General features: G+C 39.3%; 10 protein-coding genes and 2 long non-coding RNA genes across 19 annotated transcripts; 6 read left to right on the forward strand and 6 right to left on the reverse strand.

The window, feature by feature from the left end:
• Positions 1–17656: 17656 nt before the first annotated feature.
• Positions 17657–27388, reverse strand: LOC115726148 (protein CHROMATIN REMODELING 19). 3 transcript variants are annotated; one of them, XM_030655906.2, is made up of 12 exons: positions 26679–27387; positions 25491–25608; positions 22041–22081; positions 21666–21916; positions 21409–21589; positions 20554–20739; positions 20228–20401; positions 19976–20134; positions 19312–19380; positions 19096–19232; positions 18331–18549; positions 17657–18209 (listed from the first exon to the last, which is right to left on the reverse strand). In XM_030655906.2, the coding sequence occupies exons 1-12, from the start codon at positions 27258–27260 to the stop codon at positions 18047–18049; spliced, it is 2280 nt and encodes a 759-aa protein (XP_030511766.1). In that variant the 5' UTR covers positions 27261–27387; the 3' UTR covers positions 17657–18046. The 3 variants fall into 3 exon arrangements, with proteins under 3 accessions (XP_030511766.1, XP_048136476.1, XP_048136477.1); XM_048280519.1 differs by lacking the exon at positions 20554–20739 and having other exon boundaries at positions 26679–27388; XM_048280520.1 differs by lacking the exon at positions 17657–18209 and having other exon boundaries at positions 18406–18542; positions 26679–27388.
• A 4700-nt stretch (positions 27389–32088) lies between these two features.
• LOC115726846 (transcription factor bHLH111) lies at positions 32089–35524 on the reverse strand. 3 transcript variants are annotated; one of them, XM_030656927.2, is made up of 7 exons: positions 35083–35524; positions 33565–34216; positions 33149–33271; positions 33000–33065; positions 32837–32902; positions 32505–32546; positions 32089–32418 (listed from the first exon to the last, which is right to left on the reverse strand). In XM_030656927.2, exons 1-7 carry the CDS (start codon positions 35430–35432, stop codon positions 32254–32256), a joined length of 1464 nt encoding a protein of 487 aa, XP_030512787.1. In that variant the 5' UTR covers positions 35433–35524; the 3' UTR covers positions 32089–32253. The 3 variants fall into 3 exon arrangements, with proteins under 3 accessions (XP_030512787.1, XP_030512780.1, XP_030512775.1); XM_030656920.2 differs by having other exon boundaries at positions 33000–33071; positions 33565–34213; positions 35083–35523; XM_030656915.2 differs by having other exon boundaries at positions 33000–33071; positions 35083–35523.
• A 17280-nt stretch (positions 35525–52804) lies between these two features.
• Positions 52805–59714, reverse strand: LOC115726922 (uncharacterized protein At2g02148). 2 transcript variants are annotated; one of them, XM_048281199.1, is made up of 10 exons: positions 59651–59714; positions 59208–59442; positions 58980–59103; positions 58501–58842; positions 57075–57237; positions 55631–55754; positions 55207–55272; positions 53940–54200; positions 53377–53514; positions 52805–53180 (listed from the first exon to the last, which is right to left on the reverse strand). In XM_048281199.1, exons 2-9 carry the CDS (start codon positions 59370–59372, stop codon positions 53413–53415), a joined length of 1347 nt encoding a protein of 448 aa, XP_048137156.1. In that variant the 5' UTR covers positions 59373–59442; positions 59651–59714; the 3' UTR covers positions 52805–53180; positions 53377–53412. The 2 variants fall into 2 exon arrangements, with proteins under 2 accessions (XP_048137156.1, XP_048137157.1); XM_048281200.1 differs by lacking the exon at positions 59651–59714 and having other exon boundaries at positions 53386–53514; positions 59208–59584.
• Positions 59715–60888: 1174 nt separating this feature from the next.
• LOC115726868 (plant UBX domain-containing protein 7) lies at positions 60889–67573 on the forward strand. The gene is made up of 10 exons (XM_030656939.2): positions 60889–61227; positions 62143–62273; positions 62349–62462; positions 62578–62767; positions 64796–64873; positions 64982–65050; positions 66122–66265; positions 66418–66520; positions 66687–66952; positions 67134–67573. The coding sequence occupies exons 1-10, from the start codon at positions 61126–61128 to the stop codon at positions 67296–67298; spliced, it is 1362 nt and encodes a 453-aa protein (XP_030512799.1). The 5' UTR covers positions 60889–61125; the 3' UTR covers positions 67299–67573.
• A 1974-nt stretch (positions 67574–69547) lies between these two features.
• LOC115726884 (V-type proton ATPase subunit F) lies at positions 69548–72809 on the forward strand. Its single transcript, XM_048281316.1, has 6 exons — positions 69548–69923; positions 70052–70208; positions 71146–71227; positions 71665–71747; positions 72289–72465; positions 72663–72809. Exons 2-5 carry the CDS (start codon positions 70146–70148, stop codon positions 72451–72453), a joined length of 393 nt encoding a protein of 130 aa, XP_048137273.1. The 5' UTR covers positions 69548–69923; positions 70052–70145; the 3' UTR covers positions 72454–72465; positions 72663–72809.
• Positions 72810–74654: 1845 nt separating this feature from the next.
• LOC115726910 (defensin Ec-AMP-D2-like) lies at positions 74655–75304 on the forward strand. The gene is given in 3 exon segments (XM_030656998.2): positions 74655–74755; positions 74956–75057; positions 75060–75304. Coding segments are annotated over 3 exon segments (231 nt in total). The 5' UTR covers positions 74655–74691; the 3' UTR covers positions 75125–75304.
• A 749-nt stretch (positions 75305–76053) lies between these two features.
• LOC125315646 lies at positions 76054–77158 on the forward strand. Its single transcript, XR_007198922.1, has 3 exons — positions 76054–76241; positions 76954–76959; positions 77134–77158. It is a non-coding gene; the product is annotated as an uncharacterized LOC125315646 (long non-coding RNA).
• A 3353-nt stretch (positions 77159–80511) lies between these two features.
• On the forward strand, positions 80512–81249 carry LOC115726895 (defensin Ec-AMP-D2-like). The gene is made up of 2 exons (XM_030656987.2): positions 80512–80649; positions 80879–81249. The coding sequence occupies exons 1-2, from the start codon at positions 80586–80588 to the stop codon at positions 81046–81048; spliced, it is 234 nt and encodes a 77-aa protein (XP_030512847.1). The 5' UTR covers positions 80512–80585; the 3' UTR covers positions 81049–81249.
• A 3702-nt stretch (positions 81250–84951) lies between these two features.
• LOC115726836 (pentatricopeptide repeat-containing protein At5g13770, chloroplastic) lies at positions 84952–87079 on the reverse strand. Its single transcript, XM_030656904.2, has one exon. It carries the CDS (start codon positions 87033–87035, stop codon positions 85179–85181), a length of 1857 nt encoding a protein of 618 aa, XP_030512764.2. The 5' UTR covers positions 87036–87079; the 3' UTR covers positions 84952–85178.
• Positions 87080–88441: 1362 nt separating this feature from the next.
• LOC115726878 (protein SLOW GREEN 1, chloroplastic) lies at positions 88442–89851 on the reverse strand. The gene has a single exon (XM_048280806.1). It carries the CDS (start codon positions 89722–89724, stop codon positions 88711–88713), a length of 1014 nt encoding a protein of 337 aa, XP_048136763.1. The 5' UTR covers positions 89725–89851; the 3' UTR covers positions 88442–88710.
• A 2366-nt stretch (positions 89852–92217) lies between these two features.
• LOC115726929 lies at positions 92218–92589 on the forward strand. The gene is made up of 2 exons (XR_004013624.2): positions 92218–92338; positions 92382–92589. It is a non-coding gene; the product is annotated as an uncharacterized LOC115726929 (long non-coding RNA).
• Positions 92590–93987: 1398 nt separating this feature from the next.
• LOC115726809 (DNA (cytosine-5)-methyltransferase CMT3-like) lies at positions 93988–103515 on the reverse strand. 3 transcript variants are annotated; one of them, XM_030656878.2, is made up of 22 exons: positions 103194–103515; positions 102852–102953; positions 101973–102001; positions 101769–101865; positions 100172–100279; positions 99975–100094; positions 99805–99904; positions 99462–99670; positions 99316–99381; positions 98957–99220; positions 98503–98561; positions 98360–98426; positions 97764–98093; positions 97593–97661; positions 97435–97521; positions 97270–97357; positions 96499–96614; positions 96295–96399; positions 96124–96167; positions 95983–96052; positions 95436–95539; positions 93988–94455 (listed from the first exon to the last, which is right to left on the reverse strand). In XM_030656878.2, exons 1-22 carry the CDS (start codon positions 103392–103394, stop codon positions 94284–94286), a joined length of 2607 nt encoding a protein of 868 aa, XP_030512738.1. In that variant the 5' UTR covers positions 103395–103515; the 3' UTR covers positions 93988–94283. The 3 variants fall into 3 exon arrangements, with proteins under 3 accessions (XP_030512738.1, XP_030512720.1, XP_048137274.1); XM_030656860.2 differs by having other exon boundaries at positions 102852–102945; positions 103177–103515; XM_048281317.1 differs by having other exon boundaries at positions 94284–94432; positions 102852–102945; positions 103177–103515.
• Between the last annotated feature and the right edge of the window lie 2986 nt (positions 103516–106501).

The following is a 106501-nucleotide window of genomic DNA, read 5'->3' on the forward strand; positions in this document are numbered from 1 at the left end:
CGTCAAATAAGTTCTAAAGATTGCGAGGACTTTGCAGGAGATGAACAAAGTATTGGATGCGATGCAGGGGCGCCTATGTGTATAGACGAGTTCGGATAGACCTACAAAAAGTGACCAGACTACAAGGCACGTGTATGTCAATAAACTTGAAGCAACCTAATTGTGTTTGATGAACAAACGGAATGACTTGATAGTTAGAAAGTTTGGATAGCCCTGATCTGATTGTAAAAGGAGAACATGCTACGAACGAAGTGAATGGCCCAAGTGTGTGATGGTGAGCGTCTACAATAAGTATTTCACAGCTGAATTTTAAGTATTAGAATCCTGAAAAAGAGAACCAGAAAAGATCAAATAGTTTTTCTTTTTTACCAAAAAAATACAAAGAATGACAAACTGGAGTGGAAACAAAGACTGTCTTGGCGAACTTTTTTTCTCTAAAGCTCTCCGGATGGAAATTTTCTTGTGATTGAAGGTGGAACTAAGGGAGTTGCTAACCTACCAGGTCGACAATCTTGTCACTATTTATGACCGAACGATCTCCCAATAAATAAGTGCTTTATGTAAAATACATAATGATGATGGGTGAATCTATGGTTGAGATTGTACTGCCACCGACGGTATTGTAAGGAAAGTATTTTCCCGGAACTAACAACTATATTTAGGATTTGAGTTTGTGTAGGTTGTTTGAAGACAAATGTCTATAAATACAATTCAAGGGGAGAAGTTGAGTTGGGGGAAAAAAAGGAAAAAAAAAAATTCTAAGTTTTGGATATCTCTTGTTTAGAAATTGAGTGTAGTGATTATTATTCCATGAAGAAGGTTGAGTGATTAAAACATATGAGAAGATTGTTTGAGCATGATGAGGACAATATGGCCAAAACGAGTTAAAGAGAACAATGGGTTTCCGTAATCTTTATCAATTCAAGAACAATCGTTCAGGAATCAACAACTTAATTAAATTAAGAGTATACTATGGCCAAAGAGGAATACTAATTAATTGCTACTCGGACCATGTTTAATTTCCGGTTAGTGGCAAACCCTTATTGCTGTCCTATAATTGAAAGAATAAAGTAATTCGAGCTCTTCAAGTCAGAGACAAAGATCGGTTTCGTATTTACCCCTTACAGCCCCAACAAATGTCAAAGTCGCGAATCACATGTCTTGTCCTTACCCTAAATAAAACAACACAACAACATAGGGATATACGAGTTCGAGCTGGAATTGATACCAACGACGTAAATCAATTTAATCTTGGGTAAAAAATAATTAAATAAAACGCATATGCGCAGGTCTTAAGAAGTTGCAAGGGCTGACCTTACTGTTATATTTAGTTATTTTTTCTAGTTATAAGTTTCATGTATTTCCCCATCTTAAAAGTTTCATTTTATTACAATATCTTGTGCTCATAACTGACGTGGCTGTGATATGAGATTCTGTGCTATTGCATTGGCGAGTCATGTGGGCATATTCCATCTGCCTTCATAGATCCGAAATCAGCAGGTTCACAAGAAAAAATTATCTTTTGAGTCCAATTTTTAAAAAATGTGGCGAACCACAATGTGAGAATTTATCAAATTCAATGGTCCCAAAGCATGAACAACAGAAAAGCGAACAAATGTTTGTTGCCTACGAAGATTAAAAGTAGACCCATCAAACGAGTGAGGCGGGTCGGGTTGACCATGGTTTGACCCAAATTGATCTATTTTCCTGCAATACAAATCTTATGGCACTTGCAGACCACTCCCTCCACCGGATGACTTTAGCTTTATTCGATGTACGTGAATGAGGCGATTTGCGTGTATTTATGAAGATAATCCGTTGTACTTCTTTTTCCCCTATTTTCTTCATTTACCTTTTCCAGCCAATTTTCCGAGTCATTTCAGTTGTAAGAAATTATAATGGTAATTGAGATGTAGTTGCATCTATACTTGTTAACACCGCAATATAGAACAACTGTTATAACTTTTTTAACGTAAGTGAATTATTTGAAAAATGTTAAAAAAAATCTCTTGTATCACTTAGACAAATGAATGACGGAAAATATTTTTATCTTCAACGAAATATTTAGATATAAATTATTATCGGAAATGAAATACTTTTCATTGACTAATTATTTTAAGAGATACAAGTGATTTATTTTGAGATTTTTTTTAAATATTCATTTTTTGTAAGACGAAAAAGTCTAAAGTCTCATCGAATTTACTTTTATAAATCTTTTATTTATGTATGGTGGAAGATTAATGATGAGAAAAATGAAAACTTTTTGGTTCATGTCATCTCCGATTATTGAGTCAATCGAGACACTGGCGTGACAAGTGAACTCTTTCTTTTTCTTTGTAAATAATCGCTATTAGTCAATGAAAAATGCTTTCATCATCACCAATAATGTATATCTAGATATTTTCGTAAATAATAAAAAATTATTTTATTTGTTCTTTTTTTGTAAGCAATATAAATGATTAGTCTTAAAGAAAATGTTTTTAAAATCGTCCACTTTTAACGAAATAAATGCACCCTACACGAAAAATCCTTTTAAGACACGAATTACTAGCCACGAAATGCAAATTGTGGCTAAAAGTATGTTTATGGCCACAATATAATTTCCTTATTTGTTAACCTGATCCATCCTTTTAAGATCATTATATTTCGCGACCGCAATGTGTTCGATGACACGTCATGATCAGGATAATTGTTAAAAAAATTCCTAAATCTATTGTACTTTTACCAATTCAGTCATAAATCTTTAAATTTTGTCAATTGAGTTTTAAACCTTTTCACACTTTGCAATTGAGTCCATTCGGTCAATTTTATCGAGAAATTGTTGACTTTGACGCCGACCATCTTATGTGAAACAACCGGCACTAACGTGGATAATTTTAAATAAAAATTTAATAATTTTTCGATTTGTGTTATTCTTTATTCTTTTTTTTTCCTTTTCTTTTTTCCATTTGCCGGTGGTTGGCCACCAGCCATGGCAAACGAGCTAGCCTTGCCTAGGCTAGGTTTGTCATCGCTAGCCACAGGCTCGGCTCGGCGAGGGCTCTCCTCGCTAGATCCGACCTTGGCGAGGCTAACCCTAGCCGGGCCTTGCCTAGCCATGGTCGGTGGTCGGCCCTCTGCAAAAGGAAGGAGAAAGGGACAAAAAGGAAAGAAAAAAAATAAACAATCGAGAAAATATTAAAATATTATTAATAATTGCCAACTTTAGCGCTAGCCATACCACATAAGACGGCCGTCGTCCACGTTCGCAATTTCCAGCCAACATTGGTTGTATGAACTCAACTAGCAAAGTGTGAAAAGGTCTAGGACTCAATTGGCAAAATTGAATGGTTTTAAACTGAATTGGCAAAAGTGCAATAGATTTAAGACTTTTTTTGACGCAATAAATTCTCTTAAAACTAAGCGCATATATGTTATGGGGTGGCGATTCTTCACTTGACAAGATGAGATTCGAACGCTAGAAGAATATCCCAATAAAAAAGGTGGCATTAACATGACTTGGTATGCTTCCACCGGTTTTTAATTTCAATCGGAAAACCACCTTAAAATCAAATTGAAACATTATTACATGACCAACCCAACATAATGACAACGCTACACGAAATGTCAGCCTGAAGTCTACATCCCTTTTAGGTATAAGACATGTGAAAGGTTGCATAATAGGTCGTGACTCGTGAGAGGAGGACGTGCGCAGGATTTATTTTATGACAAGTCAAGCCCCGAAAGAATGGTTGGCACCTAATCCACTATGGCGAACTCGTATTAACTTAATCAATCTCGAACTTTGGTGTGAAAAAAATTGCATAATCAGTCCGTAAAGTTTGACATTATACGACCAAAGCATCCGTTTCCGTTGAATTTTGGTCTCACTTCTTTGCTCACGACATAGGGGAATCACCCCGAAATTGCAAAAATGACCCTATAGGTCAAAGGGTGACCCTTATATCCTTGCAAGTTGACATGAAAGTACAATTAAGTTGTAAAATTGTCAAATTGATGCAATCAAGTTCTTTCATTGACTCCGTCCAACTTGGCCTATGAAAAATGCTGACGTGACTTTTGTTTTTTCAAATATTTTCTATCTCCTACATGGCCAAAACTACGTCGCCACTGGTCTTGGTCATGGGAGGGAGTATGGGAGTGAAGCCCATCCTACCACTACCTCCCTCCGCTTGCCAAAGTTGCAGCTGACCGCCACCAGTCTCGTTCGGTTGATCACCGCTCTTTGTCGATGAGAAGTATTCTTCAAAAAGGCCACATCCAAATAATGGAAAATAAATCTTATGCTAGAAAACGACATCCCTTGCAAAGAGGTCCATTTGAGAATTGCTTGTTGATGGAACCAAACGAGACTCATAAGTAATCACGTGTAAAAGGTTTTCACTGAAAGAAAATCAAGAGTAATAACGACGCCGTTATGCTAGTATTCCCAAGAAAAATTAATAAGTTAAGTGCATAAAATAATTTATTTATTTGAAGCGCGCTTGTTTTAATTGTTGCCAGACCCTTTTACAATTTTTTGAATAGTTTCTCATAATTTTTATCCTTTTTTTTACACTTTCTCTTTTCTTTTCTTTCTCTATTTTCTTTTATTGGCCATTGGGTGAGAGCTCACAGCTATGGCTAGCAAGGGCCGCAATGCACTCGGTAGATCTGGGACTAGCGAGGGTGTCATCCCCTCAACTAGGTCCGGCGAGAGCTGCGATGCTCTCACTTGTGACCACGGACCTACAGAGGGAGTTAAGAAAAAAAAAAGAAAATATAAAAAAGTAAAGAAAACGAAAGGAAAAAAAAATAAAAAAATTCAGAAAATTCAAAAATTGCAAAGGATGACCGGTTTTAATACCAGTATTGTTTGGCAAGAATTTGCCCGATGGATTACATTGACAAATCGTTAAAAAGGTTTAGGACTGCTGAGTAGGCATCCCTATAATAAGTTTTTTTTGGTAAGGCATCCCTATAATAAGTTTATGATTTTTTTTTTGGTTAAATTTCAGATAGAGAATTTGTACCAGACATAGCCTCTGGGTTTTATGGTGACTTACAATTTTAAGACTCATACTATATATTCAATTCCAAAATTTTGGCAGCCACTTCTCTAATTCAGGGATCAATCACTCTTCCCGTTCCTTATTCTTTATTCTGGTTGCTTATTTATTAATTCATGTCCGTTATCTCATTCGAGCTATCAATCACAACAGGACCTAAGCGGGAGTAACTCCATATCCGAGCAATGCGATCTCCGAACTTTAACTCATTGTGCAATGTGGTCCCTAAATTTTTAATTTGTTCACTATAATCCCCGAATTTTTAACACATGTTCAACATAGTCCCTGAATTATATGAAAATACCCAGTATTGTTCTTCCATTAATTCAAATTATGGTACAACATTGAACACTTTCCATATGATTCGCGAACTAAATTAAACATGTATGCCCAGAGAATACATTGAATAAGTTGAAAATTCAGGGATCACATTGCACGTTGAGCCAAAGTTCATGATTCATTTGTGTCGTTTTTTATAAATATCGCCACATCACTACTAATTATTATTTTTTAACCAGAGAGTGTTCATCTTGTTTCTTGAGACATTGTACACTTCGATTGGTCTTTCTCATTTTCTGATGAACTCCGGATCGTTTGGTCGATATTTACATCGGAGTGCACGAGAGATTTGCTATTGATGCTTCATTAATGTTCGGAGAATGACTGAATCGGAAATAGATATGTGCATATTCTTTGGACTTATCCATGGTTGGTGAGCAATGCATATAACTGGAATAAAATACAAGGGATTTAATGAAGCAAATGCCAGATTTACGAGGGAAAAAAATTAATTGTTGGCCCGCTCACTAGCAATCTGCCACCGCCACGGAGAAAGAGAGTTTAACATGACACCGGAATAAGCACGTAGCGTAAAGGGCATGGCAATCTCAATTCACTGAAGAACAGCCCGGAAAAATATCTCTAAAATATGAAATAAAAAAGAAGTAAATACTATCGAAATCTAAGTTAACATCCAAGGACAGAGATCCTCCAATTAGGGGCAAATTTAAGCTCCATTTGTTTCGCGAAAAGTGAATGATTTCGAGAAAAATCATCGACGGCAATTAATATCTAAATATAGTATTTTTCATTTATATATTTAATTTGTCCATTTGGATGAGTGATTTATTACCACGTTAAATATTCAATGGACGAAACATTATGTACTATATTTCCCTTTTCCTTTTTCCATCTCTCTCTCTAACAACCCCAACAACTGTAGAGTCCATTGCGCCGATGCAGCGCCTGCTAGTCATTAGCGGTATGCCTCCGGCAGCTCGCAGCTACCGCCGCTGGTGACAACATCAAGCAACCGATTTAACATGAGGAAAAAAAAAAAGAGTAGAAAAGTTTCGCCTAATCTTGCTCAAGACTCATACCTTTGCAACACATTTTCTCCATGAAGATTGACGCCTGCGAGACCAGAGGTCGTACATAACTAGTTACATACGCGATTCAGCCTCCTCCTCCATCAAAACCGGCATTAAATAATGTCGCGACATACTTTACCTAAATTCTTAGACAACAAGACAGTACCTACTTAATATTCCCTTCGGGACGCAACAATTTCCCTTCATTCTTTTATCGGATTATAAAAACATTAAGGTAGAATTATTTTTAGATCACGGCCAAGGGGGACAAGGACACGGAGAGAATGTTTAAATTAAAGAAAAAGTAGGGCGACCTGGCCCGAGGGTGGGTCACCTTTTATCTCTCGAGAAAGGATTTCTTTCTAATGGTTTCTTCCAATGGATTCCCGGTGTCCCACGGTGGAGTGACACGAAAGTGACGGGGTTTAGAGAGAGAGGGAAAGCGCATGGACCTCCTTCTCTACGAAAGAGTCGTGGGTCCCGTTGGAAAGCGAGTCACGACTCCAACGTCGGCCGGAGGAAACTTCGTCCGATTGAATTTGCGATTGGCAGGTCGCAAGTTACGTACACCGGTCATGTGCAAACTTCACCAGACATTAATGGCGATATTTACAGCTTAAGGATTAAGGAATTAGTTAGAAGAAGGACAAGGGAGGAGAACGTGTCGCCATGCCGTTGTTTCCTCGCTAAGTAATTACGTTCTCGCTCGCCAATCGATTAGGTTAATATCGTGTTCCGAAAACAACCAAAGTTGTTTCCCATTCGATCATACGCCTGCGTCGTAGAGTTTAATCATATACTATAAGAAGTGGCCGGGACTTTGGATCCGAGTCGTTTCGAACAGCACAAACCCCCTAATTATTACGACCCTATCGCTGATATAATTGATCGAGCGTAGTATAATATGACCCGTTTTGCAGGGTCCCATTAGGTCAGCTGCTTTGAATAGTTGCCTCTCGCCGGCTCGGACAACAAAAAAGACAAGCCTTCTCTCTCCTGGCGAGCTGTTCGAAATCCGCCCCCAGCAAGTGATATTTCATCAAATTAGAAAAAAATATTCTCTCTCTCTCTCTCCCCCACGAGATTCTATACACCAATCTGACCCCACCATGATTTTTTTTTCAATAACCAAGTGCATGCCCGACTTAGTATACTATGTAGTCTATAGTACAGAAGCACATGGTTGTTTTTAATTTGACTCGTGCCCGAGCATGTATGGGGAAGAACCATAATTGGTATTGCTTTTCATAATCCTGCTGCAATGAGGAATTATAAGCACTAAATTCGTGCTTAAAATTAGATAAGAAGTGCAAATCACGTGTGAAAATCTAGAAATCGAGAGTCTAAAACAAACTCAATCTCGGTGAGTAGTCGAGCATGGAGTAGGGAATCGAAACATGACTTGGTAAGTAAAGACTCGCGAGGGAAGTCACCGCTCGAAAGGTCCGATTTTGTTAGTTACAAACGATACCGGAGCATGAACTTTTGCGATATAAAGGACACGGGCGACGTGGCTCGGTACGACATTCCCTCCCACTCTCATTCTCCTTGTGTCTATCTTAATGGAGGAAGTATCTTCTCGAGCTTTCCATTGCGTTCCATTCTTTATAATACCAAGAGAAGTATGTGGCTGAAGTTTTCAAGAACTGTGATTAGGTGACATAAAGTAAGTAAAATCCATAGAGATGAGAAGTATGCGTCGGTGAATAAATGAAAACGTGACAATCGGGACATAAGCCAAATAAATGCTCAAATAGACATACAAAGTCAGGTGGATGGAATGAAAAGATGGGCAAGTGATTTGATGTACCGCTGTTGGCTGAAAATGCCACCCTTTTGGAAGTTAAAACCGGGCAAGTATCATTTTCCTTCATGTATGTTGTAATGCTAACCGAAGAAAAAGTTAATGAACTTATGTAAACGGTTCTTCCCATGGTCAAATCAAGAGCTAACTCACCATAGATTGCATGCATCCGAACTCGAGAGGAAGATCTTGGCTCGCCTCCGCGCTGCACTGCTTCATCAGTTGCTCAAAGAGAGAGAGAGAGAGAGAGAGAGAGATAGATTTGGCGGGATCGGTATGTTGGCTAGGGCTGAGGTCAACAATGGAGGTAACATCGCCGGCGGCGTCAAAGAAGGGGAAGAAACCAAAATGGAGGAAAAGACAAAAAGGAAAAAACGGTCTAAACCATTGACTAGGAAATATGCTCTTTATCATCCCCTTCGAGAAGAACAAATTGAGAACGTCGATTCAGTCAGAAATAGCATTTCCCAGTTTTCATCCATGGAGAAACCATCACCATAGACAGCAACGACCCAATCATGGGTTCTTCTTCTTCTTCTTCTTCATTGTTGTTTCGCTTTTTTGATAGATAAAGATCATAAAAGAAGAAGAAGAAAAAAAAAAGGAACTTCCATGTATGCCCCAACAATTTCGCCATGGACAAGACCTTTGGGACGAGAAGAAGCACACTGTTGCCAGCTGAAACTGGGTAGATTCTCTTAGTGATTATTTGGCTAACTAATGAGCTCGGGTTGAGGGGGCACCCCTCCATTGCTGGATCGTCCGCACTTTCATTGACTCGCCACGTGTCGTCTTCCCATTCAACAGAGGCATTGAATTTTGAATTTTTGTAGGGGCGATGAATCACATACCGTATATTAGAATTAAGATACTTTATGGATATGTACAAGTTATATCTCCCGCGTGAAATATTTCTATGCACAAACAGACATAAGATAGAAACTAAAATCAATGAATTCACTTACCAAAAATTAAAACCCGTATACACGTCAGCGTTTGAATCATTCTGTTTTTGTAGATACCACCAGTGTACCAAATAAAAGTCTGTATTCTAAGTTTCAAATCGAATTTTTTTTTTATAGATAGTCAAAATCGCGATACTTAAAATCCCAAAGCTAGTTCCGCTCATTCCTTGGGATTCAAGTACAACGTCATCTTCTTGACGAATTGGTCGGTACTTCCCCACCCCCAACGATTGCTACATTCCCTTCAATAGAGTAACAAAACTAATTTAGGGCCGAGATGGGGATAAATCAACTTGAAAGGCAAGTACTATTGCTGAGTGATGTTTACGATTTGGGAAGGACAAATTGAGCCTTTTCAAGACCCTTATCCAATAGGTACATAACCAGAATCATCTTTTACTGCTATGTGGTGTTTGTGTTTGTGTTTATGTGCCCGTAATCTTGTGCTGTTTTCCGCTGTGGAATTACTAACAAACTATCGGGGCTGCAGTTCTAGGACTAAATGCAATGTAGGTATCTGGACGTACCAATGCAGTTCCGAGTTAGTGAAGCTCGATAGAAAAATTAATTCGGCAAGTGCTATTAGGATTAAGTGTATAGACACAACGAAATAGAGAGTAAATGCAAAAAAGAGAAATCTAGATACAAGATTTATCCTGGTTCACCCTTAAACTAGGGCTACTACATCTAGCAAATGTTTTTGTTATAATTAGCATTTGTTAGTCTTCACATTTTTATTACAACTCTCAATTACAAGAGAAAGAAATTATATAACAAAAGCTATTTATGGATCCAAAGTCAAACTACAAAGGCCCTCCGATGTCCTAGGGGCCTTGCCTCTGCAACCCCCGATAGGGTGGCCTCTGGACCTCCATACCTTTTTATTGATGGGGAATATGAACCATACCCCCAACAAGTGCGCCTCAAAATGCGGGCTTTGTTGGTGACACACGGTTCGCGCAAGGCGCTGCATGGAGAGGATCGTATTCCCGAAGCTCCAAGATGGAGGAGAAGTCTGATGGACAGAGCTTGTTGTGTGCTTCTAGTTGAATTTTGAGAAATGAGGATCGTCTTTCGAGGAACTCAGTTTCTCTAAGGTCACGCTTTGTACAGGATCGAATTTGCTTGACCAACTAGAAAAACGCAAAAAGGAAAGAGAAGTTTTACCAGTATTCGTAGGTTTTGAAAATTTTGGGTTCTGATAAGTCCTATTGAATTCGAACGATCAGTGCGAACATCCCTACACGATCAATGCAAGCAAGCCTCTAAATTAGCTCGCAAACTTGCCATGCCACCCCGGACCGAGTGACTTGAATTTCTTGATATATATAGCACAGCCACGTTGAACGAACCGAACTCAATGTCTCAAATTGCTCAGTAGATGGTAGACTTTTTTTTACAAAAAGAAACAAAAAAAAAAGATTTTTCAGCGGTCATGCGGTCTGATACTTGAATCAAGGGCAAGGGCCACCGAGTGAGTTCCCCTTTCTTGTATTCTCCATGGGTAGGTAAATCGTTGTCTTAATCCAGGTTCTCATTTTGTGAATAATTTGTGGTGAGATCTCTTGATGATATCGGCTTATGATCTCATTACCATGTATTTAAGTTAAACTCACAGACCTCAATCTACAAAGGCCAATCTCAATTCTTTGATTCAAATAAGATGGAGCTCATCAAGTCATACTAGCGCTTAACCCCTCTCTTAGTAAAATGGGTTTGATCTTGTTAGACCTATATAATGAATTAAGGCCTCCTCCCTCAATCGGAAGGAAGGGATATCCTCCTTCCTTCATACCCCCAATCCCTTGGTTTTCAGCGAGCTTGAACTTAGTAAGGATTAGGTGCTCGACTTGAACTAAGGCAGATAAGATTATTCATAATGTCATTCCTTAATCCTATGTCTTTTTTTATGTTTGATGCCGATGACTTCAAAGGGGAGAAAGCATTAACCGAATGCGCGAAAGGATCTTACAAGCAATATGGTATACTTTTGAATTTAGGTAGGGATTTCACGAAAGTACAAAGAGGGAGTGCATAGCAGAAGCCCAGTACCTTCATCCGGAGAGATCGTCAAGAGGGAGTCCAAATCCGAGCCTATCAATTTATCTTATTAGAAGCACATTCACTCAAAAGCTTAAATCAATGAGTTATAGATTAACTAGAATATATTGACTACTCCATACCATATTAATTCTTTAATGTGGGATTTTCTAACATATCGATTCCCCCTCATGTGTGATTTCGGTGTTATATCTGCTCCTCTTAATTCGGGTATCCTTTTGCACCAAGCTATTTCAACTTGAATCTCCATCAATGTCCACGTTCATAACCATGAAGTCTTCCGTCAAGCCCACATTCCTACACCAAAATGTTCATTGCCCGAAAACTGTGTTGGTCATTAGATTCCTTTCTTGATATATTCACAAAACACCAAAATAGATTGGGGATCCCACCAATCTACAATCAGCTCTAATATCATGGTTGGGAACGCGCAGCTGAAGTCCGATACCTTCATGGAGGGAGATCGTTATAATGGCCCAAGTCCGAGCCTATCTATATAACCGATTAGACTCACATTCACTCAAAAGTTAAACTAATAAGTTATGAGCCAACTAGGATATATTGACCGTTCCACACTAGATCAATTCTCTCATGTGGGACTTTCTAACACATTAATTTCCCTTTCATGTGTGAGCTCATTGTTAGATTTGCTACCCATAATTCGGTATCCTTTTGTACCAAGATATCTAAACTTGAATTTCCATTAATGTCCACCTTCATCCATGGTCTCTTTCTCTAGATCGAACCATGAAACCTATTATCAAGCTCGTGTTGTTACACCACAAGACCCATTACCCAAAAACAGCGGCGATCACCAGATTCGTTCATTGATATATTTACTAAACTCACCAATCTACAAGCTTTGATGCCATTGTTGATAGCGCGCAGCAAAAGCCTAATACCTTCATGCGGGGAGATCGCTAAGATAGAGCCTAAATCCAAGCTCATCAACATATCCATTTAGACTCACATTCACTCCAAAGATTAAGCTAATGAGTTATGAGCTAACTAGGATATATTGATTGCTTCATACTACGTTAACTCGTCGATGTGGACTTCTTAACACGTCGGTTTCCCCTCACATATGAACTTAGTGTTAGAATTGCTCTCCTTAATTCCGGTATTCTTCTGGACTAAGATATCTCAACTTGAATCTTCATCAACGTCCAACTTCATTTCTAGTTTCTTTCTCCAAATCGAACCATGAAATCTGCCGTCAAGCCCACGTCGCTACACCACAACTCCCATTGACCGGATCGGGGAGACAACCAATCTACAATAAGCTCTGATACTATTATTGGGAGTGCGCAGCAGAAATCCAATATGTTCACCCGATGAATTTGTCAAAAGAGAGTCTAAATCCGAGTTCGTCAACATATCTAATTAAACCCACATTCACTCAAAAGTTTAAGTCATTGCGGTATAAGTCAATTAAGATATTTTAATTGCTCAACACCGCATCAATTATTCGATATATGACTTTCTAACACAACTCAGACTTGTATCCTACCAAGAACAAGCCCAAGCACACCAATACGCGTGGCAAAATAATGCCGTGTGAGAAGGGTAGTTGCACCAAGTGAATGATGCAGACATGAAGTACTACGTATCATCATGAAGCGTTAAAAGTAAAACCATTACTTCAGCCGACCTCGTGCACTTGCTCGCCGATTGTGTCGTTGCATGGCGTTTTGCGATATTTACGCGAATTGGGTGGACTTTTTCACGGCATGCAAGACTCCAAAAAGGTAGGACAAAGTCCCAAACAACACCAACCACAGACGACGTGATTCGCCTGCTCGAGTGCATGTGAGTGATGGAGACCTTCGAGTGGACACGTTATGTGGGTCACCCCTTGTTCATTTGTACAACACAAAATATTCTTTTTCTTTCCAGGGAAGGGTGAAAACACAAAGTGTTAATAATTCCTCAAAGCTCATTTACCCACCAATCGGTTCAACAAAAGCTTTCTTTAGAATAATAGGTATGTCTGTATGTTCCTTTCTCCTAATCAATTCCATCTACCTTGCCAATTACATTATGAAATAAGTTAATATGGTGCTGCTGTTGTTCAAGTGGAGGGCAAGCAGTGACAAAAAAGTACTGAGAAGAGCAAAACACCCCGCCCCCCTCCCCTCTCTCCCCTCTCTCTCTCTCTCTCTCTCTCTCTCTCTCTCTCTCTCTCTCTCTCTCTCTGAGGGTAATAAGAAGAGGCGAGAAGGACTTGTCTGCAAAAAGAGAGAGAAAACGCATCGAGGGACCTTCCTTTCTGTTGTAGGGTTCCCTCGAACTGCTGATTTCGGTAGCAGTTGGACCATTCCCACACTGTACATCAGTATGTCGAGAGAGAGAGAGAGAGAGAGAGATTCTTTGTTGACATATGACAGCAAAAATGACAAGGAACCCTCTTTTTATCGTAGGGTTTTTTTCTCATGGGGTGGTAACTTCGCAGCAGTTGCCGTACCATATCCAATACGAGTTGTGAGAGAGAGAGAGAGAGAGAGAGAGATCACGGGCGATCGCTTCTGTAGGAGAGAGAAAGAGACTGGAGAATGGTGCTACGACACACAAACACGCAGACCAAAAAGCAAAAGATTCCCCTACAAAGATGGAGACTTGAGAGGGAGCTGATGCAACAAAAATATCTTGAAAAAAATGCAACTGTTCTTGCCATTTTCCCTTTTATTATCATCGTCATCATTACCAATATGACCCACCAACTAAACCCTTTTTCGCCTGCCATCCCCTTTTCTACTAAGTCTAGATAAACCCCCTCCCCGGTAACTGATAAATTTTGCTTTTTTGTAGGTTTCTTCCCGCCTCATCTCTGTATCTGTCTATGTATATTCATCGTATTCAGCAACATATCCATTATTATTATTTTTTTTTGTGTTCAATATATGCATGTGTTTCGCACAAAGCCAAAGACTCAGCCTTACACTGCAGTAACATCTCAGCCCCAAGGCCGGTTGATTTCTTCTTCTTCTGTTCTTTCATTATTTCCAGAAGAACTGAAGAACCCTTTATTGTTTTGCGTTGGAGGAATAAGCCAATCGCTTGGTGCCGGCTATGTATTATGTAACATCATGGAAAGTAGTCGCGTTATGCTTTTTAATATCGGGTCTCCACTTCACTACAAACGCAAGGCGTCAATAATCCTCTATGCTCCCCCCTTTTGACACTCAAATAGTCATGTCAAGATGCGAGAAGACCCCCACACGTTTGAGTTCTATTGATAAATGGGATCGATATCAAGGAGGAGCATAACATGGCTCCAATAGCAAAATAAGTTTCAGCTTATATATTATTCGTGAACTCATATGGAGGGATGATGTTGGGCAATAGAATACAAGCTTATGATGTTACTTAATGTGGTCAGGATTCTTTATATCTACGTGAAGATTTCACATCTTGAATTGGTTCCCTTTCGAATTGAATGACACATCGATAGTTGTGTGTCTTGTGGCTGACATAGAATCCATCCACGCTATTGTATTCTTGTGTCTTTTACCTCCTCCACCAACCGGGCCTTTGCTGCCAAACACTATCGCCACCATTGCGAGGCGATAGCCATCAAGACAACTAACACCGACATCACCTCTGTTTGGAGAGAATTACCAAAGAAGTCCCAAACCTATTATAATTGTGCCAATTCAACTCTAATTTTTATTTGACAAAAAAAAATTCTTATTTTTATTGCCAATTCAATCCATCCGATCAATTTTGGTAGGCCGGTGTTGACGTGACATTGTTGACACCGACGTGAACTTTTTCTTAACGACATTTTAATAATTTTTAAAAATTTTTCTTTTTTTCTTTTCTTTTCTTTTCTTTAGCTTTTTCCCCAACATTAGGGCTCGGTCTGGGCCACGGCTAGGAAGCCCAATTTGGGGGCCCTAAAAGTTGGAAAAAAGAAGAAACTAAAAAATAAATAATAAAAAAGAAAAAAATTATAATAAATCAAAAAATTAGAAAAATATTATTTGAAAAAAAGTTCACGTTGGCGCCGACGGTGCCACTTTACTACCAGTTCGTTAAAATTGGTTAGATGGACTAAATTGTCACAAATTCAAAAGGTTTAAGACTGAATTAGCATAAACACAAAAGTTTAGGACTGAATTGGCAAAAAGAAAAAGGTTTAGTGCTAAATTGGCACAGTTTCAATAGGTTTATGACTTTTTTGACAAGACCCATGGGAGAGGGGGGGGGGTAGGAGGGGGAGGAAATGAACTCGTCAGTTCTTGACGTTAAGATCCATGAGTGAGTTGTATTAAAAAATGAGCAATATCGGAGAATTAGTATAGTGTAGAGTAGTTATTTTATCATAATTGGCTCAAAACTCATTGTATTAAATTTTTATATGAAGGTGAGTCCAGTAAAATATGTTGATGGGCTTGGACTTAGACTCTCTTTCGGCGATATCCCTAACTTGAGATATCAAGTTTTTGTTGTGCGCTCCCAATGAATGGTATCACAATCATTGATTAATTGGTGATTCACTCCCAATGTATATCAGCGTTTGGTAAATATCTTAAAAGAGGAATATAACCAATGCAGTCCTAATGATAGCCTTCATGGTTCAATCTAGAAAAAGAGACTAGAGATAAATGTGGGTGTTGGAGATTTAGTGGAGACATGTTGGTGCAAAATGATACCTAAATTAAGGAGGAGCAATCTTAACTTTGAATTCATATGTGAATGGAACATTGTTGAGATGCATGTCTCAAATATGTCAAAAAAATTCATTCAACAAAAAAATTGATGTAGTGTGAAATAGTTAATATAGCCTAATGGCCCCATAATTCATTGGCTTAAGATGTTTGAGTAAAGTTGAGTTCAATTGAATATGTTGACATGTTCGAACTTGAACTTCCTCTTGGCTATCTCCCTGAGTGAAGATATCGGGCTTTTGCTACGTGGTCCTAACTCTTGAATTGACCGGTTCCAAGCCGGTTCCTAAACTAGTTAAAGTTCTTTTTGATGTCGAGACAATTGAATAGTTTATTACAATGCGTGTACCCTCAAATATTGCTTCGAGTAAATTGTTATGCAGATTATGAAAACCCGGAGTTCCTGTATATGTGGCTCTTTATGATGCAGCAAAAGAAGTTCCATATCTCATGAAGTTTGTTTCTACAAAACTGAGCAATTTACACGAGACGTGATTACTAAAAAGAAACGGATAAAGGTAACAATAGTTAAGTAACATACTAAGTAACTTTATGGAATATGAGATTGCGTTAGGCACGGTGAGGGACGGTAAGAATTGCATAGCCAAACAAGATTGTTGTATTACATTTGATAAATAAACATAGAACATTAATGATGATAATTTCTTCTTACATCTCCTGTTGTCAATAGGCCTATTGAATGTGCTCAAATTGTCCTTGACTTGGCTATATAAAAGTTGTGAGATCGAAATTTGGATTGCTCTTGAAATTCATGAAAGTGCAGTTTATATTTCATGCGCAAGTCATACTGTTTCAAAACAAACGGATTTCAGGCATTGGCAGGTGTGCTCATGTGTACAATAAATCGAAGATGGGTAACTCAAAACAATTCATTTCTAGTGTACGTGAAACTAACAAGTCTTTCACCTCTTAATTTATGAGTGTCAATCCTAAAATACGATTTCTTTTCCTTTTATAAATGAGTTTAGACAGCATTTTATGTATAGTGAATTGTTAAGATCGAGAGGAAATATTTCCGACATGAGATTGGAGAATACTTTATTAATCCGACAAGGAGGCTTCATGGCAGGTAGCCTGGTACAACTTCTCCTTTACGATTGTGAAAGGGATGTCAAGCCACACGAGTAAGGGATTAGAAATAAAAACAGAGTATGAAATTCTGCTTCTTGTCTTGTGGGGGAGAGTATCCGAATTGCTGGAGGTTCTTGGATCTTGTCATTCTACTAAGGTTGAGAGTAGTTTACTTATCAATTTAACATAAGGTTAAGACCAAAAACTATAAAATTCAACATAAGGTTGAGAAGATGAGGACTCTGGTACCGAAGTTGATGGATTCATGTAAACCTCAGAAGCTCTTCCCCCTTTTATTAAACCTCGGCCAGGCGGAGGTATATTTGACGATGGAAAAAATAGGTAGCGGTTCCAATCTGTCCCCACCGTCGCAATGCAAAATGTCCAGCTTGGTAAATCTCATTGTACGTTGATGCCTTCGAATCAGTAATGTCCTTTATTGACCAGAAAGATTATGGCGTCATCTGGCAGAATCTGCGAACGGAAATAGGCCTAGGACCTTGATTTGGTACATCAAAGGCTTAAGCTGATCAAAGAGGAATGAGCTGATTAGCCATCTTTGACAACATATAGTATGATTCCAAGTAGGAAAACTGATTTCTGAGAGAGATGCGGTCGAAATAGCTAACAGACAAATGATCATTCAATAAGAGTAATGCCTGTCGATATTTGCTTCTATCGATATACTAAGTCCGAGAGAGGTCCACATCGAAAGCTCTTTAACAGACAGTTGATCACTTGATAAAGATAGTTCTGCCAACATTCAATTCTATCAGAGAGCCCAATTTAGGCCCCCAATACAGATGCTTCTCAACATTTAATATTACAAATCTCCCTCCTCAAAATTCCTTTTCTCTCTGAGCTCTAAAGTTAATCCTAAAATATACAAATTTACTGTCATAGTACCAGTGTTATTGGGAGATCATCAGAAAAGTAAAATGGCATATGCCCCAACCATAACCCAAAAATATGAAAGGAAAATAACCAGAAGATTCTAATAACGTGAACTTCTGTCGACCTATTTGTTGTTTAACCTCTAGGGAAGCAAAAGTGCAGACAGTATCTCCCCCATTGTCTTCTCAGCGGTATCCTTCTCAGTATCTACCCGAAGACCAGACTCCAGAACAGCAGCATCCAGAACCAGCTTCCTTTTTGCAATCTCATAAACATTCTCATCGACTGTACCCTTGGTCACTAACCTGAACAGAATTCGGTTCAGATATCCCGATTTAACAAAAATCGTGATCACAAAAACAAGTAAAACGATGAGTAGGAGATAACAAAATTTTCTTCTCAGAAGTGGGGGCATCAGCACTGCACCTATATATAGTTACTGGCTTTGTTTGGCCAATTCGGTGACAGCGATCCTCTGCCTGTCGGTCAATTTGTGGGTTGAAATCCATGTCATGGATGACAACTGTGTCGGCTCCGGTCAAATTCAAACCCTGTCCTCCAGCTCTCGTCGAAAGCAAGCAAGCGAATATGGAAGTATCATTATTGAAAGTGTCGACTATGCTTTGTCTGTCCGTCACCTGGGTGCTGGCAGTTTCATATGCAAATTAACAAAGTGCTTTTACAGAGCATGCATGAACATTAAACCCCGCTTTACAATGAAGCAATGACCTAAAACAAAATGACAATCCAGGAAGTACTAAGGCATTTTTAGAAGATATAGGCATTGATCCAACTGCTCCTGTGGACAAGGGAATCCAAAGGGGGGAACAATACTCAAGACATGCTTGAGAAATAACCATTATGAGAACAACTTCAATCAACAAAGAACTTGAGAAATTCCTGCTTCAACGAGATAACATACTAGCCCAACCTGAAGAGATAGAAGGCTGGACACGGCCAAGAGAACTTACTACTGGGGAACATAAATTCCCTCCCAAGATCATGCATTTACTTAGGCAACCACAATAGAAGATCAAAGAGATAAAATCACTTCTGCTCAATGTAGCATTACCCCAATTTGCTTATTAAGTTCCCACCATTCAGTAAGTAGGAGCAAGCAAACAAGAAAGATAGCAGGCAACCAATGTATGCAGAAAAATGACTAGAGAGAAGGAAATCAGACAGAAGCACCTTCCGTCAAGGCGTCTGTATGTAACATCAATAATTTCCAATATCCATTCTAAGATATCAAGCACCGAGGTCCACTGGCTAAATATCAGGACACGATGACCATCTCTATGGAGTGCAGGAAGAAGTTCAGTCAGTGCCTGTAAAGTAGCTAAGAGATCTGATTATAAGCAGGACTGGGTCCAATTAAGCTTGATATGATATAAGATGAAAACATACACGGCACTTAGCAGAAAGCATGGCATGTTCCTCTGATAGAATCCCATCGATACCATAACAAAGTAAAAGCTGCACAAATAAAGTTATGGCACCTATCAGTGTAAAAAGCTAAAAAGCACAATAAATCATCAGTAAGTAAGTTTACAGTAAATTAAACTTTCTTTCTGATCAAATAGGTATAAAAGTGCCAATGCAAATAAATTATTGACTGCTCCCGTTCAAAATTTCATGTCGTAGGCAATGAGACAAGCAGGAAAAAGATGCTTCATATACTGGGATGTCCATCAATAGTATTGAAAGAAAGAACACTAGTCCAACTGCAACACTTTCTAACCCCAAAAAAAAAAAAACTGCAACAACTGAAAGTATAGCTAATAAACAACTGCATATCATTAAAAAAAAGCAGTTAAGTTAAGGATAGTCAGCTGGCCAAAAAAAAGTACGGATAATCAGATGGATCACTTTCTAATAGGGCTACCACCATCTTTATTTTCTTCTTGATGCCAGATAATAGGCGGGAATGAAAGATTATCAACAGTCACTTGCAATAAAATTGTCAACCAATCATGCAGACAGTAGATAAGTAATCAATAAGAGCAGTTGTACATGAGAATCATATGAATAACTTCATTATAGATATGTAGTTTATGCCACTAAGAAATACCTGATGAATGGAGAAATCACTGTACTTCTTCATTTCATCTATTGCTCTTTCCAAACCACATTCAAACCCAAAGGCGCCTTTTTGATACAACTTCTTACCGAAACGACTAATATCACCATCATCATAAAGCCGCCTTACTAGCAAAGGATGATTTGCAATCTGCATCGAATTTTAGACAAGACAAAACACATTTCAGTCATGAAATCCTTACAGCGTCTGTGTTTACGAAACATCACAAATATGATGCAGCACCTTCCGAAACTGGAAAAAGTAGTTAGAAATTTGACGCTTTGGAAGAACTTTGTTCATATTGCTCAGGCAATCTCCTGAAAATTTTGCCAAACGAGCTCCTGAAGCGGCACGATACTCCTCAATAGCTTCTATATAAGCCGCCTCCTGTTGCTGATCCATTGTCACAAACTCAACCTATGCAAGAATTAACACCGAGACACTCTAGAATGAAGCACTGGCAGGCAAAAAAAAAAGAACAAAAGTGAAACTGGCCCACACTCAGAGAGAGAGAGAGAGCTTGAACCTATCTAAAACTACTATCTGCTAGGGGTGAACAAAATCCATACCTTTTGTATCTTAGGAACAAGTTGCCGCATAACATCAGATTTCAAACGTCTCAAGATAAATGGGCCCAGAATGGACTTCATACGACTGACTAAGGCTCGGTCCTCAGCATTTAAAAGTTTTTTCAAGTCCACATCTTCAGTTGCAAAAAGATCAGGCATCATAAATTCCAACAGTGACCATAATTCCTACAAAGAAACCCAAGGGAGTGAGTACAAAGTACATTACACAACCTACAATATCTAATGAAACTGCATTACCTCTAATACAGAGCAATTGCATCTTTTTTTATTTAACAAACATCATCGCAAAGCTATAAGTTGGTTCTTGGGGTTGTTTTGGGCTGGACTGCCGCATGATTACCATGCACATGGCTTTTTCATTTGTGCTTTTCCCCAATGACTTTCCCTCAATCTCTCCCACCCATGCAATAAATCTCAATATTTGCTAGCTTTTCCGCAATTCTTCCAATTATAGATAAAATATCAACGAGAAAAAAATTGAGCACAAAGAGCATTATGTAACTGTCGCATGGAGGTTTGATTGCTGAAAATATTAAAAAGAGTACACTAAAATGTTTTCACTCTTTATTATAATCCTCAAAGAAGGTTGTCAAGTGTAGCCCATTCTTTCATGGCTCTTTTCAGCCTTTTTGTTGATTAAGTTGTCTCCCAGTTCAACTAATGAAAATATACGGGCTTCAAATTGTATGACAAGGTCTTCCACAGAGACATCAACAACCAGAGGGACACAGAAACTTAAAATAATGCTATATTTAACATAAAGTATCTATCAACTTTTCAGGCATCTATAAAATTCAGGAAATTGAATTAAAAAAGAAATATCATTAAGCATACATGTAGATCGTTTTGTAGGGGTGTCCCAGTCAACATTAGACGCTGATTCGCATTTCGTGCAACAGACATTAAGTTTTTCCATCTGTAACTGTTTTTATCCTTCAATGCATGGGCTTCATCCATCAAAACACAGCTCCACCGCCAACGTCTAAAAATTTTGCGATCATCTTTCTGCTGGACGCTGCAATCATTATCAACAATCAGTAATGGACATCTCTCAAGTTGGTAGCAGACGACCTAAGACAGAGATATCAAACCTGTGACGTTCAAAAAGAGAGTAACACACAAGAAGCACATTGAACGGAGGAGGTAATCCTGCTTTCGACAGTGAGGTCAACTCTTTCGAGTAGATTGACCGGTTAGCACCATGATACTGGAATACTGAAAATGAGGGACACCACCTTTTGAGTTCCCTTTCCCAATTCTCCAAAAGAGAAGCAGGGCATACAATCAAGTGCGGACCAGGGTCATTATTCAAGTGTTTCAGCAATGTTAAGTATGTTATGGCCTGCAAAGAAGCCAAAAAAGAGGTATATAATAGTCTGTGAATAGAAAAATGTAGCACAATCTTCAAAGATAGTGCAAAAGCATAAGCAAATACTTTTAAGAGAAAAGGAGAAAAAAGTGATTACCTGAATGGTCTTCCCAAGACCCATCTCATCTGCTAAGATGGCTGCACGGAGTACAAAGATGCACCATTAGCTAGGATGTATCTATTTTAGCACCCCCTGCCCCTCTGCAGAGAAAGGGGAAGAAGTACTAAGCTGACATACACAACAAACCCTCAAAAAGTGATTGACAACATGAAATAAAGAAAGAGAATAGCATGACACTGTCTGCATTACCAACCATTAAACCCCCTCTCTCCTGAGACAAAAACAAAACTGGTGCACAAAAAGTGACGCAGGACCATTAAAAAGGCGACAAAATATTGCGGTTCTCATATTGTTCGAGTTACTGTAGTAAATCTTTTATTTGTGTTTTTAGAGTCCTTTTCCGTTTTTATTTGATTAGGACAATGTCTAACAAATATTATTGTTCTCGTGTTGTTCAAGTCAATATAGCAGGTTCTTAAGTTCTGTTTTAGAGTCCTTTTGGGTCTCACTTCAGTTTTAAGAGTCCTTATAGTATTAGTTTTACTTTCCTAGGAAGTGTTCCTTTGATTTAAGGATCTTTATGTCTATTATTAGTCTTTAAGGGCTCTGTTCAGATTAGAAGCTGTTCTCATATTGAATGAGGTTTCCTTTAAGAAAGTTGTCCTCTTTTCCTTGCCCTTGAAATCTAAAAGAACATTATTTTGAATTGCTGTTCCTTCTGAATTGCTTTTGCTTTGATCCTTCTAATGTGATCTTGGATATCCCTATATCCAAAATCACCCAAACAAGTCAGTAGACAAAAGCCAAACCCTTCGTAAGGTCATTTCAGCAGATTTACTTTTGCCTAGATAAGGTGCCTCTGCCTTAATGAAGGCCAGTACAACTTTTACACTACAAAATTTTTTACAAATGATTTTATTCCTTTTTGCTGCTAAATGACTTTACTTTCCGATAAAAATGATTTATGAGATGTCCTTGGACAAGATGTTTATATTGCACAGTACAATCATGTTGCTTGGAGTTATTCCTAATTCCAGTTCCAAGTGTGGATTTCACAACACCTATGACAGTTGGGCATTCTTGCACTTAGTGGAACTGGCTAGATAACTGTGACGTGGATTGCTGCACCCCCACACTTTTACAATCCGGGTACATCATTCTGGTTTTCATACTCTTACTCTCTCAATCACCAAAAATGGGGATCCCTCAACCACACCACATACACGTGCACTTAAAGATGTCAACATAAATCTAACGGTGCAAACATGTTCCAAAAGAATATAAGCTTTTGCGCTACAAGAATGACTTGGTTCTCTATTGCTATTACTTAATTGACTTAATTATATGCCATGTGCTGATGAAATAAGAGACACAATAAAAGAACTACTAAATTCTCCTATTAAAAGCGAATAATCCAATTGAATGCTTCCAACAGTAGCCAATCCAAATGAGCAACCCGACTAAGCATGCTTTATCCCTCAAACACTCTTTCTAGTCAAATGGCATAGATAATTTGCTAACCACAATACATAGAACATCTGGATCTAGGTAACTCTCTGCTCTTTATATCATTCAAACTATTTAGTCCTATCAAACAATTTTTAAGTGGTAAGTTCTATATTCAAGGTCCTCTATAGGGCTTTACTGGTACATTGTTAGGCCTCCCTTCCCTCTTTTCACCTTGGATTTTTTATCCTAATGAAGCATCTTAATATCTTCATTGCATGAGTAGGCCACCTCAAAAGAGTTTCCCCATCCTGGATACAGCAACAAAAGGGCCCGTTTAAGTCGAAAGAACCTTTTCAGTCTTCTTTTCCGCGGATGATGAAAATGAAATATCCATTTTGACAAAAACATGTTTGCTAAGAGAAAATGAAAATCCTCTTTATGAAAGAAAAGTAAAATCGTATTTATATCCATAAAAAATAGAAGAGATTCTTTCTTTGTTTCTTCAAATCCACTTGATTTCATTGAATGAAGACAATAAAAAACAACAGGAAGCTACTCATAGTTTGTCCAGTTTTGTGTCCCGTTTGAAAACCACAATTCTCTATGAAAAGGAGTACAGAAAATTTCACAAATTTCCAGAAACCAAACAGGTTTCAATTGCCTGTTGATGCATGATCAGCGTCGTCCTTCTTGCTTAGATATCCAAACATCATCTTTTCTGCATGATTTGAGTTCTCATAGTCTATTCCTTTTTAAAGAATATCGTTATTCATCAGAGAAGAGCATTTGCAGTAGACCCCTTATTTGCATATAACCCTCTAGTAAAGTCGTATTTCATATGCTCTTCTTGGTACTTAGTAGAACATGAATCCTCAAATTTAAGAGTTCCTGTCATGCTTCAAGCTCCAAATATACTCCAAGCTTGATTTCACCCACAATGAATGTGTCCTTCCCTAAAGGCATACATCAAGGGACAGCACCATGTTATCCAGTACTAAGGAAAAACTGTTAGGGCTTGAACACTGAACCTAAACAAAGGATACTGCTGTAGAGACTTCCTAATTCATCCCTTCGTTTTCGGTCAACTAAGCAACATCCATGATGCATAGGGTATATCCTAGATGTTGCAACTATATCACTTTCTACTCCAGTCGTCCACCCAAAGAAATTCTCTGCAGATCGTCTCAAATGCATTGACAAGATCTATAACTACCACTATCTAAAACTTTTCTATCGACATCCTCAAAGGGCAAATAATACTTTTAAGCAATCCCGCCACCTAAAAGCAAGTGGGTTCTCTAAACTTTACAATGTGTTATGCTTCCACAGAAACTAGTGGTGACATCAAGTAGCAATCTCTTATTATAAATTAAATTACTGATATGACAAATTCTACCGGAACCCACAAGCTCGTGGAGTTCCCATAGTGAAACCTGTCAACCAAACAACTTTCGTCATTTTCATTATTCTTATTTTCTTGGAGAAATCGAAGAACTATATTCAACCTTTCTCTGTGAGAATAAAAAGAGGAAATTCTCTAGAACAAAATGGACAATAATGTCATTACTCTTTTCTCCTCCATTTCTAGGAATATCACTCATTCTTTCAAGTTGCAGACAGTTAATACTTTAAGCTTGCGCATGTAACGTCATTTTCTGCCTAGGCAGCCACGTCCAGAAGCACAATCAAAGACCACAGAAGACAAGAAGAACCAAAAGTTAACAGGCCATGAAGATATAGGATTGGCAGTTGCCACTCCTTCCCAAGCACTTGATTCCAATGCGAGTCTCACTGTCCCCTTTCCCAATCTCATCAAGCAAATAAAGAGAAGAATGTGATGCTCGGCTTCCCCAAACTTCATACAGCAAGCTTTTCTTGTGGCCGTATCTAGTCTAACGAATACAGTAGGAATATGAAGCATATTAAAGACATGAGCTAAGTTCTCAATGATAGTTGTACTAAAACAAATATTCATTCCGTTTAGGTCCTAAATGAACTGTTGGCATGTAAAATGAAGGTTGAAAAGATTCACAATACCTCCTCCAACACCCTTCCGGTGCAACAAAAGAAGAAAGTTGACACCAACAAGCTGATAAGGCTTCAGAACAGGCTGAAAATCTGTATCATCAGCACCACATGCTGCATCAACATCATCCTGCAGAGTCAATGTCAAAGGGAACTTGATAAAGACCGGCTAAAAATATGTCTATATTCTCACGCTCCCAATGGAGAACCATTACTGCAGATAATCGAAAACCACAATTAAAAAATAGAAAGACGATGTTTAAAGGAAACCCAACCATATCAACCTTCATAATTCCTACGCATGACATCAATCAATTGAACTAAAGTATCCAATTTGTCTCTCTATACATCATGGAATGCTAAAGGAAAAGGGCTACGTATTGTAAACAACTTTTGGACCCATATTATTGTTCAAGTTTCAAGCTTGGTCACCTACTACTCCTGATAGAAATTAACTCTCTGTACACAAGATCTGGAAGAAGTGAAATTAGTTGCTCCTAAACTACAAGAAGTTCTCCATGAAATTATAGCACCAAGTTTTCTGGTTAGGTAATTCAAAGAAGAAGCGCAATATTAGTTAAAGTGTGAAAGCTGCCCTCATACAACCACCCATCTGCCACCGATGGTGTAGTGCAGCTTCGTAAGATAACTCAGCACAAAAACCTAAAAAATTGGCTTGAGCTGCAGTTTCAATGACAGCAGATCGTCAACAATTAATTTCCTAGAATAATTGAATTCAGTTTCAGCTGTTTCTACACATTAACAACCCAATCCAGGATACTACAGAGATCCATAAAACATTCCATCACTCAGCCCAGCGGAATAGCAGCTGATAAAATATAGGGAAATAACAGCTTTCCAACGTAACAAGCATGTCTAGATGGGAAAGAAGAAGAAGAAAAAGAATGTTCAACACAGCCCAGAAAAATCCTACATTTCACCTAGTCATTAGCCAAGGTTCTTTAACTCAAACAACTCCTTCCGTCCACAACTAAAAATAAACACATAGCCGCGCCAAAACCCCAAAAAAAAAAAAAATCATAAACCAACTTTAATCAACACTCAGAGTATCCTCGTCCCCCAAGCTTCCATCACATCGTAAAACTCCAACCTTGGCAAAAACTAGCAAGGAGCGAAAATGCCGGGCAACCAACGGTCCAAAACTTAATAAATGGGATGATGGAAAAATGCAAAGAGAACCTGAGTGACAATCCGATTAGAGGAAGCTTCCACTTCGGAGTAGTGCTCGCATGAAGCGACGGAAGAGCCATAAAGCGCCTTCTTCAAATCCGAAGAAATTTTGGCGCATTTCTGCAGAGCCTTCCCCACCACATCATCATCCTCCACCACATCTTCTTCTTCTCCCAGTTCCTCCACCCCAACCTCCTCTTCCTTCTCGTCCTCTGCGGAGCTTATATCATAAACATCGACCAAATCCCCATCGCTCTCCACCTTACTCCCCATTCCCGCCTCCTCCTCCTCTTCATCGTCGTCGTCGTCGACGATAAACCGGCGGCCACGACTCGCCACCGGCGGGGAGACGGAGTCCACCAGCTCGACATCGTCGTCATCCAAGTTATCGGAGCTACTGATCTCGACGCGATCGCCGACTCCTCGGCCGGAAGAGCTCGGGGAGCGGGGGTCGCGCGATTTTCCCCGGAAGGCGAAGGACTCGATGGGAGGCGGGGGCGTCGGGGGTCTCCTGAGGACGCGAGAGGGCTTGAAGGAGCTGGACAGGCCTCCCCAGTCCCCCTCCGTGAGCTCGTCGAATGCTCGCTTCATCTCCGTCGCATGGCGAACTTTCGACGACCGAGGAAGACGGTGCTGCGAAAACCCTAGACTAGGAGGAGATCAATGTCGCGGGTGGAGAGGAGGGGAGGAGGAGTGAGGAGGAGAGACGCCATTTGCGCGGAGACTCGGCATTTAATAGAAAGGTCGGAACGAAAAAGTGCGCTCCTAAATGAAAAGGACGCACTGACCAAAAATAAATAAATAAATGAAAAAAGAAGCAATAAAAAAAAACGTATTTTTCGAAAAGGTAAATTAGAAAAATATTGAGGCTTCTCTAAATTTGCTTGAAAAACAGCAAGAATTAGAAACCAAACTAAGAACTAAATTTTAAATTTTTTTTTTGGTAAACACTAAATTTTTAATGTTTGTAACAAAAAAAAAATTAGTATCTTATAATTGGGCCTACTTTTATATATCTTGAAAGATTTGGTGTATTAAGAGTCGAACAGTCTAAACTGTTGAATTTTTTTAAAAAAAAAAAGCTTACTAAACAAACACGTTCACCTCACCATTTTTAAATCAAAAGGCTTTTATTGCCTTTCTTGCCAAAACTTAAAAGGTCATCTGCAAAACAGATTTATCATGCACGTCATCGTAAATTTTGAAAATATTTAGAAATTCCGTAGTGATCGAAGTTCTATTGTGTGTGCCAAAGAAAAATCAAATTCATCGTAAAAAGTTCCCAACTAGCCTAAATAAATATTGAATGAGAAAAGATTATCTGTGTTTTTTCTTTTTTGGCGAAATAATTATGTTAAACATTTAAATCAATATCTAACGAAAAAATTATGTTGATATTGAATGTGACTGAGGGAAAGTGATAGCAGCATTCAAGGTATGTTTGTTTCGATAAAAAAAATGAACAATTCATATATTGTTTGATATAATTAATTAATAAATTTTTATTGTTATTGATATAATTTATGTATTGATATATTCATATACGATGAAAATATTTACTATTCATTTACTTTTGTAAACAATACAAACTAATGTTTTTAGACATTTTTTCTTTATGTATTTTCCAAGCAACCGGACCCTCGAAATTTATACTTTTGGTTTGTACAATAAACGGTCAACCATAAATAGGTGGAGGGTAGGAATATTTGACTTTGAGATATGCCCTTTTCTTTTTTATGGGAAAGACCAGCTAGATTCGAAACTATTGCTGAGTGGGAATGGGGCTTAGGCCTTCTCCATTCATGGCCCAATTAGACATTCCTCTGATCTGACCACGGACCCCAGGTTGGACTTGGATTGTTTCCTATTTCTCAACTTTGATTTACTTGGTGCGGGAGAAATGAATGGAACACAATAAATATGTCTTCCGGTTCAGGCAACGAAAGAAAGGTGAAGAAAAATGGATAAAAGCGACCATTATTGGATGCATATGTTTTTCAGTTTTAATGTTTACTTTGTTTTCAAGGCCCGATTTCAAAAAAGAAAGAACAGAAATCATAAACTTTGTGCCGTTTATCAAAACTAAACTTTTATGATGTACCGTGATGACCCTCAAACTTGATTATTTGTATATTCTCAATCGGCCTCACTGTCTGACATGGCACCCCATGTCTCAAAAAATGGGAAAAGTATTAAAAAAAAAAAGCCATAAACCTATTGCATCGATGCTAATTTAGTTTTAAACTTTTTAATTGAACCAATTTAGTCCTAAATATTTTCAACATTTTGTCAATTGAGTCTATTTAGCTAATTTAGGCCGGATATCATTGACGTAAATACCGGCTCCGACGTGGACATTGTTTTTATATAATTTTTTAAAATGTTTTCTTTTTTTTCCCCTTTTATTCTCTCTCTGCCGGTGGTCGGCGAGGGTAAGTGCCAACGAGGTCTTGCATTGTTAGATTGACCGAGGCCGACCCTCGCTGACCATGGAAAAGGGAGAGAGAGAAAAAAGAAGAAAGGAAAATAAGAAAAATTTATTAGAATTATGAAAAATTGGAGCCAACTTTAGCAATTTCTGGCTTAAATTGGCTAGAGGAGTTCAATTGACAAAAACGTGAATTGGTTTAGGACCAAATTGGTTCAATTCCTAACCAAAAAAAAAAAATTGGTTTGATTGAAAGGTTTAGTACTGAATCGGTACCAACACAATAGATTTATAATTTTTTTGTACTATTCCCTTTAAACAACACTATCTAACCTTTCGGTTGACCAAAAAAAAAATTTCACATAGGACAAAATTACGCGGTTTTGACGGAGAATAAAGCAACCCTCTTCAGGCCAAAGGAAAAAAAAAAAGAAAAAAAGAAAAAAACTCATTTGCTCAACTATGTAGTACTAACAAATTATTACTAAATATGAATCTTGCCATTCCCATATCATTTTATTGTTCAGGAGGAAAACAAACTGAATTTCACTGTAGATATTGGCAACAGCAGCAAAAGAACAAGTTGTTCTCCACCATTGCTTTTGCTGATATGGTAACTACCCACTCTTATATCAGCCATCACATAATGGGTGTATGAGGCTGGTTATGAACAATCTTCTCTCCACTGTATTAATACTAGATCTAGACTGACCGAGCTACATCGAGTTCGATTATTATTATTATTTTTTGCTATGTTACTTAAGAACGAAACATAGTTCAAGTTGCACAAGCAAGGTCATTACAAAATACATGGAGTATCTGTCGTTCAAATAACACAGGTCTCAATCTCTCCCAGTCTCTTGGTTCCATAAATTCAATCTTGGCTCTTTTAAAGTGACTGGACTGGATTGAAGTTGGGAAATAATTGTGTAAAGTCGATCTGGTAGATCAAGTCATCAACACCTAGAAGTGGCACGACCAGCACCAGATCTCACAGTGGGTCTCCATATTGTGTTTGCTTGCAATCTGATTAGGGTTCCTTGGTCAAAGCCCCTGGTGACATGTTTTCTGGTGCAGCAGGTCCGCAGGCCAAACATACCCAGTGAGCGCTAATGACCGGTCATGACCATACGCCACAGCCAAAGAAGTAGAGAGAGAGAGAGAGAGAGAGAGAGAGAGAGAGAGAGAGAGAGGCTACGGCTGTAATCCCTTTCGTTCTTGGGGTCAGGGTTGATCTTAAGCACTGAAATGATGCAGGGAGTCGTGAAGTTTTTTCCACCCACTAGCTCTTCATCATTTCTCGTGCAGAATTCAAAGAGAGTCTCCTTCTTTCTTTCTTATAATTAGAGAGAGATAGAGAGAGAGTCTCTGTGGCTTCTCTGAGCCCCACCCACTAGACGCTGCAGCTCAATTCACTTTGAAGCTCGAGTCTTCTTTTGACCCTTTTGCTGCGTCATCTGCACTTCTAGAAACCGGTCATTTTACAGCAGAACTCCTTACAAAAAGCACTGAAACCGGACAATCTGAGTGGCCATCTGTCTGAGTGGCCACCTTGAATACCATCGGAGTTGCTCCGTTCCATCTTTTATCAAGCAACTGGGGGATCATTCTTTCTATCCTTCGTAGGACGAGTGAAGATTAGCTTTTCTCCTAACGTTGCTTCATTACCGTGTCTTGTTCAAATTATTTGCCCTTTCAACATGATGCTTGCATCTTTTATACACCTACTAGAGTGGTTAGAAGAAAACAAGTTAAAAAAAAATTTACGTTTTTGACCCAAAAGGTTAATACCATAAAAAATCTCAAACCGGTACACCAGTAACAAATTTATCACAAACTATTTTTTTTACTACAAAAAATCGTAAACTGATACAGCTTTGATAAATTCACTTCAAACTGGTACACATGTGATAAATTTAACATATGCTAGTTTTCGTTAAATTTTATCGTTAAATTGCTAAGTTGGATTACACGTGACGGTTGCCGAATATACGGTTTCGGATTTTTACCTTTTGTTATATCAATTTGAGATTTTTCATGGTAGTAATCCAATTTAACGAAAACTAACGAATGGTAAATTTAACACATGTATACCAGTTTGGCATTTTTGGTCGTCAAAATAATTAGTTTGAGGTAAATTTATCATATATGTACCAGTTTTGAATTTTTAGTGGTCGAAAAAATAGTTTAGGGTAAATTTGTTATAGGTTTACCGGTTTGAAATTTTTTATGATAAAAAAAATAGTTTGGAGTAAATTTATCACAAGTGTACCGGTTTGGGATTTTTCATGGTATTAATCATATAATTAAACACGATATAAAAAATGAAAGGTCGATGCTTCCTATAGGATTTTATGAAAGGGGAAGTAGAATATCATGGACAATACAATCTTAACCGTAGAACCACATACCATCACCGCGTGTTTTCCATAAAGCACTCATTGATTGTGAGATTGCGAGGTCAGAAATGACTGACAATCCCGTCAAGCTAGCAAGCTAGCAGCTTCTTTTATGAAATCACTAGTATAAATATATAACAGTTATCTTCCCAATTAGTTCGTTCAATCAAGTAGTTGACATCTGGGAAACTCTCCTACTTTCTTAAAGCTGCTCCTTCGCACGCACCTTAGTTTCTGAACCGTACATGAGAAGTTCGACTTGTTTTCATCCCGAGCTGTTCTCAACGCCGTATTGGTATCATATTTGGCGTGTACATAACTTCAGCACCATCATTTAGCTTATGAGCTAGTAATAACCAACAACATATTAGTAGGTCATGGAATACAAAGTAGATCATGTAAACAATTACTTCTATATAATGGCCATATGTATTCGCTATATTTGCCAACTCATGATTCAAGCTTATGGTCACTAGAGATGATATATATTCGTATGATATGATGGTATAAACACTTGGAAGTTGGTCTATTGCCTCCAACTTTTTTATTTTTACAAGAGAGTTAGGTCAGAGGGTGAAGACAAGCCAATACCTGCTACAACCGCGCCACAATTAACTACTCAAAGCTTGAGTTTCAAAGTTTCCATCACTTTGGTGTCCAATTTTATAACAAAGTACACAGTGAGCTTATTGATTGCATACATCCTATAAGGAATGGACTAATCAAAGCTGTTATCCTATATGCGCACGAGACTCTTTCACCTATATAGAACCCCTCGATATGGCGGCGTCCAGTAGTCCGACCCCGTGTTGTCGCGGTAGACTTGAGGTGTGCACGAGACCGGGACTAAGCAAAGTCCTCTGGTTTTGAGATCAACCCTAAAATCTCCCTTCTCTATCCTATCCAACGCTCCCCATGGATCCTGCAAATGTTTAGGGTTAAGCATGTAACTCCAAATCTACATTTCACAAAACAGAGTTACTAGAGAAGCATATGGAATTTATTCACCTTGTGGGGATTCGTCTTCAAATAGGGGTTGCTCACTAGCAGCTGCATAGGGAAGGGATTGAACACTATTAACAACACTAATAATCACTCTGGATTTGTGATTCGATATAACGAGCAAAAAGTGGCCTGAACTTGCTCTGGATGATCAAATAATAACATATCAAGAAACATGATAAGTTGTACTAGAATTTTTATTAGCTCACTGTTATAATTTTTCAATTATTCCGTCAACAATTGGAAGGCTGACGTAATATATGTGTAGCCCTTTTTGCTTGCTTTTCTACTCATTGTTGAAGTACGAGTCACGATCATGACTTTGGAGAACATATTACCCGCACTTGCTCTTGGAGAAACTTTATGTACCCGATCGCTTCCATTAGAACCGATGCAGTGTCGGTCTGAATATAAATTGAAATTAGATGTTAGAAAGAAGAAAAGGGTAGTGTTGGTGGCTCTTCTTTTTTTTATCTTTCGACAAATAAAATAAAACCAGACCTTTCCGAATGGCGACACAATTTGCTGAAGGGCTGTAATCCTGTCCCCAAGCTTGACTTTCGTTACCTGCATCTTTTGCACAAACAAAAACAATAACTTTATTATTAATACCAAATTGCGAATCAATTCACTTTGTTATAAATTATTACCTTGGAAGATGAAACTGCGGCGCTCTCGTGCTTTGGTTTCTTGGCGACCGTCTCCGAACCGTCTTCTGATCTTTTCTTTTTGCCCTCACTTGTATTTCCTTGTCCTCTCATGTTGGCCCTTACCTACATGTTGTAGAAGATTATCATAGCAATAAGCTCTCGTTCATACGAATAAAAAAATCAGACCAAAAAAAAAAAAAGGGAAGTAAAAGCTCTTGTTCAATGTAAATCCACCAAACATGTGTGACAAGTTCCTATTTATCATAAATGACTTTGATAATACCATGATTGTGTTAGATCAGTTGAATTTCACGTGAAATCCGCACATGTAACGGTTTATGTCGTTCAGTTCATGGTGAACTAAGTGTTGATCAATAAAACCTAATTGACTTAATCTCTCCCGCTTGCATACTTACCGGGGGAGACGACACAGGCTTGATCTTACAGTCGGATAAATTCAACGTCTTGAAGCGCCTCCCTATTCTGCTGCTGAAAGAGGATGACGTATCGTCGTCGTCGAAGCCTCTGGACGAGGAACCAGCTGCTCCGCCGTAGTATCTACCATTATCTGCCGTGATCGACGCGTTCGTAGGCCCAAACCCGTCTCCAAGAACATTGTTACTACTGTAAACGCTCGGCGATCTCCTGAACAGTGCTGTTCCAACTGATGCTTCGAGCTCGCCACTATATTGAGGGCGTAAGATTGTCGACCCGCACAGACCGTGACACGTGGAGGAGGAGCTCAATGACATTGGGCTCGAGCCGAAGGGGAGGTTGACTTCCGGGTCGGGAGGTGCTATTGACCAGTCGCCGACGGATGTGGACAGCTTATGATTCGAGCTAAACCTCTGGCCTTGCATGAAGGTCGACCCGTTGAGGCTGGTGTTTGGGAAGTCCCAAATGTTGTAAGTGTTGCCTGATTTCTTCAAGTAATTGCTGCACGAGGAGGTTGCACTTGGTGGTTCGAAGCTATTCAGGTTTGACATGGTCTTGGAGGAGAGGGAATCGAGAAGGTTCTCGGGCACCTCGTGCTGGTGGCTGTGTAAATCTCCGCCGCTTCCGACACTTCTACGCAGATAGATAGACATGTATGGAGGTAAATATATGCGTGTATTCTTAGGAAAGTAAAGAAAATGGTCCAAGGAGAGACACTTCTGCATGGGTTTCGCAAAGGAAGACGCTTCATAAAATTAAAAAAAAAAAATTAAAAAACCAGCATGAAGATACAATTATATATTGACAGCTTATATTTAGGGGAGAAAGTTGATAGCTTATGTTTATTTTTAGCATTATGTTGTGTGCAGAAATCGTCTCATTGAGGGTCGTTTGCAATCTTAATCTCTATGGTTGCAGAATTTTACATATATATGATTTGTATATAACCTAATTTGTGACGATCTCAACTCTCTTTAGAGATATTAGATTAGTTGCAGTGACCACCCGAAGATTTCTGGTTTTATCTCCTTCAATTGTAGCAAGACTCTCTTGCTCTAACTAATAAATAATAATACCAGTCTCTTGATACCCCTAATCCACACCTACCACCACAATCACCCTTTTGTCCAATTATTTTCTTAAAAGTTGTTCTTTTTCACCGATATCGATTAGACGCACATCAACCTAATTTGTCCTACTAGACTCGTACGTGCTATTTTTAATACGGGTATCCAAACCATGCAACTTGATGTACACAAACCGTCTGGTTGTTGTACATCAGGTGTAGCTTTTTGTTATAAGGTGATGAACCCGAACCCGAATTTACTCTTAAATAACAATCGTTATGATTTGAACACGAGGTTTGCCGCATCTAAACGGAACGTTACACTGCTCGGCCTCCCTCCTACTACCATGTTCGTCAGTAAAAGAATGGACATAGGTACACGGTTGCATAATCAAATAGCCATATCGGTACAAAATCATGCGCATGGACTTACAGTAACACATGGTTCCAGAGATGATGGTCAGAAAGATGCTCCCCAATCAACTCGTTTGGCGAGGAAGTCGACTCAAGAAACCGGCCAGAGGACTCGACGGTCAGTCCCGAGTGGATCGATGTGTTAGTATAGGCCGAGGACGAGATCGAAACAGCTTCGTCACAGGGGGAGTCGTTGGAGCTAGGGTTTTGGTTGTGGTGGCCCCATGGGTTGTGGTTGCTACCATGAATCCATGCAGGAGGAGGAGGAGGAGATATAGAGCTTCCATGGGGATCTTGCCACCAGCTGCCCGGCTGCACGGTCCCAGCGGCGGCGATGGCGACGGAGCTCTCGGCGCATTCTTCGGCCATGTCTTCTCTTCTACTGCGGGGATCTGAAGCGGTGGACCGATTGCAAGGAAGAGAGAAGTTTCGATCTTCTTTTTTGGGTGCGCCGAGTGGAGGGTTGGAATTTAAAGGTGGATATATATCCGTTGGTGGTGACGTCCGAAGTTCGTGCGTTTGTAGGAGAGGGGACAATAATAAATGCAGACTGCGTTTTTCCACTAAGGCTCGTGGGGACAATTATTATAGTTTTTGAGAAAATGGGGTTTGGGCCCGGGAAGAGTTTGGCTCAGGCTCGTTCATGTTGGGGGACGGCCGTGCAAGGAAAGTGAATCTAGCTAGTAGAGAAAAAAATTGAGAGAGGTATTTAATGTGCCTTTCCATCAACTATGGGTAGGCTTCGACCAAAAAAAAAAAAACTATAAAGAAGAAACTAAATAACTAGAAAAACTTAAGGTTATGTATGGTCATCCGAATTTCTAGTTAAAATAGAATTGGATAGGATAGAATAAGAAATTTAAGAATTTTGTCATATCCTATCTACTGTTTGGTGAACTGGAGATATAAATTCGGATAAGCAGAGAAAAGACGCGGCTGAGATTGGCTCGGTTTTGCGGAAATATCATAATGCTTTAGAAATTATTCAATGTTGAGTTCTGATAAAAGGGTTATTGTTGAGTAGAGATTTGTGCCCTTTGAATTCGGGCACGACATCGAACGAGCATACCCCGTATAACCAGGGTGATTTAGAGTTGAATCTTTTGAGAATGACCCGCTTGCCTGCTTTGTCTTGTCAAGTGAGTAAACAAATGCTTAACAATGGAATTATTCAACCTTTTTTGGCAATTTGAAGATGCACTCATGCATGTTATCTAAGAGACCTACATTGAAATTCAATGATCAATATCGAGTTCTTCATAACATATCGATACTCTCTTTAAATCTTAGAATTGTTTAAAAGATTAAAGAACGAGGGACGTGATCATATCATGCCAAACTACCAATTAAAAAACGAGATCGTGGAGATACCCGATTTTCTTGTCGAAGGCCCCAGCCTGCCATTGCCGGAGAGGCGGCCCGGGGTAGCAAAGAGGGGGCCCAACACGAAGGAGAGATGGTGGTAATGGTAAAAACCTAGTTCTCCTCGTGTTTGCTCTCTTAAGAAATCCTATCCATATCTTTTACAACCATCCATTAGGATTTTTTTATCCGGGCTATATCTCTCTTTATCCTATCCTAGACAACTATCAAACACAGAATAGGATAAAACATATCATATCCTAACTTTTATCTTGACGACCAAACGCAACCTAATAACATACACTATCTATATAAAATATAGGTTAAATACCATGAAAAACCCTAAACGGGTACATTTGTGACAAATTTACCTCAAATTATTTTTTTGACCACAAAAAATCTTAAATTGGTACACATGTGATAAATCTACTCCAAACTATTTTTTTTTTTACCACAAACAACCCCAAAAGTGGTATATCTCTAATAAATTTACCCCAAACTATTTTTATTACCACTGAAAATTTCAAACTGGTATATTTATGATAAATTTATCCTAAACTAGTATTCCTACGATAAATTTACCCTGCGTTAGTTTTTGTTAAATAAAACCCCAAAATGATACACATGTGACAAATAAATGGTAAAAACCTCAAACCGATACACCCGTTAATGGCCACGTGTTATCCAACTCAGTAATTTGACGATAAAATTTGATGCAAATCAACGGAAGGTAAATTTAATACGGATGTGCCAATTTGGGGTAAATTTGTCATAGGTGTACTAGTTTAGAGTTTTTTATGGTCAAAAAAATAGTTTGGGGTAAATTTATCATAAGTGTATCGGTTTGGGATTTTTTATAGTAAAAAAAATAATTTAGGATGAATTTATCACGGATATACCGATTTGGGATTTTTGGTAGTATTAACCCTAATATATATATATATATATATATATATATATATATATATATATATATATATTCTTCATATTTCTCATAGAGTGACACTTTTTTCACTTCTTGTGGCTAAAACACTCTCTAACACAATGTTTTTGACAATATTAACCTATGTGGGTCCTACATTTTTGAAGCATTCTTCCTTTTCTTTTCTTCTTTATCTTTTTTATGCCACTTTCCCTTTTATCATTTATTTTTATGTTTTTTCTTTCTAAAAACACTCCTGTCATACCAATAATAGACAAGCTTTTGTGACCCCCCAACGTTCGTGACTGAATTTGACAAAAAGAAAAAAGAAAAATGTCCGTCACCAACACAAAAGAAATTTTTTTCACTAACACAAGCAATTGACGTAGTTGAAGCTCAGATTTGTAGAAACCTATTCCTTACTCAACCAATCACCTTTTATATCCACTTCTTCAATTCAAAACTATTGTAAGTGAAAATACCCATCTCATAGCTCTTCATTCTTTACCCTCACTCCATCTCTTTCGCTCTTTGTTATTCGTTTTCCCATTTTGCATCAAACACTTCGATTGATCAATCATGAAGACAAAAAGAACCCATGTTGAAGAGATTCAAATCCAGGAGCTAAACTGCTCGCCCAAATCCTCATCAAGCTTATCAACAATATCTGCTTCTCCGTCTTGATCTTCTTGGTCCTTATCGTCACTGTCATCGTTGATTCACCATCACCTACTTGCCTCTAGATCCATGGCTGGAATTCTCCTTTTTACTCTCACTAAGTTGTTTTCACAAACCAAGAATGCCACCTTCAAGAATGGCAATCCTCTAGACTGGTGAGGATTTGGCCCTCCTCACCCTCGTGGTCTCTCCTTCTTCCGCGCCGATCTCGATCGTCGAGCTGCTATCGCAGGCAATTGAGAGGGATGAGAGGTGATTGCGAACTCTATCCTCATGTCCAAGCCCTTAGCCGACAAGGAGGTTCCATTGTTTGTCAATTGCTCAAATCTCTATGCTTTGGTCGCCGTTAAGAAGTTCAATGCAATATCCTCTAGGTCAATTGTGTTCTTGGGTATCGAACTTCGGTTAAAGATTCAAAAATCAATGAGTGTGACTCGACCTAGATGACAAGTGAGAGAGGCGACCATAAAGGAGAGTGTTTTTTTTTTTTTCCATAGAACTACTGAGGCTTGAATCTTGGTCAAATTAAGAGAGACGGAGAGAAGTAAAAAGAAATGAGGAAAATGGGACCTATGAGAAAAGACAAAAATTAAAAAAAAAAAAGTGACACCATAACCAAACAAAATGCATGCTTAAAAAAAGATGGGATCCATAAGAGTTAATATTGTCAAAATACTTTAATTGAGAGTGTTTTAGCCACAGTGGGAGTGGAAAAAGCACTACCCTTTCTCATAACTATGCATATATCTTCTTTTGTTGTTTATATCGTTGAGTGATCACAATTGATATTATATTTATCTTATTACCTTAAATAGTCATCACTAAAATCAATAAATAGACTTGTGTATTTTTTATCAAGATATACAGAATATTTAAAAATCCCTCAAATCTATTTTTTGTATTATTCAACTTGGTATAAGAGCCCTAGTTTCTCTAATTCGCTGATAGCACCACCGGACTAGCCGCCCTCGGACGAGCTGTAACCCGAAGTTTTGCCTCGAACAACCACTAGAAATCAACTTCACACTCCCCACGCGCAAGCACACCTGCCATTGATCAACGTTGACTAGTATGGTCTAACTGGCCTGACCAATTCTAGAACGTTTTTTCCAACCGGTTTTTGGCCATTTTGGATTGGTTCCAAGGTATTTCGGCATGCCGGTCCATTTTTGGCGTAATTTTCCCTTGTATCGACTCTCCGGCTCACCTATTTCATTGGAGAAACAAATTTTTGTGGCATTGTTTCACTTGATTTCAAACTCAAGTTTGCTATGCATACATATCATTTGATTATGCGTATCCCTGATTGATTATAATTGAGATTATGTTTATCTTATTACCTTATATAGTCATCAATCAAGATACATAGAAAAGGGATCAGACATAGAAAGATGCAGCAATTTCTGACAGAATGGATTCGTAAACTGATATTGGATAATGGTCCAGTAAATTGCGTAGGTCCAGGACGGAGTCCGGGAAAGAAGGGAGCGGGGGCAGTTGGCCGCAGCGGACTGAGCGAGATGATGGTGGATTGGTGGCGGAAACTCCGTTAGACATGGTGCGTGCTGACTTCATCTGGGATGGCAAAGGTGGCTGCTTGAGCGTTGGAAAGGGATCTGGTTTGGATGGGTTAAGTCAGTTTACGGGTGTTAAGGTTCTGGTTGACGTAAAAATGGTGTCCATAGAGTCGGGATTGTCTTTCTCGTGTGTATATGAGCACCATAATCCATATTGACTCAGAATGTGGACTTATGAGTGTCGCGACGTTTCTAAAGGTGAATCGCCAGAAGGAAAGCTAATCGATTACTAAGCCTAATACTTAGCGCAAACAATCTCAAGCCCACACCAATCACAATTTAAGTTCATGACTTTAATTAAATATGCAATTCGATTCGATTCGAAGTCGCCACCAATCTATCGAGTAAAAACACAAGTAAAGTGAAGGAGAACACTTTACTTTTGTCAACAGAGATTTCGTAGATATGGGGATTTGGTTAGGTTAGATTACGCCCTTTCAATACATTTTACACTGTATTTTCAAAAATATTTAGCAAGCAATCTTGGACGATTTTGATCCCAATCCAATAATGTGCAGAGCAATCAATAATATGGCATTTAACAACTCAATGCAATAAATAAATTGCTAGAAATAGGGCAAAAAATCTTTCATTGTGTTCAGCAAAATATTAACTAGGATGCACCCAATAATGCAATGCTTGACCTAGACATGATTTCTAAATGCAATATCAATTACTTCTTTTTGGGTTTTTCTTTTTAATAAAATTGATCTGTATGCAAACCATGGGATCGATTCAATATAATTATAGATTATGTGTATATGATGCTAATCTTACTAATAACATATGACTTGGATTATCTAGATGCAATCTATATGCAATATAATTTTGATGACAGGTAAAAGAATTGAGAATTACTATGATATGACATGCAAATTATGATGGCGTGGGATTCACGACATGGCGATGTGAACATGGTGATGATGATATGGAATTAGGAAACTAATTTTATATACGAGATAAGCATGAGTTATTTTCATGATTTACTTTTAAGGATAAAAGAGAAAACTACCCAAGTATGTGATTATCTAATTTAGACTTTAAATTAAATCTTATTTTAAACTAGTTAATTTCCTAATTAACTACATGGTTCAACAACTCTAAACTAGGAAATTAATATGAATGCGGTCTATTTAAAATACACTGTAATTTTTGTGGGGAGAAGAACAACATGAGTGCCATAAAATTTTTTTTCACTCACTTAAGTGCCACATCGGAGTAAAATTGATCATTTGAATGCGATTCCCGACAAATCATCCAACGTGAATTGTTTATATAATTTTTCTGTCACATGTGGATAATTTTATTACTTATTATTGATTTTGAACTTTTTATTTTTTTTCCTTGGCCGACGTGACGACCCTCACCAGCCATGAAACCCCTCGCCCAAGGTGATGGCAACCTTGCCTAGCCAGCCATGGGCAAGGCAGCCCTCTCTCGTGGTTGCTGGGGTCTTGAACCCTTCAACCGTGGATGAGGGCGCAACGGCCTTTGCCAGATTTGGATGAGGGTCGCCTTGCCCATGGCTGGCGAGGCCGTGAAGGCCCTCGCCCACGGCCACTAGCGAGGTGGCCCTCAGCTAGTGGGAGAGGATTTCATGGCTGGAAAGGGTCACTGGTGGCCCCCGGCATAGAAAAAATGAAAAAGAAAAAGAAAAATCAAAGAAGTAAAAATTTAAAAAGTTAAAAAATATATAATTCAAAAAATTTATTTTGTGTGCCACGTTAAATTTTTCGGCTTCCACATCCGATTTTCGGCGAGGCAAATCAACGATAACACTTAAATGATCAATATTTCAAATTTGTGGCACTTAAGCAAGCGAAAAAAAAAAGTTATGGCACTCAAATAAATAACCTATAAAAGTTATGACATGCGATATATATGTAATATAAGAATTGAGAATTATTCTAATTGACATGCAAATTATGGCGACATGGCAATGTGTTGACATGGAAATTAGGAAATTGATTTTATATACGAGATATGCATATGATATTTTTGTGATTTTCACGGAAAACTACCTAAATATGTGATTATCTAATTTAAACTAGGGAACATAAATCATTAAATCTTATTTTAAACTAGATAATTTTCTAATTAACTACATGGTTCTACAACTCTAAACTAAGAAACTGATGTGAATGACATCTATTTTAAATGCAATGTAATTTTTGTGGGGGGAAGAATAGCGGAAGTGCCCTACCTTTCGTATGACACTCACTTGAGTACCACAACTTTTTTTTTTCTTACTCAAGTGCCATTTCAGAGTAAAATCAACCATTTGGGTGCCATTTCCGGCAAATTGTCCTATTTGAATTTTTATTTAATTTTTTAGTCCCACATGAAATTTATAATTATTTTTATTTATTTTGGATTTTTATTTTTTCTTTTTTCCTTTTTTCCCAATGACCCTCACTGGCCACGAAACCCTCTCCCTTGATCGGCGGGGCCGCGAAGGCCCTCTGCCAAGGGAAAAAAACTAAGAAAAAAGCAAAAGCAAAATAAAAAAATTCTAAATATATAAATATATATATATAAAGAGTTTCCAAAAGAATTTTAAAAAATTTCATAAAAATTGTCCCGAAGATGCCACATCATATTTTCCGGCATTCACATTAAATTTTCGGTGAGACAAATCGAAGATGGTGCTTAAATGATCGATATTTCAAATTTGAGACACTCATACTCTCTTCTCCCGTTTCTACTTTCTCTACACATTTCAGTTTTCATTAGCAGTTCAGTTCCGCACATTGAGTAAGCATAGCCTCCAAGAATGCAAGTCACTTGTTCTAATTCTGTGAAATTTCATGTAATCTTCTAGCTGCTCCCAATCTATTATTTACGCATTATTTAGTAACTGAATTTTACAAAGTCCTTGAGATTTCACGCCATTTTAGAATCCATTTACTTTTAATCCAAAATATAACTTAACAATATAATTGTTCATCGATCATTATTGATTGAACTTCGAATAAGTGCATCGAAAGTTCTAAAACTCATCACAAAAGTGCGATTGAGTCACAATACTTTCAAATCGAATCCTAAAATTTATCAAATTAGTACAATTGAGTCTTTCCGTCAACTTCTTCCAATTACGCTAATGAAAAATACCAACATGATTTTTTTATAAATTTTTCTCTACCACTTGGTAGCGACCTTACTAAAATGACATTGTTTTTGTCTACATTTTATTTTTACCAAAAAAACCAAAATCTTAATTAAATTTTATTTAAAACAAGAGTTACTTTTTCTTTAAAAAGGACCTACGGCCTTGGCTTTTTTTTTTTTTTTTCCTTTTTCTTGTTTGTGTTCTTTATTTAAAAGAAAAATTAGCCGTTTTTAATCTAATTTAATTGATGTATTGGTTAAAAAGTTAGAATTTTGACCAAAACGACGTCATTTTAGGTATAAAATGATTAAAAATGCTACTTAAAGAGAGAAATAATAATAATAAAAAGGCCGTTTTAGCCTTTTTTGTTGATATAATTGGACGGAATTAACAAAAAGACTTGATTGTACCAATATGACAAACTTTAAGACTTGATTGTACTTTTTCAAAGATTTAGAATTCAAATGTACATTCATGACAAGTTTTAGGACTGTCATCATACTTATCCCGCTAAACTTTTAATTGAAACCATTGAGTTTTATCGATCACAGCCCTGCAAAAGTCCACGCAACAAATATCTTAAAAAAGTATGAGCCTTGTAACGAGCGTCCCCAAGCACTCTTAAGTTCTTCACCATAGCTATTAAAGAAGTATTTTTATTTTCAATACATTGACTATCCATATTGAAACGACAACCTTCCTTAATTACATGCGTTAACAAAATCGAAGAATGATACATGGTTTCAATCCATGAATACATTCTCACTGCAAGCAATCACATGCCCTGAAATCTCACTCGCAATATTTTAGATGGCTAAAAGCTCGAAAATAGCTTGTTGTGCAAAGAGGAGAGACAGCAGTGGCTGAGGTGGAAATGACAGTGGCGGTGACGACACTAGAGGAGGCGGCACAGACAGCGCCGGCGTTGCATGGTGGTGGCGAGATGTAACAAGAGATGGCGGAGTTGGTTTTTTCATTGTTTTGTGGTGATATTTGAAAAGTTTCTAAGGAATCTAATTCTATGGGTAATGTAATTCTAAATTTAAATTCCTTCCCAAGGATGACAATTCTTGTAAATAATTCCATTCCACATGGAACCAAACAATGCCTAAATCCGGGGACGGATCCATTCTACGTGGTGCGAGGGCAATTACCCCCATTCAACTTTTTGATGACCTACTGATATATCTTAAGCCTTTGAATATTTCATTCCCCCTTCCCTCCTCCCCCCCCAAACAAGACTTCTAAAAAGCCTACAAGACAAGTTATTATTGCTCATTCCATTTCCTTAATTTTTGCTAGGAATCATTAAAGTCAACTGTAGCTATCGACAAACAATTAGTTCACAAACAAATTTTATTTGTTGTTGCACATATTGTTGAGTTGTGATTCGTATTCCCCTGCGACAGGAAAGCACGTGGGTCCCACTTATAAATAACTATTGCTATATATATTCTTTTTCGCTTGTAATTGAGTAATATAACGAGAAGTGCGATGTGCTAACTATAGTGAAATCCTCTGCTGGACGTAACCTTAATTTAAGAATGAACCAAGATAAAATCCCGCGTCTCAATTTTCTCTTTCTTGCTCGTTTTACTTCACTGCGATTGTACAATGATCCTAACAATATAACCCTTCTTTTTAAATACAAAAGGCCCCATAGTATTTACTTAGACTAATAAAAATCTGTACTCAACTGTCGCGACCTAGAAAAATAAACGGGTTAATTTTCGGGCTAATGGATTATCAGGTTAATTAATTAACTAACCTAACTCGGACTCTCCCAAGTCCATACCAAATCGCAACTTAAGGTTCAAATAATTAACATGCAATGTGATTTGAATTTGGAGTCGCCACTAATCATTTTCGGTAGGTTGATTAGAAACCTAAATAAAATAGCGGGAGAAAACTATCTTATTTCCGCGAACCGGAGATTTTGAATTCGGGGATTTGGTTACGTCAGATTTCTCTAACACCCTTTCGGTACCATTTTCATGAAAAATATTTGATTTGGCAATTTTGATGGATTTTACTTGAAATTCAAAAATGCAATTTTTTGGTTTTTTATCTTCTTTTTTATGAGAATGTAAAATATTGAACTTTGTGCGATATATACCATGGATGATTTAGAAAGAAAGAAAACGCAGCCAAGCACGAGTATTTACAGAAATAAATTAACATGTAATAATGCTAAATTTTGGAACATGTGGCATGTCTAAAATAAACAAACAAATGTTCAAACCAAACGATTACATTTTTGTAGAGCGAGATGGAAAGGATTACCTTCTATTACACAAAATCTTACTCACATACACGTTATAGTTCCCTTCAAGATCTCGGAGCTGGAAGAATGCGGCTGTCGTCGAAAATGGCAAGCAATGGCGTTGTTGGATGGCGAGAGGCGAAGTACGTGTCGGGAATCGTCGAAGATGATGCTCGACTAAAGCTCTTTTCTTCACTCTCAAATTTCCTCTTCCGATTTTTCTCAAGAACTTTCTTTATCCTCTCTAAAGAATTTCTCTCGCAAACTCTCTCAATTCTCTTCCATTCCCCCCCAAAAACTCTCTCCATTCTCCTCCTCTTTTATAGGCAAAGTTCTTCATCCTTCATTCTTCATCTTCATTTCTTCACCTTCCATTTTCATCTTCTCTTCTTCATCTTCATTTCCTCACCTTCCATTTTCATCTTCCCTTCTTCATATTCATCTTCTCTTCTTCATCTTCTCTTCACCATCTTCCTTTCATTATCTTCTCTTCTTTATCTTCTCTTCACCATCTTCCTTTCTCCATCTTCTTTTGGTATTTGCAATACAGTCCCTGAAGTTTCAAATCTTCTCGGTGTATTTTTCCATCCCGTGCCTAGTCTAGACGCATGCTAAATTAAGTGTTCTACTTGCCAAATTATATGCCAATGCAATGTATGCTCAAAATAAATATGTGAGATGATTTTTATAATTTTTATGCAAAAAATAGATTAGTCAAAATTTAGGCGTCAACATCAACCCTTTAAGTTTGCCAATAGGATTTGTAAACATATATCATCAACCATGAAGTTTGCCCCGCCTAAAAAAGTGTTCTGGCTCTGTCCCCGCCTAAATCCGTCTTAAAGTGTCCTTTAATAGTTATGTATTTTGCTTCAATCCTGTGTTCATCGTTTCACCCATAATTTTACTTTGTAAACAGCACGTGGAAGAACCATTCCACAAGTTATCCTGAACCACACGATGCAATCTAAATTTTAACGTCACTTGTGCTAGAAATGACATTTATACTTATAAGTGGCACACATAATCTAATCATGGTTTACCTCATAGAATTCAGGAGATGATGCCTTATCAATCCCTCAAAAGTCTAACGTGGAACAAGATCAAGCAACTAGAGAAATCAGAGAAAAGTATGAGAAAAGTTCCAAACCTATTACGTTAATGTCAATTCAGACCTTAACTTTTAATGGTATTAATTTAGTTCTAAACCTAGAGTCAATTCAGTCCTTCTGACTAATTTTGCTAAATACTGCTGACTTGGACGTTTGAAGGCCTACTTGGTACGGACGCTGCTGAAGTGGATATTTTTTAATAACGTTTCAATGATTTTCAATTTGTTTGTTATATATTTATTTTTGTCATTTTCCCCTTCCTCCAGTGGCTTGGCTTTGCTGAACACGGTTGGCCCTCGTCGATAAGAGTGATCGGTTACGGGGTGGGTAGGTTCTAGACCTAGAACTTGGAACATACCATGTTATAATCGGTTCCCAGTGTTTGGAACCTGTAACCTACCACGTTTGCACTAAAACCTGATTTAGAACCTACCCTGTTATTTTGGTCCCGTTCCAGGATTTATCCGAGAACCTGTTTTTCTTTTGTTCTTTTTTCTAGTTCATTTTTTCCCAATAAAATAATATGAGTAGCAATGAAACTATTCAAAATAAAAGATGAATAACACAATCAGTATCTACAAAAAACAACAATCACTAAAAGGAAAGGTGAATGAGTGCTGCCATGTTCTTGAGTCGGGTCCGATGATGTTAGATTTTAGAGGGAAAACATATTAGGGTTTGACTTTTTAAGTCATGAAACCGGTTCCAAAATCGGTCCGGTCCGATTCGATTCCTAAGTGGGTATTCACTCAGAACCGAAAATCAGATCTGTTCCAATCGGTTCCGAAAATCTAAAACCTGTTCCAACAAGAACTGATTTCGGACCTATTTTTTGGATGGTCTGATTAGGTTCCCAAGTAGAATTGGTCATGTTGCACACCCCTATTCGCCGGCCACGGGAGAAAAGGGGAAATAAAGACAAGAAAAAGAAAGGAGAATAAGAAATAAAAATACAAAAAAAAATCAAAATAATAAAAATTTATTAAAAAATATCCACGTTAGCGCTGCCCGGCCATCTAACGTCCATGTCAGCAATATCCTACCAAAATTAGTCGGAAAGACTGAATCGGTTCTAGGTCAAAAGATTTAGAACTAAATTGGCATCATTCAAAGATCTAGGACTAAATTGGCGCAAATAGAAATAGGTTTATGACTTTTCTGACACTTCTTTTTCTAGAAAAATCACGACCTCGAGCTTTTTAGCTTGGGCAAGATTATGTACGAAGAGAGACTACTTTAGCCTCAGGAAAGTTCCCGGAGCACTTCTCCTCAGCCACCAAATCAGAATTTTATTTATTAAGTTGCTTTTAGTTGAAAGAGAGAGCTACTTGGCCTCCTTTTATTGTAATCATCTGGACCTTTTTTCCCATCAAATTTATTAATAACAAAAAGATTAAAGAGGCGGAAAAGGATGGACTTCTTTCTGTGGGTACTTTTTTAAAAAAAAAAAAATCTAAGGTGCCATCGGGTATGGATTGGTTCACATCAACTTTCCACTCCATCTTTTTTCCTCCTACTTTCAATGACAATGGCTCCAAGAGGGAGTCACCTTTCGGTTTTGTGCGTATAAAATACCATTCATGAAGGACGTCTCTATCACATAACAATACATGGGGCACTTCCTATTCGCCCGTCGGTGATTAAGTTATAAAAAATTGACTGATAATTCGAGGAATTACCCTTTACTAGGCTTGCCTTTAGCTCCTAACATACCAAAAACTTTTGTTATACGAAGGCAGAGTTCTGCGAAGTTCCATTGCATTCGGTAGAAGGACGAGTTGCTAATTCCAGAGCTGAGAGCGCAACAGCCAATTCTAATTAAATGTTTAGACTGTTTAACTGTTATGAATGTTACATCGTTGGAGTTGTGACAGAGTGAATTAGACTTTGGCAAAAAGGAGTTCGAAAACGAGGTGGAAATGATGCGACGACGATCTAGTCATCATTCAATAACTATGTGGAAGTGATATAATAATTTTCTTTCTTATGTCACGAAAATTTTTAGTTAAAAGAGGATGAATTTAAATATAGGAATATCTTTAATAATTTGTGACAAAAAGATGGATGCACTTTGGATCATGAGTAATAATTTCGTCCAAACTATAATTTCTGATTTGTGGGTCATTGCTCTGTTTCTATCTTTCATGGATGATCAGTCCTAGAGAAACTAAGATCGTCTACTAAACTAATTATCCTCAATGGCAATCCAACGCGTAAAGAGATAAGATCCTGCAATTATTTAGCATCGAATATGATCCTGACAATCACTTAGCATCGAATATGATCCTGACAATCACTTAGCATATATAATAAGTTACGCATTCTTCTTCATGGATAATATGCAATGCTTCGTTCCTTTGGAATGGATACTTCAGGCTTTCAGACATTACACTATCCTTTTTCCTTCTAATACCACAAAATCCACCTAAAGAATATCCGGATCCAACCCCAGCTCAACCCCTCCCATCGACATCACCCATGGCCGCCGTGTCATAGCCCCCCTATCACCACCAGACAAGCCACCACCTCATGGCCGGCAGCCACCACCAGCAGTGCTCATCTCTACCTTCGTCTCCACCCTCTCTCTCTCTCTCTCTCTCTCTCTCTCTCTCTCTCTCTCGGCTAGGTATCAATGACGACTCGATGCCAGATCTAGCAAGCTCGATGCAATGGATCCGGGCCCATCTCTGCCACAGTGTGGAGCTCGACCCCTTGTCAGTCCCGACCATGACAAACGAAGAGGCGGGGAGGGAGGGATAGAGAGATGAGCAGATTAGGGTTTGCATGGTTTCGAAGAGATCAAGGAGACGGAAGACGAGAGAGAAAACAGAAGGATTGAGATTAATGTTAGGTTATTTAAATGGGTGTATAGATTGGTTACTTCTAGATGATCAAAACTAATGTGAATGACAGTCACGTATCCTAACAAAAGCATTAACGTTGTAGCCCTACTGCAACAAAACCATTCCCAAAAAAAGAATATCGGTCATTGATTTCTAGTTTGATTCAAATGCGATAGTCAGGGAATTATAAGGTCTCTTTTCTAATGTTGCAAAACTTTCGAACCATGCCTTTAGTCAGGGAATTATAAGGTCTCTTTTCTAATGTTGCAAAACTTTCGAACCATGCCTTAGGAAAGAGAAAAAAGCAATGCAAATAACACGGGTAGAAAGAAAATGGAGAGGGAGTAATCTTATCCAAAATGGGAAAATCAACAAATTAGTCATAAAACATGTCAATTCAGTCATAAATATTTTAATTTTGTCGATTTAATCCTTCCGGTCAATTTGAAGTCACCGATGTGGCAATCAAATCATCGACGGCCGTCCTACAAGACACAACACCATGTCAATGATTTCAAGCGAATTCCGATCCAAATTGACTGGAAGGACAACATTAAATTTTTTGACAAAGGTTTAAGACTAAATGGACAAAATTAAAAAGTTACGGATTGAATTGACATCCGTACACTGGGTTTATGACTAATTGGACAATTTCTCCTATCCAAAATTGACGCCTAAGTTCGAGCTCTTGATATGATTTCTAAATAATCTGTTCCCTTCGACAACCAATTGAGTTAGTAGTTTATAAAAAAGGTGCTCAAACGTGTCTTCTTGCTTTCTCAAATTTTAGTACATTTTCCATCCCTAAATATTTAATTCTTCTGCGGCATATCTTTTGAGCTGATGATCTTGCCGCCACCTTTGGTTCACGACAATCATAATTCGTCCTGATAATTTCCCCAAGTAGCCCTAAGACGTACGCATGCAACAAGCCCTACAGTGTTATTTTCCTTCCTTTTTCTTCAGTCTAATTTTTTAACAAGAGGTCTGGGCCTCTTATACTCTTCGAGCTCTCTAACAAATTTTAACGACTTGACAGTTTCCTCGGTTCACTTGCTCCCTGTAGTTACAGCAGTGCACCTTTTCTCGAGGAAAATCACCAAAAAAGGCTTTAAAAAAAAATTATTGCGCTTTGACCAATTCAATCCTAAATTTTTAATTGTGCCGATTGAATTTTAAACATTTTCACATTTTATCAATTGAGTTCATCCAATCAATTTTGGCCAGAAATCGCTAACCCGAACGCCGACCGTCCTACATGACACGGTCGTCACCGACGTAGACATTTTTAAATATTATTTTAATATTTTTGGAAGTTTTTTTTATTAAGTTTTCTCTTTTCTTTTTTCTTTTGCATTCTTTTCTCTCTTTTTTTTTATTGGTTACGCCTGGCGACCCTTGTCGGCCATTGACGAGGGCTTCACAACTTGCCCAGCTGCCAATAAGGGTCGCCGAGCCTCAGCCGATGGCCAATAGCCCTTTGCTAGCCCCTAAACAATTAAGAAAGAAAAGGAAAGGAAAACGAAAAGGAAAAATTAAGATTTTTTTTTTTTTAAGAATTAGAGAAAAAATATTAAAATTTAATTTAAAAATGTCCACGTCAACGCCGACCGAGCCACGAAAACGGTCGGCGTCCACATCAACATGATTTCCGACTAAAATTGATCAGATTGACTCAATTGACAAAACATACAAAAGGTTTTGACTCAATAGGCACAATTAAATAGTCTAAGACCGAATTGACAAAAGTGAACTAGATTTAAGACTTTTGTGGTAATTTTCTCCATTTTCGTGCTCGTGATGATAAACCTAAAACTAATGTTTAAAGCATGAAGCACGGCTGTTCGAATTCCGGTTATAAACAAGAAAATCGTATCCTTATCAACGAAGCAATCGCCGCGGCCATGCAAGCCCTAAGGTCGCTCTCTTGATGCAAGACATGAAACTTCTATCGACCTACTTTAGCAAAACTAAAAGAAAACACCAGTGAATCAGCCACCAAGGCAGCAAAGACACATATGCTTTACGGAAGAAGCTACCCTTTCAGTTTCCTCCATTTATAATTTGCTCAACAAGCCATAAGGTCCACGGATTGCTGAAAACTGGGGACCACTGGTTAAGCTAAACCCCAATCGCATCACACTAATCAGTAATCAATGCACAAAAGCGAAATTTACGCTAGCCGTACATTTCCGCCCAAGAAAGGAGCGGCTTGAATTCTCCCAATGAAATCGCGACACCTAACCGAAATTTTGTGAGGACCTATCAACATAAAATAAATGTATGAAGACCTATCAAAGTTAGGTGATAAAATAAGAAAACATTCCGGTGCCTAAAAACCCAATTAAGATAAGCGATCCATTATCGTAGTGGCAGCCACTGTCCTGTCCAATGCACATTGCCTTTTCCCCCCTTTGAAAACAAACAAATGATTAAAATAGATAAAGCAAAGCATGAATGGGGGCGAGGAAGGCCTACTAGAAGCGTGTCAAAGTAGGGCACGAGTCTATCAACTTTTGCTGGGCCAAATAAAAACAAAAAGTTGAAAAAAATTATGTTAATTTAGAATTTAGATGAGACAAGCAATTTGCACGCCACCCCTCTAAAGGAATCAGTAAATTTAAATGTCTTAAAAAGTCGGTCGTGACAAGAATGTTAAAGTTAGTGCTTGTGTATATTAATTGTGGATTATGGTGGTGATTGCTTGTTTAAAGATGGCCAGCAACCAATATAGGAAAGTGATAATTAACGTCTGTTGACCTTATTTTACTTGGTGTCGGATTTTCCAGGCGGTGTTTAGAGTTCTCATCCCCCGACTAAAAGCTCGCGGCCCCTTTGGCGGCAGCTCTAATAAATGTCAAAGGGTCAAAGATCGCCACGTGTCGTAAACCCAATTGAGCCCGAGGGGCGATTGATTTGAGATTTGAGATCCCACGGACGGGATTTGACTTAAGGAATGTCCAAGGGCAAAGGGCTATTCGGGTCTAATGAGTGGTTATCGCGGCTTTCACAATGCCGATCAAAATGGAATGTAGCTTTTCATACAGACTTTTGACTGTTGTTGACCTTGAATCGTCTCATGGGATAACTGTGATTCAATTGGGTAGATTGGTGATTAGTGGTTATGACGCCGGACACATGGCTGTAACCATCTCGCAGCTGCACAACCATTGCGGAATGATCGCCCTTTTTGCCTAAGGACGGCAACCACCTTCCGGGGATCGTGACTTTGAGATGAGAGAGAGGGAGGGAGACCTGTGCACAGTTGCTCGTTCGAATCATGTCCCATATGGTTTAAGTCAAATTTTAAACCAAACACATGAAACAGCTATAGTTAAAAGGTTAAAATAAGTCGTTCTCAAACCCAACATTGAGGGAGCTCTTTTCATGCTAAGCATCCTTCTGTGTTTTTTCCTGCAAATCGTTTGCTTCAAGTCATTAGAATGAAAATGCCTTGTTTCCCCAGAGTCTCTACAAAACACCAGCTCACGCACTTTACCAGATGCACGTGCACGCCTCTTCAACTATCATGTTAGTGGCATAAGAAGCAATTTTCCCCCTTTTTATCTCCAATACAAAGGGCCGGGCGGCTGCTACATGCGTTAAAAGCATGTTGCGCAAACATACTTCCACATTTTTCCAAACACAACGTTAAGATATGACTTGAATGTTTTCACTTCTCCTGGTTCCTATCCTTACACTGGTCATCTTGCTCACCAGTCATCTTGTGGTGTGACCGAAGAGTGAGCCAACGGAGGCATTTGCGAGTCAGGTTTGCTGTGTGTGTTCGGTTTTCTCAGGTATCGCATTAGCACCGCAGTTTGGTTGAGCATCATAATTGATACTGCCATCGAACTCAAGACCATCTGCATTCCTACTCAATCACCTAGATTTCCCATTTACAACTCGAATTTACAAGCTACTCTTCCTTCTCGGAGAAGGGACAACAATCGCTAATTGTTCTACAATCTATTTTTTACAAAGAAGCTCGTAACAATCTTACAACCCAAGAGATGACGAACTTCGAGGGATCCATGCCTTTTCCCTGTTTGATAAATAAAAAAACCACCTCAACACCAATCTACAACAAAAGCCATTTTCTGCACTCTCCTAAACATTGCAAATAGTGTAAATATCTGCTGCATATACAGCCTTCAAGTTCAACCATGGCCGAAGCCTGATCTCCCGTCCAATTCTTGTGCTGCATATTTGTTTGTGGATACATGAGAGACAACAAAGTTTCTCCTACGCCTAGGCAACAAGTAAAATATCAATGTGAATAGAGAATAAACATATAATTCCTGCTCAGAACTGGTCCAACATCCTAAACACAACTCCAAATGCTTGTGACCAGTCAAATTCTTTTGGCCAAAGAGTTCAATGGATTTAATATGTACATCTAACAGAAAAATGTCAACAAGAACGGGAAAGAGCTAAAAGAGATCACCAATATTACAGGGCCAGGGAGGACATGATGTTGGTGTTATGTTCCCAATCTCTTAGCACCACATTCTGAGCAAAATTTCGAGGTTTCTCTCAAATATGGGGCCCCACATTCATCACAGAATTTTGCAGGGGCAGGTGCCTGCTTGTAAAAGATATTAAACAGTTGAAATCATGAACATACGTCAACCAACTAAAGAGTAACCCACCAAATTCTTTCGTGGGAAAGCCGAAAGAGAGGAAAAAAAAAACATAGGAGACACAAGTATTAACATACAAGAATCAGTACGTAAACGAGATTTGCCCCCCTTAAAAATCTAAATGAAGGAACAGAGTAGTAATAATAGTAAATTACAAACTTACAATCCATCTCTACGAGAAGCAACGGTGCATACTATGTCTTCGTTTTTTTTTTTTTTTTTTTGGGGGGGGGGGGGGATGAATTGTGTGTACTGATATAGTTCTCTGCAATCCCTTAGTCTTGGACTTATAATGGATTAGCAAACTGACAGAAAAAACTTTGGGATCCTTCTAAAAACCATACAAAATTAAAATCCTGATTCTCACCATTATGTGCAAGCGCCCTCCTACATGGCCTCCATTGAGGGGTTGTAAGCAAGCCATATGTTGTGATATAGGTGACGAATGATGAGAATGGGCTAAATCAGGCAAATTAGAAGATGAGCCACAATGATGGGTGGAAGAAAAATGAGATGCATGTTGACTCTGGTGAATTGGTTGATGATGGCTCTGGTGAATAGGGTGAAACTGGGACTGATGTGACATTGGCTGCATATCATGCTTCGCAGTTGACTGCTGACTCTGTGGCAGCAGAGTAGAATATAATCAACCAACTTCCCAGAAACAGAAAACAAATTATAATCAGGAAAGCGTGAGCTTCTACATCACACTCAGCTGCCAGAGGGCAAATTTACTAGTATGGCAGTAACAGACAAAATAACTGCAGCAAATTCAGACATTTGCACACAATATAACTGCAAAAGTTCCGAGAACATTTGTAACAAGCATCTCCTTGATAAGAATACCACTCGCATCCTAGCTTTCAAATCAGAATTATTTCTTCAAAAGAAATTTATCAAGATTGGCTTTAGGGAAACAATTCCAACAACACACACATCTACCGACAGACATCTAACCTAGAACCTCTCTCTAGTCTCAGCACTTAGATGGGATCAATAGGTCATAACTTCCAGATACAATGCTTTGACACAAGCACCTTGAGAGGGAAAAAAAAAAAAAAACTTCAGTATTCTGAATTGTCCAACATTAAACCAGATGTTGCCAAGCAAAGAAAAGGGGCGGGGAAGAAGATAAGCATGTTACGTAGTTAATCGCAGTGTTTGAAATCAATGTCAATAGACATGCAGAGAAAGACATTGACATGCAGAGAAAGAGAGAAACCCTTAACAAGCATCTCCTTGATAAGAATACCACTCGCATCCTAGCTTTCAAATCAGAATTATTTCTTCAAAAGAAATTTATCAAGATTGGCTTTAGGGAAACAATTCCAACAACACACACATCTACCGACAGACATCTAACCTAGAACCTCTCTCTAGTCTCAGCACTTAGATGGGATCAATAGGTCATAACTTCCAGATACAATGCTTTGACACAAGCACCTTGAGAGGGAAAAAAAAAAAAAAACTTCAGTATTCTGAATTGTCCAACATTAAACCAGATGTTGCCAAGCAAAGAAAAGGGGCGGGGAAGAAGATAAGCATGTTACGTAGTTAATCGCAGTGTTTGAAATCAATGTCAATAGACATGCAGAGAAAGACATTGACATGCAGAGAAAGAGAGAAACCCTTACTTCACCGATGGAGCGATACCCTTCTCCGGCAGGGGACATGGCTGAAGAATCTCTTCCATGATATGGCTGAAATAGAAGATCAGCAATTAAAGTAGCTCAATCTTCAAACCAATCAAACAACGAAATTTAGCGCAAAAAAAAAAATAATAATAAAGAAGAAAAAACAACATTCACATAACATATGAACAACTGCAGCTACACAAATATACAAGCCCAGATGCACAGCAATGACAAGAAGAAATGTAGGAAAGACAAAAGGAAACATGATTTCAATGTAATGCTATCAAATAAGACTGTTCATTAATCTCAGAATTTTTTAGGCTGGGCATATTGTTAGGTCCTTATCATTGCCTGGAATGCAGAGCAAATCAAACTGTATAATGCATGTTCTCTGCAAGAGCTTTTCGTGAGTCATAAGGCTTACAGGCAGAGCAGAAATGGTAGAAACAGAATTGGACACAATACGCCTGTACTTGTGTCTTGGTGAATAGAACTTATAGTCACGAGGAGAGATAGCGACTTCAGTTCGACCAGTCAGTCGTTTAAACCTGAAAATTAAAAAAAAAGACGGATAAGGGGGAAGAACATAAGTAGCGCAATCCAAAGTAACTGGGAAATACATCAATCGACAGTAAAGGAAGTGCTGGAACACTAAAAGAAGAAGGCGAGTTCATTAAAAAAATAGCAATATTTCTGGGCATCAAAGGAAAAGCTGCTAATACATTTTGAAATTCATGACTGGTAGCGCATGAAAGTGGCTCAAGAAGTTATCATGCTATTAAACTATTATGCTTCGCACAAGGAAAGTCTACATGGTAGAATGAATAAGCAAAAATCGATGTTAAAAACGCCATCTGCCTACATATAATAGAAAGCATAAGCATAGAGAAGAGTTTCTATTGCTGCAATATAAGCATATGCAAATCTGATAAAGCTTTTATTTGGCACAATTATGTTCGTTCTAATAACACATGAATATCCTTTTGATCATAGTCAATATGTTGATTTATTGCTCAAATATCACTATCATTAATTGTAAGAGCATGTTTTAGAAAGGCCGTGACTCAAACTAGATTGGGTCATCTCCAGTTACAATAGAAGAATAGTAACCGATGGACTTCTTCTTAATGCAAAGGTACGCCTCAAAAAGGCTAAGACTGAAGGTCCAACACTTCAAGTTCATAAGTTTCATATTTTCAGAAAAGATTTACAGCACTAGTGCTCCGTTTGTTTCGCGGAAAACGAATGATCTGAAAAATATTTTCCTAAAAATGATCACTTGTATCGCTTGAAGTAATTAGTCAATTAATAACAATTTATGTTTAAATAATTTCATGGACAATGAAAATATCTTTTATTTATTCATTTTGTAAGCGACACAAGCGATCATTTTTAGGAAAATATTTTCCAATTGATCATTTTCCACGAAACAAACGAAGCCTAAAATTCACATGAACATTTAAGAAAAACTTGCTATCGTTCAAGCACAAACATAACTAATCAATATTTAATGCTTAACTTATAAATTTGATCATAAAAAGCATCAGAGAAGTATGCATATGTGATACAACACTATGTGAAGTTTCTATTATTCTAATTGTAGTGAGACCTCTGTAAATAATCAGTTGTACACTATAATAAATTATTTTCTGTAGAAATGTTAAATTTTGATTCCCAGGTTTATCGACTAGTTCCCTTACAAAAGAGAAGCAGAAAACTTGGAATAATGCGCAAAAAGGACAAGAAGAAGGCTATAAACAAAGCAGAGCTAGCTCAGTGCATGGAAACATCTACATAGAAATAGATGACTATAATGGAATGAAGAACTCTTATATTATACCAGTAAGGTCAATAAGGATGCAGCTTACCATTCGGCATTGTCAATTGACATGCTATCTGGTTTCTCGACAATGTCCAGACCATTAACTACTACAAAGCGAACCCGCTTCTCCTCCTGTATCACTAATTCAGGAAATCTTGTTCGCGTTTCTACAGAAGTAGCCAACTCTCTTCTCCTAAATGTGCAAGGACCTGTTCATCATGAAAGCAATAACAACTACAATTTGACTGTACAAACAAGATGGCTTGCGTACATAGGTGAGGTGCCAACACACAAACATAGGTGATTATCAGCAATTAAACATCTTCTTTCACAACACTAAAATAACTAGGGAAAGTCAAATCATCTGCAAGCTACTCTAAGCTCGATTCATGTATACTGAAGTTGACTCCGTAATTCAAGTGGCTTATGTGTCTGGATACTTGACTCAATCTGCACACAACAGTAATTAATGCTTCTAATATATTTTTCACATGTCATATTCAAATGACTAATCAGGACCTCCCTGAACTGACATGACCAGCTTACCCCTTTATTGTTTGACTCTCTCTGTCTGTCTGTCTCTCTCTCTCTCTCATATATGAACAGCCTCTACCCTGTTTTAACAGATTGACTCTGTCTGTCTCTGTATGTCTCTCTCTCATATACGACCAGCCTCTACCCTATTATAACAGATTGTTGAAGATGAAAGAAGGGATTAGCTCATGTGCTAACAACAATAAGAGAGACCAGCCACTACCCTGTTTTGACAGATTGTTGAAGATGAAAGAAGGGATTAGTTCATGTGCTACTGCTAATTACAATAAGAGAGCCACCGAGCCTTCTATTCATTGAAATGAAACACATAGACCTTCACTTTCTTGTCGGTTTATTGTCCATTGGTGCCTTATAATGATTAGGGCTAGGTCCTTTATCTCATTAGAAAGCATTTCCCCTTTTAAAACCAAAATTTTCTGAGGAATCAAGATTCTTAGGGTCACGGGCGCATCCTTATAGGTTATCTCGCATCTTGAAAGAATTATTGATGTATATTCTATTTAGTGCAAATTTAATTGTAGGTAATTTTCCATGGCTGAGCTTACAAAACTTGAATTTCATTCGTAAAAATGAGTAGGACAGAGACAAGCTCAAGCATTTCAACTTCCTTGTCAAGTTAGGCTCGGACATACAATACTCGATTGAGCTCAAGTAATGATTCCACCACTGGGCATACAAATCAAGTTGGGCTCAAGCTGGGCACCGTGTAGCCAGACTCAGGTTGGTTACACCACTAGTAATGACTGGTAAGTGAATAGCATGCCATCCTACCATTGGAAAACAAAACGAGAAAGACTGTCTCACTTCACGATTAGTCACAACTACAGACTTCAGCCAAATCTTTTTAAGGAACAGCTGTTAAATAATCCTCTGCAGATGAAATCAAAACCATTATCATTGGATGAAAAAGACGATACCTTTTTTAGGAAATTTTTTAGCCAGCCTCCTGTATAAACCACCAGCCGCTTCAAGAGCTACTCCAATAGTTTTCTCACGGATACCATTCAATGAAGTAAGCCTTACATTCACGTCACTAACTAAAGTCTCGTACATATTCGCCACATACATCAGAGGCAATGCAAATCTCGGGTCACCCTCAAATTGGACTTCTCTGGACTTTCTTTTGTTCAGCTGGCCTTGCCCAGATTGAGCAGAGTAGTCCGCCTCAGGATCAGATACTTCAACCACATGATCAGTAATGAAATGATCCACAATAATTTGCAGAAATCTCGCCCTCGAGGATTCAATAGGTGAAACATCTAGTTCAACATTCAACCAACGATAAGCTCAAGCCAAAAAAATACTCCACCAGACTCCAATGATAATAGAAAGCAACGTCTAAATCCTCCCTAACTGCAACACAACTGATCGCAAAACAGATAGATAAACAAATCACCATCGATGGTCAAGACGTCGTAGGAACTCCTCGATGGACCAACGTCCTCGAGGCTTGAGCGATCTTCTTCAGCTCCAACACCATGAATTGGCAAAGAAGCCCGGTACGAATCATGAATACATTCCTGCATGCACAATGAATTCATTTATCAAAAAAAAGGAAAATTCTCACACTCGCCTCCAAAATCAGTCAGAATACAGGCATCAACAATACAAATGATTAGCTCACAACGGCAGCGGAATCGTCGTCGTTGTCCAGGCTATCCTCAGTCACGGCGTCCCGACTGACGCCGCCAATGTCGTCCACGGTATTGAGATCGTGGAGCGAAGAGGCTCCGACGAAGGAACTCGCCGCTCTGAGATCGTAGTGCTCCACCGGAACCCTACCCCCCATTTCTTCCACTCCACTCTCACCCGATAAAACCCTAAACCCTCCCCTCCGCCAACAGCCCAAGCTCCGACGACTGCGAACAAGAGAGGCGACGGCAGAATCAGCTTACAAGTCATCATCGACATCAAAGAGATTCGATTCCCCGTCTGATTAAATTCGAGTTGCGGATGAATGTTGAGCATCGTTGCTGCTTGTTTGCCTCTGCTATTTGTGTGTCTGTGTGTCTGTGAGAGAGAGAGAGAGAGAGAGAGAGAGAGATCGTTCCAAGCCTGAGACCGTACCTGAGGTTTCGGAGAGCCAAAATGAGCTTCCGACCCTGATTCCGGCGTCCACACCAAATCCCAAGCCGGCGTGAATTTATTTCTTTGACTCGTCGTGTCCTGTTCTTCTACTAAACAAGATTAATAACAGTCATTAGGTATCCTCTACATGTTTTTTTAAATTCAGGAAAAGAAATATTTTATATGATAGATTAAGAATATTATAAAGATCCCCACAAAAAGCATGAGCGGTACAATTCATTTCTAAATAAGGATTTGCTCTAATTATTTAAATATAAAGGGGTACCCGAAAAATAAAAATGCAATAAGTACATAAAATTTAACTACATAGCAACTTCCTTCTTTCATTTGTGAATTTTAGTTCTAGTGTCCTGAAATGTCAATTACAATTTGTATGTCATATCTATTTTGTTTTTCACTTGATAATTGCCCAAAAATGGAAGTTTGCATCATAAAAAAGTTATTATTTTTCTGTACTAATTAAAATATAAAGTTATCGGAATGGCCGTGCCTAATTGTCTCTAAATTGTGCCTAATGTCAATTAGTTCTAGTGTCCTGAAATGTCAATTACAATTTGTATGTCATATCTATTTTGTTTTTCACTTGATAATTGCCCAAAAATGGAAGTTTGCATCATAAAAAAGTTATTATTTTTCTGTACTAATTAAAATATAAAGTTATCGGAATGGCCGTGCCTAATTGTCTCTAAATTGTGCCTAATGTCAATTAGTTCTAGTGTCCTGAAATGTCAATTACAATTTGTATGTCATATCTATTTTGTTTTTCACTTGATAATTGCCCAAAAATGGAAGTTTGCATCATAAAAAAGTTATTATTTTTCTATACTAATTAAAATATAAAGTTATCGGAATGGCCGTGCCTAATTGTCTCTAAATTGTGCCTAATCAATCTTGTCGGGACTGCACAGCTCATTGCCGTGTTTTAATATGATTTGTATCCGGACAATTATATTCCTAAGGTTTTTTTTTTTTCTGTCATAATATTCCTGAAGTTTTTGTTAAGAGATATTTTAATTTCCAATGCGTATTTTGAGATATTTTTGAACGAAATCCTTAATTCTACTTTTTTTTCCTGATTATAAAAAAAAAAAAAGCCGTCCCCTATGATTGTGTGCCCATAACACCCTCGTCAGCAAAACAAATTGCAAAGATTGCCACTCCCATCAAGGAGCCGATCTCAATCATAAGGACAAAAAGGTCAATCCATCGTTACGCTCGTCGAGAAGGGAAACGGGAAATCCGAAGAGCTTTCGCGGCTCTGGTACGACGACTGCTGAGAGTCCCTTCGCCCCCTTCCTCCCGGCGCCGTTCGCCAGGCATGGAAGCTCAGATGCAGCTTGTCGTCTCTCTCTAATTAGAGCTCGTCTCAGAAGAATCGCCTTCTTGTCGTGCCGTGATCGAAGGGCAATCTAGGGTTTCGTCGCTCAGTGACGGCGAACGAGAAGGGGGGGAAGATGGAGAGCGTGCGGTCACCGACCGATAAGCAGAGCATGATCTCTTCCTTCTTGGAGGTCGCCGTCGGTCAAACCGCCGATACTGCTCGCCAGTTCTTGCAGGTTCCCACTGTCTGTCCCTCTCGTGTACACTCGCTTCTCACATGCATTGATTCGCAGAGACCTTACAATGTGAAATAGCTGAGTTACTGGTGTGGGCGTGGCCCCTGAGCTCGCTCGATGCACATGGAAAGATGTTGGGCAAGTTTCGTTTGGTTTCTTATCTTGGCTTTCAGTTGGGGCAGTTGGTAGGATGATTGATTACTTGTCACTGGTTATAGAGACTATGAGGGATATGAACGCTTGATCTGTAGTTGGTTTACCGAGGTGTTTTGGTGTTGTTGGGTGCTTATTATGATAGCGTTTTGTTTGTCCACCGATTTATGTTTTCGTGAGGAAAAAGTCAACCTTCATTCTGGGTTTTGCAGTTTCAATGCCTTGTGTATTGATGAAGCTAGGGAAGAAGTCGGACCCTTAATGTGGCCGTACAGTTCCCTTGATTGAAGCTATCACGTTGGTTGAATCTTTGTTTTTCTGTTGATTCTTGTGCACACGCAGGCTGGTTGCATTAGAAGGAGTCTCTTGTCTTCTGAATGCTAGATCTTGTCTATAACCAATGATAAATATGAGCATCTTAAGTTATCTGAAGCTTTCGGGTGGAATTGCATACAAATTTTGATGTTAAGTAGCCAACCAGTTGCCCTGAGACTTCCATTTAATTCTGTCTGCCTTTCCCCCCCTTTGTTTCAGTGGTCATATCCTTCCTTTTACATGTCTATTCCATAAAACTTAAGGGTTTAATATGAAAAGGTCTGTGCTTACCCTTATGGTCATTTGGCTTCCAATTGTTTGGTGATATATGTATCTGCGGTGAATTGCTCTTTTATTGCAATTATTTTCTTTGTTTTGGTGTGTGTACAATGCTTTATCTGTGGAAAAACTGGATTGTTCGAACTCTGATGAGTTACATTTCTTCAGGCGACAAGTTGGAAGCTTGAGGAAGCCATTCAACTATTTTTTGTAGGTAATGAAGGCGGTGTTATTGGGGGACAGTCCAATCCTTCCCCAGTAGATGGTGGAAATGCTGTTTGGGTAGATGAAAATGCCGGGTATTTTGCCGCATTTTCTGTAAATTATCGTGTTTTTGCCTCTTGAGTTCTTCTTACTTCTGTGTGTTTCCTTAGGGTATCAAGGAATGACAATGGTAATGAAAACATTGGACAGCATGATGGAGATGAAGTGCGTCCTCCTTTACCAGTTAGGAGAGAGGTCCTCTATGATGATGCGGTATTATACCCGTATGTATACTCTCCTTAATGTTGCTGTCTTTGTTGCTTTATTGGGGCCATTGGCTGTTCTACAAGAATGATATATTGTGATATTACTTATTGGCAAAATTTGATGACCATACAGAGCATTAGGGATGGGGCCACATGAGTCAAGTTCACTAATTGCGTTCAGGAACTTTGATGAGGAACTGAAACGCCCTGGGGTGTGGGAACCAGATCAAGGTTCAACATCTACTGCAGAAAATGCTCGTGATAATCTTGCGTCTCTATATCGTCCTCCTTTCCATTTGATGTATCGCGGATCCTTTGAGAAGGTAGTCGGCCTGAATTCACTCTTACAATATGTGTGCAATTAATTCCTACTCTATCTGCAGTGTACTTGTTTCTTTTCATGTTAAGTGGTCTTAAAAAAAAAAAAAAAAATTCCTTGTGTGCATATGTTCAAAGATCTCTGGTATATTGTCTTACAGTTTCGTATTCTGATGAGGTTGAATGAAAATTATGGATATCATAGTTATTGTGACTTTTGGAGTTTTAATGTTTTGCAACTTGCCAAAGTGGTGCTTGAGTGATTAATGCTGCAGTTGATCGTACAATGGCTATTTCGGAACAACTAAGTATGCAAAATTTTATGAACTGAGGTGTCGAAAATTCCATTAGCAAACATTTTAATGGGTATAACATGTTCTTATACTAAGAGTGCTCTTCCTGGCACAGGAATCTGAGTTCCAGATCATGAGGCTCAAGTCTATTTAGTAGTATTATGTTAACTTGTGGAAATGGGCGTTAAGAAAAATATCTGGAGGGCCCAAAACCACACCCAAACCGGTCAGTTCGAACAAGTTTTCTCTGTTTGGGACAGTTTGAGTGACTTCGTGCTTCAGGTACTAAAAATAAACATCTCTAGGGGTTGGCAGGTTGAATCCGAAAACAAATTAACTGACCCGTGAATGTGAGAAATGTGAGGTTGAAATAACTATTTTTTTCACCGGATTTATTTAACCAAAGGATCAGCTTTGAAAAAGAATAGAGGACTCTAGTTCCTATTTTTACAGAGAGAGAGAGAGAGAGAGAGAGAGAGAGAGAGAGAGAGAGAGAGAGGGGGGATCTGGAACAAGAGACCCACGGCATGTGCTCAGCGGACTTGCCGCAACAATTGATTGCCAGCGAAGTCGCTTGCGCTCGGGTGAGCTTCACTGATCACTATGGCATTGGTGGTGGCTGGTATTTGAATAGAGAACTGACAGGATCTGGAATGAGACTACCACCATATGAGCTCAGTGCTGCCCCAATAGATTGGCAGCAAAGTTACCTGTGCTGAGGTGAGCTTGACTGATCACTATTGCATAGGCGGTGGCTGGTTTTTGAATTGACAATTGACGGCTCATGTGAGCTCCACTATTAACCTTTGAGGTGATTTTTGAAGGAAATAGTTTTGAGGCTTCATAATAAATCAACATTGCTTTTTTCATCATCATGAAGTGCATCAAGAGGACATTGTCCCATCGTTGCATGCATATATTTGATGTTTTATCCCCTGGAAATTTAATCCATCCTGATCTTTTGTTTGATTTTTAATGATTAGGTGAATTTGATTATTTTCTTTTTTGTTTTCTTCAATCTGAAGTTTTCAGAATTGGTCCCACGATGATTAGCGAGCGTGCTAAGAGGAATTAGCTCCCTTGTAGTTTTTTGTTTTCATGTTATATTACATAACTAGGAGAGTATCGAGCCGAGTAGTTTGTTTTTGAGAATGAATAGCTCATCCTGCAGTTGAAATTCATTCCTATTGTTAGTGTAGATTGGAGATCAAACTAATAAGAGGTTCTCATTCTTTTCTATTGGTAGATATAGTGGTTTGCATCATAGATTGTTATGGTTACACCACACATCTTTTGTTTTTAGAAGTACACATTGTCGAGATAACTTTGCTAGTGTCTCATTACATGGAAAAGGGAATTACCTACTCTCCCTTTTTCTTGGATTTTGCTAGAATTGTTTGCTCCAAAATGATATTATAAGCATGCTCTCGGGGGTTTCTTGGTTTTTTTTTTTTTTTTTTTTTTGGGGGGGGGGGGTTGGTCTGTAAGAGAGAGAGAGAGATGGTAAAGTGTTAGGGAGATGTGAACTTGACAAATAGGGAACTGTAATTTCTAAAAACAGGGAATGAAAAGTGTAAATTATAGAGGATATTGAGTGTAATTTTCCCTCTCATCAATGATATGAAGCTAGCGTGTGTAGGGAGATGTGTAGTTGCAGGGCTTTATTTGCTGGTACTTTTGTTTTTGTTAGCATTTGATGTTTCGTATTTAACTGATTTTAATATATATGAATGTAAACAGGCTAAAGCAGCAGCTTCACTACAAGACAAGTGGCTTCTAGTAAACTTGCAGTCTACCAAGGAGTTCAGCTCGCATATGGTAGCGTAGTCTCTCTCTCTCTCTCTCTCTCTCTGCTTTATTGTTTTATCTCCCCAGAATCTATGAGAATAGTGATTTTAATCTGCTTTTATTCATTTTCTTTTGAAGCTGAATCGGGATACATGGGCAAATGAAGCTGTCTCCCAAACTATCAGCACTAATTTTATCTTCTGGCAGGTGTGTTTTGGGCTGGGTCTTTATTATTCTCTCTTATAGTGGCCCAACTTTATCAATTTTTTGTTTTCTGAATCATGAGTAGTGCTTCAGACTATATTATGGCTCGTGCTCTTTCTTCAGATCAGCTCTTTTTATGCTGCTTCAATTCCTGTCCTCGTGCTTTGTTATGCTATTGAGTTGCTGCCTTCTGTAGCACTATCTGAGGCCTTCTGTTGATGGCAAGGCCTGATTATTTCAAAGAGTTTCTTTGTCTCCTCATTCCTCAATGGAATTATCATATTGTTGTAGGAGGACCTGGTTAGCTGGTCTTCAAACAATTGCATAAACTAGAGACTTCCTGAAGGCATTATGCCTTTTTTGAATCCAGGTTTGTGTGTTTATGTGTATGTGTGTAGATAGTGGATGCATGCCAAAATGACAGTAGATAGATGAGTGAGCCAGATATTATTGTCTGGAATGTGCCTCTCCACATTATTTGCTGGAATGGGAGATTATGGGGAAAAATATTAGTCTGAAGAAAGTAAGAGTGTAGAATATGGATTTATCTTTCAGAGTGCACGCACCATTTTATAAGTAGGCAGATCTGTGAAAATATTTGTGGGTGTCCAGCCATTCTACTTGTTGACCACTGCACGATGCTAATACATGAATGAATGACATAAAAATAGTTTGAACATGCAAAGAATGACGTAGCACTTAGCAGTGCTTTGACAGTGAAATGAGGTCCCCCTTTTACTTTTCAGTTGTATTTTGTCCCATTTTAAATCCCCTCCCCACCTTCAAGCGAAGCAAGTACTTTCTTTTTGAATTTTCATTCCCTTCACTTCATTTTCCTCTCATTTCTTTTCAATTAAGCAATGTGATAATCTAAGGCTATATTCTCATGTGCTCCCTTTCACTTACAATCACAAGGAGTGCCTTTGATGATAGTGGACAGTGGAGATCTCTTATCTTAGATTTCAGTTTTGATTAGTTGTCAAGAGTACTCTCTTCAATGTGTGTTCATATATGACTAACAGAGGAAGTTAATAGTAAATGATAAATTGTTCCGCTGACTCTAATTTATATCAGGTATATGACGACACAAGTGAGGGACAGAAGGTTTGCACCTATTACCGATTGGATTCGATTCCTGTTGTGCTTGTTATTGACCCCATCACTGGCCAAAAGATGCGGTCTTGGACTGGAATGATTCAGCCTGAGAGCTTACTTGAGGTACCTATCACAGCAGGTGTTACCCAATACACTTGCATTTGGATAAACAATGAATGTTAATGTCGTAGCAGCATACAACATGAGTTTACAAGTGCTTCGACATGTTATTATAATAGTTGCAGTATTCATCCAAGAAATTAAATTTTCTGCAGAATTTGTTACTTTTCCTGGAAGGTGGCCCCAAGGACCATCATGTAAGTTCATCACATAAACGTCCTAGAGAAAAGTCTGTGACTCCTCCGCAGAAACTTAAGGGTATGTCATATTTCTGTATTCGATAAATGGTGCTGCATCTTGAGATGGTATAAGAACCAAAGAAATCGGTGGCTCTGTCTGTATGTCTTTGTCCGCTGGAGGGTTGTCCGTGCTTGCCCTTTGTCTGCCATTGTATATGTAATTTCAGATGCCTGGGTTGATGCAGATGAATTGCCCAAGGAAGAAGACGAGGAACTACAGGCAGCATTGGCAGCTTCCATGGAAAATATAAAAGAGCCAATTAAGACTGCAAGTGAAGATTGCAAAACTGATACCAGCAAGGAAGAAGATTCATTCACGAGGAAGATACCTGCCTACCCACCTCTTCCTGAAGAACCTAAGGGTGATAGGAGCCTACTTTGCCGAGTTGGAGTCCGTCTTCCCGATGGACGTAGGGTCCAGCGGAATTTTCTCCGAACCGATCCAATACAGGTTGATCAGACCTTCTATTATCTTAGAAAAAAAATTGCTAGATTTCTTGCATAATCCCTTGAAATCCTTTCTGTTTATGATGTAAGCCTTGGATAGTTGGCATAGACGCTTTCTGCTTGGAATTTTGCAGTGCACACACACTTTGTAGGACAAAATGCTTGTTCACATACTCTTTCTGCAGCTTCTGTGGTCATTCTGCTGTTCTCGGCTGGAAGAGGCTGAAAGTAGGCCATTTCGCTTGGCGCAAGCAATTCCTGGGGCTTCGAAAAGTCTTGACTATGACAGCAAGTTAACCTTCCAGGAGTCGGGTCTTGCAAATTCTATGATCTCTCTCACTTGGGAATGATGCTCACGCAGTTACATTGTTACCTTTTGGGATGGTTTGATCCACTGGAAATTATCGAAGAACTTCTGATACATGTCTATATTGTCATATTTGGTCCACTGTCTATTCCCTCCCCCAAACCATTGTCTGTTTCAAGGGACCCGTTGATTTCATTTTGAATGTGTAATTTGCCAAGTTAAATGCATCGCGACAGGATTTTATTGCGGATGCAGTAGAATCTCAATTGTATGTATGCGCAGGCGGTTTTATTGGATCTCCTTTTTTGAAGTTTGAAATCTCTTTCTGATAGTTTGAGTTCCAATTCTCAACAAAGGGCGCTCAGGAGCAAAATTTGTGGTGAGTGGGTTCATGCTATCTATTACTCGTCCTCATAAGGTAACACAGAAGCAGGGAGTTCATATGCAAGCTAAGAAATCCGCCCACATCATGGCATGCGCTTAACCATTTCTATTAACAAAAATATATGCTTAATCAAAGCAGTACTATACATCACCGGTCATTTAAAACTGTATCTTATTTTTATTTTCTGCGTTATTTTTTAAAATACGGCTGGCAAGTCGGTTTAAAGACACTGTGCGAAGCACGGGTTGACGACGCAAGAGCTGAAGTTTAGATGATTCATCCCAGGTGCAAGAACTTTCTTTAGGTCCAAAACTATATCTTCTTTTTATTTTCTGCGTTATTTTTTAAAATGCAGCCGGTGACATTCTGTTTCCGGTCTATTGGTAAACTTCAGAAATTCTTGCCAATCTCTCATCTAAGGAGGACCACTTGCATTCCTCAATCTTTTGACTGGACTGCTTTTTATTTTATACATGGTGGTTTTAAGATAGCGCTATCAATCTTGCATGGTATGGCCGGCGTTGATGTAGATAATTTTGCATGGTATGGCCAACGTTGACGTGGACAATTTTTGCAAATATTTTAAATTTTTTTAATCTTTTCTTTTCTTTTATTCATTTTTATTTTCTTGTTCCACTCTTCATTTTTTTTCTCTTCGATGGTTGTACGCCAAAGGCGAGGGCTGTGAGCGATACCCTCGCCGGATCTAGAAGAGGGGTGGTGGGAAAGGGAGACCCTCGCTTGTGGTAGGCGATCTTTGCTGGCCATTGCCAAGGCTCGACGGTCGGTGAGAAAAGAAGATGAATAGTAGAATAGGAAAAAAAAAAAGAGAAAGAAAAAGAGAAATAAGAAATTTACAAAATTTTAAATAAAATTGCAGAAATCATTTACATAAGTGATTTTCAGCTTAAATCGATCGGATGGACAACATTAGGAAATCGTAAAAAAATTTATGACTAAATTGATCGACTTAAAAAGTTTAAAAATGAATTGGTCATTATACAATAGCTTTATGACTCGTTAGACAATTTTTCTGGAAACATCAATAGAAACTATACATTACACGACATCCGCAATTACTTGCCTCTTGTCCACAAGCCCAATTTATGAGAAAAAAGGAATTTGATTCAATTGCTAACGATACAAATGGTCTCTAAACTTTTGCTCAATGTGGAATATCGTCTATGAACTTTTAATTAATTCAATATAGCTACTGAACTTTAACTCAATATGCAATATTTCTTTAAATTTGTTCAACATAGTCCATGTACTTTTGGTAAATACTCAATCTAATCCCTAAATTATATGAAAATATTGAATGGTATCCGTCCATTAATTCATGATTTTAGAGATTTTATAAATTTAAGGATTAGAACAAACTTTTAGTTCAAAAGCCATGTTGAACAACTCAAAAGTTGAAGGACGACATTACACATTGAATCAGAGTTCATATATCATTTGTGTAACTAGCACATTTACCTCTCATGCATATGATTGCCACTTCACACATGCACGATATACAACTATGGTGTGGAATATACTCAACCAATAAATTTAGCTTATTGATTTCTCATTTATCAATTTTAATCTCTTTTCAATCATGCAGTTCTAACTATTCGATTGGAAATATAATAAAATCGGAAAATATTTCTCATTTTGTTAGTAACATTAAGGAAGTGTGCATCATTAATCTCGTCTTGTGAATAATATTAGTAAAGCAACGCATAATATTAATAATTTGAGTATACATAATTTCATTTCATTAGGTAAGTAAATTCTATTTAATCGCAGGAGTATTTTAAAAATTTACGAAATATTTATATCCTCCAAATTCCCAAAGATCAGTCCAAATGCCAATTCGCGGCGAGCAAGATCTCAGAGCTTCAACAATTTACTTACAGGTTCGAAGGGATCAATTTGCTCTGAGATTATCGTCAGCTGATATTTCTTTTCCCGCTCCGATAATCTTTTTGATTGTTCGGATTCAATATCCGAGATCGGGTATTCTTGATTCGTTGATTGATCGCGAAGCGAGAAATTCCCAGGAAATACTGTTGGCGATTAAATTCTGTGTGATTAGGAATAAGCTTATGTTGATTTGCATCTCTCTCTCTTTTCCAGTGCAAATGTGTTCGTTTCGCTGAAAATTTCAGCGATGGGAGAGTAAGAAAGTAGGAATTTTGATGGAAATCTTCTGAATTTAGGGTTCAGTTTTCCAAATTCTGGTAGTGGCTATAATTCTCCTTGGTGGAAGATAGATTAGGAATTATCTGGACATAAATGGTGAGATCTCTGTATGAAGACGCTTTTTCTTTTTTTTTTCTTCCATCACTTTACTTAAACAAATGTATGTACAAGTGTCTTTCGCAGCAAAATTAGAGAATGCTAAAGTTGAATGTCTTGTTTGTCAGAAGAGAGAATTGCCAGGGTTTTTATTTGAACCATTCGTTGGATAATTTCGCGCAATTTCTGCCTTGTGGTTGCAGGTATTTCATTTGACTTCAAATGGCTGGAAGGACCCCTATCGCCAGTAAAAGCTCAGCACTCATCGCCATGATTGCTGATGAGGTATGGATGCATGGATACAATCTGAGTGTTCCTGGTTAAATATCATTCCTCATGTCGGATTCGTAAGTGCGAGGACATCTTTTGACTAGAAATGTGACCAACAAACTTCATCATCTGAAGAAACATAGGCAGTGAGATCGGGGGTCATGATTTCAGATGCCTTTGGGAATATCCTGCAATCCTATTTACAGATAACAATTCTGAAATGAATTGATGATGATGTGGACCGTGAGAAGTTCCTCTAAGTAATGAATCATTCTCTTATTGGCTCTGAATACATCTTTTGAGGTAATTTTGAAGGAGGAGGGGCCCCTTTTTTTTGTTATGGCTGTACTGTTTGAACAAATGCGTTGAAGGGAAATAGGCACCTCTGGCTAAAAAATTATGTTTACTTTTGGCGGAGTGGGATTTCATAAAAGATATAGCATTAGAAGCACTCAAATGGCTGGTTCAACCTTTGGGAAATGCCTGGCTTGGCTTTTCTAGTATCTTGAGCAGTCAGTTTTCTTTCTTGGAGGCAGCATGTCCTTTTGCAGGGATCTAGAATTTACCTGATGAGATTCAAACGGCTTGCAAATGTTTGTTTGCATGGGTCATTCTTTGGTTGAGTGGGACATGAAATAGCCATGTATAAGTTTATGTAATAATGGCATTTTCTGAAGTGCTGGAGAATTACTCTCAAATCATCCATGGTCTGCTGCGTGAGTCACAATATCAAAACTGCTTTCAGATGTATGATTCAAACAATAGAACAAGAAGTTTTCTTGGCAACTTTGGCCATCAGAAATGAGACTTTATTTGCCATTGTAGATCCTTATCTTGGCACTGTACATTTGTGCATTTTATTTGCAACATATCAATGCAATGTAATGCTGGCTAGTTCACTGGAGATTATTTTGATCTGAAAATTCTTGAACGATGGAAATTTATCGTGTAGGACACTGTCACCGGGTTTTTACTGGCTGGTGTCGGTAATGTTGACTTAAGGAGGAAGACGAACTATCTCATCGTTGACTCGAGTATGATTCTGTCCTCCTTGCATTATCGTTATTTGCTGTACAGTTAATTTATGACGATATTTCATTTATTGGTATCTTTGCTCTTCTCAAGTTCTTCCGCTGCAATTGTCTTCCATAGTATTGTGGCATAAGCCCCTTATTTTCATGGACCACTTGTTTTCCTGCTAATATTTAGCTAATTTAAATACGTTTGAAATTCTTCTGGATAGCTTGCTTGTTCCGTGACAGTTCTTTGATTTTAAAAACTGGTATGGTCTCTTGCTAATTTTAGATGCAGATGGGCTTCTCATTTCTTCTTGTGATGTTAGTGTTTTGTAACCTAAGACCCCATTTTTCATTCTCTGATTGCACTATTTCTTTACGCAACATGGGTCACAGAATTCTAAGATAGCGGATGCTTGCCTCTTTAATGATGTTTTTTTTGTGGTTCTTCTTAGAAACAACTGTGAAAGCTATTGAAGATACCTTCAAGGAGTTCACATCAAGGGAGGATATCGCTATTGTTTTGATCAGTCAATATGTGAGTTCTTTTTCATACTTGAAATGTAGAATTAAATGGGCTGCTTTTCATGATAAATAAAGGATCAAGTGCTTCAATCATTTATAGTTTTTCACACCTGGAGCGTGCTGCTTTTGGTTGGTTGTTTTCCACGTAGTTAACAGAAGGGTTGTTTTTCTGTTAAATTAGTGATCAGCAACCTTGATAATGTCTATTCATGTACATGAGTAGTAAGCATTGGTCGCTCTTACAAGACCATTTACCCTTGTATTGATCTAATCATCCAGCCTTCAGCATTAACAAAACAAGTGTCTTATGCCCATTTTAATAATTATTAACTTAAAGATTGTTTTGGGTCCCATTCAAAAATTTTGGACAGTGACAGAAACAATTTGGGTCCAATCCAAATATTCTGGACAGTCGCAGAAACAATGTTGGTCCCGTATCCACCGATTATTGCTGCGTAGGATTTTCTGATCATTACAAATTGGATATTATTCCTCACCATAATAACAATATATGCGACATACTTCTAATTGTTGACCATATCTCTGGCTTTCAGATTGCAAACATGATAAGGTTTCTGGTTGATAGCTACAACAAGCCAGTTCCAGCAATTCTGGAGATCCCTTCAAAGGATCATCCTTATGACCCTGCTCACGATTCAGTGCTTTCGAGGGTGAAGTACCTCTTCTCTGCTGAATCAGTGGCATCGGGAAGGCGCTGAACCTTCCATTATTTATTTTGTCTTCTACAGAGTAGCTGTATGTTCATTTGTCTGCCAGAATGTAAATGTGTCTGGTGACTTACGACTATCTACTATAGTGAGGGGCATTGATGACTCAATTACTGAGGCTGTTGTTTTGGTGTTATCTTGAGCTTGGCAATCTGAACGAGGTTTGATGTATTAACAAGGATTACACAGTCTCCCTTTATCAAGCGAAACGGCGATCTTGCGAGGATTTCTGGTGTTTGCGTAGTGGAAAATCAATGGTCCTGCATTGCATGTTGCGAGAATTATGCTAGCAATCGTATAATTGTTCTTCAAACGCGTTTTTCATGACTGTTCCAAAACAAATAAAAGATGTTTTCCATACAATTCTTCTTCAAACGTGTTTTTCATGATTGTTCCAACAGACTTTTGAGGTTGTTTTCTCAGATTGCAGGACGGAAGATTTTTTCGGTATAACATCCTCCATTTGTTTTGAATCAGGCGCTTTTAAAATTTTCCAACACAAAAAAACGAAAATGAGTATAATTTTTTTTTTATGGACTATCTTTTAGTTATGTTCTTTAAGAGGAGGTTCTTAAAAGGCTACAATAATTCCCATTTCTTAAGTTAATTAATAATTCGAGCATTAAGTTAATGATGTGATGATGATATTGTTAGTTCTCGAATTTTCAGACACGGAATCTAGTCTTGAACTAACAATTGGTTCAATTCGGTCATTAAATTTTCGTTTAATTGGCTCAAAATTTTTTTTTTTTTGGTTGTCAAATAATTGGCTTTTTTTTTTTTTGGTCGGAAAATAATTGGCTCAATTAACCTCCTGCATTTTTGTTCAAAGTTCAATGTCATTTATCAACACTAGTAGAAGTTTTTGACATATTGTCCGCTTTGGCCCGTCCCATATCGAGCCTCATAGTTTTATTTTTTGGAGTACAGGTGGATACCTTTCCAAGAGATCACCTATCCCGAGAGTGCTCTCACTTGAGCACGCTTAATTTTGAATATCTAAAGCTAAACATTATCGTTACATCAAAATACGCCTTTGTGAGTTAATTTCAGTTTTCACATGTATATTTCATAATTGTTTCCTTCCTGTTCGGTACACGGTTCGATTTATTCCTACATCATTTACCATCTTAGAACCCTATCAAGAGCCACTTCTTATCCCGACCCTTTATCCCCGACTACCACTCTCTGCCCTCGTCGGGCCGGGGTCGTTATAGAAATAGACGCCAACATAGGGAAACCAACCTTGGATGAAACAAATCAATTGGATCTCGTTAGAGACATGATGGCACTGTGTGAACTTTATGCTAAACATTCATGCTAAAGTTATGAACTTCAGATGATAGAAAAGCGGGGCAAATCAATTGGATCTCGTTAGAAACATGATGGCACTGTGTGAAGATGCTGGGGATCTTTTTGAGAAGAGTCGGGATGAGGATATGCTAAAGAAGACCCGTGGTGATCCTTTGGAAAAAAAGGTGAAGAGAGGGGCGTCGTGTGAACGTGATGTATTAAAATGGTTGGCACTGGCAGTTGGTACGCGGGGACAACGAAGCTCGGAGGCATCAAAGATGTTAATGTCAAAAAGACGAAAGCAATCATGTCTAAAGGTGCGGTTTGTGCTGTCCTGACGAGCGGTGGGGCTCCAGAAGCTTTACCCATTTTCTTCTTTTTAGTTATTAAATGGCCATGAATCATTAAATTAAACTAAATCTCGACCGTCGAATATGCTGCAAGACCCTTCATTTTGAGCTCGCGAAGTGATTTATTATCACCGACCACGTGAAGGAAAACTGTCCAAAAAATTCTAAACTTATTGCTCTGCGGTCCAAATCAGTACTAAGCCTTTTAATTATGTAAATTTAATCATAAATCTTTTGACAATTTATCAATTTAATTATAAATCTTTCAATTGTGTCAATTTAGTTATTAACCGTTTGACAATTTATTAATATAGTCTTTTCAGTTAATTATCCAAATAATTGGTTTTGATCTAAATCGGCAAAATTTTAAAAGATTTTAAACTAAATTGACATAATTAAAAGAATTAGAAATGACAAATCGTCAAAAGATTTAAAATTAAATTGATAAAATTAAAAAATTTAAAACTGATTTGACCGTCGTACGGTAAGTTTCGGATTTTTTGGACAATCATGCCCACCACCTGACTCACCTATAAATCACCTTTCATAGTGCCCAGTCCTTCATCCCTCTCTCTATTCTCTCAAAATGGATTTCTCGAAGCGATTGATTCCAGCTGCTTTCATTGTGATGCTGTTGCTGGTGGCGACTGGTCCTTCCTCATCCTACAACACTCTTATGCATGCATCAATTTCATAGTTCAAATCAATAACACGTCTTACAATGTTGGCCTAGTGAACTTATAACAGATGATTCTGAGCATGATTAGGATTGCTTATAGATGATTTTCCATGAGAGAATCATGATTAACTCGGACCCTTTTTCTTTCACCTCCTTTTTCGGTACGAGCAGAGATGGAGCCGATGGCGGTGGAGGCGAGAACTTGCGAGTCGCAAAGCCACCGGTTCAAAGGGGCATGCGTGAGGGACAGCAACTGCGCCGCTGTTTGCCAGACGGAGGCTTCCAGGGCGGGCATTGCCGGGGCTTTCGTCGCCGTTGCTTCTGCACCAAACATTGCTAGAGTGCGCGCGCTCTGAACGTGCTTTTGAATTGCATCTTGTCGTATCTCAGATCTTTTGGAATAATCCGGTATTGCATCGGAATGTCATCGTGTGGCTGCGGATGTAATCTTCCTTTGGCTGTTTACTCTTTTTGTCATGGTTGCTTCTGTTTGAGAGGGTGAAATCTGTTTTAAGAGCCATTATATGATCGCCGGATACATCAGCGTGATCATGACTTCAACTCCACACGACAACTTTGCCATCATGGCCCTAGCAACCACGTACGTGTTTGAGTCCTGGACTCTGTATGTTCTTCACTAGGATCAACTATTCGTTTAACTTAAGCAAAACCTTTAATCTCTGCGATGCCGAGGAGGGCCTGCACAGTCATTCCAAGATTTGCAGTCCGATCCAGTTTCTCCCCACATCAGAATTGTCGTTTTCCAAAGTAGGGCGATTGATGGCTCGTCATACTGTGACCGAAGCCGTACTTGTTTCAGTACAAGCAATTAGAGATTTCCTTGATATTGTTATAAGAATAGCTAGGATTTCCAAAAGAAGACGCCCTTAATTTGACGAGAATTTCAAGTAGCTCAACCTGAATCACCTCAGAACAGAATGACAAAATTCACAGTTCAATGTGAAAAACTATAATCTTTTAGTCTAGTAAGTGTGAGTGTGATTGAACTCAAAATGAAAGGAGTAAGCTTCTGCAGCTTATCCATTCAGAAAGCTAATGGAGAGTGTGCAAGTATTCTCTTCTGCTACAGAAAAAGAAAAATGTGCCTATACGAGGAAAATTCACTTGATCCCACAAAACACTTTTCTGATTTGTATAGATAAGAAAAAAAAAAAGATCGCCATTTTTGGTTTTCCTCTCACAACAACCGCTTTTGTCGGTAAGCATCTCGAGTATATTTCACAAAGAATTCAACTGAGTACTGCTAATTTACAGTTGAATTGCCCAGAATAGAGCAACCACCAGGGGGAGATAACTGGAGAGGACACCAAACCAAATGTGATCAGTCGTATGTATCGCATCAGTCCATCTCTAAAATAGTCTTAACTAGGAACTCCTCTTACTCTGGCCATGCCAAAGCTTTCCTGGAACCACCTATCTTGAACTTGCAGGCCGGCGTTCTCTCAGTGAATTCAAAGCCGATCCGTATGTCCTGAAGAAGCCTAACCAACGGCTGCCCATCTATCCCCCTACGAGTCGCCCCCCCATTTGCCCGAAACACCTTGTGAAATCTTATGCACAACTCGTATTCCCCCGCACTGCAGTGTGCAGCGATGAGGCTCGTGCAACTCACCTTGTTGGCTGCCACCTTCTTTCTCTTCATTTTCCTTGCATATTTTCTCAACCTGCCTCAAGTTCTTTGCTGTCCCGTCGATTTCCAATGAGGCATTGTACACCCCCATGTTCGGCTTGCATCCTCTGGCTTTCATTTTCGCCACCAAGTTCATTGCTTCTCTTATTTTCCATCTCTCGCCATACATGGCAACCATGTTAGAGTACGCCACTACAATATCTTCTTTTTTACACGCTTCCTCAAAAAGCATCTCGGCTACTTTGCTGCATTCATCGAAGTTATCATTACTCTACTACAATGATTAATTTAACTGGAATTTTCAGCCTTTGAGATCATGCGTGAGTTAATTACGCCTATCGATGTTATCTATCAATTGAGAGAACCAGTGATTTCAAAGCTGAGGTCTTCAGGACTTCTCCTTTAAGATGTTCTGGATCATTTATTAACTCATCCCTAAAGAAAAGTACTAAACTTTCCTTCGGCATCTTTCTACTGTAGTAGTTGTCGATCCTTGTCAGGTTGGCTGTGAAATGCAGTAGTTTGTCTTCTTTGGAAGGAGAGCGATGCTGGGGTTCATGCAGGGCCATCTCATCGAGTAGCTTTCATAAGTAAATACGACTTAGATAAGAGGATGAGTATTCTTGCTTAAATTCAGTGGATTCAGTGGACATAACATAAACGGAAGTGCTTGTGAACTTTTGTACCGGGAATTTCAGATTATAGGAAAGTGGAAGAAGAAATCAGTCTCTATCTGGGGAGGACGAAGCCCAGGGATGCATCAAATGTACGTCAAAAGGATGAAGCAGTCCTGCCTAAAGTGCAGTCTGTGTGGCACCTACGAGCGATGACTCGAGGAGCTTTCCGCCTACATGTACTAAATTGAATCCGGAACGTCAATCCGATGGGATCCAGGCAAGACCCTCCATGTTTAACTTTCGTAACAATTTCTTCCCCTCCTTTTTTTTGTGGCCTTTTTCGCGATTGTTCTGTAACTCCAATCCCCCGATTTGTCTCTGGTGTGATGAGCTTGTGCTCACCACCAAACTCATCTATAAATCACCCCGTCACGCCTTGCCCGACCCTCCATCTCTCACTCTCACTCTCTACCTCTCTCGATCTCTCTCTTTCTCTCGATGGATTTCTCGAAGTGCTTGATTCCAGCTGCTTTTATTGTGATGCTGCTGCAGTTCGTGGCAACTGCTGGTCCTTTCTCATCCTACAACACTTTAATGCATGCATGTTGGCCCATACAATATGTAAACTTCACTAGTTATCGCACAGAATGAGGACCGTGGAGCATCACCCAATTTTAAGAGCCAGTAGATTTCTAAAACGATCAAATGACAGTGAACATGTAATAATATGAAGGGCTCAACGAAATGGATTGGAATGCTGCAAGATAATTCTGAGCATGGTTCATCAACTCATTTTCTATGAGAGAATTTTGATCAATCAAACCGGTTGTGGACTGACCCCCTTTTTTTTCACCTCCGTTTTGGCATGTACAGAGATGGAGCCGATGATAGCGGTACAGGGGGACATGCATCGACAGGCAGTGCGCTGCCGTTTGCGTGACGGAAGACTTTTGAAGCAGGTATTGCAGGGGCCCGAGCCGCCATTGCATCTGCACCATACCTTGCCATCCGCCCTCGCCCTGAGAGTTTCACCGATTTTGCACTACATCCTAATCATATCTCATCAGTATTATCAAACAAACCGGTGTTGGGCATCGGAGTGTCGTCTCTTTGGTCGCGGATGTGATTTTCCTTCTGCTGTTTACTCTGTTTTCCAGGTTGCTTCTGTTTGTTGAGTGCGAAACCTAATTAAGATCCACAACTTGTTTATGATATTGGCTTCTCAAGTTCATGTTATATACGAACACAGGATATATCAGCATGATCATGACTTCCACTTAACACGACAACTTCGCCACTGTGGACCTAGCAACTAAGGACATTTTCGGCAATCGAAGCATATGTACTTAGTTGAGTCCCGGACACTGTATGTTCTTTACTAGGATCAACCATTTTGATAAACAAGAAGAAGATCCAGTTTTCGGTTTTCCTCTCCCAACAACCGCTTGTGTTGGTAAGCATCTCCAGTATATTCACAGAAAGAATTCGATTGAGTACTGCTAATTTACAATTGAACTACACAGAAACTGTACAAGTCGTATGAAGGGGACACCAAACCTGAATTGCGATTGGTCCTATCTATTTTAACAGTTCATTAGGAACTCCTCTTTCTCGAGCGATGCTGAAGCTTTCCTAGATCCAATAGACTTCATCTAACATTCGCTCACTCTGAATAGGGAACTTCTAAGTTTTACAGAGTTTGGATCGAGAATCGTAACGGACGTTCAAGCTTTCTTGAACTTTGGAAATTTTTAATTCTGGCTCTCCTTCTTCTCTTCAATCTTGAAGTATCCTTTTATACTCTCCTCCATCCTCAAAATAGCTGTCGCAAGTTCTTCAGGTATCACTCTCCAAACTTCCCGTTTAGACGAGATTGTATACAAAAGATTTCATAGTTATTGAGATTAGAACTTAGAATCTCCATTGCCCAAACGATCATGATCTGGGTTTTCAAATATAAAACTCTTCCTTTGTAAATAATCATCTTCTTCCTTAATCCACGTCTTTGATAGATAATCCTTCATTTTCGTGATTGATAATCTTCAGGGATGAATCCAACCAGATTCGCTCACCGTTGTGATAATATGATATCTCACAATAATCTAGCTGATGCTTCTGAAATACTTATTCAGAACTTGAGCTCATGCGACAGCGTCGGAGCTTCTGAGCCAACGTCTAAGTTACGATTAATTCCTGTATACCATTCCTCAATGTAAAAAGAACAATATGTAAAATAAGTATTTCATCGCATTAACTCGCATTTTAGAGAATATAAATTATTTTGTCAACTTCAAAATCAATTAAGTATTTTTTTTTCAACAGTTTTTGGGGTCCACGTTACATATTAAGATATTGCACATTCGAAAGCTCGTGACCAACAATGCAGTTACGACATCAAGAATAGGTGTCGTTTCTCTAGTGCAATGATTAGTTTGATTGAAATTCCCAGCCTTCGAGACTGCTCGAGACCATCACCGAAACAACGTTCTTGTGTTGCTTTCGGCGTTGTTCCAAGTTGATCACCGTCAAATTCGTCAGGTTGGTATCCTATGCAGTAGCTTGTTCCCATCGGACGGCGACCAATGCTGTGGTTCATGTCAAGCAAAGCATGTTGAATAATGAGTAATTTTGCAGTGGGAACTTTGGAGGGAGAATTATGAAAAAAAAAAAAAAAGTCCTTAACTTATTGTAATTGTGCTAATTCAGGCTCAAATATTTTGCATTTGTATCAATTTTGATCAGAAAGAGCTGGCATGGATGGTGGCGCAGCCGACACCGACATGGACAATTTTTAATAATTATGTAATAAATATTTGAATTTCTTATTTAATTTCTTTTCCTTTTTTTTTTCTGTCCTTCTTATTTTACCGTCCGCCGAACCTCGGTGACCGACCAAGGGCGAGGGCTGGCGACGTCGATCTTGCCAGCCACCGGCAATGTTTAGAGCTCAATTGACAAAAAAAAAAAAGATTTATGACTCGATTACGATAATTATAATAGATTTAAGACTTATTTGGTAATTTTTTTGAACTTTATTCGGTAGAAAAGCCGGGGGCAAATCAATAGGATCTCGTCACAAACATAACGGGACTGTGTGAAAGACGCTGGGGACGTGAGGAGGAGCCGGATCTTTTCTGAAAAGAGTTGGGATGACTGATGAGGACATGCTAAAGAAGATCTGAGGCGATCCTTTGGAAAAGAAGATCATATTACAACGACGTGGAGACATCGAAGAAATATGTCAAAAAGACGAAAGCAATCCTGTCTAAAGGTGCGGTTTGTGCTGTCCGGACGGGCGATGTGGCTCCAGAAGCTTTGCCCATTTTCTTCTTTTTAGTAATTAAAAGTTGGCCGTCGATTAAACTGAATCTGGACCGTCGGATATGTCGGCATCCCCGCAAGACGCGACGTTTCGAGCTCACAAAATAATTGAAAATCACCACTTTTTTTTTTAACTGAAAATCACCACTGCACTCGCCTATAAATCGCCTTTCCTTCCCTGCCCAACCCTCCACCCATCCCTCTCTCTCAAAATGGATTTGTCGAAGCGATTGATTCCAGCTGCTTTCATTGTGATGCTGCTGCTCGTGGCAACTGGTCCTTCCTCATCCTGCAACACACTTATGCATGCATGCATGCTTTGCATGGTTCAAATCGATAATACGTCTTCTAATGTTGGCTCTTGCAATGTGTTTACACTTCACTAGAATACCACACGACTATAAACTTGCCATAGATGATTCTGAGCATGATTGGAAGTGCTTATCGATGATTTTCCGCGAGGGAATTTTGATTAACTCAGACCCTCCTTTTTCGGTATGAGCAGAGACGGAGCCGATGGCGGTGGAGGCGAGAACTTGCGAGTCCCAGAGCCAGCGGTTCAAAGGGGCATGCGTGAGGGGCAGCAACTGCGCTGCTGTTTGCCAGACGGAGGGCTTCCACGGCGGGCATTGCAGGGGCTTGCGTCGCCGTTGCTTCTGCACCAAAAATTGCTAGAGAGTTCGCGCTCTGAACGCGCTTTTGAATTGCATCTTACCAAATCTCGCCAGTCTTTTGGAATAATCCGGTACTGCATCGGAATGTCGTTGTGTGGTCGAGGATGTAATCTTCCTTTGGCTGTTTACTCTTTTTGTCATGGTTGCTTCTGTTTTGAGAGTGTGGAATCTGTTTTAAGAGCCATGATAGGATCCCCGGATACTCCGTCGGCGTGATCATGATTTCGACTTGACCCGACAACTTTGCCATCATGGCCCTGGAAACTACGTACTTGTTTAAGTCCTGGACTCTGTATGTTCTTTCACTAGGATCAACTATTTTGTTAACTTGCGCGAACTCTTTAGTCTCCACGAGGCCGAGGATGAGTAGCATGGTCATTCCAAGATTTGCAGTCCGATCCGCCATGGAAACTGGAAACAGCAGTTAGTAAATATATCAACCCTGGTTACTTGTCCTCATATTCTTCCCGGATTAGTATTTGCAGACATGTCCAGCTTCTCCCCACACCAAAATTCTTGTTTTCAAAATTTGGGCGATTGATGGCTCGTTATACTGGAACCGAAGCTGCACTTGCTTCAGTACAAGCAATTAGAAATTTCCCTGATGTTGTGGTAAGAACAGCTAGGATTTCCAAAAGAAGATGCCCTTAATTTGTGAGAATTTCGAGTAGCTCAACCTGAATCACTTCAGACCAGAATGACAAAATTCACAGTTCAATTTGAAGAAGTATAATCTTTTAGCCTAGTAGGTGTAATTGAACTCATGATGAAAGGAGTGAGCTTCTGCAGATTATCCCCCCCAAAAAGCTAATGGAAACTCTGCAAGTATTCTCATTTGCTACAGAAAAAGAAAAATGTGCCGATATGAGGAAAATTCACTCGATCTCACAAAAAAGTTTCTCATTTGTACTGATAAACAACAACAAGATCTGCCATTTTCGATTTTCCTCTCATGACAACCGCTTTCGTCAGTAAGCATCTCGAGTATATTCCCACAAAGAATTCAACTGAGTACTGCTAGTTTACAATCGAACTACCCAGAATAGAGCATCCACCAGTGGGAGATACATGAAGAGGACACCAAACGGAATGCGATCAGTTGAATCTACGCATCAATCGATCTCTAAGATAGTCTTAACTAGGAACTCCTCTTGCTCTGGTCATGCCAAAGCTTTCCTGGAACCACCTAGCTTGAACTAGCAGTCCGGCGTTCTCTCAATGCATTCAAAGCCGACCTGTATGTCCTGAAGAAGCCTAACCAACGGCTGCTCTTAGAGAAAACCCCGACCATGATCCGTCCATCACCTTATGAATTACACCCCCATTCACCTAAAAATCCTCTTAAATCTTATGCACGTCTTGAATTCCCGCGCACTAGAGAATGAGGCGATGAGGCGATGAGGCTCGCGTAACTCACCTGGTTTGGGTGCCAATCCTAAAGAAGCCTAAAGAAGCCTAACCAACGGCCACTCTTCGAGAAAACCCCGACTGTGATCTGTCCATCACCCTGAATCACACCCCCATTCACCTAAAACTCCTCGTAAATCTTATGCACGCCTTGAATTCCCACGCACTACAGTATGCGGCGATGAGGCTCGTGTAACTCACCCTGTTGGGTGCCACCTTCTTTCTCTTCATTCCTTGCACATTTTCTCGACCTGCCTCAAGTTCTTCACCCTCGAGCGGATTTCCATCAGGGCATCGTACACCCACACGTTCGGCTTGCATCCTCTGGCTTTCATTTTGGCCACCAATTTCATTGCTTCTCTTGTTTTCCCTCTCTTGCCTTACATGGCAACCATGTTAGAGTACGCCACGACACACTTCTCATACCCCTCAATTTCCGACTCTGAGAAAAGCGCCTCAGTTCGGGAGTAGAGCTCAAGGCGGCAGTACCAACTCATGACCGAAGGGCACGTCACTTGCCCAGGCTCACATCCCCGAGAGGAGATTTCCGCGCACCATAGCCGCGGCCTGACACCTGTGCTTCTTCGAAAAGCCGTAGACTATTGCACACGATATGCAATCAGACACTTACAGATTTGTGCCCTTCATTGCCTCGATGGCCCAGAAAGTTTTCTCCAGTAATCCTTTATCTATCTACATCACAACAAGCTTTAGGAACATGTCTGGATCCCTCAACAATATCTTCTCTTTTACACGCTTCCTCGGAACGCTTCTCGGCTACTTTGCTGCATTCATCGGATCAGAGTTATCCTTACTCCACTACAATGATTAATTTAACTGGAATTTCCCGCCTTTGAGATCGTTCATGAGTTACCAACGACTATCGATTAATTGGGACAAACGGTGTTTACAAAGCTGTAGGTCTTTGGGACTTTTCCTTCAAAAGATTTCGGATCATTATTTACTCATCCGTAAAAGAAAAGTTCTAAATCTGCCTTCAGCGATGTTCTGCTATAATTGTTGTCGATCCCCGTCAGGTTGGCTGTGAAATGCAGTAGCTTGTCTTCTTTGGAAGGAGAGCGATGCTAGCGATGCTGGGGCTCATGCAGAGCCATCTCATCGAGTAGCTTCCATAAGTGGATATAACTTAGAGGACATATCGCAAACGGAAGTGTTTGTAACACGTAGTTTATTTATAGAGAAGTGGGAGAAATAAGTCTCTATCTGGGGAGGACGAAGCTCAGGGATGCATCAAATGTACGGCAAAAGGATGAAGCAGTCCTGTCTAAAGTGCAGTCTGTGCTGCATCGACGAGTGATGACTCGAGGATCTTACCCTTTTTTCCTTCTTCGATGAGAGTAGTCGGCCTACTAAATTTGAATCCGGAACGTGGATCCGATCAGATCCATGCAAGGCCCTCCATTTTTAACTTTCATAACAATTCTCCATCCTTTTTTTCTTTTTTGCGATCGTTCTGTAACTCCGAACCCCCGATTTGTCTCTACTGTGATGAACTTGTGCTCACCACCACCCTCACCTATAAATCACCATGTCTCTCTCTCTCTCTCTCTCTCTCTCTCTCTATGGATTTCTCCAAGCGCTTGATTCCAGCTGCTTTTATTCTGATGCTGCTGCTGCTCGTGGCAAATGCTGGTCCTTTCTCATCCTACAACACCTTACGCATGCATGTGTTTCATGGGTCGAATCACTGGAGTGTTAACGTAGTGGCTTCATGTTGGCCCATACAATGTGTATACTTCACCAGATATCACACAGAATATGAGGATCGTGGAACCTCACCCTATTTGTAGAGCCAGTAGATCGGTAAAACGATCAAATGGCAGTGAACATATAATATGAAGGCCTCAGCAAAATGGATTGGAATGCCGCTGGATAATTCTGAGCATGATTTATCCACTCGTTTTCTATGAGAGAATTTTGATCAATCAAACCAATTGTAGACTGACCCTTTTTTGGGTCCACCTCCATTTTGGTATGTACAGAGATGGAGCTGATGGCAGTGATGGCCGGGGGAAGAAAGTGCGAGTCCCAAAGCCGTTCCAGGGAATGTGCTTTTCCAAGAGAAACTGCGCTGCCATTTGCAAGTCGGAGGGCTTCAAAAGTTGGCGTTGCTGGGGCTTTCACCGCCGTTGCTTCTGCACCAGACCTTGCCCTCCGTCCTTGCCCTGAGTTTCACATGCTTTAACACTACATCTTATCGTATGTCATCAGTATTATGAAATAATCCAGTGTTGCACCGGAATGTCGTCTTGTCCTTATCACGGTTGCTTCTGTTTTTTAGTGTGAAAGCTATTTAAGAGCCATAACTTGTTTCTGATCTTGGCTTCTCAAGTTCATGTGATATACGAACACAGGGTATATCAGCATGATCATGACTTCGACTTAACACGACAACTTCGCCATTGTGGACCTAGCAACTAAGTACATTGTTGGCAATCGAAGCATATGTACTTAGTTGAGTCCTGGACTCTGTATGTTCTTTACTGGGATCAACCATTTTGATAAACAAGAAGAAGATCCGTCCTTCTCGGTTTTCCTCTCCCAACAACCGCTTGTGTTGGTAAGCATCTCCAGTAGATTCCCACAAAGAATTCAACTGAGCATTCCTAATTTACAATCGAACTACACAGAATAGAGCATCAGCTGTGGGACTGTACAAGTTGAATGAAGGGGACACCGAACCTGAATTGTGATTGGTCCTATCTATCGTATCAGTTTATTAGGAACTCCTCTTTCTCGGGCGATGCTGAAGCTTTCCTGGAACCACCTAGCTTGAACTAGCAGGCCAGCGTCTCTCAGTGCATTCAAAGCCGACCTGTAAAGCCTCTCATCCAACTCTGTTCCCTCCGATTTCATGTCTTGAAGAAGCCTAATCAACTCCTCGATCCGGCTGCTCTTTGAGAAAACCCCCACCATGATCCCGCCCATTGCCCTATCGATCGAGCCCCCATTCGCCCGAAACTCGTCATAAAATTTTATGCAGGTCTCGAACTCCCTTGCCCTATTGTACGCAGCAATGAGGCTCGTGTAACTAACCTTGTCAGGTGCCACCTTCTTTCGCTTCATTTCCTTCCATATTTTGTCGACCTGCCTCAAGTTCTTCGCCCTCCCATGGATTTCCATTAAGGTGTTGTACACCCACACATTCGGCTTGCATCCTCTGGCTTTCATTTTTGCGACCAATTTCATTGCTTCTCTCGTTTTTCCTCTCTTGCCATACATGGCAACCATGCTAGAGTATGCCACGACACATTTGTCATACCCCTTGGTTTCCATCTCCGAGAAAAGCACCTCAGCTCGGGAGTAGAGCCCGACCCGGCAATACGCACTTATGACCGAAGCATATGACACTTGCCCGGGCTCGCATCCCTGAGAGATGAGATTTTCGTACACCCTAACTGCAGCCCTGGGCCCGCGCTTCTTCATAAAGCCATTGACTATTGCGGACAATATGCAATCGGACACCTTCAGATTCATGCCCTTCATTGCCTCGATGACGTGAAAAGTTCTCTCCAGTAATCCTTCTTCTAGGTACATCAGAACAAGCTTTAGGAACATGTCCGGATCCCTCAACAATATCTTCTCTTTACTGGCTTCCTCGAAAAGCTTTTCGGCTTCTTTTATTTCCCCGACGCTTGCAAAAGAAGATATCAACGATGTATAAATTTTGGTGTCGACAGCAATCCCGCTGTCTTTCATTTTGTTAAAGTACTCGAGGGCCTCAAATGCTCTTCTGGATTTGCATAACGACTCACAAACAACACCGAAAATCCGTGTTGAAAAGGATGTTGTGCTGGATCGGCTACTTTCAAATTCATGAAACAACTCGACAACTTTTGCGACATCCCCAATTTTCATGTAAGCTTCCATTATCCTGTAATAACATCCAGGATCCAGAGCAACCCCTACGGATTTCATCTGTTCGTGCGCAACAATCGTGCTGCTATACATATGGAGCTTGTTATAACCTCGCAGTGCCGCATCGAATGCCAAAAGACTGGCCTCTCTATTCGGTCCTAACACTTCAAGTAAACCGTCAACAACTCTGAATTTCCTAGCTTCAATGCAATTACCGACCAATCTAGCACAGGTAAATCTATCAGGGAACACATTGTAAACCTTGAAATCATGAGAAAGACCCCCGATTAAGTCCCACTTCTTTTCTCTCATCAGGTACCTGGCGAGGCTACCCAGCGTCGACTTCTCCGGCTCAAAGTTTGGACTCTCTTTCGCCTTCTCGTAGTACTCGTAGGCAAGCTTCTCAGTCTCAGGAGCTTCCAATAACCCACGTAAGAATCTGTTGAAACTCTCGGAGTCCGTGGTCGGACCTTGCAGAGATTCCCTTACTTGCAAGTCGAATTGCGCCGAAGGCAAGGCGCCAGACTGTTCCTCGAGAAGCGGGGAAGGGCAATTCGAGCAAGAGACTCCGAGGTTCGAGAGCGGGAGCGGCGGGAAGGGAAGGGCCTTGCATGATCTAGGAAAGGGGACTTGGTGGAGTTCTCTGCAACAGCTGATACTGGCCAACAAGAAGGCCTTCTCTGGGGAGCTCGAGATGGCCATGTGAGACTTGAAGCTTGAGAGCTTGGACTAGCGTGTTGAGAGGTTCAACTGTACATATACCTTATCCTCACTGGATTTTGCCCTGGGTGCAGATCGTAGGAGCCACTAAATGGCTGCCACGTGGGAGATTTCTGGACACAACATCCTGTCCTGAAAAACCTGTGTTTCTACTTCTCTCTTTCCTTGCTTTTTGGGGCCAGAAATTTTCAAGCCTGAAGTCGTTTTCTGTTTTTCCACCTCCATGTCACTTTAGCTTTGTGGACGAGACTTCCCCTTCGGATAGAGCTGCTTAGGACAAATCATCATTCTCAAATAATTTAGGCCGCTCCATTTTCTGTCCTACTTTTTTCTTACTAACTAATCTCACTGGCATTTTGCCGATGAAGAAGCCGTACCATCACGTGGCATTTCGAGAGATTTCTTTTCCTCTTCTCTATTGTTTCATGCAGTAAAATTATGAATTGGAAATGTCGGAATAGGGATTGCTCATGTTATTTTGTACCCTTTATCGATTTATCTCATTTACTTGGAACTAGATGAGCAAGCAAAAATTATGCCACTGTCTTTTTTTCACTTCCACATTATGCAAATAGACGGTTAGTCGCACAGATTTATGTTCCAATTCACCCGTCGATCCAAGGTTTAAAACCTCATGTCGGATCTCTAAGATATCACCTCGAACTCTTTCCTTAGCATCATCAATTGTCATTCAGGTATCAGCTTTGGCTCACAACAAATCCTGTTTCAGGGAAAAAATAAATTGGGCAAGACTGTCACAAAGACAGAAAAATATCACCTTCTTCCTATAGACACAGGAATTGCAACAAAGACAGCTGGCTTAAAAAACCTAGACCATGTTGTATCATCATCAAACCTCTTCATACTTCAAATAAGCTGCTCAACCATACACCTGAAATTGTCATACCGGATTACAGTTGAAAGAATCTCTCTCTTCTGTTTTTTTAAGTATAATCCAATCGTAATGGAAGTACACAGGCGTCGATTGACAAAGCAAAAGATTCAAGCTGAAGAAAATAAACTTCTACAGAGAAACTAGGAAGTTGAATTAAAAGTCAAGAGAGATCCCACAGAGGCGAAAAAAGGTCCTGATTTAGCTGACGAAGAGAGCCTGCCTCAAGGGTTTCAATCGCTTTGAGGGACTGAACCCCAGTTGATTCTCGACTAATCACCATTGTTGTTCACCTTCAATCCAAAGACGACACTACAATATGATCGAGCTAAACAGTGGATGCTAGTTGATTAAGTTCAACTTCCAAGTAGTCTCAACACCACTCCTGCCCAAGAACTTTATTCAATTTCTTTAACACAAGGCCAATGCAACAGATGACCAACAGCCGTGAAAAAAGTGACATTAAGCTACAAAAGTAGAACTTGCAAGGCAAAAATGTGTAAATAGAGCCTAAATTATTAAGTGATCAACTCTGATCACACTGTTCGTCCTCTATAACGCCTCATAAGTTCTCTAGAGTTACCTCTCCATTTCAAATTACTAGTGAAGCAATTACAAGATAACGAAAACTACAACTGACCATATGCCAAGAATCCGGAGATTACCCAAATCCTGCTCCAAATTAGGTGTCGAGAATGTACCATCTCCCCAACCTACCTTATTTCAAAAAAAGATGAAAGAGCTAAGAGTACCAGACGCCGAAACTCAGTTGGCCTCATCTGTCCCGAACAGCTTCATCCGGGATAGTGGTGTCCTCAGATAACCCTCGACGTCAAACTTTTTTGGCGAGAGTTCGCGGTACTTGGCGAATTGCTCCCTTGCCTCTGCATTCTTATCAAGCAAGCTATATATCATCCCCTGACAAAAATAGGGCCTGAAGTCAGTAGGATCCTCCTTAGCCAAGTCCTGATAACTCTTCAAAGCCCCTTCCACATTCTTCTGCAGGAACTGTATCTGCGCCATTATCAGTCTCACATCCCTCGCCTCCTTTGCCTTGTTCTCCTCCTCCGCGATCCTCAGCGCCTCATCCAGCCGCTTAATGACAGCCTCTCCCTCTCCACACCGGTCCATCAACAGAGCGTTCTCAAATAGGGCCTCAAATGAAAGCGGGTTTGCCGCAAGAATTTCCTCGAACACTTTGCGGGCATTTTCGGTGTCTCCAATCTCGCCCAACAACCTTGCCAGCAAGAACTTCCATTCAGTCACCTCAGGCTGAGCGGCAACCAAACGCCGCAATATCTTGAGAGCCTCCTGGTCCTCTCCGCTCTCGAGCTTCTGCTGCAAAAGCTTCCTCATTGCGTCGACCGACTCGGGGTCCGATCCAAGGAGCTCCGTCAACGGCGAGGGCTGGGATTCTTGGCCTTCCTGGACTTGTCCTTGGATCTCTTCAAGACTCGGAGATTGCTCCGTTTCAACATTTGCAGGAGGAGGCACAGCTCTCGCCGCAGATTTCTCGCTGCTAAAGACGAAGGAAACCGCGGCTCCCACGAGGACGGCGGCTCCGGCGCAGTTTTGGAGCTTTTGGAGAATTGGGTTCTTCGGGGGATTGCCGGAGTCAGCAACGGAACAAGCCCTGATTGTGTTTCGACGGAGAGAGGAATCTTCCTGAGGCTTGGGAGTGGGGAAGCGGAGGATTGAAGGAGGAGGTCGACTGAGGAGCGCGAAGGAAGGAGGTTTAGTGAAATTGAATGTGGATGAGGAAGAGAGAGTCGAATTCATCGCACTTGGGATTTGGAAGAGGATCGGGGAGAATGTGGTTTGCTTTCCCAAGGGTTTTCGAGCGAGAGAGAGAGAGAGAGAGATTGCAGCAGAGGGGAGAAGGCGTAGAGGTAGAGGTATGCTATGCCAGCCTTGTCTATGGTGGAGGAAGGTCGCTGGTCAAAAGCTGGACATTTTGAAATTCGGACAGGCCGGGCCAGCCGATTCCTGTGCGGGACACTGAACCGGTACGGAATGAACCGGGTCCACCGTGTTCATCTGAATCGTCGAGGGAGTCTCACGGGGGATTCACATCTAATCTAGGACACGTGCGACACCGGCTCCGATACAAATGGAGAGTTGAGTTATGACGGGGAATTTTTCATGATTTGCCAAGTTCCAAATCGAGAGCAACTTTGGATATGCAATGATACTAAACACTATCGAATCTCAAACTTACATGTCAAATTATTAAGGACTCAACTTTGTTGTCGTCTAGACAGAAATCATAGATTGTGGCGTTGCTACATGTCATTTGTTTACTGATTTTCTCATTTTTATTGCGGTGTGATAAGTGACATGGTATAATTTTCACTCACTCGTGTCTCTGTCTCTCCTACTTTGCTCATCGCCCGAGCAACTTGCAACCATGGCCTCGCACCTAGCCAACATTGTTCCCCATCACCGTCTCTCACCACCATTGCCTCTCCGAGCTCTCGTCTCATGACAATTGTCGCTTGATTATGTGAGATCTAGAAGCCCTGGACGATGAGGCACAATTTCTGACATGGCATGCGAAACATAAGTTTTTCAATTCCTAACCGATCATATGTTGTCTTCGTTCACGGGGTAGTGAGTAAATAAGGGGAATAGGAGCATAACTAGCATCGAATAACCAAGTTTACTCCTTACTCGTCATCAATTTATTTGTTCCTCGATAAACCCATTTTTCAACTAATTTGAGATAATAGAAAAGGAAGACCTCGACCCTCTAATCAAACGTATTATTAAGGCCACGCTTCAATTCTATATTATAATCATCTTCCAAGCTTGCGCTTACCTAACCTTAATTAGTTTGAAAATCCGCTTTTGATGGTGTTGAAATAATGCATGTTCCCAGCACTACACTTTCTCACAGAAATGTGAATGCTTCGGCGATAAGAGATGACCTCGGCCCTCTAATTTTTATTTTTCTTTTTATTTTTTGCTTATGAAAAAAATATAGGAGAAGGGGAGGTTACCCCATGCCAGCCTAAAAGGTATTCCAGTGGATTTACATAGGGGGAATTATCTTGCAATTCTGTCAATTCAATCATAAACATTTTAATTTGGCCGGTTTAATCCTAGATCTTTTGACATTTTGCCAAATTAATCATAAACATTTTCTCAATTTGCCAATTTACTTCTAAATCTTTCGATGATTTGTCGGTTTAGTCATTCAGGCTAATTTTGAGAGTTACCCAGCAAAAGTTCGCAACCTAAGATTTTCCGGACAAGAAACGATCAAGATACATTCTAGTTTCATGCACATAGCATTTAGCTTTGCTCCATCGGAATTTATAATATTAGAGCGAATTGATGTGCTTTCTTAATATACATTAACTATCCTAAAATTTGTACACTAGGACTTAACTATTTCGATAAAAATATATATATATCTCTGATGAAATTGTTATATCATATTTAGATGTTTTATTTTTCAACTGATTTACAACAAGAAGTAACAAAAGCCGGAGTTAATCGGAACAGGATCCCCTAACATTGCTCTTAGGGGTGACATGTTCGATCTGGGCCGTCCAAATAAAAAATGGACGGTCCGGATTGATCCGCATCACTTTTTTTTAAAATTTTGAAATTTCTCATAAAAAAAATTCCCCACTTTTAAAATGTGATGTGGATAAATCTGGGCCGTTTATTTTGAAATGGACGGTTCGGATCCCTCAATATCACCCCAACCTTTATGGTAGGGGATCTGGATAATCGGCAATGGGAGTCACCAAAACGGGAGCTCTGGTTTTCACTCTCCCGACAAGCGTCTCTGGAATTCCAAAAACGCACCGCCGCTTTTGCTCGTAAACGATTTCGAAAGAGCCCGTCCCGCTCCGACTCGAAGGGAATCGCCCGAGAAAACAGAGCGATGAAAGCTTCGTCGTCAATTTCGACGGAATCCAACGCCGATGCTGACCGTCCGACCCAATTCCAAAGCCCGGCCAAGAAGGAGCAGTTCCCTCACCCCAAGCCTCCCTTCCGACGAGCTACCGACGACACGAAGCCCGTCCTCCAAGACCCCGTACATCTCTCTCTCTCTCTCTCTCGTTTTTCGTGCTGTCGTTCGTTCGTGTTCATTTGCAATTGACGGGGGGTTGTTTGTTCGTCTTTGGTTTGGTAGATACTAAGGTCGGATCCGATTGAGACGGAGCAAGCCGTGCTGCGACTGCCCCCGCTCGCCGCCCCCCGATCGAGTACGCAACCCAACACCCGTTGAAACTTTTTATCTTCGTTCTTGCTCTTGTCCGCCTGATGTCGGGATTGTTTCGGGGATGGTCGTTGAGGTTTGGTGAGGCTTTCGTCTGTTCACGTTAGTTTCAGTATCGAATTCTTCGTTTCTTCCAGGAAGGTTGGTTTACACCTTCCCGTCTGATGTCGGGATTGTTTCGGGATTTCCCGATTTCACTAAGATGTGGACACGAGAAAATGATTGGACTGTAGTGGAAATTTTGGAGTTAGGATTCTAGAACTCAGGCCAATGAATACTCTGTGCAGGGATCAAGCTAATGGACTTAGTCTGTTCAATTAGACTGAATAAGAGATAGGTTTCATAAGGCTCATAGCCTTAGTCTTTGCCTGCTTATCATCAAGGTGGAATAAGAAGTCCCGGTTTATTGCGATCTAAGTCCCTACCTTCAAAAAAAGGGCAATTTCCCTGCCTGTAAATGACCGAATGTGTTCAACCGTCATGTTTGGTCGCCAATCGGGACAAAAAAATTTGTTCTTTTGTGTGATACGCGATATGTAACTACCAGTATCCACTTTCAATTGTTATTTTCGCCCTTGATGAAGTCAAACATTAGAGGGGTGCTTAGTACACTTTTATCCCATCAAGTTCGTTCCTTGCAACTCTTTTCCAATCTTCCCTTTCTGTCTCTGAAAGATTAGTCTTCCCAAAAGGATGCAACTTCCCCCCTCTTCTCCAAGTTGTAGCTCATTCAGACTTATTGTTAGAGCGGGCACATATGCCATTTTGCAGTGCATTGCCCTTGCTCAAACGTATTCATATTCCCAAAATCGGAAGTCATCTTTCCCAACAGCTAACTTCTCAATCAGCCAGCCGACTTACAGGTCTTTGTCATGAAGGCTGGAAGTAGTCTATTTAAACAAGTTTCCACAAGAACAGGCCCTTTGCGATCCTTGAAGGACGCAGTGGCTAGTGATACCAAGTGCTTGAGGGTTTATGACCAATTCCTGCAGCCATGGTCCTTAGCTAACTACTAATTCGCTGCGCATTATATTCAACTATCTGAAGTAAAGAACTCAAACCAGCGCCAAGCCCAACTGCAGCAACTTTTTTTTTCTTGTGTTCTTTTCCAAATAGATTCAAAGAAAGCATGTCAGCTTGCTTTGAAAGGCAAAGCATTGCATGCTTGGAGATACCCTAAGCATTGACATTATAAGCAATTATTACGTGTTCCAAGCAAGCCTCTTTGCAACAAATGCTAGACATGTTTGATCAGGTGGGAGGATGGATTTAGGCATAGGCATGAATATCAGCTTTTACCAAATGATTCAGTTGAATTAATACCTTTGCAGAAATTCATCCTGTCATTTTACTAGTTTATTTTTACCAAGAAACATTGGAAATTTAAATTTTGAAGTGTATCAGCAAGAGTTATTTGTACACTTACGGTAATGAATTTGAGTTAATCTTCTTCAGTGATGATCGATGTCAAATTTGTGGACGCTTCATTGGTAAAGAAACTCAAAGTAAGCATTACTCTGATATAGTAGTCTCCCTTTAGGTAATGGACTAAGTGCAATTAACCATAAGTCTCTGAACTTGGCTAATGTACAACACCATGTAAACTTTCAATAATTTGATTGAATTTTTCAACTTTTGTCCAATATAAAACGTCATTTCTAAATTTTAATGAGTTCAATTAAGTACCTAAAGTATTACTAAAACGAGGAAAAACATTACATTGAAGAGAACGTGGGTGCAAGAACTCAGTGATTCATTTAATTACTTCGGGACAAAATACAGCAAAGGAGGGTAAAAAAGATAACAAATACTATTACAGAGCAAATTAATCACAAATGGGACAAAATTCATGTGAAGCTTTGTTTCTCTCTCTGAGCCCAGAAAAGCCTGAGGCCGAGAGACTTCTTTTTCCCTAAAACCTCTAATGTGTGTTGGATGATATCACATGGAGCGCCACTCCAAATTGTGGTGGCAAACAATCAATCGCGTCGGCTATAGCTTCGCAGCCTCCTTGAAACATCCTCGTTGGTAGGAGTAAGGCTTCCACTCTAAATCATTGTGATTTAATCTCAATAACCTGCAATTCACTTCTTCGACAGTACAACTATTCATCATTTTCAGACGATGCAGAAGAATGTTGCTCGCATTTATTGACGAACTTATCAGGCAACCGAAACAATGGATCTTCACTGGCACTTTTTTGGAAAGCTTTAGCCAGTGCACATCCCAAAGCTCTAGCTACAGGAACTGCAACTGCATTTCCAACTTGAATGTATCTGGTAAAATAATGGAGAATCAAAGTAAGAGCAAAAACACAAAAATACTTAGCTGTACATATCTAATTGTGAAGTACCATAAGAATTTTTTCTGGCCAAATGCCTGGTTGCGTTTCTAGAACACCTAGATTAAGTGTGATATAATCTGATCAAAACTTCTTGTGCTAACAAGAATTCAGCGGGGCTCATTTTGAGAAACCCAATTAGAAGCTTGGGGAAATTAGATTATTGAAAAATGAAAAACATGAATTGACAAAGTAATTCTTGAGAATAATTTATCACTTCTGATTATCCCAGCATGCAACATGCTTCAAGAGATCAATTTTCGAAAAGACCTTCAAAAACTATGATAGGTACACATACATATGTTATAACCTTGTCCAGGCCACTATTATTCTACTATTTAGTGTCAACAGACAAATAGCAAGCATTTTCTAATTTCAACTGGATTGTCTATGCTCCTCTCTACATTTTGTTGTGAGCAGAAGGAAAATGCCCGTATCGAGTGTACGTTGTCCCCAAACTCTATCGACTAATCTCCCATTGTTATGCCTGGTCACATCGACCCAAGTTCCCTGAAAACTTGATGATAAATGATCCAATGTCTCGGTGATTATAGGAACTACACGCCCTCACTTCATCGAAATTTAAAACCGTAAAAAGCTAAAAAGACGTGCCTATAATATAACAGCTTCATCCTAACATATGCAGATAATTGATACCTTGCGGTCTTTATTCTACTTACCCCAAGGAAGAATATATACACTATACAGTGCCTTGCAGTATATATTAAACTTACCCAAGGAAGAATATATACTCTATCAGCATTCATGCAATGCAGCTCACAACATCATGTAATCATATTTGAAGGACGCTCGTGCAATTGGGGCGCATTTCATTTTAACTAATGGCCTTTGTACATTGTGGATTACTGTGAAGTACACAAATCAAAGAGTGGATACCATTTATCTAATAGTTACCTCTCCTTGATGGGGCCAGTAAGCTTGTAATAATCAGGAAAACCCTGAAGTCTTGCATTTTCACGAACTGTAAAAACTCTGTCTTGCTCGGGATGCAATATTGCCTGCATAGTTGACCAAATAATTTGTTGGCCACTGCTTATTCGTTCTTGCATAATTACATGAACAACTGATTTCCTGTTTGATAGTCTTTTCAGCTTAAAGATGTAATGGACGGTAACTTCTGACACGACATTGGAAATGCAGCAAGAAATATCCAATTCTCACCTAATACTGACTTTACAGGGAAATGACTTCATATATTCGGAACAATATTCATAAAATAAAAATCTCATCGTAGTTAACAATAAGAAATCTAATTTAGCTAGCAACTACACAACATTTATTGAGACAAAATAGAGTGACACAAGTCGTCGTCACCGAGGTTACACAGAATTTAACTATTGGAAACTCCACATTACTCGACAACCACAAGTGTAGAAACCCTAAAAAGACATATAATCATCTCCAAATCCAACTCTGCCACTAATTAAGTGAAGAAGCATACCTGGTTGTGGGGTTCTGCTCTGGTCACTACAGTAGGCACAGTTTCATCCCACCACACACGTGCGAAAGGCCTACATAATTCAAAGAGGTTGGAATGCTGAAATTACAAAAACTAAATGTAACGAAGCACCTTAACACTTACTTTGAGGAAGAACCACGCACAAACGTCATTGCATAATCAGGGACCTGCAGAAGGACAGCAGTTCTGTTATAAGACTTGCAAAGGAAAAAAGCTAAATGTCATTAGGAAGGATGAACAAAATTCTGTCAAAAAGAGAAACTGGGGGAAGTATGAATGAATGTATAATTTTACCAATGGTTTTCTCGAGTCCAAATAAACCCTGGGAACGTCAGGGTCCCATTCAACTTTCTTGTCCGGACGCACACGAACACCAGGCAAATCCCTAAAATTCGCGCCCTTCACAAAATTCATGATATTTTCAGCAAAAAGCAGAGCTTTCGAGAAAATAAGATAGAAGAATGTTGACTTTCATGAATACAAGAAAACAAAGAAAACCTTTATCTTTGGTATTCGGCAAACACGTTCATAGTCGTCCGAATTCAATTCAAGGGGTCGATGATCAAAGACAAGTCGACCTGAATCCACTGAGTTGTCTGTGATCCCCATCATTTCTGTAAAGAGAATGAAAAACCAGAATTGCACACTTTGTTTAGTTAAGCAAGCCCAAAACACGCAAAAGCTTATTCAATAAATCATAGTGAACAGGAAACATCCTGCTAAGCTCACTTCCCCTTAAACTAAATCCAATTAAATTGACTCCTACTAGCATGCCACCCTAGCCTATAAGGAATTATGAACCAGTATAAGGCAATAAAAGAGGGAGAGCCCATCAAGCAACAAGAGTATCAATCGTGTATCAACACAATTTTGAAAATGCTCATTTTTAAGAGCTTCTATAATTTAAGCTAGAGTCCCATGCGTGTCACGAAACCATTGGTTAAAGTTACTTTTAAAGCATAGATGGTTTAATGATAGCACCTAAGAATGTCTATCTACTCGTGAACTACACTACAATCTATTGAAAGAGTAGTTTAGTCTTTTCTATAATTAGTGAGCCCTAATGCTCACTATATATATATAGATGATGTAATCTGAGAATTATGTTATGACAATTATGTTTTTCATCACAATCTATTTACAACCATCTATAGGGTATACATGTAAAAAAACTTGAAATAAAACGCAGTACCACATTAAACTGCTTAGTTATTTAGCTATTTTGCATTTTATGTTTTATATACAAGGAAACAAAACAATGCTATTCACCTTTTTCACTTGATCGAATGAAACGTTGAAAATCTGTCTCTGGAGCTTTTTCATATGGCATTTCATCTCTTCCATTATAAGTTCCGACCTAAATCAATTGAAATCCATCAGAATTACAATCAATCAAAGCTTTAAAAACAATACCAGGATGATAAAGATACATACAGGTGGAAGATCAGAGATTGCATCCTCTAGTAGCAATTTCTTTTGCAATTCGGGTGAATGGCCCTCATCATAGGCAACAGTGTGCATCTGATTTTATTTCAAGGAAATTTTAGACTACGCCCTCAGTAAATTACATATTATAACACAGAAACCCATACCTCAAATTCTACAGGAATGACACCTCTTCTAACAACATCGTGTGTTGGCAATGGGTATTGGGGCAACGTCTAACGTATCAAATAAAAATCAGTGAGTGAAATTCTTATTATAAAGGTAGACACAAGTTTAAGACTACTTTATCTAAAACATAGGTGCATATACAAGTTTACCTCACTGGGACGAGCACCCCACAGAAAACAACGCATTCTAAATTGAGGAAGCCCGTATGCTCCTGCAGCCATCATACCTAATCTTGTTTGATAGTTCAGTTGCACTAAACGACCAAGTGCATACCTCCCCAAGAAACCATTAGAAAATTTAACTAGATCCACCACATTCTCCATCAAAACAAACCTTGGTTTCAAAAACTCTACAACTTCCATAAACACAAGAAGTTGCTTGTTTTTCACATCAGCCAAAGGATTCTCCTTATCTCTAAAACGGTTGAAACCGCTTATTCCTTGACAGGGCGGTCCACCACAGATCACATCTACATCTCCCTAAAAAAATTAGCCAAGGAGAGGAACTCTTAAGGTGATTGTTTCTTTGCAATCAAGTACAATGACCACATTAATCTGAACGGAACAATTTTCACTTGGAAATATTTACTGTGAAATAATAAGTGATGAAACAAAGAGATGAGTCTCCCAGATCAAAGGAAGGCTTCTCGTGTAAAGTGTATCCAAAGGTGTCGTGGAGAAGGTTCATAAAGAGGATGCACGATAAGCCGCAAAAAGAAAAAAAAAATTGGAAATGAAAAACTCACCGGCAAAGGCAGAATCTTTGATTTGTGACCTTCAAGGATGAATTCCTTTAGTTTCTCACAACAGTTGCTGGCACAAAGATAGTATGTTAGAGATGCGGAACTTGGGATTTTCGTATCAAGTTCATTTTTATCATGGTGCCTACCGTAAGCCGTCAATTGGCTCCCAAGTGTCCTCATCAGGACCATACCCTTTCCATGAAACCTGCAACAAAATGACGACCAATTTTTTAAAAGCACTAAAAAAGAATCACACTGCTGGGATCCTAAGTTATGTGAAATGATTGGTCACATGCTAAAGTACACAAAGCATCATGATCGAATTATAACAAGTACATCTATATATAAATGTACAAGGGTTTTGTAAGATGTATGTAAAGAATTATTAAGCATCCAAATTCATCAACAACCTATCCACTGTCATAGACTAAGAATCGACTAGAATGAAAATGTTCGCATTCTTCGTATTAAACATAAATAAAGGATTACTTTACCAAAAAAAAAAAAAACATAAATAAAGGATTAAAAAGAAAAAAATGGATGAAGCTATGTATTAATAAATGTCCAAGTTTGTCAAGTTAAATTCAATATTTTAAGTACCTTGAAGTACAATGTTCTGTCTCCCTTCTCTTTAGGATCTCCATAGCAAATTGCTAGAACTTTTTGTACTTCAAAGACCTCACCATCACTACCCCCATCGTCATCCTTGCTGCTTTCCTCCTCATCGCTTATTCTGTCATCCGTACCAAATAAATCAGCATATGGCAGCTGCTGACCATCGCTTTCAATGAGGTCAAATTGCATGCACAATTTCTGCCATTCCTTCAACAGCGAGAGGAAATCTTCCGCAGACTCATTCCTCACCTGATTACACGATAACAGCCAACAATACAATGCTATCAGAATATATGCAAATTGGAAAAATTGATACACTCATCAACAAAAGAGAAAGGTTGTACCTCCGTATCCGGGTGGTTCAGTTTCAAACTATTGCATGCGTATTCATTCATGTCAACAGCCCACCTCTATGAACAAATGAAATCAAGAAAGCATAAGTTGTGCATACTAACCTTTTTCTGTGACAAAAAGTTAACAAAATGCATACCGTGACGAGATTCAAACCAGAAAGATTTGCTCCAAGACATAATCCAGTGGACATCGCACCACAACCAGAATACATATCTAGTAGTGTCGCCTCCCCCTTGTTGCTATTTTGGGTACCATCCTTGGAATTCCCCTCGCATGTTGAACCAGCAATTTCAACATCGTCACTTGAAATGGTTGATGAAGTCTCACAACCATCCACCTTATGATCTATATTATAAAATCAGATGTCAAAAACCTATCCCAAAAAAAAAACCAAAAAAAAAACAGATGTCCTATCATGTTTTTGTCATATTAATGAGGAGAAAACTGATATGGGAATACGGGTACCCAAGAAGAAATACCTGTAGGCAATTGTTTGAATGTTGAGTATGGCAATAGATACAAAGTGTCACAATAATAGTCGCAATGCGGAATTGCTGCCTTTTTTGCTTCCAAATTGATCTACAGATCAAAATACTCTTGGGATGTCATTAAGAAATATTCAATCCGAAGAAAATAATGTTAAACATACCTCGAGTGGCACTCGAGCAATGTTTAGCTTCTCAACGAGGCATTCCAAGGGGTTATCATCGCGTATTTCTGAGAAGAAAACGCGCTTGTCATCAATGAGATCAGAAGATTGCTTGATGACCTGTTACAAATAAAGAAGTAAAAATAAGATAATCGTAAAGCTGATAAGAGCATAACAAAGATTATAAACATACTTACTGTATCTTGAGCTCTGTAATACCATTGCGCACAAAAATAATTTGAGCCATCAACTGCCTCGAATAATTCCATGATCTTACAAATATAATTGTCTTCCCCTTCCCCAGCCTGAGTTAAGTGGCCAAAAAGGTCATCAATGAAGTTCATATGGCGGTCTCGCAATTCACAAATGTCGATTTACAATTGGTTACTAAGACCTTGTCTGGTAAATTATCAATCGTAAGATATTTTCACATAGTTGAAGTACCTTGGTATCAAAGCTCCCTCAAATAGACCAAAAGATAAGGAGCACATATGAAATTAACTGACAAACATATTTACAATTGCAATTGAAGTTTATAGAAAAAACTACAATCTTGGAAAATATTAGAAAGGTTCGAGAAGTTTGTACTAAAATCACGGCTGAGCTTAGCATCTGAAGGAGAAGATTGTGTAGAACCCAGTCCGATAAATAATTGGAAGCTTAATTCACTTCAGTGGTAACCTTTGGCTCAACAAGAGCGAGAAAACTGTGACTTTGCAACTGCCTAACTCTCCAACTATGAGACAATCCTCAGATTTTAGCCTCCTTAACAAAATCCTACTGAAAGTGATGAGGAAGAAAGACAGTCAAAACCTAGATAGATCCTTTAGCTAGAAAGTACATCATGTTCCAAGCCAAAGAATTGTGGAGCCTTACACATTGATTAGCCAAAGTGCAAATATAAACGAGTAATCATCATAGCCATGTCGACCAAGAATATGAGACATGCGTATGGCTTTTGAATGTAAATGCATTCAGTAGTATTCATAGCTTTTTCCATATGTTACCCTATGGCTAGTAAAATTTATGAGACAATTTAAGCAAGTACCTTTCAAACGCTTCACTTGCATCAAAACAAAATTTTAGTGAAAAGCTTGAGTTACCTATGAACAAACTTGTGAGTTTGATGTTGCGTATGCTTCATCAATACAATTTAACTAAGTGTGTCAATTACTTCCAACCAACCCATTAATAGAGATTTAAGTATGAGCAACACGCGCTGGTCACCCCTTTCCAACCTTTTACTTATCCCGAAAAAGAAAAGTACAAGCAACATGCATTGAAAGCTCTGCACCAAACAAAATTGCTATATCTCATCTTCGGCGGTACAAATAACATAAAAAATGGATAATAATCTAAACAATGTACATTTAGAGTGTGTAATGCCAAGCTCTACGCCACTGGTTTGCTGGTGGTAGTCTATGTCATACTAGAGATCTATCTCATCTTTGCATAAGACTAGCACGCCCTGATTGTCATGAAGTTTGCCATATTACAAGAAAGACGCCAAACAAAACCACATTAGCTACATCCGTATCAAGAATAGGATTGATGCATAAAATGTTCTAGCATATTTCGAGTTATACAATACGACCATAAGTAGAATCCTTCAAATCATATATCATTAGCGCAATTTTAAACTAGCAAGAAAGAGTAGTCATTGAAGCTATAATGAAATCATTGGTTGATTGAAATTCGCTTCTATAGATAAACCTTTTATTCCACTGGCCTGATATTTAATAATTGCAAAATATGTATAGTTGCAATTTTGGAAAGAAATATTTAATAACTCACCTTCACAAAGGCATCGTCGCCAATATCATACAAAACCCCATCAACCTTCGCCTTTCTGTAATGGTACTTCGCTTGGATAATGTCATTGTCCCCCCTACTAAATGAAATGTTGTATTAAAACGTCTGGAAAGTAAAATTGTTGACAAGGAAAAGAAGATCAGCCTATCTCAGAAAAAATAAGCACGTATCCAAATTTAATCTTACTCTTTACTGCCATTGATCACCTTTTTCTTCTGCAAGATAGAAAAGGCACCGTGGCAATGTATCAACATGAATAAGATAACGAAAGATTAATATCAGCAAAGCAAAGAAGGAATATTGAAAGCAACAAAAGAAATTGCGTGCCGATAAACTCATGAACGGTAATGTAGAATGGTAATAAGGGCTTATTGCCTTTATATGATATTTTCATTATTTATCCACGCTAGAGAGCTGGAACGTGAACTTGACATTGGAAAATCAATGGTTTGAGACTGATTATCTATCAAACAAGTGCAGAGATTCCTCTGTTTTGACTGACTCTCAAGCCATGAACAAATGCCATTGCTTAAACAGCAAGTTTAGTTTAGCTAATTATCCTCTAGATTAAAGGACGATACTTGCTCCGACCAAAAAAAAAACAGGATCAATACTTGCGCCGAGGTACTGATGAGTAAGCACCTTAATGAGCTACTTGGGAGTAAAAAAACTTCATCAGAAATAAGCTTCGATACCTTCCACAAGTGATGGATGCCTTGAATGTCTAAAGATTCAAGTATTAACAGTTTAGGTTACTATGGATGAGAGCATTCTGACAAAGCATTACATCAATTGGAGCCTGGTTTTTAAGTCTTAAAAAACAAATGCAAGAGTTACCAAAAGATAAGGACGTCACATTTTGAAGGTGCAGAATCTAAGCAATACAAAATGCAAAAATCTCATCTTCTCTAAATACCCTTCTCTAATAGTAGATCCACGACCCCTGAAGCAACACTTTTCAACAAGCAGGAACAAAGCAGTACCAAAACCCGATGGCAAGTCACTGAGATGAATCACATTCGAGAGAAAACGACTCCATAGAAAAGAAAAAACACGAAAGATTACCTTGCCCAAACCAAGGTACCGGTTTGGCCACTTCTGACGAGCTTCCTCGTTGGGAATCGGAGCCCCAACGAACCAGCACTCCGACTCCTCATCGCTGCCGTCATCGTGCGCGCGAGAGGTCGTCGACGGGACGCCATCATTGGATCTCTCGTTGACATGACTGTTGAGCTGCTGCTGCTGCTCCTCCACCTCCGCGGGCGCCTCCTTCGGGTTCTCCGCCTTCCCCCTCTTGGCGGAGGCGGAAGTTGCTAGGGCCCCAGATTTCCGCTTGCTCGGCATCGTTCTCGAGCGGCTGCGACGAACTTGAGAGAGAGAGAGCTCCAACTCCTCATCGCTGCCGTCGTCGGCACAAGCAATCGTCGAAGGGACGCCATCCTTGGCGGGCGCTTCGTCGGAATCATTGAATCTCTCGTTGACATGACCGTTGAGCTGCTGCTGCTGCTCCTCCTCCACCCCCGCGGGCGCCTCCTTCGGGCTCTCTGCCTTCCCCCTCTTGGCGGAGGCGGGAGCTGCTCCGGCCCCAGACTTCCGCTTGCTCGGCATGCTTCTCTGGTGGCCGAGAGGGACTTAAGAGAGAGAGACAGAGGCGTTGGAGAGAGAGAGAGAGGCGGAGATTGGGTGGCGAGGGGAAGCGATGCAGGAAGGGAGACGGAAAGGGCTCCGGTCCGTTCTCGATCTTGGGGAAGTCTGAGGGGGCAGAGTTTGAAAGATGAGCGGGAATCTGAAAATTTTTCGGGGATTTTTTCCGGAGGGAAATGAGGGGTGGGGCCCAGCTGTGAAAAATCTTTTCCCGAACGTTGGAAGGATTTGGTTGGGTGTTCGCGAGAGCACGGGGCCTTGGGTAGAGACCACCGTCTGATTTGGAGAAACAATGAATGATGGTTGCAATCAAATTAATTCTACGATTTGTATGGGATGTTGTTAACACAGTGGATAAGAAGACATGGCCTTCGAGCAAATTTGAAAATTATATCTTTCCATTTTGAACGATTGATTAGCTATATTCGCAAAAAATCACTATAGATTCTTATTTAAAGAGGTATAAGTAAATTTAGAACATTGTAGATTTGTATAAAATTAGGATTATCAGACCTGAAAAATCTAACTAATTTCATTTAATCATTTGTGGTTCTTTGAATGAAAATTTCACTGAACTTAAAACTAAAAAGAAAAAAATCCTATTTCTTGGCGAAAGATATCTCTCAAATATATTTTAAAGATTTGAGAATAAATACGTGATCTTGAATGTAACTTAGCCAAAATGGCCCGTTTGATAACCCAATTAAGTACTGAAAATTGAAAATTCAGCATTTAGGCACTGTTTTCGCGGAAAATGAATGATTTGAAAAATATTTTTTTGAGAATAATCAATTGTATCGCTTAAAAAAATGGACTAACAAATAACGTTTTCATTGTCTCCAAAGATGTCTACACCTAAGTTGCTATCATGACAAAGATATCTTTCGTTGGTTAATTATTTCAAGCAATACAAGCGATTGTTTTTACAAATATATTTTTTAAATCATTTTTTTTTCAGCGAACAAATGGGCCTTAGTGAGATTAAACTTGTTTCATAACCTTAGCATTTGGCGTTAGGTCATGGTTAGTAAAATTGGAAATTAAGCGCTGGAAAAAAAATGGTCAAAAGAGGTTGGAAATTTGAATGCTGAAGTTTGTGTGTTGATAATCACAATATTAAGTGTTGAAAATAGAATTAAAAAGTCATTTGATGACAAAAAAAATTGATAGTTGACTATTGTTACTTTTTTACCGAATATAGAAAAAGATTGCCATTGGTAGTTTTTGTCAGAATGTTTGGTAAGATCTTCAATACTTGCAATTATTATTCTGGCGAATGGATTAGATAACCCCTTCCTTGCTTACGAATTGAGTAGTTTTTGACTTTATCAATCATTTAAGTCAAATGTATACGAGAGAATTACCAAAAAAGCCTTCAATCTATTGTAATTCCATCAATTCAATCATAAACTTTTTTTTCCAATTTAGTCATAAACATTTCGCATTTGTGTTAATTCAATTCATTTGACTAGCCAATTGTGGACTTTTTCTAATAATAGTTTAGTAAATTTTTGTATTTAATGATTTTTTTCTTTAGCTTTTTTTTTTCCTAAACCCTTAGGTCCGCAAGGGTCACCGGCCACGGGGGAGGGCCGAGACGCCCTCGACAGCACGGGTCGAGGGCGTCGCAACCCTCACAGGGGTTGGGCAGCCATGACGACGTCACTCGCCCAGATCGGATATCAACTTATTGTGGTAATAAGGGAGGAGGGACGGGGCTCCTTAATTCATTCAAAAATAATAATAATAATGACAAGTAGAACATTGCAAATGTATTGCTAAAACCGATCAGTAATAGTCATTATTCTAATATGATTATCACAAAAAAAAAATTGTATTTATATTAATTTAATTCATTTGACTAGCCGACGCCGACGTGGATTTTTTAATAATATTTTAAGAAATTTTTGTATTTGATGATTTTTTTTAGCTTTTTTTTTTCTAAACCCTTAGGGCCCGCAATGGTCGCCGGCCACAAGGGAGGGCCGAGACGCCCTCGCCGGGGTTGAGCGGCCGCGACAACCTCGCTCACCCAGATCGGATATCAACTTATTGCGGTAATAAGGGAGGAGGGAGGGGTTCCTTAATTCATTCAAAAAAAGAAAATTAATGACGAGTAGAAAATTGCATATATATTGCTAAAACCGGCCGTAATAATCATTCTTCTACAGCAATCATCATCAAAACAACATTTTGTATCTATTTTCAGCACTTAAGATTATTAGCGTTTACATTTACTACTCACATTTCTAGCATTTATTTTTCGGTCTTATCAAACAAGCCTTTGGTGTAGGACAATTGTGGGAGTTTTTATCGCATCTCATTCATCAATAAATGCAACATCAAGCAAGGATGAAAAAATAATGCTGTCAACAAACAAAGCATTAATCCCCCCTAATTAAATTTAGTACTTCGCTCCTTCAAACGTTTGTTGTCCAACATTTCACGTTCTTTGACACATGCCCAAAAGAAAATCACAACTCTTCTGACGCATCGGTGCAAATTGGATGGATGATCAGACGTATTAATCTTGCCAGAAACGAGGTAGTGGTACTCTCACCAACCAAATAGACTTGATTAACATGTCTTCTTGTTATTGAGGTTTTACTTATCTTCCTCACAATCAATTTTCCGAATTTATTACATTGTCGAGTGCTACCTTAACTGAATTTGGTTTTGCTAGTTAGGTATTCGAAGCTGCTAATACGAGTATGCCCCCGCAATGCTCGCGAGCTGGATTGATTAACACAAATGATGTGATCCCTTTCACCTAATGGGCAATAGGGAACTTGTAGCAGGGTCGAGTGATCTAACCATACAGTTAATCGACACGCCGATCATAACTTCAAGCGAACCAGGACTATGAATTTTGCGAGAGATCGATTGTTATGGTAGCGATCGAGGTAGAAGCATCATAAAAATTATATGGCCACAGTGACGGTAAATATCTGGCTTTTGATACTCTGGATTATAGTTTTTTTTTTTTTTTTCCTGAGGTCATCTTAAAGTGTAATGCAGCTCTCTGTACATAAAATGTACAACGAAGTCTTTTCATTATTTCACGTGTTCGG

Source organism: Rhodamnia argentea, chromosome 6, assembly GCF_020921035.1.
Source record: "Rhodamnia argentea isolate NSW1041297 chromosome 6, ASM2092103v1, whole genome shotgun sequence".
NCBI classification, from domain to species: Eukaryota; Viridiplantae; Streptophyta; class Magnoliopsida; order Myrtales; family Myrtaceae; genus Rhodamnia; species Rhodamnia argentea.

What these genes read in the sequence shown, in the direction of transcription:
- LOC115726868 (XM_030656939.2), top strand. Translation starts at nt 61,126, where the DNA reads ATGGAGAGCGTGCGGTCACCGACCGATAAGCAGAGCATGATCTCTTCC. An exon ending in CTGCTCGCCAGTTCTTGCAG is followed by an intron (nt 61,228 to 62,142) that starts GTTCCCACTGTC and finishes ACATTTCTTCAG; the next exon opens with GCGACAAGTTGGAAGCTTGA. An exon ending in TCCGAACCGATCCAATACAG is followed by an intron (nt 66,953 to 67,133) that starts GTTGATCAGACC and finishes CTCTTTCTGCAG; the next exon opens with CTTCTGTGGTCATTCTGCTG.
- LOC115726846 (XM_030656915.2), bottom strand. Translation starts at nt 35,432, where the DNA reads ATGGCCGAAGAATGCGCCGAGAGCTCCGTCGCCATCGCCGCCGCTGGG. An exon ending in CTCTGGAACCATGTGTTACT is followed by an intron (nt 34,217 to 35,082) that starts GTAAGTCCATGC and finishes CTATCTGCGTAG; the next exon opens with AAGTGTCGGAAGCGGCGGAG. An exon ending in TGAAGACGAATCCCCACAAG is followed by an intron (nt 32,419 to 32,504) that starts GTGAATAAATTC and finishes AAACATTTGCAG; the next exon opens with GATCCATGGGGAGCGTTGGA.
- LOC115726148 (XM_030655906.2), bottom strand. Translation starts at nt 27,260, where the DNA reads ATGAAGCGAGCATTCGACGAGCTCACGGAGGGGGACTGGGGAGGCCTG. An exon ending in TTGTTCCTAAGATACAAAAG is followed by an intron (nt 20,402 to 20,553) that starts GTATGGATTTTG and finishes ATTCTTGCATAG; the next exon opens with GTTGAGTTTGTGACAATGGA. An exon ending in GTGATTTCTCCATTCATCAG is followed by an intron (nt 19,381 to 19,975) that starts GTATTTCTTAGT and finishes TTATTTGTGCAG; the next exon opens with CTTTTACTTTGTTATGGTAT.
- LOC115726836 (XM_030656904.2), bottom strand. Translation starts at nt 87,035, where the DNA reads ATGGCCATCTCGAGCTCCCCAGAGAAGGCCTTCTTGTTGGCCAGTATC.
- LOC115726895 (XM_030656987.2), top strand. Translation starts at nt 80,586, where the DNA reads ATGGATTTGTCGAAGCGATTGATTCCAGCTGCTTTCATTGTGATGCTG. An exon ending in GCTGCTGCTCGTGGCAACTG is followed by an intron (nt 80,650 to 80,878) that starts GTCCTTCCTCAT and finishes CGGTATGAGCAG; the next exon opens with AGACGGAGCCGATGGCGGTG.
- LOC115726878 (XM_048280806.1), bottom strand. Translation starts at nt 89,724, where the DNA reads ATGAATTCGACTCTCTCTTCCTCATCCACATTCAATTTCACTAAACCT.
- LOC115726922 (XM_048281199.1), bottom strand. Translation starts at nt 59,372, where the DNA reads ATGGGGGGTAGGGTTCCGGTGGAGCACTACGATCTCAGAGCGGCGAGT. An exon ending in ACGACGATTCCGCTGCCGTT is followed by an intron (nt 59,104 to 59,207) that starts GTGAGCTAATCA and finishes TTGTGCATGCAG; the next exon opens with GAATGTATTCATGATTCGTA. An exon ending in GGTATCGCTCCATCGGTGAA is followed by an intron (nt 54,201 to 55,206) that starts GTAAGGGTTTCT and finishes TCTACTCTGCTG; the next exon opens with CCACAGAGTCAGCAGTCAAC.
- LOC115726884 (XM_048281316.1), top strand. Translation starts at nt 70,146, where the DNA reads ATGGCTGGAAGGACCCCTATCGCCAGTAAAAGCTCAGCACTCATCGCC. An exon ending in TCGCCATGATTGCTGATGAG is followed by an intron (nt 70,209 to 71,145) that starts GTATGGATGCAT and finishes TTTATCGTGTAG; the next exon opens with GACACTGTCACCGGGTTTTT. An exon ending in CTATCTCATCGTTGACTCGA is followed by an intron (nt 71,228 to 71,664) that starts GTATGATTCTGT and finishes GGTTCTTCTTAG; the next exon opens with AAACAACTGTGAAAGCTATT.
- LOC115726809 (XM_030656860.2), bottom strand. Translation starts at nt 103,394, where the DNA reads ATGCCGAGCAAGCGGAAGTCTGGGGCCGGAGCAGCTCCCGCCTCCGCC. An exon ending in TTGCTCGAGTGCCACTCGAG is followed by an intron (nt 99,905 to 99,974) that starts GTATGTTTAACA and finishes TTTGATCTGTAG; the next exon opens with ATCAATTTGGAAGCAAAAAA. An exon ending in TGGACTCGAGAAAACCATTG is followed by an intron (nt 96,168 to 96,294) that starts GTAAAATTATAC and finishes GTCCTTCTGCAG; the next exon opens with GTCCCTGATTATGCAATGAC.